The sequence below is a fragment of the Oncorhynchus mykiss genome, chromosome 17 (genome assembly GCF_013265735.2).
Source record: "Oncorhynchus mykiss isolate Arlee chromosome 17, USDA_OmykA_1.1, whole genome shotgun sequence".
In the NCBI taxonomy this organism is placed as follows: domain Eukaryota; kingdom Metazoa; phylum Chordata; class Actinopteri; order Salmoniformes; family Salmonidae; genus Oncorhynchus; species Oncorhynchus mykiss.
The window spans coordinates 8,837,931-8,982,109 of record NC_048581.1 but is presented as its reverse complement, the minus strand read 5'-3'; the positions used below and the strand labels follow the sequence as shown (position 1 = coordinate 8,982,109).

General features: G+C 43.0%; 3 protein-coding genes and 1 long non-coding RNA gene across 11 annotated transcripts in view; 1 reads left to right on the top strand and 3 right to left on the bottom strand.

Annotated features, from left to right (window-relative positions):
• Positions 1 to 17,301, bottom strand: part of LOC110495028 (myosin heavy chain, fast skeletal muscle-like) — a 19,981-nt gene extending 2,680 nt beyond the window's left edge. Inside the window, exons 1-35 of the mRNA XM_036948812.1 lie at positions 17,086 to 17,301; positions 16,537 to 16,683; positions 16,131 to 16,287; positions 15,365 to 15,392; positions 14,992 to 15,100; positions 14,746 to 14,838; positions 14,318 to 14,378; positions 14,056 to 14,154; positions 13,617 to 13,720; positions 13,085 to 13,223; positions 12,704 to 12,822; positions 12,405 to 12,554; positions 12,140 to 12,310; positions 10,027 to 10,330; positions 9,607 to 9,671; positions 9,427 to 9,514; positions 9,193 to 9,310; positions 8,925 to 9,048; positions 8,353 to 8,489; positions 7,489 to 7,744; positions 7,052 to 7,294; positions 6,536 to 6,712; positions 6,294 to 6,439; positions 6,024 to 6,114; positions 4,745 to 5,134; positions 4,497 to 4,623; positions 4,191 to 4,309; positions 2,514 to 2,710; positions 2,195 to 2,378; positions 1,893 to 2,058; positions 1,609 to 1,733; positions 1,127 to 1,435; positions 699 to 902; positions 416 to 541; positions 117 to 287 (exon numbers count right to left, since the gene is read on the bottom strand). Coding sequence (XP_036804707.1) covers positions 117 to 287; positions 416 to 541; positions 699 to 902; positions 1,127 to 1,435; positions 1,609 to 1,733; positions 1,893 to 2,058; positions 2,195 to 2,378; positions 2,514 to 2,710; positions 4,191 to 4,309; positions 4,497 to 4,623; positions 4,745 to 5,134; positions 6,024 to 6,114; positions 6,294 to 6,439; positions 6,536 to 6,712; positions 7,052 to 7,294; positions 7,489 to 7,744; positions 8,353 to 8,489; positions 8,925 to 9,048; positions 9,193 to 9,310; positions 9,427 to 9,514; positions 9,607 to 9,671; positions 10,027 to 10,330; positions 12,140 to 12,310; positions 12,405 to 12,554; positions 12,704 to 12,822; positions 13,085 to 13,223; positions 13,617 to 13,720; positions 14,056 to 14,154; positions 14,318 to 14,378; positions 14,746 to 14,838; positions 14,992 to 15,100; positions 15,365 to 15,392; positions 16,131 to 16,287; positions 16,537 to 16,683; positions 17,086 to 17,301 — 5,460 coding nt within the window. The remainder of the gene's footprint in view (positions 1 to 116; positions 288 to 415; positions 542 to 698; positions 903 to 1,126; positions 1,436 to 1,608; positions 1,734 to 1,892; positions 2,059 to 2,194; positions 2,379 to 2,513; positions 2,711 to 4,190; positions 4,310 to 4,496; positions 4,624 to 4,744; positions 5,135 to 6,023; positions 6,115 to 6,293; positions 6,440 to 6,535; positions 6,713 to 7,051; positions 7,295 to 7,488; positions 7,745 to 8,352; positions 8,490 to 8,924; positions 9,049 to 9,192; positions 9,311 to 9,426; positions 9,515 to 9,606; positions 9,672 to 10,026; positions 10,331 to 12,139; positions 12,311 to 12,404; positions 12,555 to 12,703; positions 12,823 to 13,084; positions 13,224 to 13,616; positions 13,721 to 14,055; positions 14,155 to 14,317; positions 14,379 to 14,745; positions 14,839 to 14,991; positions 15,101 to 15,364; positions 15,393 to 16,130; positions 16,288 to 16,536; positions 16,684 to 17,085) is intronic.
• A 15,005-nt stretch (positions 17,302 to 32,306) lies between these two features.
• Positions 32,307 to 43,524, top strand: LOC110494896. Of its 2 annotated transcripts, none has more exons than XR_005036794.1 (3): positions 32,307 to 32,865; positions 41,124 to 41,213; positions 41,472 to 43,524. It is a non-coding gene; the product is annotated as an uncharacterized LOC110494896 (long non-coding RNA). The 2 variants fall into 2 exon arrangements; XR_005036795.1 differs by having other exon boundaries at positions 32,308 to 32,865; positions 41,648 to 43,524.
• A 464-nt stretch (positions 43,525 to 43,988) lies between these two features.
• LOC110485385 (zinc finger protein 664-like) lies at positions 43,989 to 139,541 on the bottom strand. Of its 7 annotated transcripts, none has more exons than XR_005036790.1 (5): positions 139,371 to 139,541; positions 136,255 to 137,311; positions 52,883 to 53,991; positions 47,090 to 47,551; positions 43,989 to 45,158 (listed from the first exon to the last, which is right to left on the bottom strand). XR_005036790.1 is itself a non-coding variant. In XM_036948832.1 (3 exons), the coding sequence occupies exons 2-3, from the start codon at positions 47,526 to 47,528 to the stop codon at positions 44,344 to 44,346; spliced, it is 1,254 nt and encodes a 417-aa protein (XP_036804727.1). In that variant the 5' UTR covers positions 47,529 to 47,551; positions 52,883 to 53,581; the 3' UTR covers positions 43,989 to 44,343. The 7 variants fall into 7 exon arrangements, 3 of the variants coding, with proteins under 3 accessions (XP_036804727.1, XP_036804728.1, XP_036804726.1); XR_005036791.1 differs by lacking the exons at positions 136,255 to 137,311; positions 139,371 to 139,541 and adding exons at positions 69,810 to 70,397; positions 71,798 to 71,933; XR_005036792.1 differs by lacking the exons at positions 43,989 to 45,158; positions 47,090 to 47,551; positions 136,255 to 137,311; positions 139,371 to 139,541 and adding exons at positions 61,786 to 62,141; positions 62,456 to 62,557; positions 63,044 to 63,132 and having other exon boundaries at positions 53,601 to 53,991.
• LOC110495027 (myosin heavy chain, fast skeletal muscle) lies at positions 73,186 to 92,328 on the bottom strand. Its single transcript, XM_036948808.1, has 39 exons — positions 92,113 to 92,328; positions 90,597 to 90,743; positions 89,409 to 89,565; positions 89,069 to 89,096; positions 88,691 to 88,805; positions 88,493 to 88,585; positions 88,080 to 88,140; positions 87,839 to 87,937; positions 87,144 to 87,247; positions 86,626 to 86,764; positions 85,698 to 85,816; positions 85,384 to 85,533; positions 85,119 to 85,289; positions 84,652 to 84,955; positions 84,260 to 84,324; positions 84,079 to 84,166; positions 83,845 to 83,962; positions 83,606 to 83,729; positions 83,034 to 83,170; positions 82,304 to 82,559; positions 81,870 to 82,112; positions 81,164 to 81,340; positions 80,922 to 81,067; positions 80,652 to 80,742; positions 79,857 to 80,246; positions 79,609 to 79,735; positions 79,289 to 79,407; positions 78,862 to 79,058; positions 78,546 to 78,729; positions 78,244 to 78,409; positions 77,958 to 78,082; positions 77,491 to 77,799; positions 77,066 to 77,269; positions 76,789 to 76,914; positions 76,490 to 76,660; positions 75,033 to 75,137; positions 74,841 to 74,936; positions 74,291 to 74,422; positions 73,186 to 73,314 (listed from the first exon to the last, which is right to left on the bottom strand). Exons 1-39 carry the CDS (start codon positions 92,326 to 92,328, stop codon positions 73,294 to 73,296), a joined length of 5,820 nt encoding a protein of 1,939 aa, XP_036804703.1. The 3' UTR covers positions 73,186 to 73,293.
• Positions 139,542 to 144,179: the final 4,638 nt, after the last annotated feature.

The window sequence follows — 144,179 nt, the reverse complement described above, 5'->3', positions numbered from 1 at the left end:
TGAGTTTTTGCGACAACAAGTCATTAAACAATGCTCCTGTGTATTTTTATATGATCAAATACATTTCCAGCAATCAGTCTTTCAATCCACCCTAATCCACCCTGCTGGTAACTCACCCTGGACTCCAGTTTCTGGAGCTGCTTCTTGCCTCCCTTCATGGCCAGATTCTCAGCCTCATCCAGGCGGTGCTGCAGGTCCTTGACTGTGACCTCCAGGTTCTTCTTCATCCTCTCCAGGTGAGAGCTGGTGTCCTGCTCCTTCTTCAGCTCCTCAGCCATCATGGCCGCCTGGAATAATAGTTTGTTTAATTTATGCACCAATGATAATGTCCCTCTCAGATCTTTGTTGTTCTTAACCAGCCCAGCTACCATTGTCACACGGGGACTAATCAAGTTGATGTAATTCAAGGACTCACATCAGTGATTGCCTTCTTGGCCTTCTCCTCTGCATTCCTGGCCTCCTGGACGATGTCGTCTACCTCTCCCTGCACCTGCACGAGGTCAGTCTCCAGCTTCTTCTTGGTGTTCAGAAGGCTGGTGTTCTGAAGGCGTAAGCAAGATGATTTGTTTGACTCTCAAGGGAACTTGCAAGTCTCAAGACTGAAATTATGAAAATCTAAGGCAAGCACTGTCAAATTCCAGGTGTGTTTAAATTGTATGCTTGGTTGAGTTTCATTAGAAATGGCATTTAACCAATACCTGGGAGTGCAGTAGTCCAACACGCTCGCTGGCGTCTACCAGCTCAGTCTCTGCCACTTTGCGGCCTCTCTCTGTCTGCTCCAGAGCAACTCTCAGCTCCTCGATTTCAGCCACCATCAGGCCGTTTCTGCGCTCCACCATGGCTGCCTGCTCCTTCATGTCTTCTGCGACACGGACAGCGTCATCAAGGTGCAATTGGGCATCCTGGGGTTCACAATGACATACGTTCATTAGGACTTGTGGAAGTAGAGGTGATAGGATCGATGAGGATCGATAGGATCGATCAGTGGTAAGAATTTCCCCAGAATCGCTACCTTTAGTACATAAACCACTCTATTCAAATCCTCTGTTCTATTATTTTCTACAGATTCACAAACAAATCCCTCTCCATGTTCAGGTGTTTGAACCTGATGTCCCATTCCCTTTACCTTGAGCTGTCCCTGGACATTCCTCAGCTGTTTCTGGGCCTCAGCGGCCTGCCTGTTGGAGTGGCTCAGCTGGATCTCCATCTCGTTCAGGTCTCCCTCCATCTTCTTCTTCACCCTCAGGGCGTCATTCCTGCTCCTGACCTCAGAGTCCAGGGTGCTCTGCATGGAGTCAACCACCCTCTGGCTGTTCCTCTTGATCTGCTCCATCTCCTCGTCCTTCTCAGCAATCTTCCTGTCCACCTCACCCTTGATCTGGTTCAGCTCCAGCTGCACACGCAGAATCTTGGATTCCTCGTGCTCCAGTGTTCCCTGGACAAACAGAAGCAGTCATGTGAATTGTGTTAAATACATTTGTATGTATGTAACACAAGGATGTAAATATATATATATATGACTACAATAAACTCCAATACAGGGATCATTGTTGGCTGGTGTTGGCTAGTGTAACACTGCTTTCCCCATCAAACAGCTGTCGTTTGTACCTCAGCCTCCTCCAGAGCGGTCTGGATCTCAGACTTCTCTGTCTCCACGGTCTTCTTGGCCTTCTCCAGCTCATGGATGCTCTTGCCAGTCTCTCCGATCTGCTCAGTCAGGTCAGAGATCTCCTCTGCACACACACACACAAGAAGTTTAGACTTGGGGGATTTTAAGTGGATATGTCAATGTACTAAAGTTGATTTTGAATCATAATAACAGTGAATTAATTAACAGCAATTCATCTTGCTAATTAAACATAAGCCAAATAGATTTGCTGTCAAATGCTCACGTTGCAGGTTCTTGTTTTCTCTCTTCAGAGTCTCCAGATGATCCAGAGCCTCCTCGTAGGAGTTCTTCATCTTGAAGAGTTCAGTGCTCATAGAGCGAGCCTCCTTCTGAGCTCCTTCCAGCTCAGCCTGGCCCTCCTCATACTTCTGCTTCCACTCTGCCAGAACCTAGGAGAATCCATGGGATTTTCATCAGAAGTCATTGATGAAGAGTTTTGAATTATAAATATGCTACAATTATACTACAATGAATCATATAGCAGACAGTAAATATCAGTCTATGGTGAGGTTTATTCATTTTCACCTTGTCAAAGTTCCTCTGCTTCTTGTCGAGGTTGGCGGCCAATGCGTTGGCTCTCTCAACATCAATCATGAGGTCCTCCACCTCTCCCTGCAGCCTCTGCTTGGTCTTCTCCAGGGAGGCGCACTTGGAGTTGGTCGCCTCAATGGTCTCCTCAGCATCCTGCAGACGCTGGGCCAGCTTCTTCCTATAGGACAACAGAGGTCGGTTTTATGGTGTGAAAGATATGTTACAATAAATATTGATGTAATATTATCTCAGAGCCCCCTACCACCCTCACCATCCACACCATATCTGAGTTTTTCTGTTGCGTGCGACTCACTTGGCCTCCTCCAGCTCCTCTGTGCGCTGGATAGCATCAGTTTCATACTTAGTCCTCCACTGAGCCACCTCACTGTTGGCCTTGGACATGCCGCGTTGCAGCTCTGCCTTGGCCTCCTGCTCCTCCTCAAACTGCTCCCTCAGGAGGTCACAGTCATGGCGGGCAGACTGAACACCGTGGGCCAGTGCGTTTTTAGCCTGTGAGAGAGAAAGACAAGGAGAGATGAGTGAGATAGTCAAACAAATTATGTGGACTTGTTTACGTGAAGCTGTGCAGTCTGTTGCTAACGTTACTTTGCTACCTGCCAAAATTACGGTTTTTACTTTTTAATTACCGTTTTGTATTTACATTTTTTTCCCTCATTCAACTTTTTCACCCCTGGCGCTTTATCTGGACATGGTTCTACACGACCTCCACCAGCCGAAGCTATGTAGTAACATTAACATTGTGCCTTCTAATTGCAGTCGCTGTATTCATAATAAACAGGAGAACGATCGCCTTATGGTGAGGATAGCCGTGCTGCAAGCCCAGTAGGAAAGGGTGAAACAGCGTCTGTGCCACCAATAAGTACAGATAGTAGTATTAATCCCCTCGCACGGTCCCCGCAGCCGGACAATTTCTCATGGCTTCTGGAAGGAAATGCTGTAGGAACGCTCAACCGGTGTCGCTCATTCAGCCGACAGAAACTTTCAACCGGTTTTCCCCATTAAGCAGCGAGTCGGAGTCAGAGGCCGAGCCTTCTCTGGTCTCTCCTCCACCCGTTACGGGGTCTGAGACGCCAAAGCCTCCCACCATTAGCTCTGACAAATTGAAAACACTAGTAATTGGCGACTCCATTACCCGCAGTATTAGACTTAAAAATAATCATCCAGCGATCATACACTGTTTACCAGGGGGCAGGGCTACCGACGTTAAGGCTAATCTGAAGATGTTGCTGGCTAAGGCTAAAACTGGCGAGTGTAGAGAGTATAGGGATATTGTTATCCACGTCAGCACCAACGATGTTAGGATGAAACAATCAGAGGTCACCAAGCGCAACATAGCTTCAGTGTGTAAATCAGCTAGAAAGATGTATCGGCATCGAGTAATTGTCTCTGGCCCCCTCCCAGTTAGGGGGAGTGATGAGCTCTACAGCAGAGTCTCACAACTCAATCACTGGTTGAAAACTGTTCTCTGCCCCTCCCAAAAGATAGAATTTGTAGATAATTGGCCCTCTTTCTGGGACTCGCCCACAAGCAGGATCATCCTAGCTGGAGGGGTGCTCTCATCTTATCTATGTAAGTAGACAGGGCTCTAGCTCCACAATGAGATAGGGCGCAGGCCAGGCAGCAGTCTGTTAGCCAGCCTGTCAGCTTAGTAGAGTCTGCCACTAGCACAGTCAGTGTAGTCAGATCAGCTATCCCCATTGAGACCTTGTCTGTGCCTCAATCTGGGTTGGGCAAAACTAAACATGGCGGTGGAGAGACAGTAGGAGTCTCTGAGCGTTGAGAGACAGTAGAAGTCTCTGAGGGTGGAAAGACAGTAGGAGTCTCTGAGGGTGGAGAGACAGTAGGAGTCTCTGAGGGTGGAGAGACAGTAGGAGTCTCTGAGGGTGGAGAGACAGTAGGAGTCTGAGGGTGGTGTAGTCACCGTCTATGTAAAGATATGGCTCTAAACTCTCCATCTTGGGTCCCTTACCTTGACCTCCTCCTCAATCGCCCTCTTCAGCTCCTCCACCTGCTGGGTGAAGGCCTGTTTTCCTCTGGTCAGCTGAGACACCAGGGCTTCCTTCTCCTCCAGCTGGCGGCCAAACTCACCTGCAGGGACAGAGTAACATCTTGTTAATAGGGTCTCTGTCCTCTAAGATTGAAAATGGATTCTGAGGTATCATAGGGCAATGTTAGGTGGTGAATAGTACAGTATAAACTATGTGGATATAGCCCCTAATACATGTTGTGTTCTACTGAAGGAAAGCATTGGCTTGTTGTATATTGTTGAAGGTACCATTTTCTGTCAGGAGTCTGGCTCTCTGTCCGCTGATGTCGTTGACTTGGCGAACATTCTCATCATTCTTAGTCTTGAGCTCACTCAGCTGGTCCTCAAGAGTACGGCACATCTTCTCCAGATTGCCCTGTTAGTGAAACATGTACCATCATTACCTTATATATGTGACTCCTGTCAACTTCAGTTCACTTGAATGGTGATGTAGTTGACCCTCCTCAACACTGCTTGACCAAAACATCACTCCTCACCTTAGCCTTGGCGACGGCCTCCATGTTGCTAGAGAGGTCATCAATCTCCATCTTGTATTCGCTCTTCTCCTTCTCCAGCTTCTGCTTGACGCGCTGCAGGTTGTCGATCTGCTCCCCGAGCTCAGCCACACTGTCGGCCTGCTTCTTGCGCAGAGCGGCGGCTGTGGCCTCATGCTGCAGAGTGGACTCTTCGAGATCACGACGCAGCTTCTGGAACTCAGCCTCACGCTTCTTGTTCATCTCAATCTGAGCAGCAGTGGCGCCTCCGGCCTCCTCCAGCCTCTCGCTGATCTCCTCAAGTTCCCTGGAGAGATCGGCCCTCTGCTTCTCAACCTTAGCCCTGGCAGCACGCTCAGCCTCAATTTCCTCCTCCAGCTCCTCAATACGGGCCTAGAACAGGGGCAGGAGCAGGGGGATGAACACTACAATACAGTTGAAACAATTGAAACTCACAAAATAATAATAGTATTTATATTTTGCATAAATGTGTTTAATAAAAACCCAGTCACACTAATACATTTAGTAGACAGTGTCCCATGCAGGAGCCAAACCCTCAAAGGTAAGAAGTTAGACAGAGGACTCTAGATGGATAGAAGCCATTTTATAAATGTATTTATTATTATTTATTACATTTTACCCCGTTTTCTCCCCAATTTCGTGGTATCCAATTGTTTAGTATCTTATCTCATCGCTACAACTCCCGTACGGGCTCGGGAGAGACGAAGGTTGAAAGTCATGCGTCCTCCGATACACAACCCAACCAAGCCGCACTGCTTCTTAACACATCCAACCCGGAAGCCAGCCCCACCAATGTGTCGGAGGAAACACCGTGCACCTGGCAACCTTGGTTAGCGCGCACTGCTCTCCATAGGAGTCGCTGGTGCGCGATGAGAAAAGAATATCCCTACCGGCCAACCACTCCCTAACCCGGGCGACGCTAGGCCAATTGTGCATCGCCCCACGGACCTCCCGGTCGGTTACGACAGAGCCTGGGCGTGAACCCAGAGTCTCTGATGGCACAGCTGGCGCTGCAGTCCAGTGCCCTTAACCACTGCGCCACCCGGGAGGCCCAGATATAAGCCATTTTAACATGGATATTGTCATTGAGGGCTGAGTGGGGATGGTAAGAAGCACCAACAAGAAACACCATCTTCCAACCTACTGAGCCATCAGAAGCCACCTGGAAAACTGTCTGCTGACAGAAAAAGTATAATTATTTTTAAAGGAAATGATTCAAGTCTGTGCTCTTCTGTACTGAAGATTATATCCTGTACTGTACCTGGAGTTCCTTGATCTTCTTCTGCAGCTGAGCTCCCAGAGACTGCTCATCCTCAACCTTGCTGAGGAGCTGGGTGGTCTCAAACTCCTTCCTAAGAAACACAAACACGTTGATTGCAGAGTTGGTTTTTGTTTGATAGTGTAAAGGGAGAGTATTATACCATTCACTTGGCTTTTAAGAATCACATGCAAATGCTAATTCATAATAACAAGTATTAGCCAAGAACAACCATTATAGCAGGTAATACTGTAGTCATTTGTTTGTGTTTACTTCTTGATTTTCTCATCAGCTTGCTGCTTGTCATTCTCCAGGTCCATTATGGACTCCTGGGCCAGTTTCAGATCTCCCTCCAGCTTTCTCTTGGATCTCTCAAGGTCCATACGGAGCTTCTTCTCTTGCTCCAGAGAACCCTCAAGCTAGAAGATAAAAACACATATATTGTTAAAATCTAAACAACTGAAGATAATGTAATCTTACATACTATCATGGCCAAAATGTCAAACTCCACTCACGTCGTCCACTTGCTGTTCCAGCTTGGTCTTGGCCTTGGTCAGAGTGTTGACTTTGTCCTCCTCTGCCTGCAGGTCATCCAGTGTCTGCTGGTGGGCCTCTTGGAGGGCTTTCTTCTCCTTGGTCAGCTTGGCAACACTCTCATCCATAGACGCCATCTCCTCTGTCAGGTTTTTAACCTGAAAACAGCCACATCAAAATTAGTCTTTGGTCACTTCACCATAAAGGGGAGATTTAGTTTGTTAAATATTGCATTCATTTAATTTAGATTTGCACTGCATCAACAATTACTGTACTATATATTCAACACTAGATTCACCATGCCAGTGTACTGAATGGAAGTCATAAATGAGGGGGAGTAGAACATGCAATGAATGTTGGGAGTACCCCACAACTGAAATTCCTCCGTTGTGTCTTAATATTTCCTGCACCCACAATACAACTTGAATTCCAATGCTGTAAAGCTATGTTTTGAGTTGATTATTGTTGGTTAGACTGTCTATGGTAAGACACAATACCTTGTTTTCAGTGGCGTGCTTCTCCTTCTCCACTTTGGCCAGGGTGAGCTCCAGGTCATCAATGTCCTTCTTCAGCTCAGAGCACTCATCCTCCAGCTTCCTCTTCTTAGCAGTCAACTCAGCATTGATCTCCTCCTCATCCTCCAGCCTCTCGGTCGTCTCTTTGAGTTTGGCCTCCTGCTGGATCTTGCTCTTGATGAGCCCCTCACACCTTTCCTCAGCATCGTTCAGACTCTCTCCTTCCTGGTTTCAGAACAGGGGTAAACAAATCAGAGGCCTCACTTTGTGTATCAAAATATACATTTTACTCAGAGGTCAGAGCAAATCAATAGAAATTCATGAGATATATAACATTGGCAATACAAATGTGTGTTCATATGGATTTGTATTCATGTGTATGTAATTTTGCCTTTAATGAAGGTTTTTTTTTTACTCACAGATGCGACTTGGAGCGCCAGGTCGTTCTTCTCCTGCGTCAAGGCCACCAGCTTCTCCTCCATTTGCTTCTTTGTGGACAGAGCCTTGGCCAGGTCTGCCGTCATCTTGTCATAGTTCTCCTTCATGTTGGCCAGCTCCTTCTCAGTCTCAGCGCTCTGCAGCAGGGGCTTGATCTTGAAGTACAACTTCATCCATGGCCAGGTTTTGACATTCATGAATGAGCGGATGTTGTACTGGATGGCATAAATTGATTCTCTGGTCGACAGAAAGGATGGAGTGGCATGGTGAGTGACATGCTTAAAGCTATATTCTGGGATTAGATGAACAACAAAATGGGGCCCCACACCACTGTTTGTTTACATGGTGAGTGATTAGATGATGGGATTAGATGAACAACAAAATGGGGCCCCACACCACTGTTTGTTTACATGGTGAGTGATTAGATGATGGGATTAGATGAACAACAAAACAGAACCACCTGCCACTGTTTGTTTACAGTTGAGGAATGGGGCTAGGGAAATGTAACCCCTCCTAAATTCATAGACAGTGCTCTAGATGCAAGATCTGACAGGTCGCGCATGCTAAGCTCATGAGACATTTTATATTCTTCAAGAATGAATGGGTAAATACCACACATTTAATAAATGACAATTGAACAGCCAAGTCTCAAAATGCAGCTATAAAGCTAAAATCCTTAGTTGCTACATCCATTTCTGGACTAAATTAATTAACCCTAAAGCTTTAGTAGACCATTATAAGATGTACTTTCTCATTCTGAACAACTCATATATAGTATGTAATCATAATGCATTAGATACAAGTCGTTGACAGAAAGCTTTGCCAAGATGTCTACTATTCCTCACCTCCTCTCCATCATCTTGCTAAACTCTCTCCTCATGAGGAATCCACGGCTGAGAGCCTGGACCATGCCGACCAGAGTGGCCAGCTTCTCATCTCTCATCTCCTCCAGGACACCCAGCAGACCGGCTTTGAAGAACACCTGAGACACAGGTTAACATGGTCAATGGAACCACAGATAGAAAGGCTTGAATCAAAAGAGGGGAACAACACCACTAGATTGATTTAAACAACATTAACTCTGCAACGGTTACAAACATAGCATGGGACAGGTTGTTTCTAAGTTGTTAGTTATTGTACAGTTGTATATTAATAATGTACACAGATGCAGATAACTGCAGCCATACCACTCTATTACAATGCACATGATAATGACTTTAGTTTCTCTTCTATACTTGTGATGTATGACTTTGAAGAAAAACAGAACAATGTTTTTCCACCTTTTCCATTAGTTAAATGAAGAAGAAAGAACAAAAGGATGGATAGATCACCTGGAGAGATTTTATATGGTAAAGGTTTAAATTATTATTCCAGTTGTGTTTTTTTGTCAGTATTTACTGGGGGGTATTTGACTGACCTTGGTGTGTCCAAACTTGTAATCCTCGTGATTCACATCAATGGACCCAAGCAGCTTCTCAGAAGCCTTCTTGTTGTCCATGAACTGGCCCTCAGGGATGACACTGGCATTCAGTACTTTGTACCTGAATGAGGAGACATTTTTAACATGTCAAGTTGTAATATGTTGGTTATATTTCATAAAAGGTAAGCCTATTCTGATGCTGGGAAAACCCTTGGAGCAGATATTTTATGTGTGTGTGTGCGTGTGTGTGCTTGCGCGTATGTACCTCTGTTTGAAGTCAGCATAGATGATTCTGCTGGGGAAGCCCTTTCTGCAGATCCTGATACCCTCCAGTACACCATTACACCTGAGCTGGTGGATAACCAGGAAGTTCTCCATCAGACCTGGTAAAACAAAACAATTCTCTTTTAATACTCATAAACAGGTTATAGATTGGGATTGTTAAGGTTACTGATACTGTACTGATAAGATGACATATTCAAGTCAATATTTCCTGTACCTGGAGTCTTTGACTCGTTGGGGATCAGGCAGCGCACAAAGTGAGGATGAGTGCTCCTCAAGTTGGTCATCAGCTTATGTAAGTTCTCCTGTAAGAGGGTTACAAACCATTTTCACAGATATAATTTTTGATAATCAATGCACCTTTTGAAGGACTGAATTTACACATTTCAAAGCTCACCCTGAACTGGGAGGACACAGTCTGCATGGAACCACCCTTCTTCTTGCCTCCTTTCTTGGCTTTATCTGTTAAAATGGGGGAAAGTTAAAGATAACTAGAAAAGTAAATTTCCTAGAGCGGGTGGAATAAATAGAATAATAAAAAGAGTATGTAAGAAATCTAGAGTCTTGTCTTCAGCAAGCACACTAATTATAAACCAGAGAATCTCTGGTTAACTTCACACTTATCTAGAGGCAAATGCTTCCAGTGAGATTGTTTAAAATAACACCTATTCTTTGGTTAAATTAACCGAGTGTATGAGTAAATCAACCAGGTGATAAACCCTGAGAAATTGTAATACATTGAAAGGCTTTAAAGAACATTTGGGTCTGAGTTATAACTAGTATTTAGTTAAATATTGTGACATGATGCAGGTCTTACCCTCAGGAGGGGGAGGGGGATACAGGGCAGCCAGAATTTTGACTCCAGACTTCTGGTACAGCTGACAAACTGAGTCGTTCAGGGGGTCCTTGTTCTTCTCCAGCCAGCCAGTGATGTTGTAGTCCACAGTTCCGGCGTAGTGCACCAGGGAGAAGTGGGCCTCTGCCTTGCCTTTGGCAGGCTTGGGCTTCTCAAACGCATTTGTTTTGCCAAGATGCTGGGCGTACAGCTTGTCCTTGAAGGTAGTGTCTGAAGACTTGGGGAACATGCACTCCTCTTCAAGGATGGAGAAGATGCCCAATGGCTTTACGAAAAGAGATTTCAAATTAGTGATATTTACATTTAGTAAATATGCTATTATAGGATTATATTCATTTAGGGACACATAATAGGAAACATATTGAGTTCTCAACAGTTAGAGGCATATATTAATGGGTGCCAAGGTAAGTGAGGCTTCCCCCAAAAAATGGACATAATTTAATGTATCTTTTGTCTCGTTTAGCAAGAGGCTGAATGTATCTCTCCAGGTAACGCATCGGAGTGAGCAAAACTGCACCCCTCTGTCTCTGTATGTGTAGCCCTTCTATCTGATGCTGTCTGGTCAAAAAGAGTATTGTATTGTATCATTGAATGCAAGAGAAGCCACAATCATTTGGCCTCCCTTGATATTTTTTTTGTGTACAATTACAGCGAATCAGAGTTGAGCTAAACTGAGTGAGCAAATCTGTGAATGGTCCTGGTGCACCAAAAACCATGTCAAGTGAAGCCAGTTTGGATTTGGCTTCACACCAAATCAAGCCAAACGTCATTGACAGACAGAAAAACTTCAATTGTTGCATCTCATTGTGTTGTTGTCCCCTGGAGGATAGCTAGCTAAAATGGGTCCTTTCCTAAATTAGCTTTGGATGGAGATAGGGATTTGTACTCGTAGTTTTACTTAATTCTCCGTACTGGCCAATAATTGTAACACCAATTCTGATCCAACTATAAAATGAATACATTGTGCTTTTGGCCTGAGAGTATGGAAGTTCAATATGTAGCTAGATGTTTACTAGCTAATCGTTGCCCAGGAAAGGAAGTTAGAATAGCAAGCAAGCATTTTAGCCAGGTAGCTTAGAACTATTTTTTTAAGCTTTTAAGTTTCTGCAACATGAAAGAGAGGAGGATGGTATTGGCGTTTCTCTGCAAGTAGGGTGAGTCAACATGTTTTTCTACTTACTCACACAAACACACACATTAGTAACATGGACAAACACATTTAGCTTACGTTGATTGGACTAAAATCGTTTTTGGAATAATTTAGTTTTCACTGTAGACTAAGCACAGGTGATTTGATGATGTTGAAATGTTGAAATTGAAATGGTGCTGGAATAGTGGAGGGAGGCAGCTCCTGTTATCTTTGTGAATTGCGGTAACTCCCCGTGGTTCTAAGTCAATAGATGTTTAGTGGTCCGAAAATGGCAGAAAAATGTACTTGATTGACCATGTTGTAGGTCATGTAACTGTTTGTTACTTGCATTATGGACTCCACTGGACAGATGTTGCTCTCCGGTTTTGTGATGAAACAAAGGTGTTGTTGAATTTATTCTGCCACTGTGTCTTATTGTCTCGGCCTTAGGCCTGTATATTTTTTTATTTTACCCTTATTTAATTAGGCAAGTCTTATTTTCAATGACGGCCTAGGAACAGTGGGTTAACTGCCTTGTTCAGGGGCAGAAAGACAGATTTTTACCTAGTCAGCTCGGGGATTTGATCTTGCAACCTTTCGGTTACTAGTCCAACGCTCTAACCACTAGGCTACCTGCCTCTAACCACTAGGCTACCTTCCTCTAACCACTAGGCTACCTTCCTCTAACCACTAGGCTACCTGCCTCTAACCACTAGGCTACCTGCCTCTAACCACTAGGCTACCTGCTGCCGGGTTACAGAGCAAACAACGTAATTATCACAACACAGGTTGTATTATGGATTTTTTGGACTCGATTGGCTTCCCCAGTGATTTTAATACTGTATACGTTGTACCACTGTCATAATATTTCACACAACGCTCCATATGAGCTTTGCTGTTGTGGTCCATTATAATGGTCCATTAAAATCCTCACAGACATCTTACCTTCTCAATAAGCTCAATGCAGGCAGCCAAGTCCATGCCGAAGTCAATGAAGGCCCAGACGATTCCCTCCTTCTTGTACTCCTCTTGCTCCAGGACGAACATGGTGTGGTTGAAAAACTGTTGCAGTTTCTCATTGGTGAAGTTGATGCACAGCTGCTCCATGCTGTTGTACTGTTGATGGAATTTTAAAAGGGATCATTTCATCATACAAGACTGTAATCCATCTCAATCACAACTAATTGTCTTGTTCTGGTCTCATACTCACATCAAAGATCTCAAACCCGGCAATGTCAAGCACACCGATATAGAACTGCCTTGGATTCTTGGTGTCCAACATCTCATTGATACGGATGACCATCCACAAGAACATCCTCTCATAGATGGACTTGGCCAGAGCACTGACTGAGTTATTAACCTGCAATGATAATACCTCAAATGAATACATGAGATGTTGACCATGTCCAGTGATGAGGTGATACAAGCTTGGGAAAAACAAAAACAATGCACTCGTCCCCAAAATAATTCCTGTGCTCAGAAAATGGTAGATGTGTTTGGCCGCCGTACCTGAGGCACAGTCTGTCCCTTGGTCACATACTCGTTGCCGACCTTCACTCTTGGGTAGCACAGAGCCTTCAACATCTCAGCTGAGTTCAGGCCCAGCAGGTAGGCGATTTTATCAGCCACTGGAGAGAGAACCAACAACAACAGACTCAGGGACACAAGATCACTTGTTTCTGATTTCACACTGACAAAATAGTTTGGGTAACTTCTTTGTGGGTTAGGTTTTGATTCACCCACATTTTGGAGGTTGAAATTTGTTCTCCAAAAATGATCTTCTGCCTGACTTTCATGTGGCACTGTCTGTCTTAGGTGTTCTATTTCTATGTTGGGGACTGGGAATAGGACTAATGCTCTACATATTGTAAATCTATGAGTGGGACTCACCCTCTGTGCCGTCTGGCTCGGCCTGCTCCTCACGCTGCTTTTGCTTGAATTTCAAGTTTCCATGGTGCAATACAGCTCCTGTCAGCTTGTAGATGCCAATCTTCTCTTCATTAGTGAAGCCCAGGATGGTAATGGCATCCTGGCATTAAAGAGGAAGTAGAACAGAGATGAACTGAACTGTAGTTTGGTCAATTACACTACAGTTCTGTGCTGCTCACTGCAGAACAAATGGGATAGATAGATTTGACTGGCTTCTCTGTTCCACATGATTACGCTTGGCAAACACATTAGTAGATGGCAGCACAAAATGAGTTTTACACAGTTCCAGAGGGCACTTAATGGTGCTCTATAGTGGAAGGCACGAAGAGTTCCTTGAGGCACATGCCTAACTAACACAAGGCATTTAGAGTCAAACAAAAACACATGAAAATTCCCAGCTGCCGCCAAGTTGGAATTTCACAGTACATTCAGTGTGTATGGTGGTCCTATCCATTCCATATCTAGAGTTTGGTTAACCCTTTGTTTGACTCACATCTGTGGCATCCAACTCTTCATTGTCGTTGATGCTTGCCACGGTGATCTGACCCTGGCTGCACATGGGGAAGTCGTAGGGGTTGGTGGTGATGAGCGCCATTTCTGTGGACAATGGAGAACAGCTTGTCAGGTAAATCTCTTAGAATTCTGCTCTCCTACTTTACATTATCTCTCCCTTCTTTACTCAATAGATGGACTCAATGATACCTGTAGTATATAATGAATAGCATCGAAAGAGGAGACGGAGACTTGTGGACTAGTGCATCACAGTGCATTACTTGATAGATATTTCCCAAAGACCTGTCCCATGTCTAGATGCCTTGTTACCTTGGATGTAATCATTGTAATAGTATTATTAGTGTGTACTATGAAAATGTTTGATACATTCCATAGATGGGGGTGGGAATAATTTCCCATGAACCTCTACTTTCTCGTACCAACTAGCTCAGGTTTGTGGCCTGTCATCATCTGGAAGAAGATGTGGTAGCCTCTCTCATCGGGCAGCTGGAAGGAGACTCTGGACTTCTCCAGCAGGTCTGAGAGCGAGAGAGAGTGAACGACACAAAGAGAGAGAGAAAAAGGAGAGCGAGATCGAGAGAACAAGAGAGAGAACATGAGATACATTTAAATTGAATGATCTCCCCAAAAAATGATGTGTGCATTTAGGAAAGTATTGAGAAACAATTAAAATTAACTCACAGGTTTCAATGTCAGCTTTAGCCAGTTTACCAGCTTGGAAGTGAATCCTGATGAATTTACCCTGTAGCAGAGCATGGGGGTTAGAAATAGGCCAACAAATTAATCTAACATATTACTTTCATAGACCCCTTTAAACGTTACAGTTTGTTGGACAGATGTTGGCTCTTTTGATACAGATGTAGGTTATTGATGTAGGATCCAGTTATCTACGGCAGGAAAATAATCCTGCAGCAACAGGAAATGTGAATTATGATGACATTTTAAAGATGGAAATTACAATTTTAGAACCTCGAATACATTACAAGTTTGAATTTTCAGCAACAAATCAGTGATCAAAATTAAATTGTAAATCTGTATAACGAATGGGGACTACTGAATTACATTTTTCCAATATAAGGTAACTTCCACAGTATGCCCTTCATACTTACAAAGCGAGACGAGTTGTCGTTCCTCACTGTCTTGGCATTACCGTAAGACTCCAGCAGAGGGTTAGCTGCAATGATCTGATCCTCAAGAGACCCCTGATTGAGACAAACACAAGTTGCTCAAAAACTGGTAACATGGTAAAGTTTGTTTTTCTCAATTGCTTGAAAGAGGATTCACCACTGGAAAAACAGTTTACACAACCAACCAAACTGAAATGTGTTAAAAAGGCAAACATAAGACCAACTTACCTGCATTTTGCCAGGTTCTGCTTCCTTCTTGGCCCCAGACACTGCAATGGTGGCAAAGTACTGGATGACACGCTTGGTGTTGACAGTCTTTCCTGCACCGGATTCTCCGCTGGTTTATATGACAGAGAAAGAGGGGTTTTAGTTACATGTTTGAGTGTCAGATTGTCTTCCACTAAGAAATAGCATAGAAAAATACACTGTTAACCTGTGTTCTGACATAAGTCTTTAACAAATAATCCTTCTCATCGACTCGATATTACACATAACCTGATGCTCTAATCCATTCATAATGTCATGTATTTCATCACACCAAGTGACCCAACTTATTACAATAGAAACACTTTCTCAAGTGACATTTTAGTAAACAACTTACGTAATCAGGACGGACTGGTTCTCCTTATCTGGAACCAAAAAACACATTGCTTATCATACTCAAAACACATGGGGACATTATATAGTTAATAGCATCATCATGAATTTCAATTTGGAACATTTTCCATTCAAGGGTAGTGAAATCAGATATTCCCAGCAAACTGTTATTACCTAGACTAGAAAATAGGAGAGACCTCTCTGAAGCATATTTCAATTAACATTGATGCATCCATCCATCTATCCATCATCACTTAATGGACTTTGAGAGCCATACGCACTTAATGGACAGCCAACCAACCAACCATCTCTCTCTCTCTCTCTCTCTCTGTCTCTCTCTCGCTCTCTCTCTCCGTCTCTCTACCGCACCTGCTGTCTCGACCTCTGAATGCTCGGCTATGAAAAGCCAACTGACATTTACTCCTGAGGTGCTGACCTGTTGCACCCTCTACAGCCACTGTGATAATTATTTGACCCTGCTGGTCATCTACGAATGTTTGAACATCTTATAGAACGAGCTGGCCTTAATGGCCATATACTCTTATAATCTCCACCCGGCACAGCCAGAAGAGGACTGGCCACCCCTCAGAGCCTGGTTCCCCTCTAGCTTTTCCTTCTACATCTGCATTGCTGGTTTTTTGGGGTTTTAGGCTGCGTTTCTGTATAAGCACTTTCTGATATCTGCTTATGTAAAAAGGGATTTATAAATAAATGTGATTGATTGATCCAACCATCCATCCATCCATCCATCCATCCATGAAAGCTCGTACCAATCATCATGAACTGAAAGGCGTTGTCAGAGACGGAGAAGATATGGGGTGGAGCCTCCATCCTCTTCTTCCCTCTGTAGGCGTTGACAACCTCTGCGTCGTACACAGGGAGCCACTTGTAGGGGTTCACCGTGGCACAGAAGAGCCCCGAGTAGGTCTGGATGAAAGCATAATTAATTTAGGGGATTACTAAAGTCAGATGTACTTTTACCTGGAATTATGTGAGGATGTGGGTGTTCTTTGGTTTACTGATGTGGTTCTACTGTATTGATATGTTTTGGTTTCTACCGTTCACTTATGTGTAGTACTGTATGTGTGTATTTATTATATTCATGTGTGTGTAGTACTGTATGTGTGTATTTATTATCTTCATGTATGTGTGTGTTAGTATGTGCAGGTTTCTTACGTAGATCATCCATGCTGCATAACGCTCTTTGAGGTTATACAACACAGAGGCTTCATTCAGGTAGGTCATCATGGCCATGTCCTCAATCTTGTCGTACTTAGGGGGGTTCATCTCATAGATGTCTGCATCTTTGAACTCTTTTCCTTCCTGAAACAGTCAGAAATCTAGGTTACACACAGATCAAACTGGACATGACTGAATGCTTTTAAAAGTTTAGTCTTTAAAAAATTGTATATACACATTTAATCCAACTACTTTGTTATCACCCACTGACACATAACTGGTGATTCTTGACTTGTAAATATCAAACATTCCATGCCAATTTTAAATAGCAGCTTTAAACATGATGTGTTTGAAGGTTATATTCTGTTTACAAAAACAAATACATGTTTAATCTATCTGTTATTACTGTTTTTTTTTTTTAATGCTTCATAATATATATTTTGTTAAAGATTTTATATTGAAATGTTTTTGATCATTTTGATGATTTTTCATGAAACAGAGTAATTACACAAACTTGAATTTGAATACTTTTCAGATCAGACTTACCTCCTTAGTGCCGTCAGGTTTCGTGACTGTTACAGTACACTTCCCGTCGGCCCTGGCAGTGACTAAACCCTTAAGGTACAGCTCCACCTTGTCTGTCACATAGCAGGAGTTCTTTGAATCAAAGGGTGCGGTTTGTGCCTCAATCCTTTCCCTCTCAGGCTTACGGAGGTATATGGCAGCCTTGCCGTAGATTTGCATCTCCGCGTCCGTACTCATGGTGACGGATAACTAGGAAAGAGATGAAACATGAAACGTGATTGACTCTGTGGTGCTTCCTCCCCAGTCAACAGAGTTAGGTGAGTGGTATCTCTCAGAATATTCTCATCACTTTTTATTTGAAGAGTCAAACCGTGTCTCACCTTATTTTCCCCCTCCTACAGATGAATGTGTACTTCTTAGAGGACCCTGTGAAACATAAGATGTTGTGAAAACGCACAAGTCTAAAGCAGTGGAGGCTGCTGAGGGGAGGAGGGCTCACAATAATGACTGGAGTGTAGCAAATTGAATGTTGTGAAAAAGCACAAGTCTAAATCCTTATCATTTTAACCCCTGAAATGTCTAAAACACATTTAACTAAATAATTAAAGCCATGTAAATTTAAACTACAGGTGCAACTGCTAACTTTCATTTTCCTAATGGCATCTCACTTTACTACTGAAATAATTACCCATGATAACTCAGTTGCATTCTAGACTACTCCCTTCATTTACAAACAGGTAAAGGAGCACCACTCCTATGTTGCTCTGTCTGTATGCTATGTCTTGCTTGTCCTATGTTGCTATGTCTTGATTGTTCTATGCTGCTATTGTCTATATTGTAATTGTTTTTAATAACCTGCCCAGGGACTGCTGAAAATTAGCCGGCTGGCTAAAACCGGCACTTTTACTGAAACTTTGATTAATGTGCACTGTCCCTGTAAAAATAAACTCAAACTCAAACTCAAACTTTAGTCCATAAAAGGAAGTTACAGATTTTAAGTAATGCACGTTTAAAGAAAACCAATGGCACTTGATTGCATATTGTCAAATCTTACAAGAGACATGCAGCACTCAATTCAAACAGTGCAGTTAGCTACTGCCTCAGTTGCTGAGTGCAAAGATGAGACAAATGTACAAATCTAAGGAGGTGGAGAGAGTCTTACCACAGAGGAAGAAGGTATCTGACTTATGGATGCTGGGGCCTCAGCCTCCTTATATCTGGTTGGAAGTGCCAACCAGGCAAAAGTTAATTATGGACCACTCTGGGAAAGGACATGAATTGGATGAGAGACCTCTGTGTATCTGTGTCTCACTAGCACCTCCCACTTCCAGGAGCACCACACTCCCATTACATGACTTTTTAATGTCATATTTGTCTCTGAATTTAATTTCACTGATTTTACGTAAATGAGAGATGTCATTACTAATAATTATGACAATATAAAAAGTTTAATTCATCCCAATGTTACTTCTACTGAACCTCATATAGTGTAATGGACTGAGTCCACGTTACTTCTACTGAACCTCATATACTGTATTGGACTGAGTCCATGTTGCTTCTACTGAACCTCATATACTGTAATGGAGTGAGTCCATGTTACTTCTACTGAACCTCATATAGTGTAATGGACTGAGTCCATGTTGCCCCACTACAACTAAAATAGTTTTCATTAAGTCTAATCTGACCTTATTTAGTTCCATTTTAGTGGCATTAATCCTCATCAACAACTTTATATATATGTTCACCTATTGTTTATAATATTTAGCTTGTAAACACATCTGAACTGTCTCCTCACATCAGGCTTTCAATAACAGCTTATAAAACCGTTAAATCTAATGTGTTATTTATCTACAGTTTGATCTATTAAAAAGATTCTCGAGACGCTTTTATTTGTCTCACATTTCAGTTGTCTAAAACGGTCCAGTAGGATTCTTATGACACATATCACCAGTACAGTATTTCAATCATCTTATCCACTCATATTGCTGACAGCGATATAGCTGTCTCAAACGTTTATTACACTCTGAGGTTAACCACTTAACAGCTGAGCTGGCTTCAGTAAAACTGTCATAAAATGAATAGGGAATAGTTACAATAAAGTAAGAGATTCCTTTACATTTACATGACATTTTCACCACCTGAATACACCCTGTGTGTTTGGGGTGCTGTGTCCACCCAGCACATTAGTAGGGGGGGACCGGGGTTGGTTGTCACTTTTTACTCTGCTGTGTATTTCTCATCACCAGTATATCTTATGAGGAAACCAATGTCTGTGTGTTTGGGGTGCTGTGTCCACCCAGAACATTAGTAGGGGGGACTGGGGTTGGTTGTCACTTTTTACTCTGGTGTGTATTTCTCATCACCAGTATATCTGTCACGGATCCCTCCAGAACTGTCCTATTCCCAGTGATTAGTAATTGTGTAAATGTGCCCTTTGTTTACCATTGTCCGGTCGATTATTGTTACAATGTCAGTTGGTGCATGTGAGTACCTGTGCTATGATGTGTTGGCTTTCGTGGCATTTATGGATTGTGCAGATGATTACGGTTTTCGTCCCGTGTGGAATCATTGTGTGCGTGCGTGTGTGTTACTGGTCTCGTCCCGGTGTATTTTTTCGATGTATCCTCGCTCTTTTGTTAGGGTCTCAACCCTGTGTTTTGTATACGTGTTTGTTTGGTCTTTGTCCCTGTACCTTAAACACGGCACGCTGTCATTTGGGAAATTTTAAAAAACTATTACGCATTCCTGCACCTGTCTCCCGATCCTTCATACCTGTTACGGTGAGTGAATGAGGACCCAAAAGCGAACTAACTTAAACAGAGCTTCTTTAATAACCAAACATAGGTAGGCTCAGATAGACCGGCAGATTCCGACAGGACAGGACAAGGTTACAGCAAACATGACGATAGTCTGGCTCAGGCATGAAACACAACAAACAAGAATCCGACAAAGGACAGGAACAAAAACAGAGAGAGATATAGGGGACTAATCAGAGGGAAAAAGGGAACAGGTGGGAAACGGGGTGACGAGGTAGTCAGGAGGAGACAAGGAACAGCTGGGGGAAAGCGGGGGAGAAAAGGTAACCTAATACGACCAGCAGAGGGAGACAGGGTGAAAGGAAAGGACAGAGACACAACATGACAATACATGACAGTACCCCCCCACTCACCGAGCGCCTCCTGGCGCACTCGAGGAGGAAACCTGGCGGCAACGGAGGAAATCCTCGATCAGCGCACGGTCCAGCACGTCCCGAGAGGGAACCCAACTCCTCTCCTCAGGACCGTACCCCTCCCAATCAACGAGGTACTGGTGACCACGGCCCCGAGGACGCATGTCCAAAATCCTGCGGACCCTGTAGATGGGTGCGCCCTCGACAAGGATGGGGGGGGGGGGGGGGAGACGAGCGGGGGCGCGAAGAACGGGCTTAATACAGGAGACATGGAAGACCGGGTGGACGCGACGAAGGTATCGCGGAAGAAGAAGTCGAACTGCGACAGGATTAATGACCCGAGAAATACGGAACGGACCAATGAACCGCGGGGTCAACTTGCGAGAAGCCGTCTTAAGGGGAAGGTTCTGAGTGGAGAGCCAAACTCTCTGACCGCGACAATATCTAGGACTCTTAGTTCTACGCTTATTAGCAGCCCTCACAGTCTGCGTCCTATAACGGCAAAGTGCAGACCTGACCCTCTTCCAGGTGCGCTCGCAACGTTGGACAAAAGCCTGAGCGGAGGGGACGCTGGACTCGGCGAACTGAGATGAGAACAGCGGAGGCTGGTACCCGAGGCTACTCTGAAAAGGAGATAGCCCGGTCGCAGACGAAGGAAGCGAGTTGTGGGCGTACTCTGCCCAGGGGAGCTGTTCTGACCAAGACGCAGGGTTGCGAAAAGAAAGACTGCGTAAGATGCGACCAATAGTCTGATTGGCCCGTTCTGCTTGACCGTTAGACTGGGGGTGAAAGCCGGAAGAGAGACTGACGGAAGCCCCAATCAAACGGCAAAACTCCCTCCAAAATTGAGACGTGAATTGCGGACCTCTGTCCGAAACGACGTCTGACGGAAGGCCATGAATTCTGAAAACATTCTCGATGATGATTTGTGCCGTCTCTTTAGCAGAAGGGAGCTTAGCAAGGGGAATGAAATGAGCCGCCTTAGAGAACCTATCGACAACCGTAAGAATAACAGTCTTCCCCGCTGACGAAGGCAGTCCGGTGACAAAATCTAAGGCGATGTGAGACCACGGTCGAGAGGGAATGGGCAGCGGCCTGAGCCGGCCGGCAGGAGGGGAGTTACCGGACTTAGTCTGCGCGCAGACCGAACAAGCAGCCACGAAACGACGCGTGTCATGCTCCCGGGTGGGCCACCAAAAACGCTGGCGAATGGAAGCAAGCGTACCCCGAACGCCAGGGTGGCCGGCTAACTTGGCAGAGTGAGCCCACTGAAGAACGGCCAGACGAGTAGGAACGGGAACGAAAAGAAGGTTCCTAGGACAAGCGCGCGGCGACGGAGTGTGAGTGAGCGCTTGCTTTACCTGCCTCTCAATTCCCCAGACAGTCAACCCGACAACACGCCCCTCAGGGAGAATCCCCTCGGGGTCAGTGGAGGCTACTGAAGAACTGAAGAGACGAGATAAAGCATCAGGCTTGGTGTTCTTAGAGCCCGGACGATAAGAAATCACGAACTCGAAACGAGCGAAAAACAGCGCCCAACGCGCCTGACGCGCATTAAGTCGTTTGGCAGAACGGATGTACTCAAGGTTCCTATGGTCAGTCCAAACGACAAAAGGAACGGTCGCCCCCTCCAACCACTGTCGCCATTCGCCTAGGGCTAACCGGATGGCGAGCAGTTCGCGGTTTCCCACATCATAGTTACGTTCCGACGGGGACAGGCGATGAGAAAAATACGCGCATGGGTGGACCTTGTCGTCAGAGAGGGAGCGCTGAGAAAGAATGGCTCCCACGCCCACCTCTGACGCGTCAACCTCGACAACGAACTGTCTAGAGACGTCAGGTGTAACAAGGATAGGAGCGGATGTAAAACGATTCTTGAGGAGATCAAAAGCTCCCTGGGCGGAAACGGACCACTTAAAGCACGTCTTGACAGAAGTAAGGGCTGTGAGAGGAGCTGCCACCTGACCAAAATTACGGATGAAACGACGATAGAAGTTCGCGAAGCCGAGAAAGCGCTGCAGCTCGACGCGTGACTTAGGGACGGGCCAATCAATGACAGCTTGGACCTTAGCGGGATCCATCTTAATGCCTTCAGCGGAAATAACAGAACCGAGAAATGTGACGGAGGAGGCATGAAAAGTGCACTTCTCAGCCTTCACAAAAAGACAATTCTCTAAAAGGCGCTGGAGGACACGTCGAACGTGCTGAACATGAATCTGGAGTGACGGTGAAAAAATCAGGATATCGTCAAGGTAAACGAAAACAAAGATGTTCAGCATGTCTCTCAGGACATCATTGACTAATGCCTGAAAGACAGCTGGAGCGTTAGCGAGGCCGAAAGGAAGAACCCGGTATTCAAAGTGCCCTAACGGAGTGTTAAACGCCGTCTTCCACTCGTCCCCCTCCCTGATGCGCACGAGATGGTAAGCGTTACGAAGGTCCAACTTAGTGAAAAACCTGGCTCCCTGCAGGATCTCGAAGGCTGAAGACATAAGAGGAAGCGGATAACGATTCTTCACTGTTATGTCATTCAGCCCTCGATAATCTATGCAGGGGCGCAGAGACCCGTCCTTCTTCTTGACAAAAAAAAACCCCGCTCCGGCGGGAGAGGAGGAGGGGACTATGGTACCGGCGTCAAGAGCTACAGACAAATAATCTTCGAGAGCCTTACGTTCGGGAGCCGACAGAGAGTATAGTCTACCCCGGGGGGGGGGTGGTTCTCGGAAGGAGATCAATACTACAATCATACGACCGGTGTGGAGGAAGAGAGGTGGCCCTGGACCGACTGAACACCGTGCGCAGATCGTGATATTCCTCCGGCACCCCTGTCAAATCACCAGGCTCCTCCTGTGAAGAAGAGACAGAGGAAACAGGAGGGATAGCAGACATTAAACATTTCACATGACAAGAGACGTTCCAGGAGAGGATAGAATTACTAGACCAATTAATGGAAGGATTATGACAAACTAGCCAGGGATGGCCCAAAACAACAGGTGTAAAAGGTGAACGAAAAATTAAAAAAGAAATGGTTTCACTATGATTACCAGAGACAGTGAGGGTTAAAGGTAGCGTCTCACGCTGAATCCTGGGGAGAGGACTACCATCCAGGGCGAACAAGGCCGTGGGCTCCTTTAACTGTCTGAGAGGAATGTCATGTTCCCGAGCCCAGGTCTCGTCCATAAAACAGCCCTCCGCCCCAGAGTCTATTAAGGCACTGCAGGAAGCTGACGAACCGGTCCAGCGTAGATGGACCGACAAGGTAGTGCAGGATCTTGAAGGAGAGACAGGAGTAGTAGCGCTCACCAGTAGCCCTCCGCTTACTGATGAGCTCTGGCCTTTTACTGGACATGAAGTGACAAAATGACCAGCGGAACCGCAATAGAGACAGAGGCGGTTGGTGATTCTCCGTTCCCTCTCCTTAATCGAGATGCGGATACCTCCCAGCTGCATGGGCTCAGCACCCGAGCCGGCAGAGGAAGATGGTAGTGATGCGGAGCTCGGTGACGAAGATCAACCCGTCGCTCAATGCGAATAGCGAGTTCAATCAAGGAATCCACGCTGGAAGGAACCTCCCGGGAGAGAATCTCATCCTTTACCTCTGCGCGGAGACCCTCCAGAAAACGAGCGAGCAAAGCCGGCTCGTTCCAGCCACTGGAGGCAGCAAGAGTGCGAAACTCAATAGAGTAGTCTGTTAGGTCGGATTCTTCTGTTACGGTGAGTGAATGAGGACCCAAAAGCGAACTAACTTAAACAGAGCTTCTTTAATAACCAAACATAGGTAGGCTCAGATAGACCGGCAGATTCCGACAGGACAGGACAAGGTTACAGCAAACATGACGATAGTCTGGCTCAGGCATGAAACACAACAAACAAGAATCCGACAAAGGACAGGAACAAAAACAGAGAGAGATATAGGGGACTAATCAGAGGGAAAAAGGGAACAGGTGGGAAACGGGGTGACGAGGTAGTCAGGAGGAGACAAGGAACAGCTGGGGGAAAGCGGGGGAGAAAAGGTAACCTAATACGACCAGCAGAGGGAGACAGGGTGAAAGGAAAGGACAGAGACACAACATGACAATACATGACAATACCAACGTGACAATATCTTATGAGGAAACCAATGTCTTTGGTTGAAATGGGAACCCTTTTTTATCCTCATATCTTATTCCATCATGGAGTTATGAGTCATCAAACACACTCTGTCCACTTGTGACAACCAGCCCCATCGCAGGGGCAATATTATTACACAATACTGATGATGTCATACAATATGGGGTTATTCTTTTGGTAAGAGGAAGTGATGCAATAGAGCAAACAGAATCTTAGCAATAGCCAAGTCTTTCTTTGATTGAACAATATTCCTAACAAAATGCTAAATTTTATGCTTTATGAAAAGCTTGACATTTTAATCTTGGCATTTAATGTATGCTGGCAGTATACTCTATACAATACTGTATACCCCCCATGGCTTGACCTAGGAAGTAAGAAAATAGGTTTGAAATACAGCTCCCTTCTTTTCAACAAACATAATTCATGGATTCTCTCATAGTTCAAACATTTACCAAAAAAACATAAACTACGAAATTGGGGAGAAAAAGGGGTAAAATTAAAAATAAAAAAAAAAGAAAAAGAAAAAAATAAAAAAATAAAAAAAAGAAAAGAGACATCGTAAGAAGGTTCTAAAGATTATATTAATGCTACGAAAGAGACATCATAAGAGGGTTCTAAAGATGATCTTAATGCTACGAAAGAGACATCGTAAGAAGGTTGAACCGTAAAAATATTACACAGCGCCATTTAGATTGGGAATAATTTGCACTCTGACACCCAACGCTTGAGACAACCAACCCCAGTCTCCCCTACAAGAAGCCCCAAAGGGGGGGGGGGGGGGGAGCAACTGGATACACTAGTTGAGCAGGGAGCGGACCATCTAGGCCTTTTCATTTCTTGGACTGTGCTCTCGTCTTCACTGCAGCCAAGGTTTATTGTTTGATATATCTGCCAATGCAGCCTTATTCTGGCACTGATGTCACTGTTATTAGACATGGTATTTTCTTGCCATGTTTGTGGGTGGAGAGAACATTAGCACCGTGCAAACTAAATGTTTATGAGATTAAGTTATTTTAATATGCAAAGATCTTGCATGATATATGACCTGTCGTGTACACCCGGCATGAGCTCCAAACTTGCTCTGGCCAGAAGTTACCCTCAGGGAAATAAAACAAATTTGAACTTTGATTGAAAGTGCAGTGATAGACATTTGGGTGACATTAAACCATAAACCAGATATCATTTTTTTATTGGAATTTGGTTATGCTTTAAGCATAATGATCACACATTGGAAATTCAACTATCTTTTGGATGGCTTTTTGAGTAGGCTAGGTTAGGTTAGGTTGTAATCTCATTGATTAACATCTCAACCAAATTTTACTCAATAATGCACGTTTAAATGATGTGGTGTGCCCAGTGGGATGACCCTTCACAACATGTTGATTTAGCTGAACCCGCTGAGTTCGTGCTTGGGGAGGAACAAGAGCCTGCAAACCATGTGGATGGGCTGTCCAGAACAAGAGCCTGCAAACCATGTGGATGGGCTGTCCAGAACAAGAGTTGCTGGCCTCTGGTATTAACTGCCAGATGTCATTAAGCAGTTGAGTGAACTGTCATTATAAAACTGTTTGTACATATTGGCCCATGGGGGAATCAAATAGTTACTGTTGATCCAATACATTTTAAGGGTGCTTTAAATGATCAGTCTGTGCTTGCAAAGTAGTTTTATCACGACATACAAGAGCTTGGCTGAGACACCCCAGAGCCTTGGCTCAAGTCAGCATTTCTTTTTACATGAATCAATCCATTAAAATGTCACAGACATTAAAAATCTAAATCTGGACATGAAAGGTCAGATGCTTGTGGCATGTATCCACAAAACCACCAGTCTTGGCTCGGTTAATTGAGATCTTATTTTCCAGGTCACATATCTCGCTGTAAATCTATTACGGTGTCAGCAATGTGAGGACCTCATGGTAGACTAATAAGGTGAAAATAATGTGCTGGCCTGTATCAGATCTCTCTGTGGTCCACAGTATAGGTATGAGGTCTTCACCTTTCAGCACGCAGTGTGAAATCAATGGAGGACTAAATGTAATATGAATCTAATGCATTTACAATAAGAAACACTTGGATCAAATGGGGAGCTGTTGGGTTTTTCAGCAAGTTGTACAAATCTTTAGTCCAAATTTTTCAAATTATTACCCCCTCTCAGTGACCTCCAACCATGGCCATGATATGAAACTGTGTGTCAGAAATACATGCAGCCTGAAGTCAATTGGGATTGCTTTATGACCCTCTGGGATTGCTTCATGATATCTGCTGAGCTGTTCTTGAAACTAACATTTGATCCAATACAGTCCATGGCAAAGTTACAAGAAGTGTACCAAAGCAACAGATCATTTACAATCCCAATATGGCCATGTTCAGAAATGGGTGTATCAGAAATACATCCAGCTTCCACAGCAATATATCTCAGGTAATTTGGCATTGGTTTATTGGCAGATCTGCTGCCATTTGAGCTGTGCACCAGAGGATATGCCCATATATGAAACAGACTTATAGCTGATATGGTCATTAAACGGACCAGTCAAATACCTGCTTCTTTTGGACAGCTTTATTTTTAGACTTTAACATGTAAACACAACAGAGATCGCAGGAATAACCAGTCAAGGACAATATAAGCAAAGTCCATAACAGAGAACATCAATAAAACTGGGAATCCCACACCCTCCCTTCAGCTGCTGGAACACAAGTGTCTCTGGGAGAGCAGGGGACTCGTCCTTGCCAAGCCTTTTGGAAGAGTCAGGACAAGTGACAGCCCAATCCACTAGGTGACCCCACCAAGGATCAACGTTTAAAAGTTAAACCCTTCACATCCAGTCGCACAATTGGAAGACTGATTTAAATCATGGGGAAAATGGGAAGTGTTCCTGTCTGCCGGTGAAGGAGTTGAATAGAAGGTGTTGAATAGAAGGAGTTGAATGGAAAGTTGTCCAGTTTAACTGCTGCTTTCGTAATATCCTTGACGTCTATGGCAGCTGTTATATCTTTGATAGGAGCCTCTGCTTCATAGTCCTGCAATTTATGAACCAAAAAGTCATAACATGTCAAACAGTCATAATAACAGTCAACTTTAGTATCGCAATTATATAAATAATGTTGTACTCAACTTGTTGGATCAGAATCAGGGTTGTGTTCATTAGGTACAGTGTAGCAAAGCATTAAGTTGGTGGCCACCGGCTTCTTAAAAAGGCATTATTCAATGCTATCACGAACCGCCTCGAAGCCCGTAACAAAAAGGGAGACAACGTGGAGATAAAGAATAACAAAATATATTTATTACCTGAAGTAAAGTAAATACAATTAACAATGGTGTGTGTTTAGTGAGTAGTGTAAGTGAGTGGTCGCGTGTATACATCTGATAATGAGGGGTGTTGAAAGGTGCCAACGCAAACAAACCAAATAGCCACAGGGTCGTTAAATGTCACAAATGTTCCAACTTAAATGGTTTATTTTCTCAGTTGTGCTTTAAGATACAAATGTCAAATATATGTCAACAATCCTTCCTCCAAAGGACCCTTCTATGGATTAAATGTGAAAATCCCTAAATCTTTTTTTTGTTCTAGTTTGGTGAGGAATCACCCCAAAAGCTTTCTAATAGCTACACTAATGTGGCATACAGACTGTGATTCTCTAGATAACCTTCCTTTCTCCAGTAGTTAATGTTTCCTCTTTCAGAACCTGTTCATAATCCACTTCATTTTTACATGTTGAACACCATATATGTTCAAAATCACGTTGAAATGACATCAGTGTGGAACCAATGTGTCTGATCAACTTCCCCTCGCACTCCATGGTCCTGGACCTTTCTCTTTGGTTTGGACTAGATGGTATACAGCTCTACGTCAGAATTGAGTTTTTTGAATTTACACAGCAGGTTAGGAGAATTAGGTTAAGGTTAGGAAAAGGGTTAGGCTTAGCTAAAATGCAAAATGTTAAAACTTAAAGCTGTATCCCATCTAGCCTGCAACTAATGTAATCTGACAGAGTGGGTAACTGCTCACTGCTCCAAAACCTGCTTTCTGATACCATGTATCTAGTCTGTGTTGGCTGACTGTTGGGCCTTCATTCCAACCTCTCCCGTCACTGTGGATTCTATTTATAGCTTTCTCATAAAACTGTGAAGCCCCAGTTATGTGTTTGATAGGCCTATGCTGACAACGCTATCTAGCATCTAACTCATTGCAATTTGAACCCTCTGGTAAATGTGGATAAGTGTAACATTACCGAATACATGAAATGCTTTTTTCCTAAACGGGTATGGACTTGCTACTGCTTGTCTAATAATATATTATTGAATTATTGCAAGCACCACGACCCAACAACCAAGCCACCCTCTGTGAGAAATTCCTGCTGCTGCCACTGCGTCACATGCTCTCTGCTCCTTTTAATACACCAATGGTTCGCATAATGGGTTGTTTACATAGCTAGCTAGTCTGGTGGTGCCTGTAGAGTGTTAGCAAAGATACTTGCGTTGCCCTCTTCATATGGGGGAAATGGTGTAGTCGACACGGATGTATTAATTTAAACACTGAATAATGTTATGCATAGAATGAAATATACATTTTCTCTTTGAATTGTATGCTGCTACAAGTTCTAAAAAAAAGATGTATGCTCAGCACACGTGGGAACTTCAAGACTGTTGGAAAAGCATTCCAGGTGAAGCTGGTTGAGAGAATGCCAAGAGTGTGCAAAGCTGTCATCAAGGCAAATGGTGGCTACTTTGAAGAATCTCAAATATAAATATATACTTTTTTTGGTTACTACATGATTTCATATGTTATTTCATAGTTTGGATGTCTTCACTATTATTCTAAAATGTAGAAAATAGTAAGAATAAAGAAAAACCCTTGAATGAGTAGGTATGCCCAAACTTTTGACTGGTACTGTATATACAGTCATTGGTCCAGATACATCATTCGAAAATTTAAAAAAACAATTAGACAGCTTGCTAGCTAGCCAGCCACACCATAAAGAGTTTTAACCTAAAACTATGCAAACTATCACAGATTACCAAAGGAAACCCAGTCGCGAGCTTCCCAGTGACGCAAGCTTACCAGACGAGCTGTTAAGTACCTTCTATGCTCACTTCGAGGCAAGCAACACTGAACCATGCAAGAGACCACCAGCAGTTCCGGATGACTATGTGATCACTCTCTCCGTAGCTGATGTGAATAAGACCTTTAAACGTATGTACGTTCACAAGGCCACAGGGCCAGACGGAATAGCTTCAGAGCATGCGCTGACCTGTTGGAAAGTCAACTAGATTAGAAGGCCTAGGCTACTTCATCCTAATGTATGCTAAATGCATTTGATACAAAACAAACACTGGCTAATCATAAAGGGGAATGCTCATTTTAATTATATGCATGCATATCAAACAGATAGTTCATACAGAAAGTATTCAGACCCCTTCACTTTTTCACGTTACAGCCTTATTCTAAAATGTATTAAAATAGTTTTTTCCCTCATCAATCTAAACACAATACCCCATAATGACAAAGGAAAATAAGGATTTTATAAATGTTTGCACATTTATATTAAAAAAAATAATGAAATGTAACATTTACATAAGTATTCAGACCCTTTACTCAGTACTTTGTTGAAGCACCTTTGGCAGCGATTACAGCCTTGAGTCTTCTTGGGTATGACGCTACAAGCTAGGCACACCTGTATTTGGGGAGTTTCTCACATTCTTCTCTGCAGATCCTCTCAAGCTCTGTCCGGTTGGATGAGGAGCGTTGCTGCACAGCTATTTTCAGGTCTCTCCATAGATGTTTGATAGGGTTCATGTCCAGGTTATGGCTGGGCCACTCAAGGACATTCAGAGACTTGTCCCGAAGCCACTACTGCATCTTCTTGGCTGTGTGCTTAGGGTCATTGTCCTGTCCTTTACCACAGTCGTTGTCATTGTCCTTTACCACAGTCGGAGGTCCTGAGCGCTCTGGAGCAGGACCCTCGATCCTGACTAGATTCCCAGTCCCTGCCGCTGAAAAACATCCCCCACAGCGTGATGCTGCCACCACCATGCTTCACCGTAGAGATGGTGCCAGGTTTCCTCCAGACGGGATGCTTGGAATTTAGGACAGAGAATCTTGTTTCTCATGATCTGAGAGTCCTTTAGGTGCCTTTTGGTAAACTCCAAGTGGGCTGTCATGTGCCTTTTACTGAGGAGTAGCTTCTGACTGGCCACTCTACCATAATGGTCTGATTGGTGAAGTGCTGCAAAGATGGTTGTCCTTCTAGAAGGTTCTCCCATCAGAGGAACACAGAGGAACTCTGGAGCTCTGTCAGAGTGGCCATTGGGTTGTTGGTCATCTCCTGGACCCAGGCCCTTCTCCCCCGATTTCTCAGTATGGCCGGGTGGCTAGCTCTTGGTGGTTCCAAACTTCTTCCATTTAAGGATGATGGAGACAGCAGCCAGTCGCGACCAGGAGACCCATGAGGCGGCGCACAATTAGCCCAGCGTCGTCTGGGTTAGGGGAGGGTTTGTCCTTCTCCCGTCGTGCTCTAGCAACTCCTTGTGGCGGGCCGGGTGCATGCACGCTGACTTCGGTCACCACTATTTTGTCCTACCACGGCAATGCCACGGAGTGAAATGAAGGCATCAGTTGCCCTCTGTTCCTGAAAACAAATTGAAATTAGCTAGCTAGCAAGTTCACCAATTCAGGATTTAAAAAAAACAACTGTTGACACTGCTGATTTTATGATACTAGGATGAGATTGCCTGCTAGCTAGCTAGCTAGCTAGCCATCGCATCTGACAAGATAACTTTGCTTGGCTAGCGGGGCTGATAAACAGCAATGACTTAACATTTGAATACAAAATTCATATGAAAATGTAATTTGGTGAATAAATAAACGTAATACTTATAAAGTTATTCCTTATTCCTCAGGAAAAAATTTTCCCCAAAACGGTTCAGTCTCCCATTGATATAAGTTTTTTTTTACATTTTCACTGTCTGAAGGTGTTGTGGGATAGCTTCCCCATAGCTTCCCCCATATATATATATATATATATAAAATTTTAAAAAATCCACACACACTTTCACACATACTGCTGCTACTGTGTTTATTATCTATCCTGATTTCCTAGTCACTTTTAAACCTACCTACATGTACATAGTACCTCAATTACCTCAACTATCTCGTACCCCTGCACATTGACTTGGTACCAGTACTGCTTGTATATAGCCTCTTTACTATTTTATTGTGTTACTATTTCTTTTTTAAAATTAGTATTTATTTATTTTCTCATCTTTTCTCACTTTAACTCTGCATTGTTGAGAAAGTAAGCATTTCATGGTAAAGTCTGTTGTATTCGGCGCATGTGACATTTTTTATTTGATTGATTTCAGTTTTTCCTCGCCACTGTGCTTCTACATCTGCATGGCTTGGTCTTTGGGGCTTTAGGCTGGTAAAGTATAGCACTCTGAGACAACAGCTGATGTAAAAATATATATATATATTTAGAAAATACACTTGATTGAAATGTCATGTAAACATATTTAGAGATGTTTCATTTGGTGTCCTTTTACACACACACACAGGTGATCCACTGTCTGTTTCCTAAAGAGCACACACACCACAGTAGTCCATAAATACTGCCAGCCAACCCAGGGGAAGCCCTTCTTGAGTACTGTCTTGATCCTCTGTTTCCTAAAGAGCACACACACCACAGTAGTCCATACATACTGCCAGCCAACCCAGGGGAAGCCCTTCTTGAGTACTGTCTTGATCCTCTGTTTCCTAAAGAGCACACACACCACAGTAGTCCATAAATACTGCCAGCCAACCCAGGGGAAGCCCTTGGTCTTAAGGCTGGTAAAGTATAGCACTTTGAGACAACAGCTGATGCAAAAAGGGCTTTATAAAATACACTTGATTGAAATGTCATGTAAACATATTTAAAGATGTTTCATTTTGTGTCCTTTTACACACACACACACACACACTGGTGATCCACTGTCTGTTTCCTAAAGACCACACACACACACACACAAGACCAGACACACACGATCCAGGGGAAGCCCTTCTTGAGTACTGTTGTCTATAAATAGGCCAACCAACTGTCAGTGGAAGCACTACATGCTGACTCAATTTCCCTACAGGATCTCTTTCAGGCACCTCCAATAGACGTTGATATGGCAAGCAAAAAGAACAAGTTTGCTAGTGCTGTGATAAGATAGTGTAAAATAATGAGTTTGAAATATTTATATGCACTGCATGTTTCTTTGGTAACTAGCCAGTCACGCTTACAAAAATGTATTTGTTGCGGCAATCTTCCTGCAAACTAAATAGTTTGCAAATGTTTGACACTGGTGGATAATCTGCAGCAAACCTTTGGCAACAATAATATTTATTGCAACTAGTGGCAAATAGTTTACCAGAAGCCATTTCTGGTGAACACATGAGTTCCAAGACCAGTAACCGTTGACGACCAGTCAGCAGGGGGAGAAGAAGAATCCGTTGGAAAATGGAAACCAAACTATCTAGCTGGCTTCCTACCGAAGTTGTCCGGTGAGTGTCTAACTTCCTAATAAACTTTTAAATAGTGTTAGCTAATTGATGCCTAGATGGGATAGAGTAAAACTGTTAGTGTTCAAAAACTGGAGAGTTGAGACCAAATCACGGACGCTGGACAGAGTGGATTTCAGTTGTAACAAAAGACAGTTTTAATGAGTCAGAGATATCTTGTCCCGCAGTTTTACGTGCACGGACCTAGTTCACATAACTCGGCAAGGAGCCAGGTGAAAAAGAGGCCTATACAATGGTTACATACATTTTTATACATAGAATAAAGTAGGTGGAGTCTTGTCGTTTCGGTCTTCTTGACTGGTCGGAGGGTTGGAGGCGGGCCTTGCTCTAGCCAGAGCGGGCCCCATTGGTGCACAGCAAAAGTTCTTTGCTCTTGGGACAGGCCAGTTAGAGGGAGATGAGATGTGTGTTTATATAAGGAAGAGGGGGTCAGTCTTATGGCTGGGTGTATGTGTTCTTACTACGGAATGTCTTTGTTTATATGAGCTATGTGTATGAATATTTATATAACAAATCCCCCTCTTCACGTCTATTAGACGTGAAAACTATAGCAGAAAGGTGGCGGTTGCAATCGTGGGTATACATAAGGTGGTGCTCCTAACCTTGTCTGGTTTGCATGGTGGGTCTGTAGGTGTAGTGCTACGTTTGGGACGGGAGTGATTGGAGGGAGTGATATCAGGAAAGGAGTTAGGGACATGTGTAGGGGTTGGTGTATGTGATGTGGCAGGGTGAAGTAGTTGTTCAATTAACCATGTGAAAGTCCTAGGGTTACTCCAAATATCAGTATGAATATCACAAATAAGGGACCAGATATCCCCAGCCTCACCCAGAGAGGGAGAAATTTCCCTCTAACTGGGCGAGGTTCCCTTCTCAGGGGAGGCGGAGTTTGATGCCGCATCACCTGAGGAAGGAGTGTCTTCATTTGGAATCGAATTTAGGCCGCTCAAATCAGCTCTGACTTCAGTCAGTGTTCTAGAAGGAATTGGGGCTGGGGTGCAATGTGTAAGGCGGTGCCAAGGTGTGCCTGATTTACCTTTGACCTGGACTGAGTGTGAAGTAACCTCCTTCACTTCGTACGGTCCAGTCCACCTGGGTTCCAGCCACTTTCTCTTGTGGACTGTAACCCTCACCCCGTCACCAACCTTTACCTTCAGTAGTGTCGTGTCCCCCGGCAGCTCCCCCTCCTGGACCTTGTGAACCTGGGTAGAGAGTGCTGCAGAGAGAACCGTCAGTTTTTTCACATAATTAGACATTACAATTTGTTGTACATCAAGGGCGGGCATATGACCTCCCTCCCTTGGTGGACCATGCATGACTCTACCAGTCATTATCCCAAAGCTATCTTAGCTTTTGGTTTGACGTTCCACCAGATTTTGGGATTGGGGCCTGTACACAGATCCAAATCTGTGGGTTATGCCAAATCTTTCTTCCACCTGTCTCAGGTGTTTGTTAAATGTGAGCCATTTGTCAAATTTGATTTGTCTTGGGATGCCATACCTGGGTATTAGTTTGGTTTGTAGCCACTTAAAGACTGACCTAGCATCCTCCCCTTTTGTTAGTATTGCCTCTACCCATTTGGAGAACCTATCTACTATGACTAGGAGATAGAGTTTGCCTTTAGATAAATTTTCGGGGCCCATGTCGGTGTAGTCTATACTAATATCCTGAAAACATGCATTAGGTGTTACGTATGAGCCCATTGGTGTTTGATATGGTTTCTTTGGGTTGTGTCTGTCACAACCATTGCATTCGTCACAAAATAAATCATCGTCATAAAATAAGTCAGTCATATTTTTTATGTGAGGGTGCCACCAGATGTGCGAGGCCTTTTTGGAGGGTCTTTAGTTTGCCTTCGTGTGTGGGGCCATGTGTTTCTCATAAAAGTTCTGGGTCCATCAGTGTGGCCTGCTTCATGGGCATGGGCTGAGTCTGTATAGATATTCAGTCTTTCCTTTTCCTCTGATGAGGACCTGCGTCAATCCGATGATTTCAGCTAATTTGGCCGATGCTGGTTGAGGGATGATGGCTGATTGAAGGGTGACATCACGAGGTGAGCTGTTTTTTTTCAATAGCTTTTGCTACTGCAGCAACGTATCTGGAGCATGTTGACTGTCCTACCTCAATGTGGTCAAGTTTGAAGAGTAGTACATCAAGACCCTTCTCTCCCCCTCTTGTTTCTGGAATAGGACGGATGAGGTGAATCCTTCCCTTCCAGAAACATCCAAATGGAACTTGTTCTTGTAGTCAGGTGCAGTCAGAGCTGCTGCCGCTGATAGATCCGTTTTCAGGAGTGCTATGGCTGTTGATGCTTCAGCCGTCCAGGCCAGGGGTGCATGGAGGTTCCTTGATCGTAGGATGACCGGTGCTGCCACCCCCTCTGGGCCACACCCAATGGTACAACACCTGATAGGTGGGGTCAGGTGCATCATGTCTTCGTCCCAGTCTGCAGTGAAGAGGCAGTCATCAGTTTCTGTTGCATTGAGTGTGCAATGGATCTCAGCTTGGGGAGTCTTATATGGGTGCAGAGTGTAGATTTGAGCTTTCAGTTGGTTGAACTTAAACTGGATGTGAGGGGTGGCAGGCCCTGTGGGTAGGCATTTTAGCCAGTACACTTCTTGGGCTTCAGACAGTGTGGTCATCGGCAGGAGTGGCATCCTCATCATTCTTACTGGGTGATCAGGTGTTGAAGTGGGAGGGTTGGTTGTAATCTTGCTGCTCCTGCTGCATGTGGCTAGATTCTGGGTGGTTGTATGCTGGCTGTTGCTGATGCATGGGTGTGGGTCCTGGTAGCTGATGTTGCAGAGGTGGGTTTCCCCCACTTCCTCTTGCTCTCCATTGCTGTTGCTGCGGGGAGAGTGGTTTCATGCAATCTCTGGCAAAATGACCGGTAATTCCGCAGTTAAAACACTGGTAGTTTCCCCCTCTGTGTTGTCCAGTGTAGGGACCCCGTCGAGCCCATACTGGGTGTTGTTGTTGCAGGATATACTGCTGTGGGGGAGGGTATTGGGGTGGTGGGGCTGCCTGCTGTTGGATCATCTGAGAGACAGTCTGTGCCACGATTTGGGAGATGTCTGTTTTGGTTCCCGGCTCCTTCGTTTCTTCCGCCACCATCTGTTTCTTAGGTTTTTCTCCTTGTTGTGCTTCCTTCAATTGGAGTTTCAGGAGTTGTACCTGGAGGGACTGCACCTGGCTCTCAGCACCCCCTCTTTCCTTGTTGTGCTGGGTCACATGGTGGTGCACATGAGTGTTGAATTGGGTCAGAGGAAGTGCAAACAACCCTACCGTTCCTCTGAGTTTGGTTTTAACATCTCCGGGACACCCGTTGACCACCATTTCCTTCCACATGCTGAGTGTGGTATCAGTGTGATCGAATGGTTCTTCGTGGACCGATCTCCATGTGGTCTTAGCCCTGTCCAGGTATGCTGCAGGTTGCTCACCTGGGTTGATTGTGAAGGAGGATAAGGTGGCATGGTTTCTTTCTGTAGGGTATGCTCTCCGTAGAACTTCCCATAATCTGGTACGGAAGTGGTCTATGGGCAGTGTTGGGGCCCGCCATCCAAGGTCAGCTGCTGTCATGAGGGCCTCCATGGTTCCGTGGTCGGTGGCTCTTGCTAGAAGTGCTTTCATGTCTCCTAGGCAGAGTTGCAGGCCTGACGTAAGTGTCTGCAGTTGATGTAGCCACGCTGAAGCTCCTCCATGTAGGCTAGGCATCTGTCCCATCAGTGTTGTTAAATCAGTCATTTTCCAGGGCTGGTACTCCACAGTGTGTGCATCACCTGGTGTCGGTCGCAGGGGGTACTGTCCTGCCATCTCCTGCTCTCGCTCTCTTCTATCAGCAATTCTGGAGGATCGACGGAGTGTTTCGGACCCCATTGATTCGGTAACTTTGGTTACTGTTCCTCTCATTATGTCTTCCACACGGTAGGCTCCCTCTCTGTTGTTATCTTGGTTAGCTATTAGCTCCCTGAGTTCCTTAGCTCGAGCTATTGATGATTTCAGCAGCTCCTGCATCTTAGTCACGTTTGGAGCTCCCATCGGAGCTGGGGTGAGCACCATGTCAATTTCTTCTTCGTTTTCGATATCCATGTTCTGATGACAGTCCTCCCTATCCGTCTGATAGAAGTGGTTTGAATCTAATCTTGTTTGTAAGTGTCCTCTGGTTTCAGAGGTGAGAGAGTTCACAGAGGAGCATTGCGGCCTCCGTTCCTGGGGGAGGTCTCCTGCTCCTGGAATCCCAGTTTCGAACTGTTCACATACCATATGGCCATCCGTTATCCCCAGGGTAATTTCCCCCTTTAACTCCCCTATTCTCAGAACTGGAGCCTGTATTGTGGGAGGTGCCCTGGGCAGGAATGGGTTGTGTGACGGGCTCCGGTGATTTTGTCCCTTTGAGTATGGCGGGGGCTGAACTGCCTCCATTGTCAGTTGTGGATATAGTGAGGGAGAAACGGCCACAGGGGGAGCCGTGGGCAAGTTCTCAGGCGGAGCTTTAACATCCCCCGACGCCACAATAGCCACGCCCATCATGTCTGGTGTGTTTTTGGGCAGCACCCTCCTACTCTCCTGTATGGCCCATGTACCTATCTTGAGCTCCCCCTCTGCTCTCTCTCTCTCTCTTGTACCTACTTTTTTGAACCTGTGTATGTTGTTTCTCTCCGCCTCACTCGCTTTTGCATGCTCTACTGCGTCCTCTAATTCTGTCTGCATATCTTGGAGTTTCCCCCCTGTAGGTGGTCCTCCGCTAAAATAACCTGCTTGTGTCCATCTTATCCGTAATCCTTTCCACACTTTCTCCACTTTCCCATACTGTTTTTTACCTCCCGCTCTATCAATCATACTCTGATCTAAATAATCATTGAATTTTAGTTTGGGCGTGGTAGCTGCAGACATTTTATCTAGTTCGTCTGATAATGTGTATAATGCGTTATTTAGGTATATTCAATCCTTACTATGTGGTGTTTATTTCTATCGTTGTATGCTTAGCCTGTCCCTGGTCGAGACAAAGGGGGTTATCAATATGTGACGCCCGCCACGTGTGTATTTCACCGGTATTTTATTTGAATTTGTTCAGCGATTCGTTTAGGTATTTTCTATAAATGATTCTGCGATTTCCTTTTGGAACAATATATCAGTGAATATATGCGGTTCTCTAACAATTTTCAGAGTAATTCTAGCTCTTTAGGAAATATCGATAGAATTTCTAGACAACTAAGAGTTGTTCAGTGAATTATTTAAATACTTTCTGTAAACAATTCAGTAAATTCCTTTATGAACTTATATCAGTAAATTCGAGCGATTCTATAGCAATTGTCAGAATAATACTATATATTTAGGAAATATGGATAGAATAGAAAAACCCCAAAATCAGTGTGTAGCTTTTAGCGTCTGTAAAACAAAGTCTGTATTAAGCTCGGCGGCTTATTTAAATACTTTCTAGAAACAATTCAGTAAGTTCCTTTATGAACTTATATCAGTAAATTCCAACGATTCTATAGCAATTGTCAGAATAATTTAAAACTTTAGGCAATATCAACAGGAATGAAAAAAAAACGAAAATCAGTATTTCGGCCCGGCTGCTGTCAATCAAAATTGCACGGCCATTCGATACTAAGGTGGCTTTGTCTACCAGCACGTGTGCATAATAGCCCAGTTACGTATCCCAACCTACTCCGCGACAAACGTTTCTTTCAATTTAATTTCCCCCATCTCCAAATCATGGAATGTCAACTCTGGTTCATCTTATGTTTATTGTTTGATGTGCAATAGCCACATCATTCCCGATCTCTGTCTAGTGGAAGGCCAAACTTACATATCCTGTATCTACTCGACTACACCTCTTACAAAACCTATTAAATAATACACAGCTTTTTTAATAGGGCATTTTTCATGCAGATTCATTCAATCCAACCACACCTCCACAAGACCTATTCGATGTTATATGTATCAACAGGAGATTTTACTTGCAGATCCGGTTCATCTATCATTCAACTATAACCACACCTCCACAAGACCTTATTCGATAGTACAGAACGTATCAAAATAGGAAATTTTTACTTGCAGATTCGGTTCATCTATCATTAAACTATAACCACACCTCCACAAGACCTTACTTGCAGATTCGGTTCATCTATAACCACACCTCCACAAGACCTTACTTGCAGATTCGGTTCATCTATAACCACACCTCCACAAGACCTTACTTGCAGATTCGGTTCATCTATAACCACACCTCCACAAGACCTTACTTGCAGATTCGGTTCATCTATAATTCATTCATTCGTATGAAATTCTCATTGAATTTCCAACATCCATAATTGTGTCCATTACGTGTTAAAACACAGCCACTATTTAACGTCACCTCTATACACAACCCAATACATATATAATTAGGACAGTTTTCTATGCAGATTTCAGAACAAATAGGGTCCCTGGAGGAATTTAACACATTGGTCAATCACAATTCACACATTCCTATTAAAATAACTGAGTATAGGCCCATTAATAAGAATATGTATATATATTTTTTTTTTTTTACAAAACAAGATATCTTTAATCAATGTCTTAGGTTCTTATGTAAAAAATTTGGGCACCGATTCATACTCACGCCCAGTACTTTCTGATCAAAATTTGGTTTAGACTATAATACAATATGCAGATTTCGATATAACGGGCTCTGCTCACCTTTATATAGAGCGCTCCGATCAGATTTCCTGAGGCAAGATGAATGGCTGGGGAAGTCACTCTTCCGTCTGATTTTTTAGCCGTGATCAGTCTCGTCCTCTCACACTAACTTATAATAGATCGAATTCAAGAATAACCAAACTCTGCTACCAATTCTGTTAGTGTTCAAAAACTGGAGAGTTGAGACCAAATCACGGACGCTGGACAGAGTGGATTTCAGTTGTAACAAAAGACAGTTTTAATGAGTCAGAGATATCTTGTCCCGCAGTTTTACGTGCACGGACCTAGTTCACATAACTCGGCAAGGAGCCAGGTGAAAAAGAGGCCTATACAATGGTTACATACATTTTTATACATAGAATAAAGTAGGTGGAGTCTTGTCGTTTCGGTCTTCTTGACTGGTCGGAGGGTTGGAGGCGGGCCTTGCTCTAGCCAGAGCGGGCCCCATTGGTGCACAGCAAAAGTTCTTTGCTCTTGGGACAGGCCAGTTAGAGGGAGATGAGATGTGTGTTTATATAAGGAAGAGGGGGTCAGTCTTATGGCTGGGTGTATGTGTTCTTACTACGGAATGTCTTTGTTTATATGAGCTATGTGTATGAATATTTATATAACAAAACACATTTTATTGATATCAGTTTCAATCTGTCAGCGCTACTGACTGACTATCTAGATAGCTAACGTTAACTGGCTAGCGCTTAGCTAATTAATGTTAGCTATATTTTTTGCACAATTAATGTGATATCTAGCTAAGTTAGCTAACTAATGACTTGCCTAAACACTTTTTTTGTGAATATGTCGCTGTCTTTTAATAACATATGCATGTCAATATGCTAGCGTCACGGTTCAGTAGCATGTTAGCTAGCACAACAGTTAAAAGTAGCAACAATATGAGCACACTTGGCGTCAAAGCATTACTTTCGCAGATATCCTTCTCCTACCCGTGGTGTTGCAAGAGGCTGCACTGAGAAGAGGATGCATATACACCCTGGAAATATGTTTTTGGTGCACTCACTCATAACACTTTGTTTGAGTGATAAATGTAGCCCATTCATTCTTTGTATCAATTAGATGGGTGACATGGCTGGTGAGTATGCGGGCTATGGAAGAACTGGGACATTTTCAGCTTCCAGGAAATGTTGTACAGATCCTTGTGACATGGGCCCGTGCATTATCATGCTTAAACATGAGGTGATGGCGACGAATGAATGGCATGACAATGGGCCACGGGATCTCTGTGCATTCAGGTGGATGGATTATCTTGGCAAAAGAGAAATGCTCACTTACAGGGATGTAAACAAATTTTTTTCACAAACTTTGAGAGAAATAAGCTCTTATTTCAGCTCATGAAACATGGGACCAACACTACCCGTTGCGTTAATATTTTTGTTCAGTATACATTAAGTGCCTTGGGTATACAAGGCTAGGGGTATACAAGGCTATGGTTAATTATTTGGAATTACAAGGAGAGACATTTTCTGATCCCCCAGAGCTGTGTGATCTGTACTAATGTCCCTGCTCTTCCCTACAAATTCTAAACAATTTGTCTATGTTCATTACAGGCCCCACCTAACCTGAAGTCAGTGCTGCTGGCTGTAGCCTTTGGCAACGTCATTGTGCTGATCGTAACCAAGGGGGCGGGTCTGAATCAGGTAAGTCCCACTGGTCCTGCCCTGTATCACTGCTGGCTTGCCTATGAAGCTAAGCAGGATCAGTTTTGGTCTGTCCCTGGATGGGAGACCAAATGCTGCTGGAAGTTGTGTTGGAGGGCCAAGTAAAGGGCACTTTCCCTCTGGTCTAAGGAGATCCCAGGGCAGTAAATGCAGGACATTGCCCTGCATAGGGTGCCATATTTCAGATAGGATTTTAAAACGGGTGTCATTGACCTCAAGATTAACCTGTTACTCCAGTAGGTCGTTTGGGGGGATGCAGACGGCTCTGATCTCCTTGGAGCTAGAAAGGTCAGTCCCGGAGCTGGACAGGTCATCCTCCATGGAGCTAGACATCACCTTCTCCCTCCCCAAACTAATTGCTAAACACGCCCCCAGAACTAAAGTTAATTAAAGGAACTGGAACTTACCTTCAGCGGGATTTGGACTGGGGACATCTCAACCAACGGACGTCTACCTCGTTACTGCTGTGCGGTGCTTCTCTACGCTGTTCGCCTGTTGACACGGGGACATGCCCGACGCAACTGCGAGAGGCTTCACCCAACACTGAAACCCAGCAGGCCCGGCACAACGCGAGACCACCAAGCAACCAGCCACAGACAACCGTGCCAGGCTACCAAGAGCTCAACTCATACAACGCTCTCTATAGCACTATTTTTCTCCAGCATGTGAGTGCAACTCCAATTGTTGGCCAGTACATGCTCTAATTGTAAGTTTTGTGTGCCCCGAGGCTACAGACACAGGGGACACATTCGACGAGGCTACAGACACCGGGGACTCATCCGACGAGGCTACAGACACCGGGGACTCATCCGACGAGGCTACAGACACCGGGGACTCATCCGACGAGGCTGAGAGGCCTCGTATTCATGGATGCCAAGGGAAGACAGGATTTTTTTAAAATATAACTTTAGTATCAATATTTCATCATTTTCTTTCAAGTCATAATTTTTATTTTACCTTTATTTAACTAGGCAAGTCAGTTAAGAACAAATTCCTATTTTCAATGACGGCCTAGGAACAGTGGGTTAACTGCCTGTTCAGGGGCAGAACGACATATTTGTACCATGTCAGCTCGGGGGGTCGAACGTTCTAACCACTAGGCTACCCTGCCGCCCCAAGAGGCTGAATGTATCTCACCAGAGAAAGTACCTGAGCGAGCACCCACCGTCCCTATGTGTTGACCATCTATCTGATTCTCTCTGGTCAAAAATGGTATGATTATTGTTGACGCCTGTAGCATTGAATGCAAGGGAAGCCAGCAAGGATTTGGCCTCCCTTGATTAAAACATTATATAATAATAGCCAATCAGCTTCGAATTAAACTGAGTGAGCTCAACTGTGAATGGTCCTGGCGAACCAAAACAAAGTGTCAAGGGAGGCCAGTTTGGATTTGGCTTCACACCCATCACATCAAGGTGAATGTCTTTGACAGAAAAAAAAAAAATTACTACATTACTATGAAAACCAAACACTGGATTTACAGAGGTTTAAATGGAAACGTAAAATCAAATTAACTGAGCCATCTTTTGACCAATCCCTAAACTTTTCTCAAACTAAGTTAAGACATGTACCATGGATATACATTCCATATTTGGTTCTATGGTTCATGAGAAGATTTTTGAAGTATTTTTAGCATTTAGTGTGGCTATATTTGAATGCATAAATGTTGTTTTCTCAAACTCTTTAGGGACTATTGTGATTAGTCCAAGGACCACATTTGGAGTGAATTTGACTTTTAGTCCATGAGAATAACATTTTGTATGATTTGATTTTAATTACTAGCATTACATAGTCAAAAGTGAATTGTTAATGGTTTTCTTAATTGCTTAAGATATCAATGTTCATCATAGTAATGGTTTTGTTTCCATTATGGCCATTGTGGAGTGGATTTACAAAGGATCTAAATGGACAAGTAAAATCTGATGTATCAATTACTCAGCCGTCTCTTAACCAATCCCTTAGCTTTTCTCAAACTAAGTTAATGGTTTGGGTGTTATTTGGACTTATGGTTCATGAGAGGTTTTTCAAATGTTTTCAGAAATTTCCAAGATAGAGGGAAATCTATCCTGACAAACCTTGTGGGTCCCTGAGGCAAATGTTTTCAGCACGAGGAAAGAAATATTAATACAAAGTTTCAAGTCTCTTGGTCAAATGGAGAGAAGAATATGAGGGTTTACGTGAGGCTGCTTATAACAGAGCCACCTATAGGCCAATCAGTGCCATTATTATTGACCAAGCTACTCATGGCCTCTAGTTTTTGTGTGCCAAATTAGAATAAACAGTTAGCAATCTATGCCTCAGTCATTTGAGCATTACAAAAAAAAGACTACAGAGAAACCCCTAATTATTCAAGTAATCGTCAAGTAATTGAATGCAGCAACTCCATTCCTATTCATTGAAATGCATTCCAATTGCATGCACACGTTCCTGACTCCAGTCACTGGGTAAGATCAAGCGGATCACTTTAGTACAGTCATCCTCGGGTCACCACCTTTCAAAGTGCGTTGCATTATGGTCGACTGCATAACTTTTACAAAAATCGTGTGATTTAAAAAATAAAATCGTGAAAAATGAAGCCCAAATACCACCTTACAAATACCACCTTACAGTGCATTCAGAAAGTATTCATATCACTGGGCTTTTTCCACATTTTGTTACAGCCTTATTCTAAAATGAATCTATTTATTTTCCTCATCAATCTACACACAATACCCCATAATATCAACGTACTACAATACTCAAACTCCAACACATGACTTTGAATCCTCTACTTTCGCCACTATCATTTTTATTTCATAATATAGCTACAGTGTTAACATGACACCCAAGTTAAAAGGTTGTCACCCATTCTTCATTCACCTCCACAAATATCTACCTATTATACCCATGATTACCATCATTTATTAGACATCCAGTGTTTATTACATGATACTCAAGGTTTATAAGATGTTACCAGGGTTACCCAGGGTTGAAGTGGTAAAACAATAGGTTAGGTAACCGCTGAGCAGTGATCCAGATGACCAGAGACAAGCTGTGTGGACATTAATGCCGGAACCCCTGTCCTATTTGGGGGAGCGGGTCCTATTCCCATAATAAAAAGCAGCAGAACTCACTTTAACAGATATGTCGTTAGATTTGATGAGTGATCGAAACCTTTCCCATACTCAGAGCAGTGATTAGGCTTCTCTCGTGTGTGTGTAAGCTGGTGTCTATTTAGGGTCTGTAAAAGGGAAAAACTCATCCCGCAAACAGAGCAGTGGTAAGGCTTCTCTCCGGTGTGTGTTTGCTGGTGTACCTTCAGGGCTGCTACTCGACTGAAACCATTCCCACACTGAGAGCAGTGGAAAAGTTTATTTCCTGTGTGAGTGAACTGGTGTCTCGTTAGGTCTCCTGCCCGACTGAAACCCTTCCCACACTGAGAGCAGTGGTGATGCTTCTCTCCTGTGTGAATTAGCTGGTGTGTCTTCAGAGTTGATGAATGACTGAAACTCTTCCCACACTGAGAGCAGAGGAAAGGCTTCTTTCCCGTGTGAGTTATTTGGTGTCTATTTAAGTTCTGTGAAAGAGAAAAACTCTTCCCACAAACAGAGCAATGGAAAGGTTTCTCCCCTGTGTGAGTTCGCTGGTGTATGTTTAGTTTGCTTGGGGTCTGAAAACTCTTTCCACATTGACCACATGGGTGTGTCTTTCTTTTTTTTGTCGGTTTTGATTTGAGGTGAATTGGACAAATAGAACTGTCTCTGCAATCTGAGCAGGGTCTTGGCCTACAAGTGTGCCTTTTCAACTCCTCTGGATCATAGAAACTAGTGAAGCAGTCCATGCAGTGGTGATGTTTCTGTCTTGAGTTCCTCCGTCTGTGTTGTTTATGGTTTCCTGATGCTGTGGAACTGGGCTCACTGTCTGAACCTGGGTTGGAGATCTCTCCTGTGGGATATGAACAGATATGGGGTTAAGTCCATTTTTTGTCCTAATAATTCGGACCAAAAAGAAAAATACGAGCCTGTCATGTTTATGATGCCTTTCACACCAATTGCGAAATATCATCCTTCTGCAATCCGTCAATAATTTATTCGGACCCATGAGCACCAGGTCATTTCTATGTAAAAGGACCCATGAGCACCAGGTCATTTCCATGTAAAAGGACCCATGAGCACCAGGTCATTTCCATGTAAAAGGACCCATGAGCACCAACATGTGAAGTTCATAGGAGCATGTCAAATTAGATGTCAAATGAAAAGTGATCTATATTTGAGAAATTAAGGCATATATACACATTTTAAACATTTTCCATCCTAAAAATGTGAAATAAGCAAAGATTTCTGGTCAAACAGATGGTAAAGGGGTCTTCAGTAAAACAAGTCTTACGGTATCAGAAATACATCAGAACACAATAAGGAAGTAAAGACGCCAACTAATATTAGCACTTCTATTTAGATTAGGATCAACTTCTCTGCCTTCCGTAAGTTTAAGAAACATTGCCTTGTGTCTTGTAATTCTGTTACCAGAAACCCACATATCTTGAAGATATTGTCTAATTTCTCTCCCTCATGAGGATAATGAAAGTTCACAGAAATAACAAGTAAAAGGTAGGACTATTAATTAAATTTTAATGTTTTAATGATTCAAAGAAAATTGATATCAGTAAAGTGTTAACTCGAAATGACCAAAATCAGTAACATAATTTCTGAAAAATCAGTAACGTAATTGTAATGGGCTACAATGGATAATCATAGTAGTCACAAAACACAATTGGGTTCACAGGTTTGGACAGCACAGTAGAGTATAGTTCAGTACAATAGAGTTAAGTACAGTAGACGTTTATGATTCGTTCAGATTTGGTCCATACCCGGACCGACCTAATTTGGTCGTTTGGAGGCAGAGCTCATTAAAATAGCTAGCCAGTGTAGAATAATGCCCAAAGTAGGATATTGCATAGTTATACCTTTTATGTACCTATTTAGGGTACATCACCATGAAGAGAATGACATTCATATCCAAATTATCTCCATTTCTGTGTAGTACAGATCAGGAATCCATGATGAAAATCCGTTACCACAATTCCGTTACCGGGTGTAAATCCACTTCAATAACCAAAAGAGATTTTTTTTTCCAAAGTCAATGTGTCATGTCATAGCTGAGACCCCATGATTTCTACAGATATTGTTGAATCTAAATTCAGAGCAGATATTTAAGCGTTTTGGGGAAAACGTGGACACAAAACTGTTTCTAAACTTTGCATCTGCACAGTTCTTCCAGTAAAATGTATTTTTGTCAAAAATATTCAGAGGAAATGGTTAAAAGTAGTCCTAGTGCATAGAGTTGTATGGTTTATTAACTCTTGAAAATCAATGGTTTTTGTTTGGCATATATTTGAAGTAAAAAGTCTCAGGACAATTTATGTTATGGTGGAATTGCCCCGCTACAATATTATGTCTGTCATTACACAGTCCTTCCTCTCTGCAGCAGCGTTTGATGTTGAACCAATAGTTAATTAAAGTGTGGGGGGAAAAACGCATCAGACTTGTTTTGGTTTTCAGGGTTGGGGTCAATTCCGTTTCAATTCAGAAAGTAAACCCAATTCCAACATTTCCTCATGGAAAAGCATTGAAGAGAATTGGAATTTCAATGTGATTCCTGAATTGACCCCAACTCTGATGGTTTTGTGTGTCAAAAATCAGAATCCATATTTTTCCAGAATATGTAACGCAGTTGATGTGAAAAGACCTTTAGAATCTGAAACAAAGCATTGAAGGGGGCTTTAAAATACTTGTTGATACAAGTAGAAGCACTATAATAGGGTTTTAGAATCCCCTGTGGCCACCAAGCCACCAACCTCTCTCCACACCTGAACTTACCTGGGTCAGTGATACTACCTACTTCCTCCTCTTCCTCTAGATCTGGAGCAGACACTTCCCTGTTCTCCTCTTCTTCTTCGACTGCTCTTTCTTCTTCTTTGACTGCTCTTTCCTCCACTTCTTCTTCTTTGACTGCTCTTTCCTCCACTTCTTCTTCTTTGACTGCTCTTTCCACCTCTTCTTCTTTGACAGCTCTCTCCTCCACCTCTTCTTCTTTGACAGCTCTCTCCTCCACCTCTTCTTCTTTGACAGCTCTCTCCTCCACCTCTTCTTGGATTTCTGTCTCCTCTTCTTCCTCTTTGACTATCACATTGAGTTCCAGTGGTTGACTGCAGTCTTCCAGCTTCACTGAGACCATCTCTGGACCCTGCTGTGAGCTTCTCTGTGATGGAACACCACAGCCAGAACCTGGGGACTCCATGGACTTGGGCTCAGCCATGGCAGGTTAGAAGGTAGGTGGATCTGCAGGTGGTATAGTCATAAGAGGCAGATACAGTGGAGGGTGAGTTGCACATAGCTAGCTGAAACTATACTGAACAAAAATATAAAAACACAACATGTAACAATTTCAAAGTCAGGCCTAACCAATCAGAATGATTTTTCCCCACAAAAGGGCTTTATTACAGACAGAAATACACATCAGCACCCCCCCCCCCCCCCTTCTCAGGATGATCCCGCAGGTGAAGGTGTCAGTGATGTGGAGGTCTGGGTTGGCGTGGTTACACCTGGTCTGCTGGTTGGATGTACTACCAAATTCTCCAAAACAACTCGAGATGGCTTATGGTAGAGAAATTAACATGAATTATCTGGCAACAGCTCTGTTGGACATTTCTGCAGTCAGTATGCCATTTGTACCCTCCCTCAAAACCTGAGACATCTGTGGCATAGTGGTGTATGACAAAACTGCACATTTTAGAGCGGCCTTTTATTGTTCCCAGCACAAGGTGCACCTGTGTAATGACCATGCTGTTTAATCAGCTTCTTGATATGCCACACTTGTCAGGTGGATGGATTATTTTGGTAAATTAGAGATGCTCACTATAAGGGATGTAAACAACTTTGTGCACAACATTTCAGAGAAATAAGCTTTGTATGCATATGGAACATTTCTGGGGTCTTATTTCAGCTCATGAAAAATGGGACCAACACATTACATGTTGCATTTTATATTTTTGTTCACTCAAAAGTGTTGTAAATGATCATGGCACTCCTACCGGACTGCCAGTTGTAGAGCTCTATTAAAAATAAATTGGGTGTTTATCACCCTGTCTCTCTCTCCTCCCTGCTGCAGCGACCACCACAGAACATTGGTGTTTATCACCCTGTCTCTCTCTCCTCCCTGCTGCAGCGACCACCACAGAACAGTGTTTATCACCCTGTCTCTCTCTCCTCCCTGCTGCAGCGACCACCACAGAACATTGGTGTTTATCACCCTGTCTCTCTCTCCTCCCTGCTGCAGCGACCACCACAGAACATTGGTGTTTATCACCCTGTCTCTCTCTCCTCCCTGCTGCAGCGACCACCACAGAACATCCGTGTTTATCACCCTGTCTCTCTCTCCTCCCTGCTGTAGCGACCACCACAGAACAGTGTTTATCACCCTGTCTCTCTCTCCTCCCTGCTGCAGCGACCACCACAGAACATTGGTGTTTATCACCCTGTCTCTCTCTCCTCCCTGCTGCAGAGACCACCACAGAACATCCGTGTTTATCACCCTGTCTCTCTCTCCTCCCTGCTGTAGCGACCACCACAGAACATCAGTGTTTATCACCCTTGTCCGTGTTGCTGAAGCTGCAATATAATTACAGCCATTTCTGACAGAAAAGTTGTTACCGAAATCCTTCATTAGTTTATAGCAAAAACCTTCCTTATTCCCTCAACCTGTAAGCATCTCACGCATGTAAGCAATAGGCGCTGACCTAAAGCATATCAAAATCACAATAATACATTGATTATAACAAATACCGTGACAGCAACATTTAACAGCTAAATGGATGCAGAGGACGTGACAAATTCACTGGAAACGGGGGAATGTTTACTGGTTACTCAGGGGGTAAAGGGGAAGTCAGATTATGTGGAATAAATGTGACTAGTTGTGGAAAATACTGGAGATCTATAAAAAAGAAGGTAAGGAGCCAGCACTGAGTGCATATTATATAGTGCCAAACAGGTGCTGATAGATTACAATATACTTTTTTTCTGGCCGTTTGGAACAACGTAAACGACACCAAACAAATGATAAGCATACCAGAGTGTCTGTTGTCACGTTTTTTTGTTTGTTTGTAAAAGCCTTTATTACAGCATAGACTAAAAAATCGTTGCATTAATTTGTGAAAGCAATTTCCCGAAATGGAACGGTTTACATGCTTTAAGGCTAATTATTCAATGGTCGCTTTTGTTATTTTAAAAACAGAAATGCTTGATTGCATTTCTCATCAGGAATGACTCGTGTGCTTGTGTGATGACATGAACAAATAATTGATTGACACAGTAGCCTACATAGAAGTATTGAAATATAGGCCTTAGTAAATGACGGTTTTAAAGACTAAGGATGTGCTCTTAGGCCTACAGATCGATGGTGCTGTACTAAGCCTACTAATGATAATGACATGACTTATTATAATGATCTTAAGAATAACAATAAGAAGGATATCAAAGGGGGAAAAATAAGGGTTATTATATAATTTTCCAGACAATTTGGAACAGTGTAAAAACAATGGATCTGGTCTAACGAAAAAAAGTATAAAGCCTTTAGTACAGCAAAGATTAAAAACAGCCAAATTTGTGAAATAGTTTATCCGACGTGTGGTTGTGTGAGGCTTGGTGCTCACGGAATCAGTAGGCTATTAAACAAACACTCAGACAGGCAACAGAAGCAGGATCTGTCTTATTTCTGGAGATATGGATGATTTAATTTACCTTTATTTAACCAGGCAAGTCAGTTAAGAACAAATTCTTATTTACAATGACGGCCTAGGAACAGTTGGTTAAACTGCCTTGTTCAGGGGCAGAACGACAGACCTTGTCAGCTCGGGGGTTCGATCCAGCAACCTTTCGGTTACTGGCCCAACGCTCTAAACACTACCTGCCGCCCCAAACTTAACAGTTAGGCTATTGATTATAGACCTAATGAAGATGGGGTTTCCTCCTTCCTCGTCTGCTAACTCCACCGAATCGTTCTCAACACCTACATGCTGGATAACTGTGCTATTATGCACATAGCAACATGGTCTAGGAAAAGGCACCAATTCAACAGCGAACTGATGTGTTTCAGACCTGCGGACAGCGACCGCTTTTCCAACGTGAGAGAAAGTGCATGTTATTAAACCAATGTTTTATTAGTGTTGTTCCGTTGTTCTGACAATATAACACAATTACAGTAGCACGTCTTAGACTGATGGACTGGACCATCCCCACGGCCTCCACAATGGATCAGTCCACTCAGACAGGAGCCAATCAGAAAGGTGACACCACGAATTATTATATATTTTTTTACTAAAGAAATATCGGACGACCAACAGCCAAACAATGGACCAGTTGACTAAATAGGGTCAGCCCTGAGACAAAGCCTATAGGCACTCACTCAGCCCACACACAGGCTGAGTGAGTGCTGAGTGAGTGTGATGTTTCAGAAAGTTGCATGAAAATACGAATCAATAATGCATTTAGTCTCATGATTAACTTGGGCAAATTAATGAACGTTCTACTAAGTTCAATACATTTGATATTTTTTAAAATATGTTTTAATGTCTGGATTCTGTCCGTGTTCTCCGCAATGTATATTTTATAGGGCCTTACAATTGCTCAATTACCTCAGGCCATGCCCCTTCCCTCCACACCTGTTCCCACTCTTTAATCACCTCTCTGCCTTTTACCTCAGGCCACGACCCTTGGTTAGAGCATTGGGACAGTAACTAAAAGCTTGCTGGATCGAATCCCCAAGATGACAAGGTAAAAATCTGTTGTTCTGCCCCTGAGCAAGGCAGTTAACACTGTTCCCTGGGCGCCGAAGACGTGGAGGTCGATTATGGCAACCCCCTGCCCCTCTCTGATTCAGAGGGGTTGGGTTAAATGCTGAAGACATTTCAGTTGAACAACTGACTAGGTATCCCCCTTTCCCTCCACACCTGTTCCCACTCTCTAATCCCCTCTACCTTTTACTGTAGGCCACACCCCTTTCCTCCACACCTGTTCCCACTCTCTAATCCCCTCTACCTTTTACTGTAGGCCACACCCCTTTCCTCCACACCTGTTCCCGCTCTCTAATCACCTCTACCTTTTACCTCAGGCCACACCCCTTTCCTCCACCTGTTTCCACTCTAATCACCTCTGGTCTCGAATACAAGTAGCTACCTTTACCTTTGTAGATGCCACGGGGTGGCTCTATCCTAACCTGTGTGACATGATGTAAGGTGCCTTTATTATAAAGTGGTAGGGCTGGGTGATTATGGCCAAAATCTCATATCCCGATATATAGCATTTTCTGTAAAAGTAATGAATAAACAGTTTATATAAAACGACCACATGTAAAGGCCTATTATTACATTTTAAATTAGAACTCAAAAAGGTAGTTACTCATTTGATTATTTCTCCTTTTATTTAGAACCTTTGCAATTTTTCAATTAAGCATGTAACAAAATAGAAAACACTACCCAAAAAATATAGGCCTTAAATATATTTTGTGGGGCTTCCCTGTTTTGCATGTTATTTTGGCATTAATACGTGTCACATAACACTCGACCCAAGGTACCAAATTGATGTGTTAACACCACCATGTTTAAACTTGTATCGGATATTGTGTGTAGATGAGTGAGAGAAATCTGTAATCCATTTTGAATTCATGCTGTAACAACAACAACATCTGGAATAAGTCAAGGGGTATGAATACTTTCTGAAGGCACTGTATCAGAGGCCTGCAACACCTGTTCTGGACAGCCCATCCTCATGGTGTGCAGGCTCTTGTTCCATACCAGCACTAACACAGTGGGTTCAGCTAAATCAAATAACCATAATTCTCAATTTAGCCCTTATTACTTGACATTCGTATGGGTATGAATACGTTCTAAAGGCAATGTAGCTATGGTTTATGATATGTCCCTTTGGTATAACCATGACCTGTTTGATATGCTAATGCCCTCCTTTGTCATGTTTAGTCCTGGCAGTCTCATACATGTGTGTAAAGCCTAGTCATATGGCATTACTTCATGATTTATGCACCTTTTGTCGATGTTTTCCTAATGCGTTTCTCTAGTCTCTCTTCTAGACCGCTACCTTACCGTGCTACCGGCCTTTTCAAGCCCCAACTCCAACCCTTCCCCATATGCAACTGTGTTTATTATAAATACCCTCAACGTGGATTATCAACCTCCATCTCCTAAATGTGTTCTGACCGATGCTGCAACACCCCGGAACTAGCCTATACAGTCCACATAGTCCTTTTATTTTTGAAATCGTAGCTACTGTAAGTAGTATAGCTAGTACTAACTAATTTGGGTGGGTCTACATTGGGGCTATTGAAGTGATGAGAAAAAAATGTAATGTCGACTTCTAGCTAATCTCGGTTACCCAGAAGTAAATGATCGCTACACCTTAGGTGGTGGAAAATAGTTCAGGACTGTTGCTCCTCTTCATCACTGCTAGTAAACAAAACAAGCTAACGTTGGCTAGCTAACAGTAGATAGGTTGTTGGCCCTCAGTAGCGGTTAATCTTCCAATGAGGTTTTCACTGACGATTGATAATGGAAGCCAGACTTTATTCACGCTCATAAATAGTTCAACAGATCATAAACTCACCTTTAAAAAGCCTTGTCGTCAGTTGCTTGGTTGAGTAAGGACACGCGACGAAAAGAAGCAGGAACGTAAACTTCCGTCCGCGTTTCTAAAACGGAAGTGGCGTTATATTTGTGCTGCCGTCAGTTAGATACTGTAGGTATGGAGCTAGCAACTCAACGTCTTTCCAATAAATCAAAAAGATATAAGGCAGCTGAAAATTATATAGTATTGATACTTCTTCCACTATCAAAACGCTACATAATTAAATAGTTAAACTCTATAAAAAAAGGGGCAGGACAGGGCAGTCACAGAGCAAGCTAACAAAGTTAGCATCGTTAGCATTGGTGTGTGGATGTTTTGTTTGCAGCAGTGGTACTAACATATTAATTACCATGTGCCATCATTTGTTAGACATCCAGAGTTTTTACCTGATACTAAAGAAATTATTACATGTTACCCAGAGTTGAAGTGATAATACAGGGTAAGTAAATACTGAGTACTGATGACAAGTAGTGTTCATGTTAACGCAAGAACCCCTGCTCTATTGTTACATAACAGTTGCGGTTGGTAAATGCTATTTACATAATAACATGTGTTTGCATGTTTTACTTCTGTGGTTTGAAGTCGACTTTCTTCTAAAGCAACAGTCCAGTGTCAGGCCTGTGATACTTTAACCAGTGTGTATTCATTTTATGACCAACAGAAACCCTTCCCACACTGTGAGCAGTGAAAAGGCTTCTTTCCTGTGTGGCTCAGCTGGTATCTATTTAAGGTCTGTAAAAGAGGGAAAACTCTTCCCACAAAAAGAGCAGTAGTTCAACTCATTCCCTTTGAGTTACTTGGTACATCTTTAGTTTGCTATTCCCCCATTGACCACAGGGGTAAGTTTTCTTTCTTTTGAGAGTCTGTTGGGGTGATTTAAGGTAAATTGGACAAATAAAACTGTCTCTGCAGTCTGAGCAGGGGTGGGGCCTACAAGTGTGTCTTCAACTCCTTTGGCTCATAGAAACTAGTGAAGCAGTCCATGCAGTGGTGATGTTTCTGTCTTGAGTTCCTCCGTCTGTGTTGTTTATGGTTTCCTGATGCTGTGGAACTGTGCTCACTGTCTGAACCTGGGTTGGAGATCTCTCCTGTGGGAACATGAACAGATATGGGGTTAGAATCAGAAACAGCATTGAAAGGGCTAAAGAGCGACTTCCCCTAAAAAAAAAAAATCCTTTGAAAACAGCCTGTGGCATCGATATAAGTCAGAAACATTTAGTCTAGTGTCACAATTCACTACAAATTGTAAATAGGATAATTATGGTCTTTTTTTTTTACCTTTATTTAACTAGGCAGGTCAGTTAAGAACTAATTCTTATTTTCAATGACGGCCTAGGAACAGTGGGTTAACTGCCTTGTTCAGGGGCAGAAAGACAGATTTTTACCTAGTCAGCTCTGGGATTTGATCTTGCAACCTTTCGATTACTAGTCCAACACTCTAACCACTAGTAATGACTTTAAAACAGTTGAGTTTAATGGCTGTGATTGGAGAAATGAGGGATCAACAATACTGACCTAATGAAAGATTGAAAAGGAAGCCTGTACAGAACAAAAAATATTCAAAAGCATGCATCCTGTTTGCAATAAAACACTGAAGTAAAACTGAAAAAAATTTAACAAAGAAATTAACTTTATGTCCTGAATACGAAGCGTTATGTTTGGGGCAAATCCAACAACACAACACGAAGTACCACTCCTCATATTTCCAAGCATGGTGGTGGTGGCTTCATCATGTTGTGGGTATGCGTGTCATCGACAAGGACTATGGATTTTTTTTTAGAATGAAAATAAATAGAATAGAGCTAAGCACAGGCAGAATCCTAGACGAAAACCTGGTTCAGTCTGTTCCAACAGACATTCACCTTTCATCAGAACAATAACCTACAACACTTATGTGCCTTTTACTGAGGAGTGGCTTCCATCTGGCCACTCTACCATAAAGCCCTGAGAGCTGCAGAGATGGTTGTGCTTCTGGAAGGTTCTCCCATCTCCACAGAGGATCTCTGGAGCTCTGTCAGAGTGACCATCGGGTCCTTGGTCACCTTCCTGACCAAGGCCCTTCTCCCTCGAATGCTCAGTTTGGCCGGGCAGCCAGCTCTAGAAAGAGTCTTGGTGGTTCCAATCTTCTTCAATTTAAGAATGATGTAGGCCACTGTGTTCTTGGGGACCTTCAATGCTGCAGACATCTTTTGGATCTGTGCCTCGACACAATCCTGTCTAAGAGCTCATTTCTAAAAAACAGTTTTCGCCTCATCATTACAAGATATTGTGTGTAGAATGAGGACTTAAAACAAATTTATTTTAGAATAAGGCTGTAATGGAACAAAATGTGTATAAAGGGTAAGGGGTCTCAATATTTTCCAAATGCAAATTTATAATATTAGAAAGGAACTTAGGGATGGCAAGTAGCCTAGTGGTTAAGAACATTGGGCCAGTAGGTTGCTGGTTCGTATCCCTAAGTAGACTAGGTGAAAAAAAATCTGATGTGCCCTTGAGCAAGGCACTTAACCCTAATTGGTCCTGTGAGTCGCTCTGGATAAGAGCGTCTGCTAAATGACTAAAATGTCTAATGTAACTAACTTCCTTTCTCATGTCACGCACACACAAAGGAAGGAATCAGGTCACCTCATGGCCTCATCAAGCATGAACTATTACTCAGGTAGTAGCATACTGCTTCTATGGGAAATGAAAGGGGTGAAAAGGGCAGAGGAGATGCGAATAGGGAGAAATAACATGGGTGTTTTCATTAGTCGAATTCAGTTGCAATACGTTGGGTCTGTTGCAAAACGTTTTGCCACTGAAACCGTTTACTCCAAACGGAAAACGATTTGCATCAACAAGAATTTCTATTGGACAAATTAAAAGGGATACTTCGGGGTTTTGGCAATGATGCTCTTTATCTACTTCCCCAGTCAGATTAACTCATGGATACCATTTTTATATATGTCTCTGTGTCCAGTATGAAGGAAGTTAGAGGTCGTTTTGTAAGCCAATGCTAACTAGCATTAGCGCAGCTACACCATAGACTTCAAGTCATTGCGCTAATGCTAGTTAGAAACTTCCTTCAAACTGCATAAAAAATGGTATCCACGAGATCATTTAACTCTGGGGAAGTAGATAAAGGTCTTAATTTCCAAAATCACTAAGTATTCCTTTAAGGTAGGTCCCCTCCCAGTTGACTAAATATTTAGCAAAAATAATACAACTAATCAATACCCCTGGTGTGGAGGGAAGGGCCTTCAGGGGTATCCAAATAGATTCAGCTGCAAACTGACCACAACCAATCACAATCATTTCATACCTTGATTACATTGGGACATGATCACATCTTTTTTCAGTGTAATCATTTGAAATTCCTAAATTAAACACCTTTCTAGTGATTTGTTTTTTTCTTTACCAAAAATAGAATCCCCCCCAAATAATAATATAGATACTCTGAAAGGCCCCCCCCAAAAAAAAATCACTTGCTGGATGTTTATTGAAAAGGTAATCATTCATTTTGGAAGCTGCCTTGCAAGATATCACTCTGGTCGACGGTGAAGTCGGCTCAAATCAAAGGTCACGTAGGTTAAGTACGTGGGGTAATGAGTAAGATGTGTTGACACATGCAAAAGTGATTTAATTTTTTTAAATAAACAGGCTGTCTTCCCAATACAAACTAGTTTGAAAATTCAAACTATGTACTTTATGGAAAATATCTGTATGTTTCTGAACGATGCGTCATGCAGCTTTATTGACAATATGACCAAGTAGCGCAGATCGCGTTTCAATAGGAGCATCCCTCACCGGCTTCACTCGGGTCACGTGACGGACCACAGCCCAGTGTAACCCAGGCCAGTTTAATCAAATCCCCTCCTAAGTGTCACGACCCTTCACCACAAGTTGATTTAGCTGAACCTGCTGTGTTTGTGCTGGGATGGAATTAAAGCCTGCACCACATGTGGATGGGCTGTCCAGAGCAGGAGTTACATGCCCCTGATATACTGTTATTAACTGACAGATGTCATTAAGAAGTTGAGTAAACTGTCATTATAAAACTGTTATTGTACATATGTCGTATTTTATCAGGGCCTTGGGAGGATCAGATAGTAACTCCTGATCCAATACATTTTAAGGGTGCTTTAAACGATCAGTCTGTGCTCGCAAAGTAGTCTTATCACCACAGACAGGCGTTTGGCTGAGACACCCAGAGCCTTGGCTGAGACACCCCAGCGGCTTGGCTTATGTCAGCATTTCTTTTTACATGAATCAATCCATTAAAATGTCACAGACAGTAAAAATCTAAATCTGGATGTGAAATGTCAGATGCTTGTGGCATGGATCCACAAAACCACCAGTCTTGGCTCGGTTAATTCAGATCTTATTTCCCAGGTCACATCTCTTTCTGTAAATCTATTACGGTGTCAGCAACGTGAGGACCTCATGGTCGACTAATTAGGTCAAAATAATGTGCTGGCCTGTATCGGATCTCTCTGTGGTCTTCAGTATAGGTATGAGGTGTTCAGCATGCAGTGTGAAGTCAATGGAGGGATAAATGTAATATTTATCTAATACATTTACAAGGAGAAACACTTGGATCAAAAGGGGAGCTGTTGTTGTGTTTTTCAGCAAGATTTACAGATCTTTAGACAAACAAGGAGTCAACAGTATTACCCCCTGCCAGTGACCTTCTCCTAACATGGCCGTGATCCAAAACTGGGTGTCAGAAATACATGCAGCCTGAAGTCGTTTATAGAGTAGTGGCCCGAGGGCACACACTTAATGTGTTGTGAAATGCAATGTTTTTATCTCATATAACTGCCTTATTTTGCTGGAGCCCAGGAAGAGTAGCTGCTGCTTTGGCAGGAATTAAATGTAAATGGGATCCATAATAAACCCCAGGAAGAGTAGCTGCTGCTTTGGCAGGAACTAAATGGGATCCATAATAAACCCCAGGAAGAGTAGCTGCTGCTTTGGCAGGAACTAAATGGGATCCATAATAAACCCCAGGAAGAGTAGCTGCTGCTTTGGCAGGAACTAAATGGGATCCATAATAAACCCCAGGAAGAGTAGCTGCTGCTTTGGCAGGAACTAAATGGGATCCATAATAAACCCCAGGAAGAGTAGCTGCTGCTTTGGCAGGAACTAAATGGGATCCATAATAAACCCCAGGAAGAGTAGCTGCTGCTTTGGCAGGAACTAAATGGGATCCATAATAAACCCCAGGAAGAGTAGCTGCTGCTTTGGCAGGAACTAAATGGGATCCATAATAAATACAAATACAAGCCCGGTTATGTCAAGTTGGCTGGATGTCCTTTGGGTGGTGGACCATTCTTGATACACATGGGAAACATGAGCAGGAAATACCCAGCATCGTTGCAGTTCTTGACTCAAACCGGTGCGCCTGGCACCTACTACCATACCTACTACCATACCCACTACCATACCCACTACCACACCCACAACCACACCCAACCTACTACCACACCCACTACCACACCCACTACCACACCCACTACCACACCCACTACCACACCCACTACCACACCCACTGCCATACCTACTACCACCCCGTTCAAAGGGTACTTAAATATTGTCTTACCCGTGGCACACGTACACAATCCATGTCTCAATTGTATCAAGGCTTAAAAATCCTTCTTTAACCTGTCTCCCCCCCTTCACCTATACTGATTGAAGTGGATTTAACAGGTGACATCAACAAGGGATCATAGCTTTCACCTGGTCAGTCTGTCATGGAAAGAGCATGTGTCCTTAATGTTTTTAATTTGAAGGCAGCTTAATGTGAATACTGGGCAAGAGGTGTGTAGACTTTCACTAGCGACTGTATATACAGGTTTAATATGTGAATTCTGACCAAATAGGTTCAAAATTGTAAAATCATTTTAATTGTGGTAATATAATGACCCAAGTATCTCACCTGCATCTGGATGGAGTAGTCCTGCTTGTAATTGCAGTAGTCCTGCTTGTAATTGCAGTAGTCCTGCTTGTAATTGCAGTAGTCCTGCTTGTAATTGCAGTAGTCCTGCTTGTAATTGCAGTAGTCCTGCTTGTAATTGCAGTAGTCCTGCTTGTAATTGCAGTAGTCCTTTGCTGTTGTTCTGGGATTGATTTGCACTTTTTGCACCAAAGTACGTTCATCTCTAGGAGACAGAATGAGTCTCCTTCCTGAGCGGTATGACGGCTGCGTGGTCCCATGGTGTTTATACTTGCGTACTATTGTTTGTACAGATGAACGTGCTACCTTCAGGCATTTGGAAATTGCTCCCAAGGATGAACCAAACTTGTGGAGGTCTACAGTTTTTTTTTCCTGACATTGTGGCCGATTTCTTTTGATTTTCCCATGATGTCAAGCAAAGAGGCACAGACTTTGAAGAAAGGCCTTGAAATACATCCACAGAGGTCGACCGATTAATCGGAATAGCCGATTAATTAGGGCCGATTTCAAGTTTTCATAAACAGTAATCTGCATTTTTAGAAACCGATGGCTGATTACATTGCACTCCACAAGGAGACTGCGTGGCAGGCTGACTACCTGTTATGCGAGTGCAGCAAGGAGCCACGGTAAGGTGCTAGCTAGCATTAAACCTATCTTATAAAAAACAATCACTAGTTAACTACACATGGTTGATGATATTACTAGTTTATCTAGCTTGTCCTGCGTTTGCATATAATCGATGCGGTGCCTGTTAATTTATCATCGAATCACAGCCTACTTCGCCAAACAGGTGATGATTTAAGAAGCGCATTCGCGAAAAAAGCACTGTCGTTGCACCAATGTGTACCTAACTATAAACATCAATGCCTTCCTTAAAATCAATACACAAGTTAACTTGCACAAGTAAACTTGCATATTTAGTTAATATTGTTTGGCAACCTTAACTAGGGAAATTGTGTCACTTCTCTTGCGTTCTGTACAAGCAGTCTGGCTGCCTGGCTCGTTGCGTACCATTTCTTCCTTACAAAGATCGTAATTAATTTGGCAGAATTGTACATAATTATGACATAACATTAAAGGTTGTGCCACGTAACAGCAATATTTAGACTTAGGGATGCCACCCGTTTGATAAAATACGGAATGGTTCCGTATTTCACTGAAATAATAAAACGTTTTGTTTTCGAAATGATAGTTTCCGGATTTGACCATATTAATGACCTAAAGCTCGTATTTCTGTGTGTTATTATATTACAATTAAGTCTATGATTTGATAGAGCAGTCTGACTGAGTGATGGTAGGCAGCAGCAGGCTTGTAAGCGTTCATTCAAACAGCACTTTCCTGCATTTGCCAGCAGCTCTTTGCTGTGCTTCAAGCATTGTGCTGTTTATGAATTCAAGCCTATCAACTCCCGAGATTAGGCTGGGGTTTACTATAGTGCCTATAAGAACATCCAATAGTCAAAGGTATATGAAATACAAATGGTTTCGGGAGAAATAGTCCTATAACTACAACCTAAAACTTCTTACCTGGGAATATTGAAGACTCATGTTAAAAGGAACCACCAGCTTTCATATGTTCTCAGGAAGGAACTTAAACATTAGCTTTTTTACATGGCACATATTGCACTTTTACTTTCTTCAACACTTTGTTTTTGCATGATTTAAACCAAATTGAACAGGTTTCATTATTTATGAGACTAAATAGATTTTATTGATGTATTATATTAGTTAAAATAAGTGTTTATTCAGTATTGTTGTAACTGTCATTATTACAAATATATATATTAAAAATCGTCCGATTAATCGGTATTGGATTAATCGGTATCGGCGTAAAAATCGGCCGACCTCTAATCCACAGGTGCGCCTCCAATTGACTCAAATGATGTCAATTAGCCTATCAGAATCTTCTAAAGCCATGACATCACTTTCTGGAATTTTCAAAGCTGTTTAAAGGCACAGTCAACTTAGTGTATGTAAACTTCTGACCCACTGGAATTGTGATACTGTGAATTAAGTGAAATAATCTGTCTAAACAATTGTTGGAAAAATTACTTGTCATGCACAAAGCAGATGTCCCAACCGACTTGCCAAAACTAGTTTAACAAGAAATTTGTGGAGTGGTTGAAAAAAGTTAATGACTCCAACCTAAGTATATGTAAACTTCCAACTTCAACTGTCTGTGTGTGTGTGTGTATATATATAAATATATATGTGTATATATATATATATATATATATATGTGTATGTGTATGTGTATATATATGTATGTGTATGTGTATATGTATGTGTATGTGTAAGGTGGTGATATATATATATATATATATATATATAACTGCTCTAGGGATGTAATTATTTTTTGGGATAATCTTATTTACAGTTATGTATTGTTTAAAATATGTTTTATTTTATTTGTTCACTATTTATGTGAAGTGCAGTGCAGAGAACCCCAGAAGAATTATAATTTAATTACCATAGTGAATTATTGTAATGTTTGTTTATGTGTCAATAAGGGATGGGTTGCCAATTGGCGATTTCACACAAAAATACAATGTCATTCATTCGGTAGAAACAAAGTCAAATTGATTGACTAATTGGTTAATGCATTAATGCATTAATAGGTGTCTCTGAACAATTCTGATGTGAAACATTTAAATTGTAATGATATTTGACTCAAAAATGCCCAACGATTGAACAGAGCATTCTGTCTGGATTAATTGCCATTCTGTAACTATGGAAACGGCAACAAAATTGCTGTGCTATTGAGTATCGTGATACTAAACCTGGTATCGAAGTCAAAATTCTGGTATCGTGACAACACTTTCAGGAACAGTAAGAGCATTAAAAGGGGGGTTTAAAACACTTGTTGATTCAAGCATAATAATCATTTTGGAATCCCCAGTGGGCGCCAAGGCACCAACTTCTCTCTGTACTCCACACCTGAACTTACCTGGGTCAGTGATACTATCTACTTCTTCATCTAGATCTGGAGCAGACACTTCCCTGTTCTCCTCTTCTTCTTTGACTTGTATCTCAGCTTCTTCTTTCATTCCTCTCTCTTTCTTCTCCTCTTTGACTCATCTCCTCCACCACCGTTTCTTCTATCTTCTGATCTTCTACTTTACGTTCTCTCTCTTCCCCTATCACATTCACATTGACTTCCAGTGGTTGGCTGCAGTCCTCCAGCTTCACTAAGACCATCTCTGGACACCACTGTGAGCTTCTCTGTGCTGGAACACCACAGCCAGAACCTGGGGAATCCATGGTCTTGGGTTCAGCCATAGTAGGCCCATGTGGTAGGTGGATCTGTAGGTGGTTTAGTCATAAGAGGCAGTGAAGGGTGAGTTGCACATAGCTAGCTGACGCTACATTACAAATACATTTTCTAAAGTCGTAGCTTATTAGCTAGCTAGTTATAGCAAGTTGTTAAAATTACAACTTCTCTCACCACAGGTTGAGTTAACTTTAATGACTTACTACGCAATGAGACATTTATCCAATTGTTACCCAAACGTATCTATTATTTACTTATTATTTACTATTTACTGAGGTGAAATCAGACTGCATTGGAGTCATTGGACGAAGGTATCTTCTGTACGGGGTAGTTTTTGATTACACACCTTTTTAGGGTTAGGGTTCCCACACAGCCATATCTCCATGTTACTGCACGTGTTTGCAGAAGACAGAAGGACCACCTGTGCTAATTAGCATGCTCCTAGCACCTGTGTGTAACGGAAGAAGGCCGCCTGAAACGTGTTGTAACAAAAAAAAATACTGTCAGCTGAAACTGTGATAAAGCCGGTTACAACAGTGTACCTTTTGCATTTATGAAATTATTTTTGATGTCATATGAAAGTAGATGGCTTTATGTTTCTAAAACCGTATCGCAATAGAGAATCGATTCACGTTTATATGGAGTATTTGGCTGTTTTGGCTGCCAGAGCCGGTCTACTTCTAAAAATACCATAAGGTGCTTAGACCTTAAGAGTACATATTAGGTTAGCTAAATAAACATCTTCTAACAAAAGGTGGTGATATATGCTTCGCCTTTTACTCTGCTGGTAACACAAAAAGCTAGCTAAAAGTATAGTAGCTAGATATCTGCCCTTGGTAGACATCATTCCACAAATTTGACTTTCACTGAGGATTTGCAATGGGAGTCGGGGTTTATTTACGCTCATAAATAGCTCAACAGATCATAAACTCACCTTTAAAAGTTGTAGAGTAGCTAAGATTAATTATCGTCCATTGTTGACAGGAAACGAGAGGAAAACTATCAGGAACGTTAGCTTCCGCTTTCTACTTCTCTTATTCTATGGTATAAAGGCGTTGACACAATTTGAATGTGCATGCCGCCACCTACTGCATGGTAGTAAGCTAGAGAACAAAATAAATGTCAATTTGCAGAAAAGGGAATAGTCCCCCACAGTGGGCACGTCATAATACCCATAAAACCTAGCGATCAATCACTGGAATGGTTCCAATCGTCTTTCCACCATTCATTTTTCACATAATGAATTTTACAAACAATGTCAGCTACCATCAGGGGTGAAAGTTAGGCGGTGAGGTCCGGAATGGTGGGGGAACACCTTACAGTAAAACGTGAGCCTATCACAATAAAGAAAACATTAGGTTATTACACCATCATTTTTGTATCATTACTGCATGTCAGTCATGAAAAATGAGCATAGGTATAGCCTCTGCTCCAAAATGCCATTTGGTTCGACGGGAACACTGACATTTTGCCAAAGTAGAGATAAGTGGCTGACACCAAGACTTGCACGGACAGCAGTCGAGGCATAAATATTGGCCTAATGACAATCACCAAACGTCATGACACTTGTTGGTGTTCAAAGGCTGGAAATATGTTGCTAGTGGGTGAACGTGTGTGGGTAGCCTGGTAAAGTAGGCATTTGAAGTGATTGTTTTACAACCAGATGAAAACATCATGACTGGTTGTGTTTATGCCACAATAAAAGGCAATAGATTTATAAAGTGAAATGACAAATTCTTTATGACTCACAGAGATGCTATTGAATGAAACGGGATCCTATATGCAATTATATGACTAAGCCCCACGGCAGGCTGGGGCTTAGAGGCAACCGCCTAGAGCGGTAGTTTTACGAGGGCAGCATTTTCCGTGTCCAAAAAATAATGATAACTTCTCTCACACAGTGGCATGAGGGCTATTTAGGTGAGCGATAATGCCGCCCCATAATAATCAGTGCCCACTTTTGGCGCAAAATATTTAGGTTGTCCATGCCCAGCACGAGCTCTCTAGGGTGCTGTTGGAGAGACGCAGCCCTTCAGCGCTCCATCAAATTAATTCAGTATAAATTCTGTAGTCTACGGTCGAAAGAGTAGTAGCCTAGGTGGTTTTACGGTAGCCTACAGACTGGAGACCAAATGTAGGGTGAGTATTGGTTAAGAGGGACAGCTGGCAAAGTGGGACACTTAAGCTTTGTAATGGATATATTTAAATGTATACAAAATCATAACCACCAATCAATGCCTGTGTGTTAGTGTGGAAGTATGTGATGATTAAAAAAATGGGTTCAATTGGTATGATGTCATCGTTGTGTGGGCGTGGCCTCCCGTCTAAGGACACGTCTCTAGAGTCGTACTGGTAAGTAAAATGACAGTGTTCTGAGGTAAATAATGTAAAGGTTATATAAAAAAACGAAGAAAAGATATTCAGTGTCTCATTACAACATATTTTGTAATGGGATGTAATTGTAAACAAAATGACTGTAAATTGATTTCTTACTAATCTCACCTTTTGAGAAAATGTACATTTTGATATGTGTCCCAGTATGCCAATCACCTACTGTCAAACTGGGACACCCTGTTACTGTCAAACTGGGACACCCTGTTACTGTCAAACTGGGACACCCTGTTACTGTCAAACTGGGACACCCTGTTACTGTCAAACTGGGACACCCTGTTACTGTTAAACTGGGACACCCTGTTACTGTCAAACTGGGACACCCTGTTACTGTCAAACTGGGACACCCTGTTACTGTTAAACTGGGACACCCTGTTACTGTCAAACTGGGACACCCTGTTACTGTCAAACTGGGACACCCTGTTACTGTCAAACTGGGACACCCTGTTACTGTCAAACTGGGACACCCTGTTACTGTCAAACTGGGACAGCCTGTTACTGTTAAACTGGGACACTCCTCTAGGCCATTTTAATGCAGAACAAATATTTTGGGGTATAATGAAATACATGTTTTCTTAACGGAAAAATACATTTTTTTTAAAGGATAAAATGTTCAACTATATTTTCCTCAAATCTGCTGTCAGCTAGCTTGTAGAAAAAGCTAGAATAACTGCATTTTACTTCCTAGCTAGCGATATTCATAACCATATAGGTTATATGATGACCGCTGTTAACATTCTACAAGGAAAGAGACAATTAATGATTTAATCAGTAACCAGATCACCCTGGATACCAGACTTAGAAGAGTCATAACTCAGTTCTAGAATGTTGTCATTGATGAGAATTGATCTAAAAATCTATTGACATTCAGAATTCTTGACTTTGTTAAAACATCCAGCCTCAATTGTAGTTTCACGACCAGAGACACATCTCCAAAGGCACAGTATTTATTTATTCAGAGTGGTACTGTCACGACTTCCACCGAAGTCGGCTCCTCTCCTTGTTCGGGCGGTGTTCGGTGGCTAATGTCTGAGTGTTGGAGTGTGCCCCTGGCTATCTGTAAATAATGTCTGAGTGTTGGAGTGTGCCCCTGGCTATCTGTAAATAATGTCTGAGTGTTGGAGTGTGACCCTGGCTAGCTGTAAATAATGTCTGAGTGTTGGAGTGTGCCCCTGGCTAGCTGTAAATAATGTCTGAGTGTTGGAGTGTGCCCCTGGCTATCTGTAAATAATGTCTGAGTGTTGGAGTGTGCCCCTGGCTAGCTGTAAATAATGTCTGAGTGTTGGAGTGTGCCCCTGGCTAGCTGTAAATAATGTCTGAGTGTTGGAGTGTGCCCCTGGCTATCTGTAAATGATGTCTGAGTGTTGGAGTGTGCCCCTGGCTAGCTGTAAATAATGTCTGAGTGTTGGAGTGTGCCCCTGGCTATCTGTAAATAATGTCTGAGTGTTGGAGTGTGCCCCTGGCTAGCTGTAAATAATGTCTGAGTGTTGGAGTGTGCCCCTGGCTAGCTGTAAATAATGTCTGAGTGTTGGAGTGTGCCCCTGGCTAGCTGTAAATAATGTCTGAGTGTTGGAGTGTGCCCCTGGCTAGCTGTAAATAATGTCTGAGTGTTGGAGTGTGCCCCTGGCTTGCTCTACATGTATAAAACAGGAAAATGGTGTCTGCTTTGCTTAATATAAGACATTTGAAATGATTTATACTTTTACTTTTGATACTTAAGTATATTTAAAAAACAAATACTTTTAGACTTTTACTCAAGTAGTATTTTACTCGGTGGCTTTCCATTTTGCTTGAGTAACTTTCTATTAAGGGTATCTATACTTTTACTCAAGTATGACAATTTGGTACTTTTTCCACCACTGACTGTGAGTATTTAGTGCAACCAATGCATTTCAAGGTGTTCAGTCATGCATTTAAACGGCATGTACCACTTAACCTCCTTCCTCTTGGCAGGTCTCCTATAGGCGACTCTATTTGTGCTGCCATCAGGGTATCAGGGCTGCAGGGTAGCCTAGTGGTTAGAGCGTTGGACTAGTAACCGGAAGGTTGTGACTTCAAACCCCCGAGCTGACAAGGTACAAATCTGTCGTTCTGCCCCTGAACAGGCAGTTAACCCACTGTTCCCAGGCCGTCATTGAAAATAAGAATTTGTTCTTAACTGACTTGCCTGGTTAAATAAAGGTAAAATAAAAATTAAAAAATTTAAAAAATCAGTGAGCTAGCTATGTATTTAGCAATTCAATGTTTTTCCAGTAAATAAAATGTACACTGAGTGTTCCAAACATTAGGAACACCTACCTAATATTGAGTTGCACCCCCATTTTGCCCTCAGAACAGCCTCGATTCGTTGAATGCGTTCTACAATGATTCTGGCCCATGTAATGCATCCCACAGTTGTGTCAAGTTGGCTGGATGTCCTTTGGGTGGTTGGCCATTCTTGATACACACAGGAAACTGTTGAGCATGAACGAACACCCCTGCAATCCTGGCACCTACTACCATACCCCGTTGAAAGGCATTCACCCTCTGAATGGTACACACACAATCAATCCATGTCTCAATTGTCTCAAGGCTTAAAAATCCTTCTTTAACCTGTCTCTTACCCTTCATCTACACTGATCGAAGTGGATTTAACAGGTGACATCAACAAGGGATCATAGCTTTCACCTGGATTCACCTAGTCCTCTTTGTCACAGAAAGAGCAGATGCTCCTAATGCTTTGTACACTGTGTATAAAGCATGAAATAATTCATTATATTCTTGATACATTGTTCCCCTAAGGACTACTGCCACTACCAGAACACTAGAGAATGAAAGAGCTAAACTGTATGAAAAGGCCAGGCCAGTCACTGATAAAGCAAGCTCGCAGAGGGAGTTAGACTCGTTAGTGTAGCTGTGTGGCTGTTTTGTTTGCTGCAGTGCTGCTAACATAAGAAGCTGTTGTTTTTTTGTTCAGTCCTGAAATAGTGACAACCATGTTTACAATACACCGTTATCATCATGACAGCTTTATAATCAATATACAATACTAAAACACAACTCCAACGCAACACTTTCAATCCTCTACTTTGATCACCATTATTTTTAGTACATAATATAGCTACATTTATAACATGATACCCAGGTTCAAATGTCACCCTACACAATAATCTAAATGAAATTGATCCTTCACCTCCACCATAATAACCATCATTTATTACCAGACATCCAGGCTTTATTACAGGATACTGAAGGTTTATAACATGTTACCAGGGTTGAAGTGGTAGAACAATCGATTGTGTAAATGCTGAGCAGTGATCCAGATGACCAGAGACAAGACTCCCTGCTCTACTGTAGAATAACAGGTGAGGTGATAGCTAATACAAGAACCCCTGCTCTACTGTAGAATAACAGGTGAGGTGATAGCTAATACAAGACTCCCTGCTCTACTGTAGAATAACAGGTGAGGTGATAGCTAATACAAGACTCCCTGCTCTACTGTAGAATAACAGGTGAGGTGATAGCTAATACAAGACTCCCTGCTCTACTGTAGAATAACAGGTGAGGTGATAGCTAATACAAGAACCCCTGCTCTACTGTAGAATAACAGGTGAGGTGGTCCTTTGCAGCTCAGTTGGTAGAGCACTGTGCTTATAACGCCAGGGTAGTGGGTTGGAGTCCCTGGACCCCCCATACGCATGGCTGTAAGTCGCTTTGGATAAAAGCGGCTGCTAAATGGAATATATTACCTATATTATAAATGTTAATGTAGACTTTTTATTTGTAAATCATCACTATGTCTAATAAATCACTGTGTTTATTTCATGAAAATAACTCCAACTATATTGTTTATCATTTATTTCTCTGAGCCTCCTTTAGCTGTTGGAATGCTCAGTCTGATTGTGGGGGCGTGTTGACACAAATGGAAATATATTTACATACACAGCCCTGATTGGTCTCCCACCTGAATAGGCTGAAAATCCAGGCAAATATATATACTTTTAAGTGTTGACTTTCTTCTAAAGCAAGAGAACTCTGTGCGGTGTCAGGGCTGTGATACTTTAACTGGTGTGTCTTCAGATTTGATGACTGACTGAAACGTTTCCCTACATTGAGAGCATTGGTGAGTCTTTTCTCCTTTGTGAGTTTGCTGGTGTCTATTTAGGTGGTGCAACAGACTGAAAACCTTTCCACAATGGGAGCAGTGGTATGACCTATTTTCTGTGTGAGTTAGCTGGTGTGTCTTCAGACTTGAAAACTGACTGAAACTCTTTTCACACTGGGAGCAGTGATAAGGCTTCTCTCCTGTATGAGTTCGCTGGTGTGTCTTTAGATCTGAAGACTGATTGAAACTCTTCCCACACTGAAGGCAGTGGTAAGGCTTCTCTCCTGTGTGAGTTCGCTGGTGTGTCTTTAAGTAGCTTGAATGACTAAAACTCTTTCCACACTGAAAACATTTGTGAGGCTTCTCTCCTGTGTGAGTTCGCTGGTGTATCTTTAGATCTGAAGACTGATTGAAACGCTTCCCACACTGGGAGCAGTGGTAAGGCTTCTCTCCTGTGTGAGTTCGCTGGTGTGTCTTTAAGTAGTTTGAATGACTGAAACTTTTCCCACAGTGAGAGCAGTGGAAAGGCTTTTCTCCCGTGTGTATTCTAAGATGATTTTTCAGGGAATCAGGTCGCTTAAAGCCCTTCCCACATTGGGAGCAGTGGATAGGCTTCTCTTCTGTGTGGATCAGCTGGTGTCTATTTAAGGTTTGTGAAAGAGGAAAACTCTTCCCACATTCAGAGCAGTGGAAAGGCTTCTCTCCTGTGTGAGTTATCTGGTGTTTCTTTAGTTTGCTTGGTGCCTGAAAACTCTTCCCACATTGACCACAGGGGTAAGTCTTCTTTCTTTTGATAGTCTTTTTGCGTGGTATGAGGTGAGTTGGACACACGGAACTGCCTCTGCAATCTGAGCAGGGGTGGGGCCTACAAGTGTGTCTTCTCAACTCCTCTGGCTCATAGAAACTAGTGAAGCAGTCCATGCAGTGGTGATGTTTCTGTCTTGAGTTCCTCTGTCTGTGTTTATGGTTTCCTGATGCTGTGGAACTGGGCTCACTGTCTGAACCTGGGTTGGAGATCTCTCCTGTGGGAATATGAACAGATATGGGGTTAAGGCCTTTTTCTCTCCTGTGGAAATATGGACAGATAACGGGTTAGAATCATGAACAGAACATTGGAGGGGATTTAATAGTCTTGTTGATGCAAGCAGACACACAATAAGAGTTTTAGAATCCCCTGTGGCCGCCAAGGCACAAACCTCTCTCTGTACTCCACACCTGAACTTACCTGGGTCAGTGATACTATCTAATGCTGCCTCCTCTTCCACTAGGTCTGGATCAGACACGTCCCTGTTCTCCTCTTCTTCTTTGACTTCTCTCTCCTCCTCTTCTTCTAGTCCTGTCTCCTTTTTGACTTCTGTCTCCTCATCCTCTTTCACACCTCTCTCCTCCATCTCCTTGATGACTGCATTCTCCTCCAGCTCTTCTTTGACTTCTGTATCCTTGTTTTCCTTTTCAATCTCCATCTCTTCCTCTTTGACCGCTCTCTTCTCCTCCACCTCCTGTTTAATCTCTATCTCCTTATGGTCCTCTTTAGCATCCATCTCATCCTCTTTGACCGCTCTCTTCTCCTCCACCTCCTGTTTAATCTCTATCTCCTTATGGTCCTCTTTAACATCCATCTCCTCCTCTTTGACTGCTCTCTCTTCCCCTATCACAATCACATTGACTTCCAGTGGTTGACTGCAGTCCTCCAGCTTCACTGACACCATCTCTGGACACCACTGTGAGCTTCTCTGTGGTGGAACACCACAGCCAGAACCTGGGGACTCCATAGACTTGGGTTCAGCCATGGTAGGCTAGTAGGTAGGTGGATCTGTAGATGGTTTAGTAAAAAGCAGCAGATACAGTGGAGGGTGATTTTCACTCTGCTAAGTCAAGTTACGTTCCAAACACTGATTTTCTAAGGTCACAGATAGCGAGCTAGCTAGGTAACTAGCTTCCACGTTTCTCATCACAGGTAGAGTTGGCTTGCTAACTAACCAGAGACACCTAGCCAATTGTTTTCGTTCCGTATATATCTGGTATTTTCTCTGAGGTGAAATCAGACTGCATGGGTTCTACCAGGTAGCCTCAACTTGAGTTAGCTAAATAGCTACTAAAAAAGATGGTTGTACTGTATATGTTTCGCCTCTCAGCTAGTAATAGGCTGGACAATAGAATGAGTCAAAATTCACCCAAGGCTGAAAAACAGCAAAAGAACGTTGGCTAAGCTAGACCACCAGCGTGAGCCCATAGCAAATTAATGGAATCGAATGTTCGCAGAGCCTGTTTTGACTGGAGTGATGCTTAGAATTAAATTTTGCCTAAATGGCAAAAAAAACTGTATCCTTTTTATTTTACCACTACAATCTGTTCCTCAGATGAAACTGGGGGAAATGACAACTTGTGTAGAAAGTAAATATCCGCACCTCGATGGTGTCAACTGTGCTTATGTCTGCGTAATGAGAAAGTAGGGAAAAATGAAAACGTAGGAATATTTCTGGTCTAGTGATCGATGACAAACAAGCTCACTGCCCAGACTTACATAATTACATGTATTTTATTTAACTAGGCAAGTCAGTTAAGAACAAATTCTTATTTACAATGATGGCCTACCGAGGAACAGTGGGTTAACTGCCTTGTTCAGGGGCAGAACGACAGATTTGTACCTTGTCAGCTCGGGGATTCGATCCTTTTGGTTACTAGTCCAACGCTCCAACCTGCCGACCTCAGATTTCCATGAGTATTTTTGTTGTTGTTTACATTTGAACTATAAACAACATGAGCATGTATCATTGCCAACGATAGCGAAGCAGGCATTGTGACGTGGAACAATAAGCTAGGAATAGAACGTTCGGAAGGCAGGTTGGTGCCACGGTGCTCAATAGAACTAATAGGAGCTGGCGGGGTGAAAATGTCCCTACAATAAGGCCTGTTTTTTCGTGATTACTTCAAATTGACAGCAAGTAGTTAGGAAATATGGTAATATTATTAAACTGGGCTCCACGGCGGATGCAATGAACTAGTTTTTATCAGAAAAAAAGCGTTGTTAAAAATGTCATGTGTCCAGCCTGCTAGTAAGAAAACAAGTTCCGTAGCTAACGCTAACAGTAGATAGCTACGTTATTGGCCCTCGGTACCCGTTATTACACCATTTGCTCTATCACCGACGATTGTCAATGGAAGTCATGCTTTAGGCGCGCTCATAATTAGTTCAACATATCACAAACTCACCTTCAAACGTTGTGGCTAAAAGTCTTTATCGACAGTTGTTTGACTGAGTAAGAACACGCAAGGTTAAAAACCAAGGATGTAAACTTCCGGATGCGTTCTTCTTCTTCTTTAAGGGCGGAATATATAAAACAATGGTGTATTACCGCCATCTGCTGGATGGGGTGAAAACTAAGACTTCTTGGTAGTTTGGCAAATTTAACAGGGAGTCAATGTATCCAGGATATACCCGCAAGGTTGGAGTTAGCTATATAGCTAGATAGCTATATATAATAACGAGATGCTCATGTCTCCGTCATAACAATGCGAGTCGTTGTCCAAAAGGCGGGAAAGTTTAGGTCCAAAATGAACCCATAGAAACACATTTTGGACAGATTTTGGAGAGAGTGAAACCTCTCGCTTTGCCTCTTCCTCTCTACAGTGTATTACTGTGTTTAGAAGGTCTATTACTGTGTTTAGAAGGTGTATTACTGTGTTTAGAAGGTGTATTACTGTGTTTAGAAGGTCTATTACTGTGTTTAGAAGGTGTATTACCAAAATTTTCCCACTTGAGGACAGTAGGGGAACGCTAATTGTTATGGAAGTGTATATCTGCCGAAAATCTATTGGATAATGCAAATTGTCTAATGAGAAATCAATATCACATTCCTCATTTCTTTCCCCATTTATGTGGGCATAATATCAATTGAACCCAGAACTAAAGTCTCACATAATTTGGTCAGATGCTCGATTACCATGTATGTTTAAAGTCATCTTTTTTACAATAGATGAATATTTGCATAATATGTGATAACATTCATATACAAAAATAAGGTTGGTTGTTTCCTTAGAACTTTGTTCTGAGAATTTCCCAACAATCTACAAATTGTTCCCTTTCAATTGCTACCATGGTTATGCATACATATGTCTCATGTCTTTTTCTTTCTGAAACATTTACATTTGGGCCTGTCCATAGTTTAAATGATCATGCTGATGTTTGGAAGGTCCGTCCCTGTGATCCATAGTTTAAATGATCATGCTGATGTTTGGAAGGTCCGTCCCTGTGATCCATAGTTTAAATGATCATGCTGATGTTTGGAAGGTCCGTCCCTGTGATCCATAGTTTAAATGATCATGCTGATGTTTGGAAGGTCCGTCCCTGTGATCCATAGTTTAAATGATCCTGCTGATGTTTGGAAGGTCAGTCCCTGTGATCCATAGCTCAGTCTATGAATTGTGAGAGTGGTTACATTTCTCCAGCCTAATCCCTCATCTGATGTGTCTGCTTTTTTGGGGAAAACACTTTGTTGCTGTTGGAATCCCAGATTGCTCCTTTAATTAAAGTACAATATTTTTATGGTTTGAAAAAGCTGTTTGCTGAGTAATAAATCCACAGTCACAAAGGAAGTGTATGTAGATCCACATGTTTTTAATCAATGCTCAACATTTCACCATGAAAATCATATTTTATGCAACACAGGAAAATGGTAAGACTTTGATCTTCAATTCTTTGGTCTTGTTTATTCAGCAACTTCTTTTCCCTGTAAGAAGAAAGAAATAATATAATGGATCAGTAATAATAATGAACATGATAAATATATGGATAGAATATAATGGATCAGTAATAACAATGAACATGATAAATATATGGATAGAATATAATGGATCAGTAATAATAATGAACATGATAAATATATGGATAGAATATAATGGATCAGTAATAATAATGAACATGATAGACTTGGATAGAATATAATGGATCAGTAATAATAACGAACATGATAAATATATGGATAGAATATAATGGATCAGTAATAATAATGAACATGATAAATATATGGATAGAATATAATGGATCAGTAATAATAATGAACATGATAGACTTGGATAGAATATAATGGATCAGTAATAACAATGAACATGATAAATATATGGATAGAATATAATGGATCAGTAATAACAATGAACATGATAAATATATGGATAGAATATAATGGATCAGTAATAACAATCAACATGATAAATATATGGATAGAATATAATGGATCAGTAATAACAATGAACATGATAAATATATGGATAGAATATAATGGATCAGTAATAACAATCAACATGATAAATATATGGATAGAATATAATGGATCAGTAATAATAATGAACATGATAAATATATGGATAGAATATAATGGATCAGTAATAATAATGAACATGATAAATATATGGATAGAATATAATGGATCAGTAATAATAATGAACATGATAAATATATGTATCAAGCATTTAATGCTCAGTGCTCAGCTTGGATTTTCAATTTTGAAGTACTGTATATATATACTAGAAGTCCTATACAATATTTTTTGTTGTTGTTGCCCTTCCTGAAATGTTCTTCATATGGATCTTCAATACAGTTGAGTGTAAAAGGTCTGTATTGACCTCTGAGAAGACTGAATCATAGGTGGTGTTGATGTGGTCATATCTGAACATGAGTCAGGTACAGGTTTAGCAGCAGTTCTGTACCTTTCCCGAGTCACGGGTCTTGGCTCTGAGCTTGTTGACCTGAGTCTCAGCGATGTCAGCACGCTCCTCAGCCTCCTCCAGCTCATGCTGAACCTTCCTGAACTTAGACATGTGCTGGTTTGCTGCTTCCTCCTGGGTGAGGAAAAGAGAAGGAGAGCAGAACATCAGCATTTAAAGTTTGAAGCTTCAGGTAGCAAATATCAATAATATTTTCAACAAAACAAATATTGGCAGATTTAGGATAGCAATGTATACAGGGAGATATGATACTGCAGAGAAAGTGAGTGGCAGAACGAGAACAAACCGCTGCCTCCAGCACGATCACTAGACCAGAAAATTCATATTCAATCTCCTTTAAGTTGGTAACACATAAGAGGCACTCACAAATGCGCACAATTTCTTCAGCATTTACTTGCACTATCAATTGTCATTGTTGACTGGTGTGCTGTAGCAACACTTCAACTAAACCGTATGGACATTACGTTTTGTAGGGGGAAAAAACATTTTCCATTGTATGCTTTCAGAGTATTTGACTAAGTCAGTGACTCACCGCTTCCTCAGAATGCCTCTTGTAGGCCTTCACTTTCATCTGCAGCTTATCTACCAGGTCCTGAAGTCTGTTAACATTCTTCTTATCCTCCTCAGTCTGTGGGAGAAGATCAAAGAATCAATGTCACAATAGTTTTATACACAAACCTGTCTGTGTAAGTGTCAAGTGTGTGAAGAATGCACTTTCTCTTACCTGGTAAGTGAGCTCCTTGACTCTGCGCTCATACTTGCGAACTCCTTTGACTGCATCTGCACCTCTTCTCTGCTCGGCCTCCACCTCAGTCTCGAGCTCACGCACCTTTGTGGAACAAATACATTTAGGCATTTGTTTGAGGTGGTGAAATCAAATCAGACCTAACAACTATTTGTAAAACGGTAGAATCTTCTACCCAGTCAAGGAGGCACAATTGTTATCTGTTCCTATGTACTCTGTAATTATAACAACAACTTTTCATTATCTAGGTCAGTGGTTCTCAAAGTGGAATTTACATTTCAATTTGTTTATGTTTATTTCTAGCAAGAACAGATTAAACAGCCAGGGATCTTTGGAAAATGTTCAGAGGGTGCAATACTGTACAATATAATATTATTCATCCACAATTTATGTTATTAACTCTTAGATTAAACAACGGGTCTGGGAGGCTCACAACTCAATTCTTCTTGTTTTTGAAATATGACTTTTAACCATTTTGTCATGCGTTTTGTGGTGTATGGTGCAGTACCAGTATGGCGACTAGAGGCCGCCACTCGCATGTTTTAATGTTGTGACATTGCTTCTATTATGGAGCTCGCGCTCTGGCAGTTGGGAGAAATTTGCCAAGTGAGCCAACAGCAAGACAGAAGCACCGACATAAATACATTTTAATGTCTTTATTTTGAAAGTAAGCGAGTGGAAAAACACCATATTCAAGACGGCAAAGTGTCTGAAGTATGTACATATGTTTGTTGAGGTATTCTGTTGTATTTTCAGGTTTTACGAACTTATTAAAGTCCGCTAGCCTAAAAGCTAATTCAGCCATTAGCCTGCTAGCCGGTAGCCCCGCATAGCAACGCTAGCTTGCCTAGCAACGGTTGTTGAATGAGACGTTACAATAGAGAGATAAATTATTACTATGACATTAATTCGATGAATGTATATTATATTCTGTGTTGATATTTATTGTGAATTATTATTATTAATATGATCGAAATGGCAGATTAGAAGAAGTCTTGATCCAATACCTTTTTATTTAAAGGTCTTGGATCAACTCCACTAAATAAGTGTACAATTATTATAATTGGTTTTGTTGTGATCATAAATCCACAGTAATTTAAGCTTTAAAACTGCAACATTTTTTCTCAGATGCAAACAAGGGGGACTAGATTAGTCCAGTCATGCACTGCAGAAGTCATAGTAAATCTGCGTGGATGCTATTTTTGATGCACTTTAAAGTATGAGTTGTGTTCTGATATTATGAAGGGGGTCCCTGATGTATACGCTACCACAAAAGGGGTGGTCCCCGATGCAAAGAAGTTTGGGAACCCCTGATGTAGGTGGGTTATTGTGAGAGCAAATCATTAAACAATGCTCCTGTGTATTTTTACATGATCAAATACATTTCCAGCAATCAGTCTTTCAATCCACCCTAATCCACCCTGCAGGTATCTCACCCTGGACTCCAGTTTCTGGAGCTGCTTCTTGCCTCCCTTCATGGCCAGATTCTCAGCCTCATCCAGGCGGTGCTGCAGGTCCTTGACTGTGACCTCCAGGTTCTTCTTCATCCTCTCCAGGTGAGAGCTGGTGTCCTGCTCCTTCTTCAGCTCCTCAGACATCATGGCCGCCTAGAATAGTAGTTTGTTTAATTTACGCACCAATCATAACGTCCCTCTGAGATCTTTGTGGTTCTTATCCAGCCCTGCTACCATTGGCACTCGGGGACAAATTAAGTTGATGTAATTCAAGGACTCACGTCAGTGATTGCCTTCTTGGCCTTCTCCTCTGCATTCCTGGCCTCCTGGACGATGTCCTCCACCTCTCCCTGCACCTGCACCAGGTCAGTCTCCAGCTTCTTCTTGGTGTTCAGAAGGCTGGTGTTCTGAAGGAGGAAGACGATGTTTTTGACTCTCAAGAGAACTTGCAAGACAAGACTGAAATTCTGAACATCTAAGGCAAGCACGGTCCAAATACAGGTGTGTTTAAACTGTATGCTTGGCTGAGTTTCATTAGAAATGGCTTTTGACCCATACCTGGGAGTGCAGCAGTCCAACACGCTCGCTGGCGTCTACCAGCTCAGTCTCAGCCACTTTGCGGCCTCTCTCTGTCTGCTCCAGAGCAACTCTCAGCTCCTCGATTTCAGCCAACATCAGGCCGTTTCTGCGCTCCACCATGGCTGCCTGCTCCTTCATGTCTTCTGCGACACGGACGGCGTCATCAAGGTGCAATTGGGCATCCTGGGGTTCACAATGACATACGTTCATTAGGACTTGTGGAAGTAGGGGTGAAAGGATCGATCAGTGATATAAATATTCATTGGTAAGAATTTCCCCAGTATCGCTACCTTTAGTACATAAACCACTCTATTTAAGTCCTCTGTTCTGTTATTTTCTACAGATTCACAAACAAATCCCTCTCCATGTTCAGGTGTTTGAGCCTGATGTCCCAGTCCCTTTACCTTGAGCTGTCCCTGGACATTCCTCAGCTGTTTCTGGGCCTCAGCGGCCTGCCTGTTGGAGTGGCTCAGCTGGATCTCCATCTCGTTCAGGTCTCCCTCCATCTTCTTCTTCACCCTCAGGGCATCATTCCTGCTCCTGACCTCAGAGTCCAGGGTGCTCTGCATGGAGTCAACCACCCTCTGGCTGTTCCTCTTGATCTGCTCCATCTCCTCATCCTTCTCAGCAATCTTCCTGTCCACCTCACCCTTGATCTGGTTCAGCTCCAGCTGCACACGCAGAATCTTGGATTCCTCGTGCTCCAGTGTTCCCTGGACAAACAGAAGCAGTCAGGCCAATTGTGTTCAATACATTTGGATGTAGGAATTAAATATATATGACTACAATAACACCAATACAGAGGGCATTTCACTCTAGCTGGCATTGGTTAGTTAACACTGCTTTCCCATCAAACAGCTGTAGTTTGTACCTCAGCCTCCTCCAGAGCAGTCTGGATCTCAGACTTCTCTGTCTCCACGGTCTTCTTGGCCTTCTCCAGCTCATGGATGCTCTTGCCAGTCTCTCCAATCTGCTCAGTCAGGTCAGAGATCTCCTCTGCACACACACATACAGGAGCAGTTTAGACTTGGGGGATTTTAAGTGGATATGTCAATGTACTGAAGTTGATATTGAATCATAATAACAGTGAATTAATTAACAGCAATTCATCTTGCTAATTAAACATAAGCCAAATAGATTTGCTGTCAAATGCTCACGTTGCAGGTTCTTGTTTTCTCTCTTCAGAGTCTCCAGATGATCCAGAGCCTCCTCGTAGGAGTTCTTCATCTTGAAGAGTTCAGTGCTCATAGAGCGAGCCTCCTTCTGAGCTCCTTCCAGCTCAGCCTGGCCCTCCTCATACTTCTGCTTCCACTCTGCCAGAACCTAGGAGAATCCATGGGATTTTCATCAGAAGTCATTGATGAAGAGTTTTGAATTATAAATATGCTACAATTATACTACAATGAATCATATAGCAGACAGTAAATATCAGTCTATGGTGAGGTTTATTCATTTTCACCTTGTCAAAGTTCCTCTGCTTCTTGTCGAGGTTGGCGGCCAATGCGTTGGCTCTCTCAACATCAATCATGAGGTCCTCCACCTCTCCCTGCAGCCTCTGCTTGGTCTTCTCCAGGGAGGCGCACTTGGAGTTGGTCGCCTCAATGGTCTCCTCCGCCTCCTGCAGACGCTGAGCCAGCTTCTTCCTGTTGGACAACAGAGGGTGTTTTAATGTGAGAGATATGTTACAATACATATTGATGTAACATTTTGTCAGAGCCCCCTGCCACCCTCACCATCCACACCATATCTGAGTTTTTCTGTTGCGTGCGACTCACTTGGCCTCCTCCAGCTCCTCTGTGCGCTGGATGGCATCAGTTTCATACTTAGTCCTCCACTGAGCCACCTCACTGTTGGCCTTGGACATGCCGCGTTGCAGCTCTGCCTTGGCCTCCTGCTCCTCCTCAAACTGCTCCCTCAGGAGGTCACAGTCATGGCGGGCAGACTGGACACCGTGGGCCAGTGCATTTTTAGCCTGTGAGAGAGAAAGACAAGGAGAGATGAGTGAGATAGTCAAACACATTATGGTCGGAGTCTCTGAGGGTGGAGAGACAGTAGAAGTCTCTGAGGGTGGAGAGACAGTAGAAGTCTCTGAGGGTGGAGAGACAATAGAAGTCTCTGAGGGTGGAGAGAGAGGGTGGTGTAGTCATATGAAGATATAGCTCTAAACTCTGTGGACGGTGGAGTCCATCTTGGGTCCCTTACCTTGACCTCCTCCTCAGTCGCCCTCTTCAGCTCCTCCACCTGCTGGGTGAAGGCCTGTTTTCCTCTGGTCAGCTGAGACACCAGGGCTTCCTTCTCCTCCAGCTGGCGGCCAAACTCACCTGCAGGGACAGAGGGACATTTTGTAAATAGGGTCTCTGTTCTCTAAGATTGAAAATGTATTTTGAGGTATCATAGGGCAATGTTAGTTTCTACTGTACTGTTCACAACGTATGTGGAGTGGACTATGTGGATATAGCCCCTAATACATGTTGTGTTCTACTGAAGGAAAGCATTGGCTTGTTGTTCATTGTTGTTGGTACCATTTTCTGTCAGGAGTCTGGCCCTCTGTCCGCTGATGTCGTTGATCTGGCGAACATTCTCATCATTCTTAGTCTTGAGCTCACTCAGCTGGTCCTCAAGAGTACGGCACATCTTCTCCAGATTGCCCTGTTAGTGAAACATGTTCCATCATTACTTTATATATGTGACTGCTGTCAACTTCAGGTCACTTGAATGGTAATGTAGTTGACCCTCCTCAACACTGCTTGATCAAAACATCACTACTCACCTTAGCCTTGGCGACGGCCTCCATGTTGCTGGAGAGGTCATCAATCTCCATCTTGTACTCGCTCTTCTCCTTCTCCAGCTTCTGCTTAACGCGCTGCAGGTTGTCGATCTGCTCCCCGAGCTCAGCCACACTGTCGGCCTGCTTCTTGCGCAGAGCGGCGGCTGTGGCCTCATGCTGCAGGGTGGACTCTTCGAGATCACGACGCAGCTTCTGGAACTCAGCCTCACGCTTCTTGTTCATCTCAATCTGAGCAGCAGTGGCGCCTCCGGCCTCCTCCAGCCTCTCGCTGATCTCCTCAAGTTCCCTGGAGAGATCGGCCCTCTGCTTCTCAACCTTAGCCCTGGCAGCACGCTCAGCCTCAATTTCCTCCTCCAGCTCCTCAATACGGGCCTAGAACAGGGGTAGGAGCAGGGGGATGAACACTACAATAAAGTTGAAACAATTGAATCTCACGAAGTAATAATAGTATGTATATTTTGCATAAATGTGTTTAATAAAAACCCAGTCACACTAATACATTTAGTAGACAGTGTCCCATGCAGAAGCCAAACCCTCAAAGGTAAGAAGTTAGACAGAGGACTCTACATGGATATACGCCATTTTAACATGTATATTGTCATTGAGGGCTGAGTGGGGATGGTAAGAAGCACCAACAAGAAACACCATCTTCCAAACTACTGAGCCATCAGAAGCCACCTGGAAAACTGTCTGCTGACAGAAAAAGTGTCAATTTTTTTAAAGGAAATGGTTCAAGTCTGTGCTTTTCTGTACTGGAGCTTATATCCTGTACTGTACCTGGAGTTCCTTGATCTTCTTCTGCAGCTGAGCTCCCAGAGACTGCTCATCCTCAATCTTGCTGAGGAGCTGGGTGGTCTCAAACTCCTTCCTAAGAAACACAAACACGTTGATTGCAGAGTTAGTTTTTGTTTGATAGTTTAAAGGGAGAGTATCATACCATTCACTTGGCTTTTAAGAATCACATGCAAATGCTAATTCATAATTACAAGAATTAGTCAAGAACAACCATTATAGCAGCTAATACTGTAGTCATTTGTTTGTGTTTACTTCTTGATTTTCTCATCAGCTTGCTGCTTGTCATTCTCCAGGTCCATTATGGACTCCTGGGCCAGTTTCAGATCTCCCTCCAGCTTTCTCTTGGCTCTCTCAAGGTCCATACGGAGCTTCTTCTCTTGCTCCAGAGAACCCTCAAGCTATAAGATAAAAACACATATATTATTAAAATGTAAACAACTGAAGATAATATCATCTTACATACTATCATGGCCAAAATGTCCAAGTCCACTCACGTCGTCCACTTGCTGTTCCAGCTTGGTCTTGGCCTTGGTCAGAGTGTTGACTTTGTCCTCCTCTGCCTGCAGGTCATCCAGTGTCTGCTGGTGGGCCTCTTGGAGGGCTTTCTTCTCCTTGGTCAGCTTGGCAACACTCTCATCCATAGACGCCATCTCCTCTGTCAGGTTTTTAACCTGTAAATGGCCACAACATAATTATACTTCACCATAAAGGGGAGATTTAGTTTGTTATATATTGCCTTCAATTAATTTAGATTAGAAATGCCTCAACAATTACTGTACTATAGATTCAACAGTGTTCACCATGCCCGTCTACTGAATGGAAGTCAAACATTACATTTAAAAAAAAAAAACTTTATTTAAATAGGCAAGTCAGTAAAGAACAAATTCTTATTTTCAATGATGGCCAAAGAACAGTGCCTTGTTCAGGGGCAGAACGACAGATGTTTTACCTTGTCATCTCGGGTAACCTTTCTGTTACTAGTCCAACACTCTAACCACTAGATTACCTGCCGCCCCATGAGAGGGGAGCAGAACATGCAATACATTTGGGGAGTACCCCACAACTGAAATTCTACTATTGTGTCCTAATTGTTCCTGCACCCACAATACAACGTGAATTCCATTTCTGTTAAGCTATGTTTTGAGTTGATTATTGATTGGATTATTGTTTGGTTAGACTGTCTATGGTAAGACACAAGACCTTGTTTTCAGTGGCGTGCTTCTCCTTCTCCACTTTGGCCAGGGTGAGCTCCAGGTCATCAATGTCCTTCTTCAGCTCAGAACACTCATCTTCCAGCTTCCTCTTCTTTGCAGTCAACTCAGCATTGATCTCCTCCTCATCCTCCAGCCTCTCGGTCGTCTCTTTGAGTTTGGCCTCCAGCTGGATCTTGCTCTTGATGAGCCCCTCACACCTTTCCTCAGCATCGTTCAGACTCTCTCCTTCCTGGTTTCAGAACAGCAGAAACCAAATCAGAGGCCTCACTTTGTATCCAAGTATACATGTTACTCAAAGAGGTCAGAGCAAATCAATAGAAATTCAAGAGATATATAACATGGGAAATACAAATGTGTGTTCATATGTATGTGTATGCAAATGTGTGTTCATATGTATGCAAATGTGCCCGGGTCACTCACAGACGCGACTTGGAGCGCCAGGTCGTTCTTCTCCTGCGTCAGGGCCACCAACTTCTCCTCCATTTGCTTCTTTGTGGCCAGAGCCTTGGCCAGGTCTGTCGTCATCTTCTCATAGTTCTCCTTCATGTTGGCCAGCTCCTTCTCAGTCTCAGCGCTCTGCAGCAGGGGCTTGATCTTGAAGTACAACTTCATCCATGGCCAGGTTTTCACATTCATGAATGAGCGGATGTTGTACTGGATGGAGTAAATTGATTCTCTGGTCGACAGAAAGGATGGAGTGGCATGGTGAGTGACATGCTTAAAGCTACATTCTGGGATTAGATGAACAACAAAACAGAACCACCTGCCACTGTTTGTTTACAGTTGAGGAATGGGGCTAGGGAAATGTAACCCCTCTTAAATTCATAGACAGTGCTCAAGATGCAAAATCTGACAGGTCATGCATTTTAAGCTCATGAGACATTTTATATTCTTCAAGAATGAAAAGGTAAATACCAAAAATGTAAATGACAGTTGAACAGCCAAATCCCAAACTGCAGCTATAAAGCTAGAATCCTTAGTTGCTACATTCATTTCTGGACAAAATGAATTAACCCAAAAGCTTTAGCAGACCATTATAAGATGTACTTTCTCATTCTGAACAACTCACAGCATATACAGTATGTAATCATAATGCATTAGATACAGGTGGTTGACAGAAAGCTTTGCCAAGATGTCTACTATTCCTCACCTCCTCTCCATCATCTTGGTGAACTCTCTCCTCATGAGGAATCCACGGCTGAGAGCCTGGACCATGCCGACTAGAGTGGCCAGCTTCTCATCTCTCATCTCCTCCAGGACACCCAGCAGACCGGCTTTGAAGAACACCTGAGACACAGGTTAACATGGTCAATGGAACCACAGATAGAAAGGCTTGAATCAAAAGAGGGGAACAACACCACTAGATTGATTTAAACAACATTAACTTTGCAATAGTTGCAACCAAACCATGTGACAGGTTGTTTCTAAGTTGTTAGTTATTGTACAGTTGTAGATTAATAATGTACACAGATGCAGATAACTGCAGCCATACCACTCTAACACAATGCACATGATAATGACTTTAGTTTCTCTTCTATACTTGTGATGTATGAATTTGAAGAAAAACACTACAATGTTTTTCCACCTTTTCTATTAGTTAAATGAAGAAGAAAGAACAAAAGAATGGATAGATCAACTAGAGAGTATATATATATGGTACGGGTTTAAATTATCATTCAAGTTGTGTTTTGTTGTCAGATTTTGCTGGGGGTTTTGACTGACCTTGGTGTGTCCAAACTTGTAATCCTCGTGATTCACATCAATGGACCCAAGCAGCTTCTCAGAAGCCTTCTTGTTGTCCATGAACTGGCCCTCGGGGATGACGCTGGCATTCAGTACTTTGTACCTGAATAAAGATAGATTATTTACATATGTGCAGTTGTAGGTTGGTTATATTACGTAAAAGGTAAGCTTATCCTTGGAGCAGATCTGTGAGCATGTGTGCATTTATGTTTGTGTACCTCTGCTTGAAATCAGCATAGATGATTCTGCTGGGGAATCCCTTTCTGCAGATCCTGATACCCTCCAGTACACCATTACACCTGAGCTGGTGGATAACCAGGAAGTTCTCCATCAGACCTGGTAAAACAAAACAAGTCTCTTTTAATACTAATAAACAGGTTATAGATTGGGATCGTTAAGGTTACTGATACTGTACTGATAAGATGACATATTTAACTCAATATTTCTTGTACCTGGAGTCTTTGACTCGTTGGGGATCAGGCAGCGCACAAAGTGAGGATGAGTGCTCCTCAAGTTGGTCATCAGCTTATGTAAGTTCTCCTGTAAGAGGGTTACAAACCATTTTCTCAGACATCATTTATGATAATCAATGCACCTTTTGAAGGACTGAATCTACACATTTCAAAAGCTCACCCTGAACTGGGAGGACACAGTCTGCATGGAACCACCCTTCTTCTTGCCTCCTTTCTTGGTTGTATCTGTTAAAATGGGGGAAAGTTAAAGATAACTAGAAAAGTAAATTTCCTAGAGCGGGTGGAATAAATAGAATAATTAGAAGAGTATGTAAGAAATCTAGAGTGGTCTTGTCTTCAGCAAGCACACTAATTATAAACCAGAGAATCTCTGGTTAACTTCACACTTATCTAGAGGCAAATGCTGCCAATCAGATTGTGTAGAATAACACCTATTGTATGAGTAAATTAACCCAGTAATAAACCCTGAGAAAGTGTGATACATTCAAAGACTTTAAAGAACATTGTAACTGGTGCTTTAAATTAAATATTGTGACATGATGCTAGTCTTACCCTCAGGTGGGGCAGCAGGATACAGGGCAGCCAAAAGTTTGACTGAGGACTTCCCGTACAGTTGACAAACTGAGTCGTTCAGGGGGTCCTTGTTCTTCTCCAGCCACCCAGTGATGTTGTAGTCCACAGTGCCGGCGTAGTGCACCAGGGAGAAGTGGGCCTCTGCCTTGCCTTTGGCAGGCTTGGGCTTCTCAAACGCCTTTGTTTTGCCAAGATGCTGGGAGTACAGCTTGTCCTTGAAGGTAGTGTCTGAAGACTTAGGGAACATGCACTCCTCTTCAAGGATGGAGAAGATGCCCAATGGCTTTACGAAAGGAGATGTATATCAAATTAGTGATATTTCCATTTAGGATCACATTTATTCCTTTTGCAAACATTCTATTTGCGGATTACATTCATTTAGGAAACATATTGAGTTCTCAACAGTCAGATACGTTGTACCATTATAATCCTCACAGACATCTTACCTTCTCAATAAGCTCAATGCAGGCAGCCAAGTCCATGCCGAAGTCAATGAAGGCCCAGACGATTCCCTCCTTCTTGTACTCCTCTTGCTCCAGGACGAACATGGTGTGGTTGAAAAACTGTTGCAGTTTCTCATTGGTGAAGTTGATGCACAGCTGCTCCATGCTGTTGTACTGTTGATGGAGTTTTAAAAGGGATCATTTCATCATACAAGACTGTAATCCATCTCAATCACAACTAATTGTCTTGTTCTGGTCTCATACTCACATCAAAGATCTCAAACCCGGCAATGTCAAGCACACCGATATAGAACTGCCTTGGCTGCTTTGTGTCCAACATCTCATTGATACGGATGACCATCCACAAGAACATCCTCTCATAGATGGACTTGGCCAGAGCACTGACTGAGTTATTAACCTGCAAATGATAATATCTCAAATTAATATGTGAGATATTGACCATGTCTGGTGATAAGAGCATAAGGGAAAAACAAGATACATTATTTTTTTTTAGCTATGCACTCATCCCCAAAATAATTATGGTGCTCAGAAAATGGTAGATGCTGTGTTTGGCTGCCTTACCTGAGGCACAGTCTGTCCCTTGGTCACATACTCGTTGCCGACCTTCACTCTGGGGTAGCACAGAGCCTTCAACATCTCAGCTGAGTTCAGGCCCAGCAGGTAGGCGATTTTATCAGCCACTGGAGAGAGAACCAACAACAACAGACTCAGGGACACAAGATCACTTGTTTCTGATTTCACACTGACAAAATAGTTTGGCTATCTTTTTTGTGGGTTAGGTTTAGGTTTTCTCACATATCCATCATTTCAAATCATTTCTGGAGGTTGGAATTGTGTCTTAAAAAAAACTCCTGCCTGACTTTCATATGAAACGTACGTGTTCTACACTGGGTGTACAAAACATTAGGAACACCTGCTCTTTCCATGACATAGACTGACCAGGTGAAAGCTAGGATCACTTGTTGATGTCACCTGTTAATTCCACTTCAATCTGTGTAGATGAAGGGGGGAGAAAAGGTTAAAGAATGATTTTTAAGCCTTGATACTGTTGAGACATGGATAGTGTATGTGTGCCATTCAGAGGCTGAATGGGCCTGACAAAATATTTACGTTCCTTTGAACAGGGTATGGTAGTAGGTGCCAGGCGCACCGATTTGAGTGTGTCAAGAACTGCAACGCTGCTGGGTTTTTCACAACGCTGCTGGGTTTTTCCTGTGCGTATAAAGAATGAGCCACCACCAAAAGGACATCCAGCCAACTTGACACAATTGTGGGAAGCATTAGAGCCAGCATGGGCCAGCACCCCTGTGGAACATTTTCGACACGTTTTCGAGTCCAGGCCCTGACAAATTTATGCTGTTCTGAGGGCAAAAGGGGGTGCAACTCAATGTTAGGAAGGTGTTCCTAATGTTTTGTACACTCAGTATATTTCTATCTTTGGAAATGGGACTAATGCTTTATATATTGTATATCTATGAGTGGGACTCACCCTCTGTGCCGTCTGGCTCGGCCTGCTCCTCACGTTGCTTCTGCTTGAATTTCAAGTTTCCATGGTGCACTACAGCTCCTGTCAGCTTGTAGATGGCCTGCTTCTCTTCATTAGTGAAGCCCAGGATGGTAATAGCATCCTGGCATTAAAGAGGAAGTACAACAGAGATGAACTGAACGGTAGTTTGCTCAGTTACACTACAGTTCTGTGCTGCTCACTGCAGAACAAATGGGATAGATAGATTTGACTGGCTTCTCTGTTACACATGATTACGCTTGGCAAACACATTAGTAGATGGCAGCACAGTTCCACAGGGCACTTAGTGGTGCTCTATAGTGGAAGGCATGAAGAGTTCTTTGAGGCACATGCCTAACTAACACAAGGCATTTAGAATCAAACTTAAACATACATGAACATTCCCAGCTGCCACCAAGTTGGAATTTCACAGTACATTCAGTGTGTATGGTGGTCCTATCCATTCCATATCTAGAGTTTGGTTAACCCTTTGTTTGACTCACATCTGTGGCATCCAGCTCTTCATTGTCGTTGATGCTTGCCACAGTGATCTGACCCTGACTGCACATGGGGAAGTCGTAGGGGTTGGTGGTGATGAGCGCCAATTCTGTGGACAACAGAGAACAGCTTGTCAGGTAAATCTCTTAGAATTCTTCTGTTCTAACTTTACAGTATCTCTCCCTCCTTTACTCAATAGATGGACTCAATGATACATGTAGTATATAATGAATAGCATAAAGAGGAGACTGAGACTTGTGGACTAGTGCATCACAGTGTATTACTTGATAGATATTTCCCAGAGACCTGTCCCATGTCTAGATGCCTTGTTATCTTGGATGTACTCATTGTAATAGTATGATTAGTGTGGATTATAGTGTGGAGGGGTTGAGGGTAGATGAAGCGATGAAGGGACAAATAACAAACAAAAGACAACTATTGTAAAATACATTGTGTATGTAAAATGTATATAGTACGTATAAACTGGAAGTAGAAGCCTAAGTATTGTTGTCCATTTGTTAACTCCAATTAGGGGAGGGATGGTAGGGTTATGGGAGGAGTGGTAGGGATGATAGGGTTAGGGGAGGAGTGGTAGGGTTATGGGAGGAGGGGTAGGGATGATAGGGTTAGAGGAGGAGTGGTAGGGTTAGGGGAAAATCTGGGTGGGAATCATTTTCTCTGGACCTCTACTTTGTCGTACCAACTATGTCAGGTTTGTGGCCTGTCATCATCTGGAAGAAGATGTGGTAGCCTCTCTCATCGGGCAGCTGGAAGGACACTCTGGACTTCTCCAGCAGGTCTGAGAGAGAAAGAGAATGAGTGAATGACACACAGAGAAAGAGAAGAGAACATGGGATAAAATTACTTTTGATGATATGATCTCCTAAAAATTATCTGTGTGAATTTAGGAAAGCATTGAGAAACAATCAAAACCAACTCACAGGTCTCAATGTCAGCTTTAGCCAGTTTACCACCTTGGAAGTGAATCCTGATGAATTTACCCTACAGTAGAGCATGGGGGTTAGAAATAGGTCAACAAATTAATCTAACATTTTTCTTTGATAGACCCCTGTAAATGTTAGTTTGTTGGACAGATGTTGGATCTATTGATACAGATATAGGATCTTGATGTAGGATCCAGTTTGCTACAGCAGGGGGAAAAATCCTGAAGCAACAGGAAATGTGAATTATTACATGGATTGCAAACAATTTTTTTTAAATTGGTAGGGGTTGATCTTTTTTTTATTATTACTACAGCAAATCAAGTAAAATGTTGAAGTGTATACTATAGGGAACTAATGAAATACATTTTTCCAATATAAGTTAACTTCCACAGTATGCCCTTCATACTTACAAAGCGAGACGAGTTGTCATTCCTCACTGTCTTGGCATTACCATAAGCCTCCAGCAGAGGGTTAGCTGCAATGATCTGATCCTCAAGAGACCCCTGATTGAGACAAACACAAGTTTCTCAGAAACTGGAAAACTGGTAAAGTAATTTTTTCTTCATTGCTTGAAAAGTGTTAAAAAGGCAAACATAAGAACAACTTACCTGCATTTTGCTGGGGTCTACTTCCTTCTTCTTCTCTCCACCAGACACTGCAATGGTGGCAAAGTACTGGATGACACGCTTGGTGTTGACAGTCTTTCCTGCACCGGATTCTCCGCTGGTTTATATGACAGAGAAAGAGGGGTTTTAGTTACATGTTTGAGTGTCAGATTGGCTTTCACTAAGAAATAGCATAGAAAAATGCACTGTTAACACTGTTCTGACATAAGTCTTTAACAAATAATCCTTCTCATCGACTCGTTATTACACATAACCTGATGCTCTAATCCATTCATATTGTCATGTATTTCATCACACCAAGTGACACAACTTATTACAATAGAAACACTTTCTCAAGTGACATTTTAGTAAACAACTTACGTAATCAGGACGGACTGGTTCTCCTTATCTGGAACCAAAAAACACATTGCTTATCATACTCAAAACACATGGGGACATTATTTAATTCATAGCATCATCATGAATTTAACTTTGGAGCATTTTTCATTCAAGGGTAGTGAAATCAGATATTCCCAGCAAACTGTTATTACCTAGACTAGAAAACAGTAGATACCTCTCTGAAGCATATTCCATTGATGCATCCATTAATCTATCCATAAACACTTAATTGACTTTGAGATCCATATGTCCTTATGGACATCCATCCATCTATCCATCCATCCATCCATCCATCCATCCATCCATCCATGAAAGCTCGTACCAATCAGCATGAACTGAAAGGCATTGTCAGAGACTGAGAAAATATGGGGTGGAGCCTCCATCCTCTTCTTCCCTCTGTAGGCGTTGACAACCTCCATGTCGTATACGGGGAGCCACTTGTAGGGGTTCACCGTGGCACAGAAGAGCCCAGAGTAGGTCTGGATGAAAGAATAATTAAATTAGGGTATTAGTAAAGTCAGATGTTCTTTTACCTGGATTTATGTGAGGATGTGGGTGTTCTTTGGTTTACTGATATGGGTCTACTGTATTGATATGTTTTGGTTTCTACCATTCATTACAGTGGTGTCAGTTTACTGAGCAATATTGTAGGCTGCAAAAGTATATATTTTTATACTAATACAATTGCTTGAAAAAAAGTATTTTGTTTTTAACAAGTAATATCTTTATCTCTCAAAGAGATCGGGGTCAGAATTATAGAGGTCTATTTTCATGTCATCCGACCAAAGCACTGGTTCAAATCCAAATGTCAGTTCCATTTTAGTAAACTCCAGCCGTTTACATTTGTTGGATGACACGAAAATAGAGCTCTTTGGGTAAGCCAACCAGGTGATGGGTTTGGTGCTGAAATTAGAATGCGTAAGCAGAAAAGAACCCCAATTCCTACTGTAAAATACGGTGGTGGATCTTTGATATTATGGAGCTATTTTGCTTCCACTGGTCCTGGGGCCCTTGTTAAGGTCAATGGTATCATGAACAGTATCAAGTACCGGGATATTTTAGCCGAAAACCTCGTTGCCTCTGCCAGGAGGCTGAAACTTGGCCGCGAGTTAATCTTCCAGCAGGACAATAAACCCACATTCACATGAAAATCTGCAATGATTAAATGGCCACAAAGTCAACATTTTGCAAAGGCCATCTCAGTCTCGGGACTTGAAACCCATTGAAAACCTGTGGTTTGAATTCAAGTGGGCAGTCCATAAGAATGTCAAGGATCAGGAAGGATTCTGTATGGATGAGTGGTCTAAGATCCCTCCCAACTCATAAAACATTTTAGAATACATTTTTGCTCATATTTATCAAGAGTGTCAATATTTTTAGACTTCTCTGTATGGGTAGTACTGTATTTATGTATTTCTTATGTTCATGTATGTGTGTATTTATTATGTTCATGTATGTGTGTGTTTATTATCTTCATGTATGTGTGTGTTTGTATGTGCAGGTTTCTTACATAGATCATCCATGCTGCATAACGCTCTTTGAGGTTATACAACACAGAGGCTTCATTCAGGTAGGTCATCATGGCCATGTCCTCAATCTTGTCGTACTTAGGGGGGTTCATCTCATAGATGTCTGCATCTTTGAACTCTTTTCCTTCCTGAAACAGTCAGAAATCTAGATTACACACAGATCAAACTGGACATGACTGAATGATTTTTGCTCATTAAATACAAGTTGCATCATTAAAAAATATATATATCCATATTTAATCCAACTACTTAGTTATCACCCACTGACACATACATGGTGATTCTTGACTAGTCAACATGAGAAATGTGTTAGTTACATAGTGCCTTCATAAAGCAAGTAAATGCTTCAAAGTAGCCCTTCATTTATTCCAGATTTTGTTGTATTACAGCCTGGATTCAACATTTATTAAATAGATCTTTTTAAAATGATAATGAAATACAGAAATATCTCATTTACATAAGTATTCACACACCTGAGTCAATACATGTTAGAATAACCTTTGGCAGAGATTACAGCTGTGAGTCTTTCTGGGTAAGTCTCCAAGAGCTTTACACACCTGGTTAGTACAATAATTGCGCATTATTATTTTTTATATTCTTCAAGCTCTGTCAAGTCAAGCTGGTTGTTGATCATTGCTAGACAGCCATTTTCAAGTTGTGTCATCGAGTTTCGAGCAAATGTAAGTCAACTGTAACTAGGCAATTCAGTGTCGTCTTGGTAAACAACTCCACGGTATATTTGGCCTTGTGTTTTAGGGTATTTTCTTGCTGAAAATATGAAGAGTGGAACTCAGTCGTGTTGGATTTGCTCCAAACATAACACTTTGTCTTCGGGACATGAAGTTCATTTCTTTGCCACATTCTTTAGAGTTTTACTTTTAATGCCTTATTGCAAAAATAGGATGCATGTTTTGGAATATTTTTTTATTCTGTATAAGATTTCTCCTTTTCGCTCTTTCATTTAGGTTAGCATTGTTATAATGTTGTTGCTCCATCCTCAGTTTTCTCCTATCACAGCCATTAAACTCTGTATCTGTTTTAAAGTCACCATTGGCTTCATGGTGAAATCCCTGAGTGATTTCCTTCCTCTTAGGCAACTGAATTAGGAAGGGCGCCTGTATCTTCGTAGTGACTGAGTGTATTGATATACCATCCAAAGTGTAATTAAAATGTTTGTTTTTTTACCCATCTACCAGTAGGTGCCTTTCTTTGCAAGGCACTGGAAAACCTCCCTGGTCTTAGTGGTTGAATCTGTGTTTCAAATTCACTGCTTGACTGAGGGACCTTACAGATTATTGTAGGTGTGGTAATCAGAGATGAGGTAGTCATTCAAAAATGATGTTAAACACTAGTATTGCAAACAGAGTGAGTGCATGCATGTATGTGTATCTTTTTTTAAAACTTTTTTTGTTGTTGACATTTTCTTTAAGAATTTAGATGATTTTTCAAGGAATAGTGTAATTGCACAAACTTGAATACTTTTCAGATCAGGCTTACCTCCTTAGTGCCGTCAGGTTTTGTGACTGTTACAGTACACTTCCCGTCGGCCCTGGCAGTGACCAGACCCTTAAGGTACAGCTCCACCTTGTCTGTCACGTAGCAGGAGTTCTTTGAATCAAAGGGTGCGGTTTGTGCCTCAATCCTCTCCCTCTCAGGCTTACGGAGGTATATGGCAGCCTTGCCGTAGATCTGCATCTCCGCGTCCGTACTCATGGTGACGGATAACTAGGAAAGAGATGAAACAAGAAACATGATTGACTCTGTGGTGCTTCCTCCCCAGTCAACAGAGTTAGGTGAGTGGTATCTCTAACAGAATATTCTCATGACTTTTTATGTGGAGACTCAAACCATGTCTCACCTTCTTTTTCCCCTCCTAGAGATGAATGTGTACTTCTTGGAGGACCCTGTGACACATGAGAGTGTTGTGAAAACACACAAGTCTAAATGCTCATCATTTAGCCGTCAAAAAACATTTTGGCAACTCACTTCACTACACATTCAAATAATTACCCCTGAAAGCCCAGTTACATTCTAGAACCCCTTCAATTTATGTAAATGAGAGTTACAGATTGGAAGTAAAACATTTTAAATCAAATGCCACTTTATTGCATACTGTCAAATCTTACAAGAGACATGCATAACTTAATTCAAACACTGCAGTTAGCTACTGCCTCAGTTGCTGAGTGCAAACATGAGACAAATGTCAAAGTTGGAGAGGTCTTACCACAGAGAAAGAAGGTATCTGACTTATGGATGCTGGGGCCTCAGTCTCCTTATATCTGGTTGGAAGTGCCAACCAAGCAACAGTTAATTATGGACCACTCTGGGGAAGGACATGGATTGTAGGAGAGACCTCCCCCCCAGACCTGTGTGTCTGTGTATCACTAGCACCTCCCACTTCCAGGAACACCACACTCCCATTACATTACTTTTTAATGTCTCTTAATGTCTCTGAATTGAATTTCACTGAATTTACATAAAGTAGATATGTCATTGCTAATAATTATTATAATGTAAAAAAAAAATGTTGGATTAATCAAATTGATTCCAATGTTACTCCCACTGACCCTCAAATACTGTAATGGAATCCATGTTGCCCCAATATAAAATACTGTAATGGAGTGAGTGCATGTTTCCCAAATACCAATAATACAGTTTTCATCTGACCTGATTTAAGTCTAATCTGACTTTATTTAGTTCCATTTTAGTGGCATTAATCCTCATCAACAATTGTATATAGATGTTCACCTGTATTTATAGTGTTTAGCTTGTAAACACATCTGAACTGTCTCCTCACCTCATGCTTGTGATGTAGATGGTCGTTACCTCGTGCTTTGCTCACTTTGATTTATCACCCTGGTGGAACCATATTAAATTAATATTTAAATCTAGAACAGAAACATTTAGGCTGTCAATTAAAGCTCATAAAACTGTTAAATCTAATGTGTTATTTATCTACAGTATGACATATTGAAGATTCTGGAGGCACTTCTATTTGTCTCACATTTCAGTTGGCTAAAACGGTCCAGTAGGATTCTTATGACACATAACACCAGTACAGTATTTCAATAATCTTATCCACTCATATTGCTGACAGCGATATAACTGCCTCAAACTGTTCTCACAGTCTGAAGTAAACAGCTTAGAAGCCGAGCTGGCTGATTAAAAATGTAGATGTAGAAAATAGTACAAATAAAGAAAAACCCTTGAATGAGTAGGTGTTCTAAAACTTTTGCCTGGTTGTGTGTGTGTGTATGTATATATATATATATATATATATATATATATATATATATATATATATATATATATATATATATACAGTGGGGCAAAAAGTATTTAGTCAGCCACCAATTGTGCAAGTTCTCCCACTTAAAAAGATGAGAGAGGCCTGTAATTTTCATCATAGGTACACTTCAACTATGACAGACAAAATGAGGGGGAAAAATCCAGAAAATCACATTGTAGGATTTTTAATGAATTTGTTTGCAAATGATGGTGGAAAATAAGTATTTGGTCACCTACAAACAAGCAAGATTTCTGGCTCTCACAGACCTGTAACTTCTTCTTTAAGAGGCTCCTCTGTCCTCCACCTGTATTAATGGCACCTGTTTGAACTTGTTATCAGTATAAAATAAATATGTCCACAACCTCAAACAGTCACACTCCAAACTCCACTATGGCCAAGACCAAAGAGCTGTCAAAGGACACCAGAAACAAAATTGTAGACCTGCACCAGGCTGGGAAGATTGAATCTGAAATCAAATGTGGGAGCAATTATTAGGAAATGGAAGACATACAATACCACTGATAATCTCCCTCGATCTGGGGCTCCACGCAAGATCTCACAGCGATGCAGCGGTCTAAGGCACTGCATCGCAGCGGTCTAAGGCCCTGCATCGCAGCGGTCTAAGGCACTGCATCGCAGCAGTCTAAGGCACTGCATCGCAGCGGTCTAAGGCACTGCATCGCAGCGGTCTAAAGCATTGCATCGCAGCGGTCTACGGCACTGCATCGCAGCGGTCTACGGCACTGCATCGCAGCGGTCTATGGCACTGCATCGCAGCGGTCTAAAGCATTGCATCGCAGCGGTCTACGGCACTGCATCGCAGCGGTCTAAAGCATTGCATCGCAGCGGTCTACGGCACTGCATCGCAGCGGTCTAAGGCACTGCATCGCAGCGGTCTAAGGCACTGCATCGCAGCGGTCTAAGGCACTGCATCGCAGCGGTTTAAAGCATTGCATCGCAGCGGTCTAAGGCACTGCATCGCAGCGGTCTACGGCACTGCATCGCAGCGGTCTAAGGCACTGCATCACAGCGGTCTAAGGCACTGCATCACAGCGGTCTAAGGCACTGCATCACAGCGGTCTAAGGCACTGCATCACAGCGGTCTAAGGCACTGCATCGCAGCGGTCTAAGGCACTGCATCGCAGCGGTCTAAGGCACTGTATCGCAGCGGTCTAAGGCACTGCATCGCAGCGGTCTAAGGCACTGCATCGCAGCGGTCTAAGGCACTGCATCGCAGCGGTCTACGGCACTGCATCGCAGCGGTCTAAGGCACTGCATCACAGCGGTCTAAGGCACTGCATCACAGCGGTCTAAGGCACTGCATCGCAGCGGTCTAAGGCACTGTATCGCAGTGGTCTAAGGCACTGTATCGCAGTGGTCTAAGGCACTGTATCGCAGCGGTCTAAGGCACTGTATCGCAGTGGTCTAAGGCACTGTATCACAGCGGTCTAAGGCACTGCATCGCAGCGGTCTAAGGCACTGTATCGCAGCGGTCTAAGGCACTGTATCGCAGTGGTCTAAGGCACTGTATCACAGCGGTCTAAGGCACTGCATCGCAGCGGTCTAAGGCACTGCATCGCAGCGGTCTAAGGCACTGCATCGCAGCGGTCTAAGGCACTGCATCGCAGCGGTCTAAGGCACTGCATCACATCAGTCTAAAGCATTGTATCGCAGTGCTAGAGGCTTCACTACAGACCCAGGTTCGATCCTGGGCTGTATCACAGCCGGCTGTGATCGGGAGTCCCATAGGGCGGCACACAATTGGCCCAGGGTCGTCAGGGTTAGGGGAGGGTTTGGCCGGGGAGGCTTTACCTGGCTCATCACGCTCTAGTGACTCCTTGTGGCGGGCCGGGCTCCTGCAGGTTGACCTTGGTCGTCAGGTGAACAGTTTCCTCTGACACATTGGTGCGGCTGGCTTCCAGGTTAAGCGGCATGTTTCGGAGAACGCATGACTCGACCTTCGCCTCCCAATCCTGTTGGGGAGTTGCAGCGATGAGATAAGATAGAAATAGAATCCTCTGCAAATTGACCACAACTAAGCCCCAAAAAAGAGATTGTATTTGAAAATGTCAATAATTCATACCTTGATTACATTGATCATATATCAATTTTTTATTTGTGGGAATACTTGGGAATAGGTTACCTAAATTTTAAAAATATTTCCTGAATTCCTGGTGAGTTCACTTGTTTTTGTAAGTTGTCGTTTAAAATTAAATAAAAAACATTACAAAAAAATTCACTAACTTTTCACTAATTTTGGAAGGCCAAAAAAACAAACATTGCCGGAGCAATTGGGAGTCCTATAGGAGTGAGTCGACTCGATTTAAGTTGGCCCGACCAAAAGTTTGGGTTTTGGAACCAAGCTGCCTTGCAAGGCCTTGCTCTGGTCAACGGCAGAGTCAGCTCAAAACAGAGGTGTCGTAGGTTAAGCAGAGGCAGTAATGAGTACGATTCTGTATTGTCACATGCAAAAGTGATTGCTTTTGATACAAACGCTTTATCTGCCTTCGCAAATAAAAACTAGGAAATTCAAACATATGCAGTATTTTATGTTAAATTGATATCGTATGTTTCTGAACGATGCATCATGCTTCACAACAAGTTGATTCAGCTGAAGCCACTGTGTTAGTGCTGGGGTGGAATAAAAGCCTGCACACCATGTGGATGGGCCGTCCAGAGCAGGAGTTGAAGCCTCCTGATATACTGTTATTAACTGACACACCATGTGGATGGGCTGTCCAGAACAGGAGTTGAAGGCCCCTGATATACTGTTATTAACTGACAGATGTCATTAAGTAGTTGAGTAAACTGTCATTATAAAACTGTTATTGTACATATTTGATGTATTTTATCAGGGCCCTGGGAGGATTGGATAGTAACTCTTGATCCAATACATGTTAAGGGTGCTTTAAATTACTGTGCTCGCAAAATAGTTTATCACCACAGACAAGAGTTTGGCTGAGACACCCCCACAGCCAGTAAAAATCTAAATCTGGATATGAAATGTCACATACTTTGGCATGGATCCACAAAACCACCAGTCTTGGCTCGGTCAATTCAGATTTTATTTCCCAGATCACATGTCTCGCTGTAAATCTATTACGGTGTCAGCAATGTGAGCACCTCATGGTTGACTAATAAGGTCAACATAATGTGCTGGCCTGTATCAGATCTCTCTGTGGTCTACAGTAAAGGTATGAGGTGTTCAGCATGCAGTGTGAAGTCAATGGAGGACTAAATGTAATATTAATCTAATACATTTACAAGGAGAAACACTTGGATCAAATGGGGAGCTGTTGTGTTTTTTCAGCAGGATTTACACATCTTTAGACAAACAAGTAGTCAACAGTATTACCCTCTGCCTAGTGACCTTCTCCTAACATGACCGTGATCCTAAACTGGATGTCAGAAATACATGCAGCCTGAAGTAGTTTAGGATTACTGTATGACCCTGCCTCATAGAGATGGTATCAAACCTGCTGAGCTGTTCTTGAAACTCTTTGATCCCATACAGTCGATGGCAGAGTTACAGGAAGTGTACCTAAGCAACAGATCATTTCCAAGCCCAATATGGCCATGTTCAGAAACAGGTGTGTCAGAAATCGCTGAACTCCCCTTCAGCTGCAGCTGTAGGAACACAAGTGTCTCTGAGGGAGCAGGGGACTCTTCCTAGCCAAGCCTGTTGGGACACAAGTGTCTCTGGGGGAGCAGGGGACTCTTCCTAGCCAAGCCTGTTGGAACACAAGTGTCTCTGGGGGAGCAGGGGACTCTTCCTAGCCAAGCCTGTAGGAACACAAGTGTCTCTGAGAGAGCAGGGGACTCTTCCTAGACAAGGCTTCTGGAACAGAAAGGACAAGTGACAGTCTAATCCACTAGGTGACCCCACCAAGGATCACTGTTTAGAAGTTAAACCCTTCACATCCAGTCACACAATTGGAAGACTGATTTAAATTATGGGGGAAATTGGGAAGTGTCCCTGTCTGCCTATGAATGAGTTGAATAGAAGGTGTTGAATAGAAGTTTGTCCAGTTTAACTGCTGCTCTGGTAATAGTCTTGACCTCTATGGCAGCTGTTATATCTGGGATGACTGAAGACCTGATGATAGGAGCCTCTGCTTTATAGTCCTGCAATTTATTCCACTTAAGAGTTGGCTCAACTTTAATATCGCAATCATCTCAATAATGTTGTACTCAATTGGTTGGATCGGAACCAGTGTTGTGTTCATTAGGCTCAGTGTAGCAAAACATTCCAAAACATATTACAACATACCAGTATTTCAATCATCTTATCCACTCATATTGCTGACAGCGATGTAACTGCCTCAAACTTTTATTACACTCTGAAGTTAACTGCTTAGCAGCTGGACTGGCTAATAAAATTATATATATATATCTGGAGGCTGCTGAGGGGAGGACGGCTCATAGTAATGGCTCGAACGGAGCAAATGGAATGTCACCAAACACATGGAAACCATGTGTTTGATGTCTTTGATACCGTTCCACTGGTTCCGTCCCAGACATTACCATGAGCTAATCCCCAATCAAGGTGCCAACCTCCTATATATATATATATATATATATATATATATACACACACACAGTGCATTTATAAACTATTCAGACCCCTTGACTTTTCCCCCATTTTCTTAGGTTACAGCCTTATTCTAAAATTACACACAATACCCCATAATGACAAAGCAAAAATATATTTTTTTAAATTGTTGCTAATTTATATAAAAATTTAAAAATACTGAAATATCTCATTTACATAAGTATTCAGACCCTTTACTCAGTACTTTGTTGAAGCACCTTTGGCAGCGATTACAGCCTTGAGTCTTCTTGGGTATGATGCTACAAGCTTGGCACACCTGTATTTAGGGAGTTTCTCCCATTATTCTCTGCAGATCGTCTCAAGCTCTGTCAGGTTGGATGGGGAGCGTTGCTGCACAGCTATTTTCAGGTCTCTCCAGAGATGTTCGATCAGGTTTAAGTCCGGGCTCTGGCTGGGCCACTCAAGGACATTCCGAGACTTGACCCGAAGCCACTTCTGCGTTGTCTTGGCAGTGTGCTTAGGGTCATTGTCCTGTTGGAAGATGAACCTTCACCCCAATCTGAGGTCCTGAGCGCTCTGGAGCATGTTTTCATCAAGGATCTCTCTGTACTTTGCCTCGATCCTGACTAGTCCCTGTCGCTGGAAAGCATCCCCACAGCATGATGCTGCTATATACTGTGTGTATATATATATATATATATAATGCCCACTAACAGGGATGTAAATACATTTGTGCTCAACATTTTAGAGAAATAAGCTTTTTTTGTGTGCCTATGGACCATTTCTGGCATCTTTTATTCCAGCATATTTTTGTTCAGTATATCAATATATAAAATATATATCTCAATATAAAACTGAACAATAATAGATACCTTCACAGTACAGTTTTTATATATTTCTAAAAGACAACTCTAGCGACTTTCAGAGACACAGAGAAATTGGTTGACATGTAAATGAAGCCAAGTTCTTGGTTCCAGTCAGGCATTTCACATTCTTCAACGTCGATCACATCTCTTCTGTTTTCAAACATCTGCATTCCAATAGTAGTTTAAATGTTCTTTGTGTCTCATATGTTGCAGCTACTGTCTGTCAGGTAGAACAGGAAATCATGTTGTCTCTATACAATACATTTCTATCAGCAGTGTTCAGAACATTCAGATAGAAATGCATTGTGAAGAACAGATATGACTGTCTGTCAGATAGAACAAGGAATTATGTCAGCTCTATTCAATACATTTCTATCAGCAACGTTCAGAACATTTCACCTCACTGAATACACCCTGTTTGTTCAGGGTCCGTGTCCACCCAGCACATCAGTACAAGAAGCCCCATATCTGCTGGATACACTAGTTGAGCAGGGAGCTGACTATCTGGAAGGATCCCATCTAGGGCTTTTCATTTCTTGGACTGTGCTCTCGTCTTCACTACAGCCAAGATTTATTGTTTGGTATATCTGCCAACGCAGCCTTATTCTGGCACTGATGCCACTGTTATTAGACAAGGTATTTTCTCACCATGTTTGTGGGTGGAGAGAACTTCAGCACCGTGCAGACTAAGAGTTTATGACGTTCAAGTTCTTTTAATGTGCAAAGATCTTGCAAGATATATGACCTGTGTGTTTCTTGGCTTTGCCTCAGGAAGTATCGTATTAGGATGTTTTCTATAGAACTGACTGGTTATTAAGGATTTCTGCTGCCAACGTGGCGCATCGGTCAAAATGCAATGAGAGGAGGGAGATTAGGAATCCAGGTTTAGGGTATTTAATACACAGTGGAACAGGAACACAGAATTCATAGGGGAGGGTTTTGATTAAGGTTTAGGAGTTGGAGCTTAAAAGGCCGGTAGGAAGGTTAGGTTGTGGAAGGATGTGGTGGTCTGGAAGAGAAACAAGAGGGAAACATATTAGGAAAACAACATAAAAGGTGGCTCAAGGTGACTAGATAAAGGGAATGGACTTAACATATACAGTAAAGTGCCCAGTAAACAGCTACACAGGTGACCAGGTAGAGAGAATGGACTGAACAGTAAACAGCTACACAGGTGACCAGGTAGAGAGAATGGACTGAACAGTAAACAGCTACACAGGTGACCAGGCAGAGAGAATGGACTGAACAGTAAACAGCTACACAGGTGACCAGGTAGAGAGAATGGACTGAACAGTAAACAGCTACACAGGTGACCAGGCAGAGAGAATGGACTGAACAGTAAACAGCTACACAGGTGACCAGGCAGAGAGAATGGACTGAACAGTAAACAGCTACACAGGTGACCAGGTAGAGAGAATGGACTGAAGAGTAAACAGCTACACAGGTGACCAGGTAGAGAGAATGGACTGAACAGTAAACAGCTGCACAGGTGACCAGGCAGAGAGAATGGACTGAACAGTAAACAGCTACACAGGTGACCAGGTAGAGAATGGACTGAACAGCAAACAGCTACACAGGTGACCAGGTAGAGAGAATGGACTGAACAGTAAACAGCTACACAGGTGACCAGGTAGAGAGAATGGACTGAACAGTAAACAGCTACACAGGTGACCAGGTAGAGAGAATGGACTGAACAGTAAAGTGCCCAGTAAACAGCTACACAGGTGACCAGGTAGAGAGAATGGACTGAACAGTAAAGTGCCCAGTAAACAGCTACACAGGTGACCAGGTAGAGAGAATGGACTGAACAGTAAACAGCTACACAGGTGACCAGGTAGAGAGAATGGACTGAACAGTAAACAGCTACACAGGTGACCAGGTAGAGAGAATGGACTGAACAGTAAACAGCTACACAGGTGACCAGGTAGAGAGAATGGACTGAACAGTAAACAGCTACACAGCCCTTTTCTACTGCCTTAAAATTCAATATAAAAATGTTCTTATCATCCAAATTTCTAAAGTGAATGTCACACCCTGGTCAAAGTATTTTGTGTTTATCTTTATTTATTTGGTCAGGCCAGGGTGTGGCATGGGTTTTTGTATGTGGTGTGTATGTATGGGGATTGTAGCTAGTGGGGTGTTCTAGCTAAGTCTATGGCTGTCTGAAGTGGTTCTCAATCAGAGGCAGGTGTTTATCGTTGTCTCTGATTGGGAACCATATTTAGGCAGCCATATTCTTTGAGTTTGTCGTGGGTGATTGTCCTTAGTGTCCTGATGTCATTGTTCTGTGTTAGGTTACACAAGTATAGGCTGTTTCGGTTTTCGTTAAGTTTATTGTTTTGGTAGTGTTTGTGTTTAGTGTGTTCCTTCATTAAACATGGATTGCAATAGACACGCCGCATTTTGGTCCGACTCTCCTTCTCATCAAGAAAACCGTTACAGAATCACCCACCACAAAGGGACCAAGCAGCGTGTCAACAGGCAAGAACAGCCCAAAGTGGAGTACAGTATGGACTATACTTCTTGGGAGGAGATAGACAGGTGGGCGGTCGACCCAGGGAGAGTGCCGGAGCCCGCCTGGGATTCGATGGAGCAGTGTGCGGAAGGATATAGGAGAATGGAGTTTGCGAAGCAAGCAAGGCGGCGCGGACGGAGGCCCCATAGTCAGCCCCAAAAATTTCTTGGGGGGGGGCTCAGGGAGAGTGTGGCAGAGTCAGGAGCCAGACCTGAGCCAACTCTCCCTGTTTATCGTGAGGAGCCAAGGAGGAGACCAGAGCCGGTGTTGGAGGTGAGCGAAACAGAGACTGTGAAGGAGTTAATGGGGAAATTGGAGGAGAGAGAAATGAGGGAGTTGCTGTGTTGGTGTTTTAAACATGGAATTCGCCCGACGGAGCGTGTCGGGGATTTGATGGCACCTGGGTCAGCGCTCCATACTCGTCCTGAGGTGCGTGTTAGTCGGCTGGTGAAGATGGTGCCAGTCTCACGTACCAGGCCTCCTGTGCACCTCCCTAGTCTTGCACGTCCTGTGCCAGCACCGCTCTCAAGATCTCCAGTACGCCTTCACGGTCTAACCCATCCTGTGCCTACTCCACACCCCAGCCCTCCGGTAGCAGCTCCCCGCACCAGGCTTCCTGTGCGTGTTCTCGGCCCAGTACCACCAGTGCCAGCACCACGCATCAGGCCTACAGTGCGCCTCGCCTGTCCAGCGCTGTCGGAGCCCTCCTCCTCTCCAGCGCTGTCGGAGTCTCCCGCCTGTTTAGCGCCGTTAGAGCCTTCCTTCTCTACAGCGCTGCCGGAGTCTCCCGCCTGTTCAGAACTGCCAGTTAGCATAGAGCTGCCAGTTAGCATAGAGCTGCCAGTTAGCATAGAGCTGCCAGTTAGCATAGAGCTGCCAGTCTGCATAGAGCTGCCAGTCTGCAAGGAGCTGCCAGTCTGCAAGGAGCTGCCAGTCTGCAATGAGCTGCCAGTCTGCAAGGAGCTGCCAGTCTGCAAGGAGCCGCCAGAGCTGCCTGTCTGCAGGATGCCGCCAAAGCTGCCAGTCTGCAAGGAGCCGCCAGAGCTGCCAGTCTGCAAGGAGCCGCCAGAGCTGCCAGTCTGCAAGGAGCCGCCAGAGCTGCCAGTCTGCAAGGAGCCGCCAGAGCTGCCAGTCTGCATGGAGCAGCCAGGGCCGCCAGTCAGCATGGAGCAGCCAGGGCCGCCAGTCAGCATGGAGCAGCCAGTCAGCATGGAGCAGCCAGTCAGCATGGAGCAGCCAGAGCAGCCAGTCAGCATGGAGCAGCCAGAGCTGCCAGTCAGCATGGAGCAGCCAGTCAGCATGGAGCAGCCAGAGCTACCAGTCAGCATGGAGCAGCCAGTCAGCATGGAGCAGCCAGAGCTGCCAGTCAGCATGGAGCAGCCAGAGCTGTCAGTCAGCATGGAGCAGCCAGTCAGCATGGAGCAGCCAGAGCTGCCAGTCGACCAGACTCTTCCAGAGCTGCCAGTCGACCAGACTCTTCCAGAGCTGCCAGTCGACCAGACTCTTCCAGATCTGCCAGTCGACCAGACTCTTCCAGATCTGCCAGTCGACCAGACTCTTCCAGATCTGCCAGTCGACCAGACTCTTCCAGATCTGCCAGTCGACCAGACTCTTCCAGATCTGCCAGTCGACCAGACTCTTCCAGATCTGCCAGTCGACCAGACTCTTCCAGATCTGCCAGTCGACCAGACTCTTCCAGATCTGCCAGTCGACCAGACTCTTCCAGATCTGCCAGTCGACCAGGATCTTCCAGATCTGCCAGTCGACCAGGATCTTCCAGATCTGCCAGTCGACCTGGATCTGCCAGTCCTGCCAGTCGACCAGGATCTGCCAGTCAGCCAGGATCTGCCGAAACCACCAGCCAGCCAGGATCTGGTAGATTCATCAACCTGCCTGAGCTTCCTCTCACTCCTGAGCTTCCTCTCACTCCTGAGCTGCCTCAGTCCCGAGCTGCCCCTCAGTCCCGATCTGCTCCTCAGTCCAGTGGGGTTCTGGGTGAGGACTACTAGGCCATGGTCGGCGGCGAGGGTGGACTATCCATGGACGCGAGGAGAAGGGGCTAAGACATTGATTGAGTGGGGTCCACGTCCCGCGCCGGAGCCGCCACCATGGACAGACGCCCACCCGGACCCTCCCTATTGTTTTGAGGTGCGTTCGGGAGTCCGCACCTTAGGGGGGGGGTTCTGTCACACCCTGGTCAAAGTATTTTGTGTTTATCTTTATTTATTTGGTCAGGCCAGGGTGTGGCATGGGTTTTTGTATGTGGTGTGTATGTATGGGGATTGTAGCTAGTGGGGTGTTCTAGCTAAGTCTATGGCTGTCTGAAGTGGTTCTCAATCAGAGGCAGGTGTTTATCGTTGTCTCTGATTGGGAACCATATTTAGGCAGCCATATTCTTTGAGTTTGTCGTGGGTGATTGTCCTTAGTGTCCTGATGTCATTGTTCTGTGTTAGGTTACACAAGTATAGGCTGTTTCGGTTTTCGTTAAGTTTATTGTTTTGGTAGTGTTTGTGTTTAGTGTGTTCCTTCATTAAACATGGATTGCAATAGACACGCCGCATTTTGGTCCGACTCTCCTTCTCATCAAGAAAACCGTTACAGTGAAGGAACAAATTATAGACACATTTCCAAAATTAATTTTAAAATAAAGATGTCTTGTTTTCGTATTTCTTCACACCTCAGAGTTAATACTTGTTGGATGCACCTTCGACAGCTGTAATGATTGATACTTTGCACAACTCTTAGGGCAACAGAGTATATTCTTTGTTTCTGTAAAACATGGTTCAAGATGAAAAACGTCCAGAGAGGACCCCAAACACTTCTTATTCTGTTATACTGACCCTAAACACTTCTTATTCTGTTATACTGACCCCAAACACTTCTTATTCTGTTATACTGACCCCAAACACTTCTTATTCTGTTATACTGACCCCAAACACTTCTTATTCTGTTATACTGACCCCAAACACTTCTTATTCTGTTATACTGACCCCAAACACTTATTCTGTTATACTGACCCCAAACACTTCTTATTCTGTTATACTGACCCCAAACACTTCTTATTCTGTTATACTGACCCCAAACACTTCTTATTCTGTTATACTGACCCCAAACACTTCTTATTCTGTTATACTGACCCCAAACACTTCTTATTCTGTTATACTGAACCCAAACACTTCTTATTCTGTTATACTGACCCCAAACACTTCTTATTCTGTTATACTGACCCCAAACACTTCTTATTCTGTTATACTGACCCCAAAGACTTCTTATTCTGTTATACTGACCCCAAACACTTCTTATTCTGTTATACTGACCCCAAACACTTCTTATTCTGTTATACTGACCCCAAACACTTCTTATTCTGTTATACTGACCCCAAACACTTCTTATTCTGTTATACTGACCCCAAACACTTCTTATTCTGTTATTCTGACCCCAAACACTTCTTATTCTGTTATTCTAACCCCAAACACTTCTTATTCTGTTATACTGTTATACTGACCCCAAACACTTCTTATTCTGTTATTCTGACCCCAAACACTTCTTATTCTGTTATACTGACCCCAAACACTTCTTATTCTGTTATACTGACCCCAAACACTTCTTATTCTGTTATACTGACCCCAAACACTTCTTATTCTGTTATTCTAACCCCAAACACTTCTTATTCTGTTATACTGTTATACTGACCCCAAACACTTCTTATTCTGTTATACTGACCCCAAACACTTCTTATTCTGTTATACTGACCCAAAACACTTCTTATTCTGTTATACTGACCCCAAACACTTCTTATTCTGTTATACTGACCCCAAACACTTCTTATTCTGTTATACTGTTATACTGACCTCAAACACTTCTTATTCTGTTATACTGACCCCAAACACTTCTTATTCTGTTATACTGACCTCAAACACTTCTTATTCTGTTATACTGACCCCAAACACTTCTTATTCTGTTATACTGACCCCAAACACTTCTTATTCTGTTATACTGACCCCAAACACTTCTTATTCTGTTATTCTAACCCCAAACACTTCTTATTCTGTTATACTGACCCCAAACACTTCTTATTCTGTTATACTGACCCTAAACACTTCTTATTCTGTTATTCTGACCCCAAACACTTCTTATTCTGTTATTCTAACCCCAAACACTTCTTATTCTGTTATACTGACCCCAAACACTTCTTATTCTGTTATACTGACCCTAAACACTTCTTATTCTGTTATACTGACCCTAAACACTTCTTATTCTGTTATTCTGACCCTAAACACTTCTTATTCTGTTATACTGACCCCAAACACTTCTTATTCTGTTATTCTGACCCCAAACACTTCTTGGCAGCTGGAGGCAAAGATACACGTTGCAAGAAACATCACCCATAAAAACCTCAAATCAGACTTTCTGTAATGCTCTCGCCAAGTAGTAGAGGGACTCCCTGAACGAGTTTTAACCAATTAGTTAAGTAACAATTTGGCAAAATTCCTGTAAGTAGTGGAACACTATAGTACAGAAGCTACACGTAACCATTAGTGTGTCTTTCAAAAATGTTACTTGGGTCATCAAACATGGTACACGTGAGCCGTGACATGGTGGCTTAATATTCAAAACGCATGTGATCTAGACGTTGAGCTGATCTACCTACACCGTGTATGCACCATGACATCATGATGTTCACTGTTTAACCTGGTCATGCTCCTGGCAACCGCCAATTGCACATTGTGCATATAGTCTGGGATTAGGTCCCTCCGTTATGTCAAAATGTTCAAACTGAGATAAAATACTGGGGCCTTTAATTCCCTTTCCAGTTTTTCCAGACTATAGTGCTGAATCTATAAACAAGTCAGACTGATTTCTGAGTCGATAGTTTTCCTCAAAAAGGATATGCACATGTTCCCTTTGCTACTATAGAACCCTCTTCCCTTTGCTACTATAGAACCCTCTTCCCTTTGCTGCTATAGAACCCTCTTCCCTTTGCTACTATAGAACCCTCTTCCCTTTGCTACTATAGAACCCTCTTCCCTTTGCTACTATAGAACCCTCTTCCCTTTGCTACTATAGAACCCTCTTCCCTTTGCTACTATAGAACCCTCTTCCCATTGCTACAATAGAACCCTCTTCCCTTTGCTACTATAGAACCCTCTTCCCATTGCTACAATAGAACCCTCTTCCCTTTGCTAATATAGAACCCTCTTCCCTTTGCTACTGTAGAACCCTCTTCCCTTTGCTACTATAGAACCCTCTTCCCATTGCTACTATAGAACCCTCTTCCCTTTGCTACTATAGAACCCCTTTCTCTTTGTTACTATAGAACCCTCTTCCCTTTGCTACTATAGAACCCTCTTCCCTTTGCTACTATAGAACCCTCTTCCCATTGCTACTATAGAACCCTCTTCCCTTTGCTACTATAGAACCCCTTTCTCTTTGCTACTATAGAACCCCTTTCTCTTTGTTACTATAGAACCCTCTTCCCTTTGCTACTATAGAACCCTCTTCCCATTGCTACAATAGAACCCTCTTCCCTTTGCTAATATAGAACCCTCTTCCCTTTGCTACTGTAGAACCCTCTTCCCTTTGCTACTATAGAACCCTCTTCCCTTTGCTACTATAGAACCCTCTTCCCATTGCTACTATAGAACCCTCTTCCCTTTGCTACTATAGAACCCCTTTCTCTTTGCTACTATAGAACCCCTTTCTCTTTGTTACTATAGAACCCTCTTCCCTTTGCTACTATAGAACCCTCTTCCCATTGCTACAATAGAACCCTCTTCCCTTTGCTAATATAGAACCCTCTTCCCTTTGCTGCTATAGAACCCTCTTCCCTTTGCTACTATAGAACCCTCTTCCCTTTGCTACTATAGAACCCTCTTCCCTTTGCTACTATAGAACCCTCTTCCCTTTGCTACTATAGAACCCTCTTCCCTTTGCTACTATAGAACCCTCTTCCCATTGCTACAATAGAACCCTCTTCCCTTTGCTACTATAGAACCCTCTTCCCATTGCTACAATAGAACCCTCTTCCCTTTGCTAATATAGAACCCTCTTCCCTTTGCTACTGTAGAACCCTCTTCCCTTTGCTACTATAGAACCCTCTTCCCATTGCTACTATAGAACCCTCTTCCCTTTGCTACTATAGAACCCCTTTCTCTTTGTTACTATAGAACCCTCTTCCCTTTGCTACTATAGAACCCTCTTCCCTTTGCTACTATAGAACCCTCTTCCCATTGCTACTATAGAACCCTCTTCCCTTTGCTACTATAGAACCCCTTTCTCTTTGCTACTATAGAACCCCTTTCTCTTTGTTACTATAGAACCCTCTTCCCTTTGCTACTATAGAACCCTCTTCCCATTGCTACAATAGAACCCTCTTCCCTTTGCTAATATAGAACCCTCTTCCCTTTGCTACTGTAGAACCCTCTTCCCTTTGCTACTATAGAACCCTCTTCCCATTGCTACTATAGAACCCTCTTCCCTTTGCTACTATAGAACCCATTTCTCTTTGTTACTATAGAACCCTCTTCCCTTTGCTACTATAGAACCCTCTTCCCTTTGCTACTATAGAACCCTCTTCCCATTGCTACTATAGAACCCTCTTCCCATTGCTACTATAGAACCCTCTTCCCATTGCTACTATAGAACCCGCTTCCCATTGCTACTATAGAACCCTCTTCCCATTGCTACTATAGAACCCTCTTCCCTTTGCTACTATAGAACCCTCTTCCCATTGCTACTATAGAACCCTCTTCCCATTGCTACTATAGAACATTTTTGGAGACAAAAAAAAGAGCAGCCAAATTCCCAATTAAACTGTTTAAATGACCCATTAAACTGTTTAAATGACCCATTAAACTGTTCAAATTACCCATTATACTGTTCAAATTACCCATTATACTGTTCAAATTACCCATTAAACTGTTTAAATGACCCATTAAACTGTTCAAATTACCCATTATACTGTTCAAATTACCCATTATACTGTTCAAATTACCCATTATACTGTTCAAATTACCCATTAAACTGTTTAAATGACCCATTATACTGTTTAACGTTTTGAAGAAGAGGTCGGTCAACAGAGTCTCTGATTAAAATGAAAGGAAAGACTTTGCGAGTCACAAAAGCAACTTGAGTTTTATTTTCTCCATTTTGACACCTTGATCTTGCAAAGTAATACATTCATCTACGGAAGGTTTCAAGTACGTGTTCATGTGTGGCTTTTGGAGCTCAAAACATAAACCGCAGACAAGGACGTTTGTTTCTCAGATGTACAGGAAGCTCATTAGAGGAGCGGCCAAATGCTGAATGAAGAGGATTCAAACACTTGAACTCCGTCACAAATGAACTGAAGGGACAGATTATCAGGGGAATTTACAGGTGACAGTTCCTCATACATCTTCCCTTCATATACAGTAAGTAATCAGACCCCTTGACTTTTTCAACATTTTGTTAAATTACAGCCTTATTAAAAATATGTAATCCTTCAGCGATCTACACACAACACCCCATAATGACAAAGCAAAAATAGGTTTAATTTTATTTTTGCAAATTTATAAAAAAAAATGTTTTACATAAGTATTCAGACTCTTTGCTATGAGACTCGAAATTGAGCTCAGGTGCATCCTGTTTCCATTGATCATCCTTGAGATGTTTCAACAACTTGATAGGAGTCCACCTGTGGTAAATTCAATTGATTGGACATGATTTGGAAAGGCACACACCTGTCTATATAAGGTCCCACAGTTGACAGTGCATGTCAGAGCAAAAACCAAGCCATGGGGTTGAAGGAATTGTCCTTAGAGCTCAGAGGCCGGATTGTGTCGAGGCACAGATCTGGGGAAGGGTACCAACAGTGGCCTCCATCATTCTTCATGGAAGAAGTTTGGAACCGCCAAAACTATTCCTAGAACTGGCCGCCTGGCCAAACTGAGAAATTGGGGGAGAAGGGCCTTGGTCAGGGAGGTGACCGAGATCCTGATGGTCACTCTGACAGAGTTCCTCTGTGGAGATAGGAGAACCTTCCAGAAGGACAACTATCTCTGCAGCACTCCACCAATCAGGCCTTTATGGTAGAGTGGCCAGACGGAAGCCACTCCTCAGTAAAAGGCACATGACAGCCCGCTTGGAGTTTGCCTAAAGGCACCTAAAGACTCTTAGACAATGAGAAACAAGATTATCTGGTCCGATGAAACCAAGATTGAACTCTTTGGCCTGAATGCCAAGCGTCACGTCTGGAGGAAATCTGACACCATCCCTACGGTGAAGCATGGGGGTGGCAGCATCATGTCTGGAGGAAACCTGACACCATTCCTACGGTGAAGCATGGTGGTGGCAGCATCATGGCTGGAGGAAACCTGACACCATTCCTACGGTGAAGCATGGTGGTGGCAGCATCATGCTGTGGGGATGTTTTTCAGCGGTTAGGAAAGGGAGACTAGTCAGAATCGAGGCAAAGATGAACGGAGCAAAGTACAAAGAGATCCTTGATGAAAACCTGCTCCAGAGCGCTCAGGACCTCAGACTGGGGCAAAGGTTCACCTTCCAACCGGACAATGAACCTAAGCACACAGCCAAGACAATGCAGGAACATCTCTGGAGAGACCTGAAAATAGCTGTGCAGCGTCGCTCCCCATTCAACCTGACAGAGCTTGAGAGGATCTGCAGAGAAGAATGTGAGAAACTCTCCAAATACAGGTGTGCCAAAACTGTAGCGTCATACCCAAGAAGACTCAAGGCTGTAATCTCTGCCAAAGGTGTATCAACAAAGTACTGAGTAAAGGGTCTGAATATTTATATAAATGTGATATCAGTTTTACATTCTTTTTTTAATGCATTTTCAAAATTTTCAAAAAAACTGTTTTTGCTTTGTCATTATGTGGTATTGTGTGTAGATTGAGGGGGGGGGGATTATAATCTATTTCAGAATATGCCTGCAACATAACTAAATGTGGGAAAAGTCAAGGGGTCTGAATACTTTCTGAAGGCACTGTACATTATCTATAGAAGCTGGGTTTTCTTTTGAACTTTATCAAATCAATGCTTTAGATTGTTTGTAATCTCAGGTTCCTGCAGCAAATTCGGAATGTGCTCTTCTAATGGCAAATTTATATATTTTTTAATTACCTTTCAGTCTTTCCGATTGCCACAGCTCCTCCAGTACACCTTTTGTATCAGCATTTTCCACCACGCTAACCACGCTAAGACAATCCTCACACATGTACTGAGCTTCCCTGTACTGAGTTTCCCTGTACTGAGTTTCCCTGTACTGAGTTTCCCTGTACTGAGTTTCCCTGTACTGAGCTTCCCTGTACTGAGCTTCCCTGTACTGAGCTTCCCTGTACTGAGCTTCCTTGTTCTGTTTCATGTCATCAAAATACTTGTAAAATCAATATTTTGAGGCACTAATGGAATTACTATACTAAATTTTAGAGCTAAAAGTTAATTTTGGTTTTTAGTCTGTTTGTGCTCAGCGTCTGTCTCATAGTCATCTGGGACCAGATCATCTTTTGAGCTGTATTGGAGACCATCTGCCTCAGAACCAAGATCTGAATGGGATACGAAGGCCCTCCACACGGGTTGGTCCAGTACAGCCTGACTGACGTCCACCCGGGAACACTTTATCCAGCGCTGAGAGGCACCTCTCATAAAACACGACACCGGCTCAGTTTCCCAGATGCCAAGATGAGGAGACAAGGAGGGATGGTTCTAAACTGGCTACCCAAGTCAGTGCGCTATGGGACAAGGACAAGGAGGGATTGTTCTAAACTGGCTACCCAAGTCAGTGCGCGATGGGAGAAGGACATTGCGACACAGCCTGAGATCAATCCCGGGTCTGTAGTGACGCCTCTAGCACTGCGATACAGTGCCTTAGACCACTGCGCCACTCAGGAGGCCCCCAAGGTTAACTTGGTGAAAACACCTTTGACAGCCATAAAAGTTGTGAATCATTTTGAATAAGATTCCACCAACCTTAACTCAACATTGGTTGATTAATTAATGAATCTTATGCTACACAAAGATAAATAGCATTTTTTTCTAAACTAATCCAATCTATTAGTATTTAGACTTATTACACCCTTTGCTGAAATGGCTGTTCCAGTTCAGAGGGTTTCAGTAGACATGAAATTAGAGCTCTTTGCCCTCGTACACCAGTGGTGTGTTTGGCACGGAAATAAGGATGCTTAAGCAGTAAACAACAACAGACCTACTGTCAAATATGGTGGTAAATCTGGGATGTCTGCACTGACGGACTGCCCTCTTCAATTCAAACCACGGGTTTATAATGGGGTTCAAGTCCTGAGGAGTAAGTTTCACAAATCCCAATCTGCTCAACAAGCAATAACAAGTCTAGACCCGTTTAGGGGGGAAAAAAAGTAGTTGAATGTATTTAGTAATGTTATACTTGTCCAGATTTACCAGAGGGTTCAAATTGCATTGAGTTAGAGGCTAGACCACTTTGTCAGCATAGCGGAGGCTTCACACATAGCCGAGGTGCCACACTTTTATGAGACGGCTATAAATAGAATCCACAGTGGCGGGAGAGGTTGGAATGAAGGCCCAACAGTCAGCCAACACAGGCTAGATACATGGTGTCAGAAGGCAGGTTTTGGAGCAGTGAGCAGTTACCCACCCTGTCAGATTACATTAGTTGTAGGTTTTGTGAAATCTGTGGTTCTGAAACACAATGACCCTCCATGCTGACTACAGTGGAGAAGCTTGCCAGATCTCAGAAACGCCTGGGTCTGCATATCAGCTAATCACATCATATGATATAGCAATTTGACGTGGCACGCAACCATTGGTTGACGCATTGCAACCAATAAGATACTGTGGAATCCTAATCCTATATAAAGGTTTTGCCCCAAGGGAGTGCGAGGGCAAGTCGATCAGACACATTCATCCCACTCTGATGTCATCAGGGGTTCAAGATGTGAAGCGGCAAGAAACCTTGTTGTATTTGTTGCCGTTGGTTACTTCAATGTTGTGATTTTCATAGTTTCAGATGTAGTGTTCATCATGTAAATAGGAAGAGGGAAGTGGATTATGAACAGATGTAGTGTTCATCATGTAAATAGGAAGAGGGAAGTGGATTATGAACAGATGTAGTGTTCATCATGTAAATAGGAAGAGGGAAGTGGATTATGAACAGATGTAGTGTTCATCATGTAAATAGGAAGAGGGAAGTGGATTATGAATAGGTTCTGAAAGAGGAAACATTAACTACTGGAGAAAGGAAGGTTAGCTAGAAAGTCACAGTCTCTATGTCACATTAGTGTAGCTATTAGAAAGCTATTGGGGTGATTCCTCACCAAAATGGAACAACAAAATACAGATAAAAAATTGTTTAAAAAGATTTATGATATTTTCATTTTTTTAAACATTTAAACATTAGAAGGGTCCTTTGGAGGAAGCGTTGTTGACATATTTGACATCATGTTAAAGCATCATTGAGGAAAACCATATTAAAGTTGGATCATTTGTCCTCCGCAACGGCCCTGTTATGAGGTTCTCTAACGGCCCTGTTATGAGGTTCTCTGCAACGGCCCTGTTATGAGGTTCTCTGCAACGGCCCTGTTATGAGGTTCTCTGCAACGGCCCTGTTATGAGGTTCTCTGCAACGGCCCTGTTATGAGGTTCTCTGCAACGGCCCTGTTATGAGGTTCTCTGCAACGGCCCTGTTATGAGGTTCTCTGTAACGGCCCTGTTATGAGGTTCTCTGTAACGGCCCTGTTATGAGGTTCTCTGTAACGGCCCTGTTATGAGGTTCTCTGCCACTGATTCGAACGAGACAAGAGGCGTGTGTTGACCTTCATTCAGATTGATTTGCAAATTCACGTTGATCCTAATTGTTGTCATATTGGCTTAGTTGTGACGGTTAATTCATTGAACATTTATCGATACCAACTCAGGAAGCCCGGTGGCCACCAGCGGCAGGGTAGCAGGGTAGCCTAGTGGTTAGAGCGTTGGACTAGTAACTGGAAGGTTGCAAGTTCAAACCCCCGAGCTGACAAGGTACAAATCTGTCGTTCTGCCCCTGAACAGGCAGTTAACCCACTGTTCCTAGGCCGTCATTGAAAATAAGAATTTGTTCTTAACTGACTTGCCTAGTAAAATAAAGGTAAAATAAAAATAAAAAATTAATGTTTTGCTACACTGTGCCTAATGAACACAACCCTGGAGGTCAAGACTATTACCAAAGCTGCAGTTAAACTGGTCAACCTTCTATTCAACTCCTTCTGTTCAACTCCTTCTGTTCAACTCCTTCTATTCAACACCTTCTATTCAACTCCTTCTATTCAACTCCTTCTATTCAACACCTTCTATTCAACTCCTTCTGTTCAACTCCTTCTATTCAACTCCTTCTGTTCAACTCCTTCTGTTCAACTCCTTCTGTTCAACTCCTTCTGTTCAACACCTTCTATTCAACACCTTCTATTCAACTCCTTCTGTTCAACTCCTTCTGTTCAACTCCTTCTGTTCAACTCCTTCTGTTCAACTCCTTCTGTTCAACTCCTTCTATTCAACACCTTCTATTCAACTCCTTTTATTCAACTCCTTCTGTTCAACTCCTTCTGTTCAACTCCTTCTGTTCAACTCCTTCTGTTCAACTCCTTCTGTTCAACTCCTTCTATTCAACACCTTCTGTTCAACTCCTTCTATTCAACTCCTTCTGTTCAACTCCTTCTGTTCAACTCCTTCTGTTCAACTCCTTCTGTTCAACTCCTTCTGTTCAACACCTTCTGTTCAACTCCTTCTGTTCAACTCCTTCTGTTCAACTCCTTCTATTCAACTCCTTCTATTCAACTCCTTCTGTTCAACTCCTTCTGTTCAACTCCTTCTATTCAACTCCTTCTGTTCAACTCCTTCTATTCAACACCTTCTGTTCAACTCCTTCTGTTCAACTCCTTCTATTCAACTCCTTCTATTCAACTCCTTCTATTCAACTCCTTCACCGGCAGACAGGAACACTCAGTTTTTCCCATGATTTAAATCAGTCTTCCAATTGTGTGACTGAATGTGAAGGGTTTAACTTCTAAACAGTGATCCTTGGTGGGGTCACCTAGTGGATTAGACTGTCACTTGTCCTGACTCTTCCAAAAGGCTTGGTTAGGAAGAGTCCCCTGCTCCCCAGAGACACTTGTGTCCCAAAAGGCTTGGCTAGGAAGAGTCCCCTGCTCCCCCAGAGACACTTGTGTCCCAACAGCCTTGGCTAGGAAGAGTCCCCTGCTCCCCAGAGACACTTGTGTCCCAAAAGGCTTGGCTAGGAAGAGTCCCCTGCTCCCCAGAGACACTTGTGTCCCAACAGGCTTGGCTAGGATGAGCCCTGCTCCCCAGAGACACGTGTGTCCCAACAGCTGCAGCTGAAGGGGAGTTCAGCCATTTCTGACACACCTGTTTCTGAACATGGCCATATTGGGCTTGGAATTTATCTGTTGCTTAGGTACACTTCCTGTAACTCTGCCATCGGTAACTCTATTGGGATCAAATGTTAGTTTCATGAACAGTTCAGCAGGTTTGATACCATCTCTATGAGGCAGGGTCATACAGTAATCCTAAACGACTTCAGGCTGCAGGTATTTCTGACATCCAGTTTAGGATCACGGCCATGTTAGGAGAAGGTCACTGACAGGAAGTAATACCTAGACTTGTTAGTCTAAAGATCTGTAAATCTTTCTGAAAATCACAACAGCTCCCCATTTGATCCAAGTGTTTCTCCTTGTAAATGCATTAGATTAATATTCCATTTATCCCTCCATTGATTTCACACTGCGTGCTGAAAGGTGAACACCTCATACCTATACTGTAGACCACAGAGATCCAATTGAATTGTTTAAACTTATTTAACTAGGCAAGTCAATTAAGAATAAATTCTAATTTACAATGACGGCCTCCCGGGGAACAGTTGGTTAACTGTTCCCCGGTAGAACGTAACGGCAGAACGACAGATTTATACCTTGTCAGCTCTGGCATTCGATCCAGCAACCTTTCAGTTACTGTCCCAACGCTCTAACTACTAGGCTATCTGCCGCCCCCTGATACAGGCCAGCACATTATGTTGACCTTATTAGTCGTCTATGAGGTCCTCACATTGCTGACACCGTAATAGATTTACAGCGAGATATGTGACCTGGAAAATAAGATCTCAATTAACCGAGCCAAGACTGGTGGTTTTGTGGATCCATGCCAAAGTATGTGACATTTCATATCCAGATTTAGATTTTTACTGGCTGTGGGGTGTCTCAGGTCAAACTCCTGTCTGTGGTGATAAAACTACTTTGCGAGTCATTTAAAGCACCCTTAACATGTATTGGATCAGGAGTTACTATCTGATCCTCCCAGGGCCCTGATAAAATACTTCAAATATGTACAATAACAGTTTTATAATGACAGTTTACTCAACTGCTTAATGACATCTGTCAGTTAATAACAGTATATCAGGGGGCTTCAACTCCTGTTCTGGACGGCCCATCCACATGGTGTGTCAGTTAATAACAGTATATCAGGGGCCTGTAACCCCTGTTCTGGACGGCCCATCCACATGGTGTGTCAGTTAATAACAGTATATCAGGGGCCTTCAACTCCTGTTCTGGACAGCCCATCCACATGGTGTGTCAGTTAATACCAGTATATCAGGGGCCTGTAACTCCTGTTCTGGACAGCCCATCCACATGGTGTGTCAGTTAATAACAGTATATCAGGGGCCTGTAACTCCTGTTCTGGACGGCCCATCCACATGGTGTGTCAGTTAATAACAGTATATCAGGGGTCTGTAACTCCTGTTCTGGACGGCCCATCCACATGGTGTGTCAGTTAATACCAGTATATCAGGGGCCTGTAACTCCTGTTCTGGACAGCCCATCCACATGGTGTGTCAGTTAATAACAGTATATCAGGGGCCTGTAACTCCTGTTCTGGACGGCCCATCCACATGGTGTGTCAGTTAATACCAGTATATCAGGGGCCTGTAACTCCTGTTCTGGACGGCCCATCCACATGGTGTGTCAGTTAATAACAGCATATCAGGGGCCTGTAACTCCTGTTCTGGACAGCCCATCCACATGGTGTGTCAGTTAATAACAGTATATCAGGGGCCTGTAACTCCTGTTCTGGACAGCCCATCCACATGGTGTGTCAGTTAATAACAGTATATCAGGGGCCTGTAACTCCTGTTCTGGACGGCCCATCCACATGGTGTGTCAGTTAATACCAGTATATCAGGGGCCTGTAACTCCTGTTCTGGACGGCCCATCCACATGGTGTGTCAGTTAATAACAGCATATCAGGGGCCTGTAACTCCTGTTCTGGACAGCCCATCCACATGGTGTGTCAGTTAATAACAGTATATCAGGGGCCTGTAACTCCTGTTCTGGACAGCCCATCCACATGGTGTGTCAGTTAATAACAGTATATCAGGGGCCTGTAACTCCTGTTCTGGACGGCCCATCCACATGGTGTGTCAGTTAATAACAGTATATCAGGGGCCTGTAACTCCTGTTCTGGACGGCCCATCCACATGGTGTGTCAGTTAATAACAGTATATCAGGGGGCTTCAACTCCTGCTCTGGACAGCCCATCCACATGGTGTGTCAGTTAATACCAGTATATCAGGGGCCTTCAACTCCTGCTCTGGACAGCCCATCCACATGGTGTGCAGGCTCTTGTTCCATCCCAGCACTAACACAGAGGCTTCAGCTGAATCACCTTGTTGTGAAGGGTCATGCCAATGAGTGGATTTGATTATTCTGGCCTTGGTTGCACCGAGCTATGTCCCGTCACGTGACCAAGTGAAGCAGGTGAGGGAAGCGCACCCTGCTGAAATTGAACAGCAATTTGTGGCGCTTAGTCATATTGTCAACAACGCAGCATGATGCTATGGCCTGTCACATGAACGAGTGAAGCAAAAACCATCCAGCGCTATGATGAAACTGCCTCTCATGAGGACCGCCACAGGAAAGGAAGACCCAGAGTTACCTCTGCTGCAGAGGATAAGTTCATTAGAGTTAACTGCCTCTCATGAGGACCGCCACAGGAAAGGAAGAACCAGAGTTAACTGTCTCTCATGAGGACAACCACAGGAAAGGAAGACCCAGAGTTAACTGTCTCTCATGAGGACAACCACAGGAAAGGAAGACCCAGAGTTACCTCTGCTGCAGAGGATAAGTTCATTAGAGTTAACTGCCTCTCATGAGGACCGCCACAGGAAAGGAAGACCCAGAGTTAACTGCCTCTCATGAGGACAACCACAGGAAAGGAAGACCCAGAGTTAACTGTCTCTCATGAGGACCGCCACAGGAAAGGAAGACCCAGAGTTAACTGTCTCTCATGAGGACAACCACAGGAAAGGAAGACCCAGAGTTAACTGTCTCTCATGAGGACCACCACAGGAAAGGAAAACCCAGAGTTACCTCTGCTGCAGAGGATCAGTTCATTACAGTTAACTGTCTCTCATGAGGACCACCACAGGAAACAAAGACCCAGAGTTACCTCTGCTGCAGAGGATAAGTTCATTACAGTTAACTGTCTCTCATGAGGACTGCCACAGGAAAGGAAGACCCAGAGTTACCTCTGCTGCAGAGGATCAGTTCATTACAGTTAACTGTCTCTCATGAGGACCACCACAGGAAACAAAGACCCAGAGTTACCTCTGCTGCAGAGGATAAGTTCATTACAGTTAACTGTCTCTCATGAGGACTGCCACAGGAAAGGAAGACCCAGAGTTACCTCTGCTGCAGAGGATCAGTTCATTACAGTTAACTGTCTCTCATGAGGACCGCCACAGGAAAGGAAATCCCAGAGTTACCTCTGCTGCAGAGGATCAGTTCATTACAGTTAACTGTCTCTCATGAGGACTGCCACAGGAAAGGAAGACCCAGAGTTACCTCTGCTGCAGAGGATCAGTTCATTACAGTTAACTGTCTCTCATGAGGACTGCCACAGGAAAGGAAGACCAGGGAGTTAGTTACCTCTGCTGCAGAGGATCAGTTCATTACAGTTAACTGTCTCTCATGAGGACCACCACAGGAAACAAAGACCCTGAGTTACCTCTGCTGCAGAGGATACGTTCATTACAGTTAACTGCACCTCAGATTGCAGCCCAAATAAATGCTTCACAGAGTTCAAGTAACAGACACATCTCAACATCAACTGTTCTGAGGAGACTGCGTCAATCAGGCCTTCATGATCGAATTGCTGAAAAGAAACCACTACTAAAGGACACCTATAAGAAGAAGAGACTTGCTTGGGCCAAGAAACAGGAGCAATGAACATTAGACCGGTGGAAATCTGTCCTTTGGTCTGATGAGTCCAAATTTGAGATTTTTGGTTCCAACCGCCGTTTCTTTGTAAGACGCAGAGTAGGTGAAAGGATGATCTCTCCATGTGTGGTTCCCACCGTGAAGCATGGAGGAGGAGGTGTGATGGTGCTTCACTGGTGGTGACACTGTCAGTGATTTATTTAGAATTCAAGGCACACTTAACCAGCATGGCTACCACAGCATTCTGCAGCAATACGCCATCCAATCTGGTTTGGGCTCAGTGGGACTATCACAATGACCTTATTACATTATTACTCAAATACAAATTCTAATTCATTGTAGCACCTTGCTACTGACAAAATGAATAGTATTACTGTAAAATGTTTTGTTACAGTAATAGTATTACTGTAAAATGTTTTGTTACAGTAATAGTACTACTGTAAAATGTTATGTTACTAACGTGTTAAACCCAGACACTAGTGAATTGACATCAATTTGCACAAATAAAATGTAGTACTCGAGTCCCCGACTCAGACTTGACTCAGACTCAAGTCACGATTTTCACGACTCAACCAGTGGTGACAGTTGTCAGAAGTCAACATAATTCAACATACTAGCTACAGCAGCAAATGTTACATATATTTAGCCTTACAAATGTACAACACTAATGAAAACAAGCTTTTAAAAAAAATGGTTGGACGATAACTTTTAACACTACCAAGGGACTCGGGACTGGAGTATAAAGGACTCCCACTAGAACACGAGGGACTCTACTCGGAATCTAGCTTTAGGTGGCTTGACTACATCTACATATTACTCAGATACAAAGTATAACTCATTATATTACCTCGTTATGGACTAGCGTAATACTATTACTGTAACACCCTGTGTTACTAATGTGTTGGTGCAATAACATCAATATGCAAATCAAACATTCCCAAGAGGAGAGTGATTGACTTGAGATAATATTAAAACATATTTATTTTTACTACCTTTATTTAACTGAGAAAGTCAGTTAAGAACAAATTCTTATTTTCAATGACGGCCTAGGAACAGTGGGTTAACTGTCTTGTTCAGGGGCAGAACGACATAGTTGTACCTTGTCAGCTCAGGGGTTTAGGCTACCCTGCCTCTAACCGCTAGGCTAGCCTGCCTCTAACTGCTAGGCTACCCTGCCTCTAACCGCTAGGCTACCCTGCCTCTAACCGCTAGGCTACCCTGCCTCTAACCGCTAGGCTACCCTGCCTCTAACCGCTAGGCTACCCTGCCTCAAACCGCTAGGCTACCCTGCCTCTAACCGCTAGGCTACCCTGCCTCTAACCGCTAGGCTACCCTGCCACCCCAAATCCATAATATCCATTTTGTTCAGAAAGTTTTCATTTATGCAGATAGAAACTAAATGCATTTCTGGAAGAAAATACACTTGAATTAAAACGTGATGTCATAATTCATACCCTTTAGTACATTTTCATATGAGAATATTACAGATGGACTTCAGGTCTTGCAGGGTAATTATGCAGAGCCTGGGGTCAAGTGTTAACACACCCAGACAGTCACATGTCCTCTTTTCCCCACCGGAGACCGGAGTTCAACCCCCCCTCCCACCTCCCCCTCTGTTAACAAAGTGGTAAAAGGTAAAACATACAGTGGGGAGAACAAGTTATTTGACACACTGCCGATTTTGCAGGTTTTCCTACTTACAAAGCACGTAGAGGTCTGTGATTTTTATCATAGGTACACTTCAACTGTGAGAGATGGAATCTAAAATCCAAAAATCCAGAAAACCACATTGTATGATTTTTAAGTAATTAATTTGCATTTTATTGCATGACATAAGTATTTGATCACCTACCAACCAGTAAGAATTCCGGCTCTCACAGACCTGTTAGTTTTTCTTTAAGAAGCCCTCCTGTTCTCCACTCATTACCTGTATTAACTGCACCTGTTTGAACTCGTGACCTGTATAAAAGACACCTGTCCACACACTCAATCAAACAGACTCCAACCTCTCCACAATGGCCAAGACCAGAGAGCTGTGTAAGAACATCAGGGATAAAATTGTAGACCTGCACAAGGCTGGGATGGGCTACAGGACAATAGGCAACCCGCTTGGTGAGAAGGCAACAACTGTTGGCGCAATTATTTGAAAATGGAAGAAGTTCAAGATGACGGTCAATCACCCTCGGTCTGGGGCTCCATGCAAGATCTCACCTCGTGGGGCATCAATGATCATGAGAAAGGTGAGGGATCAGCCCAGAACTACACGGCAGGACCTGGTCAATGACCTGAAGAGAGCTGGGACCACAGTCTCAAAGAAAACCATTCTCAAAGAAAACCATTAGTAACAAACTACACCGTAATGGATTAAAATCCTGCAGCGCACGCAAGGTCCCCCTTCTCAAGCCAGCGCATGTCCAGGCCCGTCTGAAGTTTGCCAATGACCATCTGGATGATCCAGAAGAGGAATGGGAGAAGGTCATGTGGTCTGATGAGACAAAAATAGAGCTTTTTGGTCTAAACTCCACTCGCCGTGTTTGGAGGAAGAAGAAGGATGAGTACAACCCCAAGAACACCATCCCAACTGTGAAGCATGGAGGTGGAAACATCATTCTTTGGGGATGCTTTTCTGCAAAGGGTACAGGACGACTGCACCATATTGAGGGGAGGATGGACGAGGCCATATATCGCAAGATCTTGGCCAACAACCTCCTTCCTTCAGTAAGAGCATTTTGAAGATGGGTCGTGGCTGGGTCTTCCAGCATGACAACGACCCGAAACACACAGCCAGGGCAACTAAGGAGTGGCTCCGTAAGAAGCATCTCAAGGTCCTGGAGTGGCCTAGCCAGTCTCCAGACCTGAACCCAATAGAAAATCTTTGGAGGGAGCTGAAAGTCTGTATTGCCCAGCGACAGCCCCAAAACCTGAAGGATCTGGAGAAGGTCTGTATGGAGGAGTGGGCAAAAATCCCTGCTGCAGTGTGTGCAAACCTGGTCAAGAACTACAGGAAACGTATGATCTCTGTAATTACAAACAAAGGTTTCTGTACCAAATATTAAGTTCTGCTTTTCTGATGTATCAAATACTTATGTCATGCAATAAAATGCTAATTAATTACTTAAAAATCATTCAATGTGATTTTCTGATTTTCTTTTTGTTTTAGATTCCGTCTCTCACAGTTGAAGTGTACCTATGATAAAAATTACAGACCTCTACATGCTTTGTAAGTAGGAAAACCTGTAAAATCGGCAGTGTATCAAATACTTGTTCTCCCCACTGTACATGTAAAAAAGGTTTAACAGAATAATTACAAAAACAGTCAGTCAATATTAGTCAGATATGTAGATGCCCAGCTTGGCAGCTCCATTATAAGGTCAGTGTTGGGCACTGCACTGTGAATTGCTTCTTGATGTTCTTTCAGCATTTCTTTCCATTTAAAACAATTCCCGCACTGATCACAGCTGTATGGCTTCTCTCCCGTGTGTATTTTCTGGTGTTGCTTTAGATTTCCTTTCTCGCTGAAGGTCTTCCCACATTGGGAGCAGTGGAAAGGATTCTCCCCTGTGTGTCTTCTCTGATGTTGCTTTAGGACATTTAACCGACTGAAGCTTTTTCCACACTGAGAGCAGTGGTATGGCTTCTCTCCACTATGTATTCTCTGATGTCTCTTTAAGTCTCCTGCCTGACTGAAGCTCTTACCACATTGGGAGCAGTGGTGGGTCTTCTCTCCACTATGCATTCTCTGATGACTCTTAAGGCTTCCTTCCAATTTAAAACTCTTCCCACAATGATCACAGCAGAATGGTTTCTCTTCTGTGTGAGTTATTTGGTGCCTCTTCAGATATGATGACAGACTGAAACTCTTCCCACACTGAGAGCAGTGAAAAGGTTTCTCTCTTGTGTGAGTTTGTTGGTGTTTCGTTAAATTTGATAACTGATTAAAACACTTCCCACATTGGGAGCAGTGGAAAAGCTTCTCCTCTGTGTGTATTTTCTGGTGTCTCTTCAAATGTATTGACCAACCAAAAGTCTTCCCGCACAAGGAGCAGTGGAAAGGCTTCTCCCCTGTGTGCATTCTCTGGTGAGCCTTTACGGTGTCTACACGATGGAACCTCTTCCTACACTGAAAGCAGTGGCACGACTTCTTTCCTGTGTGAATAAGCTGGTGCCTCTTCAAAGTGCTCGGGTTCTGAAATCTCTCCGCACGTTGACCACACGGGTGAGGCTTCTTTCTTTTGTGAATCTGATGGGGAGATTTGGGGTGAGTTGGACAAATAAAACAGTCTCTGCAGTCTGTGCAGGGTCTTGGCCTACAAGTGTGTCTTCTCAACTCCTCTGGATCATAGAAACTAGTGAAGCAGTCCATGCAGTGGTGATGTTTCTGTCTTGAGTTCCTCTGTCTGTGTTGTTTATGGTTTCCTGATGCTGTGGAACTGGGCTCACTGTCTGAACCTGTGTTGGAGATCTCTCCTGTGGGAATATGAACCGATATGGGGTTAGAATTAGAACGGTAACATTGAAATGGGATTTAAAATACTTTTGATGCAAGTAGAAGCAATACAATAGTTCTGGAATCCCCTGTGGCTGCCAAGGCAACAACCTCTCTCCGTACTCCACACCTGAACTTACCTGGGTCAGTGATACTATCTACTTCCTCCTCTTCCTCCTCTAGGTCTGGAGCAGACACTTCCCTGTTCTCCTCTTCTTCATTGACTGCTCTCTCCTCCACCTCCTCTTTGGCTGCTCTCTCCTCCTCCACCTCCACTTTGGCTGCTCTCTCCTCCACGTCTTCGACTGCTCTCTCCTCCTCCACCTCCCCCTTGACTGCTCTCTCCACCTCCTCTTTGACTGCTCTCTCCTCCTCCACCTCCACTTTGACTGCTCTCTCCTCCTCCATCTCCTCTGTGACTGCTCTCTCCTCCTCCAACTCCTCTTTGACTGCTCTCTCCTCCTCTACCTCCTCTTTGACTGCTCTCTCCTCCTCCACCTCCTCTTTGACTGCTCTCTCCTCCTCTTTGACTGCTCTCTCCTCCTCCACCTCCACTTTGACTTCTCTCTCCTCCTCCTCCACCTCCACTTTGACTTCTCTCTCCTCCTCCACCTCCACTTTGACTGCTCTCTCCTCCTCCATCTCCTCTTTGGCTGCTCTCTCCTCCAACTCCTCTTTGACTGCTCTCTCCTCCTCCATCTCCTCTGTGACGGCTCTCTCCTCCTCCACTTTGACTGCTCTCTCCTCCTCCTCCACTTTGACTGCTTTCTCCTCTTCCTCCACTTTGACTGCTCTCTCCTCCGGGGACTCTGTGGACTTTGGTTCAGACATGGAAGGCTAGAGATGGATCCAAAAGAGGAAGCACAACATGTGAAAGGTGAGTTTCACTAAACAAAAAAGGGATAGAACGTGCTCAATATTCCATGCACTAGGAATCACTGCTAATAAAATGGAACTAGCTAGCTCACGTTGCTATGGCGATGGCAACGTCAGTAATGTGAAGCTATTATTGGGTTATCTTTAGCTTACTGATCAGCCCTTAAATCATGAATCTCAGTTCCAGTACATTACACAGAAGAGTCAATGGACAAAGGTATCTTCTGTAATTCATTCACAGATAGAGATCACAGCTACAGTACAGATCATTCACAGATAGAGATCACAGCTACAGTACAAATCATTCACAGATAGAGATCACAGCTACAGCACAAATCATTCACAGATAGAGATCACAGCTACAGCACAAATCATTCACAGATAGAGATCACAGCTACAGTACAGATCATTCACAGATAGAGATCACAGCTACAGTACAAATCATTCACAGATAGAGATCACAGCTACAGCACAAATCATTCACAGATAGAGATCACAGCTACAGCACAAATCATTCACAGATAGAGATCACAGCTACAGCACAGATCATTCACAGATAGAGATCACAGCTACAGTACAGATCATTCACAGATAGAGATCACAGCTACAGTACAGATCATTCACAGATAGAGATCACAGCTACAGTACAGATCATTCACAGATAGAGATCACAGCTACAGCACAAATCATTCACAGATAGAGATCACAGCTACAGTACAGATCATTCACAGCAAACCGTTTGAAGCACTTATTCAGTCTTCCACAAAAAAAAATAGTTTTTCCAAACCGTTTATTTCATTTTCGCGCTTTATCAAAAAATAACTTTTATATCACAGGTAGAGTGAGGCTGCAGTGGCCTACTGGGGTTGCTCTTTAGCAAATGTTAAATTGTGAAATCACAATGTGTTTACAGTCATGACATACAAAACACACACAAAGTAGTTATGTTACAGGGAACTTTGATGATCCCGTGTCAAAAAAATGGCTTGTAAACTTGTTTTAATGTGTGTCACTAGTAGATTCAGTGTGATCACCATCGCAGACCAAAAGATGCCCATATTGTGCCATCTTAAAGATGTTGCCTCTGATCTGAGGACACACACACGCTAGAGCCAGCTATACCCTTCCTGTGACAAATGTATTAGAAATAAACTGACATCACATTTACATAAGTATTCAGACCCTTTACTCAGTACTTTGTTGAAGCAGCTTTGGCAGCGAATACAGCCTCAAGTCTTCTTGGGGTATGATGCTACAAGCTTGGCACACCTGTATTTGGGGAGTTTCTCCCATTTTCTGCAGATCCTCTCAAGCTCTGTCAGGTTGAATGGGGAGTGACGCTGCACAGCTATTTTCAGGTCTCTCCAGAGATGTTTGATCGGGTTCAAGTCCGAGCTCTGGCTGGGCCACTCAAGGACATTCAGAGACTTGTCCTGAAGCCACTCCTGCATTGTCTTGGCTGTGTGTTTAGTGTTGTTGTCCTGTTGGAAGGCTTCACCCCGGTCTGAGGTCCTGAGCGTTCTGGGGCAGGTTTTCATCAAGGATCTCTCCGTACTTCACTTTGTTCATCTTTCCCTCTACCAGTCCCTGCCGCTGAAAAACATCCCCACAGCATGATGCTGCCATCACCATGCTTCACCGTAGGGATGGTGCCAGACTTCCTCCAGACGTGACCATTGGGTTCTTTGTCACCTCCCTGACCAAAGTCCTTCTCCCCTGATAGCTCAGTTTGGCCGGGGGGCCAGCTCAAAGAAGAGTCTTGGTGGTTCCAAACTAATTCCATTTAAGAATGATGGAGGCCACTGTGTTCTTGGGGACCTTCAATGCTGTGGGATGGCAGGTAGCTTAGTGGTTAGAGCGTTGGACTAGTAACCGAAAGGTTACAAGATCGAATCCCCAAGCCGAAAAGGTAAAAATCTGTCATTCTGCCCCTGAACAAGACAGTTAACCCACTATTCCCAGGCTGTCATTGGAAATATGAATTTGTTCATAACTGACTTGCCTAGTTAAATTTAAAAATGCTGCAGAATTGTATTCGGTACCCTTCCCCAGATCTGTGCCTTGCCACAATCTGGTCTCCTTCAACCACATGGCTTTGTTTTTGCTCTGACATGCACTGTCAACTGTGGGACCTTATATGTCCAATTCAATTGAATTGAACACAGTTGGACTCCAATTAAGTTGAAGAAACATCTCAAGGATGATCAATGGAAACAGGATTCGGGGACGGACGAAAGTTATACTGTTACATTTGCCCCTTGATAACCAGCGCACTTCTGTAAAAGCGTTACGTGGTCGCTGCCCATATCATTGCATAGTGCAGGAAATACACAAGAGTTCAGGGGCCTTGCTTTACAAAGGTTATCCATTTTCACTGTTGTGTCCAAAACGGCTTTCAAGCGGTCAGACATTACCTTGGCAGCAAGAGCCTCTCGTGGATGCTGCAGTGTCCCCAAGTGGCATCGGGGAGCAACTGCTTGCACACCCGTTACCACTCCACTATGTCTATTTGACTAGGCTACCTGCATTTGACATTATGTTATTTCGCTGAACACGAGATGGTTTAATTGTATTTTTGGCAGTGAAACGAGGCTACTCAGGCGAGAAAAAACCCTCACCCAAATGTATAGCCCTGTTGGAAAATATAAATGGACTGATTGAAAATGTGATAAAAGTTTTTATATTTATATTTATATAAACGTTGCCACATGAATCAAATTTTTATTTGGCGTACCCCCGACGGCATTGCGCGTAACCCAGTCTGCTGCACATGCTTGGAATTAGTTGTAGCTATTGTCTCGTGCACCAAAGACTGAAGCGACGATGGGTTGACTGCGTTTTGGGAGTTTTCGGCTCACTTGACTGCTAAATAGATACATTGGAGCAATATAGTTTAAAGCAGATGAGATTTGAAACTGACAATTGATTTGTAATCACTAAATGACTAATGAATACTGAAATTAAGTTGGCTAGCTAGCCTCCTTAGCTACCTAACCTTCGGCCTTGTTAACCAGGCTAATTTACTAGCCAGTGATCCGAGTAGCCAATGGATGTCATGTTAAAAATTAACAATTGACACTTCATATATTTTTGACATTGACACTTAATATGGTGATTCACAACACTGTAGATAAACATAATGTAGATAAACACAATTGCTTGCTATAGACTGTTAGCTTCCAATGGCTAGTTAGCAAGCTAGCTAGCTAGAGCAATGTGCACCAGATCAACAATTAGCCGCCTGTGGACAAATAATCCGACTACTAAATTATTCTTTCTGTATTTGCAAACGTTCTCAAATATGTTACAAAGCTTGATTTTCACCTTGACACTTGATTTAGAACGGTCTTGTAGCCCTCTTTTACCAGAACGAGATATGTGCTGACAACGCGAGAATACAGATCTGCATTCTCAAGACAGTCAAGGCTGCGCTAGATGCTCACGTTGCGCAACTCCAATACAGCTTTCATTATGAAAAGAATATGATATTCTACCCAGTTGTTTGGAGATTTTCAGGCCAGATCATATGAGAAGCGGCTTGAAAACCCACACTGGTGAAAGAAATACACTTGTTTTTACTCAAGCAATCTGTTTTTATTTTATTATGGTTTGATAGGACCGTCTTGTTGAATGGAGCGACCACATGTTGTTTTAATCACAACTTCACTTTTAAAAATGTTCTTTCAGGTTGCATAATGATAACAATATACTATATCTTATTGACCAAACAGGTATCTGAATGATTCCCTAACCCAGCATTAAGAAGGTATCTGAATGATTCCCTAACCCAGCATTAAGAAGGTATCCTGAATGATTCCCTAACCCAGCATTAAGAAGGTATCCTGAATGATTCCATAACCCAGCATTAAGAAGGTATCTGAATGATTCCCTAACCCAGCATTAAGAAGGTATCTGAATGATTCCCTAACCCAGCATTAAGAAGGTATCCTGAATGATTCCCTAACCGGGCATTAAGAAGGTATCTGAATGATTCCCTAACCCAGCATTAAGAAGGTATCCTGAATGATTCCCTAACCCAGCATTAAGAAGGTATCCTGAATGATTCCCTAACCCAGCATTAAGAAGGTATCCTGAATGATTCCCTAACCCAGCATTAAGAAGGTATCTGAATGATTCCCTAACCCAGCATTAAGAAGGTATCCTGAATGATTCCCTAACCAGGCATTAAGAAGGTATCTGAATGATTCCCTAACCCAGCATTAAGAAGGTATCTGAATGATTCCCTAACCCAGCATTAAGAAGGTATCCTGAATGATTCCCTAACCCAGCATTAAGAAGGTATCTGAATGATTCCCTAACCCGGCATTAAGAAGGTATCTGAATGATTCCCTAACCCAGCATTAAGAAGGTATCCTGAATGATTCCCTAACCCAGCATTAAGAAGGTATCTGAATGATTCCCTAACCCAGCATTAAGAAGGTATCTGAATGATTCCCTAACCCAGCATTAAGAAGGTATCTGAATGCAGTGGTTGAAAAAGTACCCAATTGTCATACTTGAGTAAAAGTGAAGCTACATTAATAGAAAATGACTCCAGTAAAAGTGAAAGTCACCCAGTAAAATACTACTTGAGTAAAAGTCTAAAAGTATTTGGTTTCAAAAGTAAAAATCATTACAAAAATATATTTTGACATATTTTACATTTATTTTGACATATTTTCAAATTCCTCATATTAAGCAAACCAGAGGTTTGTATTTTTTTTATTATTATTTACGGATAGCCAGAAGCACACTCCAACACACAGACATCATTTACAAAGCATTTGTGTTTAGTGAGACCGCCAGAGCAGAGGCAGTAGGGATGACCAGGGATGTTCTCTAGATACGTTCGCTGTCAAAGCAGCCTGCGAGGAGAAGACAACCAGAACAGGCTGATGAAATGTAAAGGGTACCATGTATAGTTCAAAAACATTTCAGAGGAACATCAGCCACTGTGCAGTGCAACCAGTCAGCTAGAACAAAGAGCAGCAGAGAAAGTACTAAAACACTAGGTGTATGGTATCTAAAGTCCACTACTTCTCCACAAAACACCAGCCCCTAGAGGTATCTAAAGTCCACTACTTCTCCGCAAAACACCAGCCCCTAGAGATATGTAAAGTCCACTACTTCTCCACAAAACACCAGCCCCTAGAGGTATGTAAAGTCCACTACTTCTCCACAAAACACCAGCCCCTAGAGGTATCTAAAGTCCACTACTTCTCCACAAAACACCAGCCCCTAGAGGTATCTAAAGTCCACTACTTCTCCACAAAACACCAGCCCCTAGAGGTATCTAAAGTCCACTACTTCTCCGCAAAACACCAGCCCCTAGAGATATGTAATGTCAACTCCCTCTCCACAAAACACCAGCCCCTAGAGGTATCTAAAGTCCACTACTTCTCCACAAAACACCAGCCCCTAGAGGTATGTAATGTCCACTACCTCTCCACAAAACACCAGCCCCTAGAGGTATGTAATGTCCACTACCTCTCCACAAAACACCAGCCCCTAGAGGTATGTAATGTCCACTACCTCTCCACAAAACACCAGCCCCTAGAGGTATGTAATGTCCACTACCTCTCCACAAAACACCAGACTGTTCAACCTAGTAGGTAAAAGGTGTATTGTGAAACAGTTTCAACAACATACCTGTCTCAGCAGTCTGGGATACAGGGACAAAGGCAAGCCTCATCAATGACTAATGGCGATGCCAGTACCTGCCTCACACCATCATCCGAGAGATATGTGAGATACTAGGACCAGGACAGCTCACATGTATGGCAGCCAATCAGACAATACCATTCATTAGTTGAATAGCTGTAGAGTTCAAGCTGAACAGTTCAGGTGTTTCCAGTCCCAGTCTCCAAATAACAGCGCTTGTGTTCAGTGATCCTAATGATAGGTGGAAAAGCCTATCTTTAGGTTTCAGTGTGATAGAGGAGGTAATCAAGGGGTCAACAACAACCTGGAATGACATTCATTTGCTATTTAAAGCAACAGTTTTTGTGACAAAACTATCGTTAAGAGTTGAAAATGAGATGGAAACATTTAACTTTAACATGAAAACGTAAGCATAAAAGTGCATGTTGTGTGCACTACGTCATCACGCAGCGACTTTTATATTTGTTGGAAACGCCACTGGTGGGAAAACGGCCATATTTTATTTATGCGGATGTTTTGTATATTCACATGAAGCTCTGTCGCCAGTTGGATGGAAACGTAGCTACTGACTGTCAGAACAAGAGAAACCCCGCTGATGCACTACCACATTCCGAACTTGCACCTTGTGGATTCTACTATTCGAACTCGCAACAGTAAGTTGAGACCCCGACTGAGTTCCGCTTATGGTGCTAATTTACATTTTAGTCATTTAAGAAACGCTCTTATCCAGAGCTGCCTGGGAGCCAGCCCTGCCAGGGTGATCACCTTCCAAATAAAAGACCCCCATTGAAACTGATGAAAATAGTGAAATCATGCTACAATTGGACTAGATAATGCTAAACCAGGTTGGAATTTTTATTTAAATTGAACATAATAAAATTATTAGCTAATTTTACAAAAAAAAGTGGATGTATTAGACTTCAGAATTGCGTTAGCGGTATACTGCACTGTACATGCGTACCTACGGATTGTTGATCCATGAAACCCGATATCAGCCTACTTCAGGGACACCAACAGATTACAACTCTGAAGAGTTTCCACAAATATTAGCTTTGTAGCTATTTTTGCTGGACATCGACTGTGTCAAATCAGCCCTTTTAGCGTATCATCGTTCATATTGCACTGTAGCCTTACCTATGGAGTTCGCACCCATGAAATGGGCTATCAGCCTACTCAGTGACACCCACAGAACACAACTCGGACTATTAGCGTCATAGTTCTTATTGTGGGACTACTGTACATGCGCATATTGAGAAATTCACAAAATACTTATTTAATATGTTCTCTTGTATCTTTAATACCATTTTGTTTGGATGCAATGGTGATGTTGCTCAAATATGAATATTATTTGACAAACCCATCCCCATTACTTCCAAGCTAAATGATGTGAAGTGGTTTGACCGTTTTAGCAGTTCATCACGGTTCCCAGTGGTGTAGTGGAGGTGTACATGTTAAGCCCCTGAAAAAGGGGAGAAATAATCACGAGAGTGATACCGGTGTTGTTTTCTCAATTCAACTTTTAGTGCAATAATTTTACAAAAGTAACACATTACAAAACAACAGAAAAACCATTATAGAAATAACACAGCAAAATATCTTATTAACAACGCACATGTTCATTCACAACGGACATAAAATGGCAGCTACTCTCAGTACGATGCTATTCTTCACTACAACCGAGCAGGGCTCATATTACTCTCTTCAAACTTAACTCTAACTTCCTCAAGACGTTACTAAGACACATCTTAAACACTCTTGACATGTTAGCGAGTTATTACATTTAAATTACTCTTTTTTTGATCATCAATAACGTACCTGAAAAAGAGGATAAATAATCACGAGAGTAATACGGTGTTGTTTTCTCAATTCAACTTTTAGTGCAATGAGAAAAGACCGCGATTTCCCCGGGAATATGGGTGGAGACCAGAGCAATCGATCTCAGGCTCATAGATTAAGAGCATTTAGTAGATCACAGATTAACACTTTTAGGCACCACAAAATAAAGTAATCAATATAACGTTTACACATTACTCTCACAATTCGTACCCTTTGTACGCTTGACGGATTTTTAACTTTAACACAATTATATGAATGTTATCAATCTCTATCAACTAATACTGAATGCATGATCTTTTTAACCTTAGATGTTTTAAGATCCTCACATACTATTATGAACTTACTAATACTTTTTAATGTATAACAGGCTATGGATATGTCCTTTAACCTGTCACATACACAGGTATATGCTGTACACTCACTTAGTGGGCATTGCATATACTTAAATCTTAAATGCATATACTTAATTCTTAAATCTTAAATCCCCACTGATACGTATCAAGAGTAGTGTAGTGGACGTATACCCTGTATCGATTAATAGGGATTACGGAACAGATCGGAATGTTTATCTTAAAATGTTACTGAACTGTTATTTCTTCGCATTTTAGGCGCGGCAGTAGACCTACGAAATGCAATTAGCAGGGAAACACGTACAGTTCTAAAAAAACAAGCGGTTTCATAAACAGAGATGGAGATATACATTATGAAGAGAGTGGATTTAAAGATGCAACAACTATCACGGTTTGACGATATGATCAGCATCATGCCTTTAGGTGCTAGACAATGAAATAAAGTTGAAAGAAAACCCAATAGAACAGGAGAATGCATATGAGTAAGTCTTTATACAAATGTATTGCCTCAACATTTCTATGGTGGGATTTAAGCTATAGGCTAGTTTGAAGCAATATAAGATATGCCTCATAATATGACGTAAAACACAATGTCAAACAATTAAGGAACAGGATAAATATAGCGACGCTTATGATTGGCCTAGCCGTCTTATGGTAGATGGAAAGGCCCGCCCAAAAACATTCTATATTAAATGTTAACTAGCTACAAAGTAGCCTATGACTGACTACCTGTCAGAATGATATCATGATTATTTGCGTCAATCCAGTGGCCATTCCTTCTGCAAATTCCCTCATATACTACAGAAACACTTATAATCAGACAATAGTGCTAGGTGCCTGCACACTTGAAACAATGAGTAACTACTCTCAAAAATGTAAATGTTAGATTATTCCCAGACCGCAAAAGTCGTCTCCTGATGTGGGTTAAGCATCGTTATGGATTTAGAACCTACAATTTTGTAATTTTTTTGAGAGAAAAAACGTGTGACCTGAAAAATAAAAATGGGGAAAGTTTGAAACCTGTGAATTTCTAACTCCATTTATTGGTTTCAATAGTAGGCCTCCTGCATAGTACCGTTTGGGTTGGCCTGACTGTGAAAGACCAATATGGGATTTATCATTTTACATTTTAAGTCTAGCCGTTTGGAAAAATTTGGGCAAAATTAAAGTACACCCCACTTCTCCAGGCACCACTACACCACTGACGAAACAAAGCAACTTTTTACTCAAGCTGTTTTTTATTAAGGGTCGATAGTTCCATCTTGTGATTGAACGGAGCTACTACACCTATTGCAATCTCTTCAGTTAGGTTAGGTAGTGATAATACAATCAGGTATTCTGAACGATTCCCACATTTAGCACTAAGCAGCATGAACAGTACGGTAATATTCCGTTTTTACATTATGGTGTGTCTCAGAACGCTGACATTGAATCACAAATAAACACAAACATAATGACACAGAAAAAGATGACATAAAGCTGAATGTGACATTTAAACCTATTAAAAGCAAACCTGACTAATTTAAAGGGTTTGGAAGTTTAGCTGTATCTGTGAGCTGTTGGCTAGAGCGCACGTGCCAATTTAACGCAACAGTTTTTTATAACAAAACCATCAGTAGAGTTGAAATTGTGATGGAAACACATTGAACTTTAGGTTTTTATTTGGGTACATTAAAACATGAGCAAAAAATGACATTTTGTTTTAGCTAAAATAAATAAAATGGGTTTGTTTTTAATAAGAAAAATACCAGATGTTTATCAGTTTCTTCAGATCTACAATGGGGGTCTAGTTGAAGTTAGTTTCTGGACCAGACCAACACTAGAGAAATGACATACATTTTCACAAATAAAACATTCCAAATAGAGGAGTGGCTGTCAGTGTTGTAGTACTTGAGTCCAGTACTTAGACTTGACTCGTAATCAATTCACGATTTTCATGACTTGTGACTCGACTCGACTCCTTGTCAGAAATCTTGCTCTTTTGCATAATTCAACATACTAGAATACAGATGGCAAATATTACATCTATTTAGCCTAACAAAACAAACACTAGCCTGGTTTCCATCCAATTGGCGACAGATTTTCATCAAATATTCTAACATCAGCATAAAGATAATAGGCACATTTTCTCACCAGTTGTGTTTCCACAAAACTGACTCGTTGCAGATATAAATTCAGTGCAAAACAAAATGTAGATTTTTGCTTAGGTTTTAATGTACCCAAATAAAAACCGGTTACTGGCCCAACGCTCTAACCACTAGGCTACCTGCCGCCCCATATGATGATTGCTGATATGATGATTACTATATCAATATTAACACATAAGAGCATTTCCACCAACATTTCTCGCATAATACATTTTACAGACACAAAAAGATCCCCACCTTGTCAAGCATATTTTGTTTTGTCGGCATTTGGAAAGCTAACAGCCAAGTTTACTCACACAAAAAGGTTAGATGGAAACCTGGTTAATGTAAATATTAATTAGATGTAGATGCCCAGCTTGGCAACACAATTATAAGGCCGTGGTCTGGCACTGCACTGTGCTTTGCCTTCTGATGTTCCTTCAGGCTTTGTTTCCATTTAAAACAATTCCCACACTGATCACAGCTGTACGGTTTCTCTCCTGAGTGTCTTCTCTGGTGTTGCTTTAGATTTCCTTTCTCATTGAAGCTCTTCCCACATTGGGAGCAGTGGAAAGGCCTCTCCTCTTTGTGTACTTTCTGATGTTTCTTTAGGTCTATTACCCAACTGAAGCTTTTTCCACATTGGGAGCAGTGGCAAGGCTTCTCTCCTGAGTGTTTTCTCTGGTGTTGCTTTAGATTGCCTTTCTCATTAAAGCTCTTCCCACATTGGGAGCAGTGGAAAGGCTTCTCCCCTGTGTGTGTTCTCTGATGTTTCTTTAGGTCAGCTTTCTTACTGAAGCTCTTCCCACAGTGGGAGCAGTGTTGTGACTTTATTCCTGTGTGGTGTGACTTTAATCCTGTGTGAGTTAGCTGGTGTCTCTTCAGATATGATGACACACTGAAACACTTCCCGCACTCTGAGCAGTGGTAAGTCTTCTCTCCACTGTGTATTCTCTGATGACGCTTAAGGATTCCTTCCAATTTAAAACTCTTCCCACAATGATCGCAGCTGTATGGTTTCTCTTCTGTGTGCATTACCTGGTGCTTCTTCAGATATGATGACAGACTGAAACCCTTCCCACACTGAGAGCAGTGAAAAGGCTTCTCACTTGTGTGAGTTAGCTGGTGTGGTTTTAAATGTGATAACTGATTGAAACTTTTCCCACACTCAGAGCAGTGGTAAGTCTTCTCTCCTGTGTGTATTCTCTGGTGTTTATTTCGATTTCCTATATCACTGAAGCTCTTCCCACACTGAGAACAGTGAAAAGGCTTCTCTCCTGTGTGTATTCTCTTGTGAGCCTTTAAGGTGTCTACACGACAGAACCTCTTCCCACACTGAAAGCAGTGGTACGACTTCTTTCCCGTGTGATTAAGCTGGTGCGTCTTCAAGCTGCTTGGGGTCTGAAAACTCTTCTCACAATGAGCGCACGGGTACATTTTCTTTATTTTGAGAGTTTGTTGGTGTGATTTGAAGTGAATTGGACAAATAAAACTGCCTATGCAATCTGAACAGGGGTGGGGCCTACACGTGTGCATTTTCAACTCCTCTGGTTCATAGAAACCAGTGAAGCAGTCCATGCTGTTGTGATGTTTCTGTCTTGAGTTCCTATGCCTGCGTTTATGGTTTCCTGATGCTGTGGTACTGGGATCGCTGTCTGAGCCTGGATGGGAGCTCTCTCCTGTGAGAATATGTTAGAATCAGTAACATTGAACATTGAAAGGGGCTTTAAAAGTATTTTGATACAAGCAGAAGCACTACAATAGTTCTGGAATCCCCTATGGCTGCCAAGGCACCAACCTCTCTCCGTACTCCACACCTGAACTTACCTGGGTCAGGGATACTATCTACTTCCTCCTCTTCCTCTAGATCTGGAGCAGACACTTCCCTGTTCTCCTCTTCTTCTTTGAATGCTCTCTCCTGCTCTTCTTCTTTGACTGTTCTATCTTCCTGCTCTTCTTCTTTGACTGTTCTATCTTCCTGCTCTTCTTCTTTGACTGCTTGCTCCCCCTGCTCTTCTTCTTTGACTGTTCGCTCCCCCTGCTCTTCTTCTTTGACTGTTTGCTCCCCCTGCTCTTCTTCTTTGACTGTTTGCTCCCCCTGCTCTTCTTCTTTGACTGTTCGCTCCCCCTGCTCTTCTTCTTTGACTGCTTGCTCCCCCTGCTCTTCTTCTTTGACTGTTCGCTCCCCCTGCTCTTCTTCTTTGACTGTTCTATCTTCCTGCTCTTCTTCTTTGACTGTTCGCTCCCCCTGCTCTTCTTCTTTGACTGCTTGCTCCCCCTGCTCTTCTTCTTTGACTGTTCGCTCCCCCTGCTCTTCTTCTTTGACTGTTCTATCTTCCTGCTCTTCTTCTTTGACTGTTTGCTCCCCCTGCTCTTCTTCTTTGACTGTTTGCTCCCCCTGCTCTTCTTCTTTGACTGTTCGCTCCCCCTGCTCTTCTTCTTTGACTGTTCGCTCCCCCTGCTCTTCTTCTTTGACTGTTCGCTCCCCCTGCTCTTCTTCTTTGACTGTTCGCTCCCCCTGCTCTTCTTCTTTGACTGTTCTATCTTCCTGCTCTTCTTCTTTGACTGTTCGCTCCCCCTGCTCTTCTTCTTCTTTGACTGTTCTCTCATGCTCTTCTTTGACTGCCATCTCTACTTCCTTTTTGACTTCTCTCTCCTCCACCTCCTCTTTGACTGCTCTCTGATCAACCTCTTTTACTTCTATCTCCTCCTCGATTCCGCTCTCCTCCCATTCCTCTTTGACAATCACATTAAGTTCCAGTGTTTGACTGCAGTCCTCCAGCTTCACTGAGACCATCTCTGGACCCTGCTGAGAACTTCTCTGGGCTGGAACACCACAGCCAGAACCCGGGGACTCTGTGGACTTGGGTACAGACATTGAAGGCTAGAGATGGATCCAAAAGAGGAAGCACATGTGAAAGGTGAGTTTCACAAAATACTGGAATATACAGCTTAGCAAATAAAGGAATAGACCATGCTAAATATTCCATGCACTAGGAATTCCTGCTAATAAAATGGAACTAGCTAGCTCACGTTGCTATGGCGATGGCAACGACAGCCAACGTCAGCAATGTGGAGTTATTATTTGGGTTATCTTTAGCTTGCTGACCAGCCCTTAATCATGAATCTCTGTTCCAGTACATTACACAGAAGAGTCAATGGACAAAGGTATCTTCTGTAATTCATTCACAGATAGAGATCACAGCTACAGTACAGATCATTCATCATTCAGGTATCTTCTGTAGGAGGGAGATTAAGAGCCCCGACGCTCGGTCTGAACATTAACACACATCGCTTGCGGTATGGTTTTGGAAGTATACGGACCTTATATTTCATATCGGGGAGAAATAATAATAATTAAAAGGTTTTATTTAGATTTATTTCGATTTTTCAGGAAGTGATGCAACACCCCTACTTCCCACGGCTATGCCTGTATAAGGTCCTTGGACCTTAAGGAGTACTGTGGTCAAGTGAGCTGACACTTGCGAAACACAGTAAAGCCATCGCACTTCAGTGTCCTCCTGAATTTTTGTGCGTGAATACTCAACACTTTACGGTATCGCGTGTTTTCTGGTAGGGAAAGAGGATACGGAGAGCAGCTGCACAACAAGTGTAACGGATGTGAAACGGCTAGCTTAGTTAGCGGTGCGCGCTAAATAATCGATGACGTCACTTGCTCTGAGACCTTGAAGTAGTAGTTCCCCTTGCTCTGCAAAGTCCGCGTCTTTTGTGGAGCGATGGGTAACGATGCTTCGTGGGTGTCAGTTGTTGATGTGTGCAGAAGGTCCCTAGTTCGCGCCCGGGTATGGGCGAGGGGACGGTTTAAACTTATATTGTGTACATTCACCGAAATGTGTCTTCCGTATTTAACCGAACCCACCTGAATCAGGGAAGTTTTCAAATACATTGTCCTAGAGAGATTTACACGGTTATCAAAACGTCACGCCTGTGTAAGCCTACACGAATTAGGCCTTAGTTTAAAAAAAAAAATCCCCTATGGGAAAAAAATGTATGATGGACAAACGACTGGAACCATTTCCCCTCACTGTGGTACTCTACAGGGGGAGAAGAAAGCAAGAAAGAGGAGGATCAGCACGTGGTATGCGTTGTTATGGTGATTTCAGTAAACAAAGGGTGCAAATCAACATCCGGTTGAAGAAAACGCTGCTGCAGAAGGCAATATTTTAACTATTGCGGTAAATTGCGTCTACGGTGGCGGCATTTACCGTCGTGCTCTCATTGAACACAATGGCATCCGGTGGCCGTGAGTTATATAATTTGTATTGTGGAATATTGAATAGGTGTGCTTCAAACTGTCTGCTTGGAATGATTTGCTGCTATAGTCTATCAGTGCATCCTATTCAGTTTCCCTACTAGAAAACAAGACATACCGTAAAGTGTTGTGTATTCACGCACCATATTCAGGGAGAGAATGAAGCGACGATGGGTTGACTGCGTTTTGCGAGTGCCGGCTCACTTGACTGCTAGATAAATTACGAGCCATATAGTTTAAAGTAAACGAGTTCTAAAACTTACATTTGATTTGTAATCACTAAAATTACTAATGATTATTGAAAGCAACCTATCTATCGGTCTAGTTAGCCATGCTAACTTACTGGCCAGTGATCCGAGTAGCCAATGGATTTATGTCATCTTAAAAATGAACGATTCACACTTCATATTTTTTACATTGTCTTAACAAATATGGTGATTCACAACACAGCGTATTGACGATAAGCAAACTTGCTTGATATGGCAGCTAGTTAGATATATAGCTAGTTTCTAATGGCTCGTTAGCAAGCTAGCTAGCTAGATCATTGAATAGGCTAATTGTTGACACGTTGATCTGGTGCACGTGGACAAAAAAATCCGACGACTAAATGATTATTTCTGTATTTGGAAACGTTCTATAATATGTTAGGAAGCTTGATTTTTTTTTTTACCTTGACACTTGATTTTGAAAGTTAACAGGTCTTGTTGTTGTAGCCCTCTTTCAGCAGAACGAGATATGTGCTCTACCGCGAGAATACAGATCTGCATTCTCAAGACAGTCATGGCTGCGCTAGATGCTCACATTGCGCAACGCCATTAAATATTTACTGTTTGTCTATTGTTGTGACTTAGATGAAGATTCAATTGTATGATCATTTTATGCAGAAATCCAGGTAATTCCAAAGGGTTCACATACTTTTTCTTGCCACTGTACATACAATATACACAAGATAGCGTATCTATACATTCATAGTTGAAGTTAGATAGATATTAGAGAAGTTACATTTCAACTTCTGTAGGTCCTTCTACTACAGAAACAAACCAAAGGAGGCTGGTGGGAGGAGCTATAGGAGAACGGGCGCATCGTAATGGCTGGAATGGGATAAACGGAACAGTATCAAACATGTGGAAGCTACATATTTGACTCGGTTCCATTTAATCAATTTCAGCCATTATAATTGGTCTAAAGGGGGGAGGGGGCATCCATTTAAGTTGTATGCTTTATTTCAGCAATAAGGCACGAGGGGGTGTGGTATATGGCCAATATACCACGGCTAAGGGCTGTTCTTAGGCGCAAGGCGGAGTGCCTGGACACATCCCTTAGCTGTGGTATATTGGCCATATATCACAGCATCGTCACTTCACTAACCTGATGTTGTCGTCTCTTTTCAGAAGCAAAATAACGTATTCCTGCATAAATTCACAAATTATATTTTCTTCTTTACCTTGTAAAGAGTGTGCGTGGGCAAATCTAAGATAGTGATTCATTTTAGTTTAATTTTAATATCTAAATCAGATGTAACTTTTGCCAAGTATGAGATTATTATTATTAGCCTATTGTACACTTAAAGGCATCTGAAATTATATCTGGGCTCAGCTTTTCCCTGTCCTCTGTCTAACATTCGGGTCCAGAAGATGCGCTCCGTTCATTCTCCGATAATTATCAAATTATCTCCAAATTATCATAGAATGATCCGATATCACTATATCAGATTCAGTGTTTACTAGTCACATGTACAGGGTTGCAGGTGCGATTGCAGGGTACAGTGAAAATCTTAGGCTTCGAGCTCCAACATACAGGACTAAGTGAAATAAAATCATGAAAATGGTAATTAAAAACAATATATATCGGGGGGTGGAATGTCCATAGGGAGAGTAGCAGGGGGAGCAGGTAGTTGACTAGTGGTGGCTATTCAGCAGCTTGATGGTCTGAGGGTAGAAACTAGTGGTGGCTATTCAGCAGCTTGATGGTCTGAGGGTAGAAACTAGTGGTGGCTATTCAGCAGCTTGATGGTCTGAGGGTAGAAACTAGTGGTGGCTATTCAGCAGCTTGATGGTCTGAGGGTAGAAACTAGTGGTGGCTATTCAGCAGCTTGATGGTTCGAGGGTAGAAACTAGTGGTGGCTATTCAGCAGCTTGATGGTCTGAGGGTAGAAACTAGTGGCCAGTCTTTGATGCTCCTGTACTGCCCAGGATCAGTGTTGAGGAAGTAATGTAGTAATGTGTTGAGGAAGTCTGTGAGTGATTGAAGCAGGGAGAACAGGACATGGCTTGGGTGGCTGGGGTCCCTGAGGATCTTCTTGGCCTGGTGTTATAGGTGTCCTGAACTGCCCGGGTCTGTGAGTGATTGAAGCAGGGAGAACAGGACATGGCTTGGGTGGCTGGGCTCCCTGATGATCTTCTTGGCCTGGTGTCATATGTGTCCTGTACTGCCCGGGTCTGTGAGTGATTGAAGCAGGGAGAACAGGACATGGCTTGGGTGGCTGGGCTCCCTGATGATCTTCTTGGCCTGGTGTTATAGGTGTCCTGTAGAGCAGGCAGTGGGCACCCAGTGGTGCATTCGGCTCCAAGTATCCCCCTCTGAATAGCCTTGCGGTCCGCGGCAGTGGAGTGGCCTTACCAGGCCGTGATGCGACCCGACAGTAGGCTCCATATTTCTTCAGCATCCTGAGGTTGAAGAGTCCCTGCTGTGCGTTCTTCATCACCATGTATGTGTGGTTACACTGTTTCATCTTTTCTGAGATGGTGTACGTCGAAGAATTTGAAGTTAATGACGTCTCCATGGCGACCCCTTTGATGAGGACGGGGGCGTGTCCAGCCTGGTTCCTCCCGAAGCCCACCAACAGCTCCTTTGTTTTGCTTACGTTGAGGGAGAGGTTGTTTACCTGGCACCATGTCAGCGTGCCTACCTCCTCTCTGTAGGCGGTATTGTCGTTGTTGGTGATCAGGGCTACTGATGAGTGAGTGAGGCCACGCAGTCGTGGGTATACAGGGAATACGGGAGGGGACTGAGGACACAGTCATGGGTATACAGGGATTACAGGAGGGGACTGAGGACACAGTCATGGGTATACAGGAGGGGACTGAGGACACAGTCATGGGTATACAGGAGGGGACTGAGGACACAGTCATGGGAATACAGGAGGGGACTGAGGACACACAGTCGTGGGTATACAGGGATTACAGGAGGGGACTGAGGACACAGTCATGGGTATACAGGAGGGGACTGAGGACACAGTCATGGGTATACAGGAGGGGACTGAGAACACAGTCATGGGAATACAGGAGGGGACTGAGGACACACAGTCATGGGAACACAGGAGGGGACTGAGGACACACAGTCATGGGAATACAGGAGGGGACTGAGGACACACAGTCATGGGAATACAGGAGGGGACTGAGGACACACAGTCGTGGGTATACAGGGATTACAGGAGGGGACTGAGGACACAGTCATGGGTATACAGGAGGGGACTGAGGACACAGTCATGGGTATACAGGAGGGGACTGAGGACACAGTCATGGGAATACAGGAGGGGACTGAGGACACACAGTCATGGGAATACAGGAGGGGGCTGAGGACACACAGTCATGGGAACACAGGAGGGGACTGAGGACACACAGTCATGGGAATACAGGAGGGGACTGAGGACACACAGTCATGGGAACACAGGAGGGGACTGAGGACACACAGTCATGGGAATACAGGAGGGGACTGAGGACACACAGTCATGGGAATACAGGAGGGGACTGAGGACACACAGTCATGGGAATACAGGAGGGGACTGAGGACACACAGTCATGGGAATACAGGAGGGGACTGAGGACACACAGTCATGGGAATACAGGAGGGGACTGAGGACACAGTCATGGGAATACAGGAGGGGACTGAGGACACACAGTCGTGGGTATACAGGGATTACAGGAGGGGACTGAGGACACAGTCATGGGTATACAGGAGGGGACTGAGGACACAGTCATGGGTATACAGGAGGGGACTGAGAACACAGTCATGGGAATACAGGAGGGGACTGAGGACACACAGTCATGGGAACACAGGAGGGGACTGAGGACACACAGTCATGGGAATACAGGAGGGGACTGAGGACACACAGTCATGGGAATACAGGAGGGGACTGAGGACACACAGTCGTGGGTATACAGGGATTACAGGAGGGGACTGAGGACACAGTCATGGGTATACAGGAGGGGACTGAGGACACAGTCATGGGTATACAGGAGGGGACTGAGGACACAGTCATGGGAATACAGGAGGGGACTGAGGACACACAGTCATGGGAATACAGGAGGGGGCTGAGGACACACAGTCATGGGAACACAGGAGGGGACTGAGGACACACAGTCATGGGAATACAGGAGGGGACTGAGGACACACAGTCATGGGAACACAGGAGGGGACTGAGGACACACAGTCATGGGAATACAGGAGGGGACTGAGGACACACAGTCATGGGAATACAGGAGGGGACTGAGGACACACAGTCATGGGAATACAGGAGGGGACTGAGGACACACAGTCATGGGAATACAGGAGGGGACTGAGGACACACAGTCATGGGAATACAGGAGGGGACTGAGGACACACAGTCATGGGAATACAGGAGGGGACTGAGGACACAGTCATGGGTATACAGGAGGGGACTGAGGACACAGTCATGGGAATACAGGGATTGCAGGAGGGGACTGAGGATCCACCCTTGTGGGGCCCCCGTGTTGAGGATCAGTGTCGAGGAGGTAATGTTGCCTACCTTCACCACCTGGGGGCAGCCTGTCAGGAAGTCCAGGACCCAGTTGCATAGGGAGGAGTTCAGTCCCAGGGCTGTGAGCTTTGTAATGAGCTTATAGGGCACTATGGTATTGAAGGCCGAGCTGTAGTCGAGATGAACAGCATCCTCACCTATGCATTCCTTTTGTCCAGGTGGGTGAGGGCAGTGTACAATGCAATGGCGATTGCGTTGTCCGTGGATCAGTCAGGGTGGTAGGCAAATTGGAGAGGGTCGAGTATGTCGGGGAGGGAGTTGATATGGTCTTTGACTAGGCCTCTCAAAGCACTTCATGATGACAGAAGGGAGTGCTACTGGTCTGTAGTCATTCAGTTCAGTTACTTTCACTTTCTTGGGCACAGTGAACATCTGGAAGCAGGTGGGTATAGAGGCGTGAGCCAGAGAGAGATTGAACATGTCAGAGAATACCTTTTTCAAAGAACACATATACCTTTTTGAATCCAGTTTATTGCTGAGTGCATTCTGGGAAATAAAAATGTAGTCAATTCTTGAATAGCTTTTCTGACTTTGAGGGGGGAAAAAAAGGAGTCGTCTTCTGTAGCTGGGAATAATAATCTCCAGGTGTCCTGTAAATTATTTCTGAAGATACATTTTTTTCACTCCTGGTCTTGCCTGGTCCACATGTCGACATGTTATGAATCAGAGGTTATCACCCTCTTGTCAGTGCATTCGGAA

Coding starts and splice junctions, on each gene's coding strand:
- LOC110485385 (XM_036948831.1), bottom strand. CDS start 70,374: ATGGCTGAACCCAAGTCTATGGAGTCCCCAGGTTCTGGCTGTGGTGTT. Junction 69,607..69,809: donor AGATAGTATCACTGACCCAG/GTAAGTTCAGGT, acceptor ATATTCCCACAG/GAGAGATCTCCAACCCAGGT.
- LOC110495027 (XM_036948808.1), bottom strand. CDS start 92,328: ATGAGTACGGACGCGGAGATGCAGATCTACGGCAAGGCTGCCATATAC. Junction 89,566..90,596: donor ATGCAGCATGGATGATCTAT/GTAAGAAACCTG, acceptor TCTTTCATCCAG/ACCTACTCTGGGCTCTTCTG. Junction 88,141..88,492: donor ATGACAACTCGTCTCGCTTT/GTAAGTATGAAG, acceptor GCTCTACTGTAG/GGTAAATTCATCAGGATTCA.